This window comes from Taurulus bubalis, assembly GCF_910589615.1.
Source record: "Taurulus bubalis genome assembly, chromosome: 16".
NCBI classification, from domain to species: domain Eukaryota; kingdom Metazoa; phylum Chordata; class Actinopteri; order Perciformes; family Cottidae; genus Taurulus; species Taurulus bubalis.
Window position 1 is genome coordinate 5,569,721 of NC_136604.1, and position 144,179 is coordinate 5,713,899.

The window sequence follows — 144,179 nt, forward strand, 5'->3', positions numbered from 1 at the left end:
TACAGTTAGCCTTCCCAATGGCCGCAGCACGAATGACCAGACGGCAAGAAAGTGATAAGTTTATTGCATTCGTTTGTGCAGCCATTGTTTCCGCTGCGTCTTTTGATGGCTCCAATCAGCCCACCAGGGGCCTGAACTCTGTGACCTCTGGGGTCCAGCTTTGATCCATGGTGTTGTTGCCCGGGCTCTCTGAGGGACAGGTCAGGAATTAAGAGAGAGTTAGGCTCCTTCTACAAACAGACGGTGTCACCAGCACTTTGCCAAAGTATTTCACGGTTCGCCAGGCTTTCCCCGAAGCTCATTACCTAAAGTAAGGCGACGAGGCGAGGAAGAGGGACTGGGGGGGCGGGGTGACGCCAGCATGAGACCAAGATGGAGAATGCGGATAACGCTGCTTGTGAGGATCTACCAGCATCAGAAATGTAACATGACGAATGTCCAAATGGAGTCGTCAGGAGTCATTAAGTCTTTCAGCAGGTGTTAACAGGAATTTGCTGATTTATCGTGTCGCCAACGATAACAACACAGAGACATAATGATGCTGTCGGGTAAAAACATATTGTATCTGCAGGGATCACTGTTTTATAGACCCGCATGTATTTGGGTTTGTAATTGTTGTTATAACAGAATTATGAGGAAATATGGACAAGAATCAGATTTTTATCAACATTGTATTTTCTTGACTTGACAACCATCTCGACTTCCTTTAGTAGCTGTTGCTTTCAATCTTATTAAACAGATTTCCCCAGCAGACGTTTGCCCCGAATCTCTGTTTTTCTGAGCACTTCTCCTTCATGTTGACCTTGATAACAAATTATAGTGCCCTTCTAAGATAAGACTGGATGGGAAATTGCTGTTCAGCAGTCACAGAACAAAGATATCCAAAATCCCAAATATGCACAATTCTAAGGAATAAAGGATAAGTTCAGGATCATATGTTGATAAGTTCCATATAACTCTGTAGGCTATGCTGTCTCCTCCTGTCTCAGGTCTGCGTGCTATGCTAAGTAAGCTAATCAACCAACTGGGTGTAGCTTCATGTTTAGTGAACAGACAGTAAAAGTAGTATCAATCCTGTTTTGTTAACTCTCAGCGAGAAAGGAAATGAAAATACTTCAAATAGTACAATTTTGAAGTACTCTTTTTGAATAGCGTTTTAAAAGCTTTTTTTTTTCTAATGTCTGTTCAGTAAATCATTGGATATGTTGATTATTGCGTGTAGCATGAATGGAATGAACCTCTGTTTATTTTAAGTGTTTTCTGTAGGCGTGTTTGGATAAAGACGAGTTCTAGATAACTGCCACATCTGATACTATCTGTATCTTCTCCACTCTATCGCCCCTGTTCGACTAAAGCTGCGATTACAGTGAATACTGAGGCATTTGAGTATCTCAAGATCTGGTGGGATCTCACTCTGGTTTATCGTAAGCAATAGCGATAACATCCACACGGTGAAATGTGCTGAAAAAACAACAGGACACTGGTGTGATCTCACCACAGCCGGGGAGAAAGTAGTCCAGGCAATTAGAAAGTAAAGCATGTCAGGCGTTAAACTGTGAATTCACTCATAATTAGCCATATGTAGGTGTCACGCCATATTGAGCCACTGTAGCTGTGCTTTGAGCGCCCTTGAGTCTTTACCCCATGTCTCCACTTTGCTCTCTGTCCTTCCTGGACACGTTTTTTTCCCCATCTACTCTTCATTCATCTCTTCCTTTCAGCCTTTTGTCTCTGACTCTTGTCTTCCTCCGGCCTTTCAGGAGAGCGTGCTCGTTTCAGGTTCAGTGACCAACAAGCATTTAACACAATGGTTTGGAGTCTGAGAAATCGGACTCAACTTGGCTCCTGTGCTGAGCAACCCAGTTCTTTCCCGTTTGTAAATGAAAGAAAATAGAGACATTGTTTTCTTCACCGCATTTTAGAATGTAATTGTGGTGGCAATCCAATTATTACGGGATGGATCTGGTGTTATCCTGCTTTGTTCAAAGAGTCCAAAGCCTACAATGATTTGTTCCACCTAACAAGCATTGCATGTGCAGCTAAAGTTTATTTTCTGTGCCAGAGGGCTCCATTGTTGTCCAAAAACGCATGAATGAGCCACTGACATGTTCCTTCAATACAATGAACAATCACCAAAGCAGTTTATTTTGAGTCGGTCCCACATACACCTCCCTGCTGCTGGACATGCTCACTAACCTGCGTCTGAAAATAGTCCCCAACAAATGCTTTGAGTAAAGTTTGCCAAAAAGTGCAAAGATGTTTTAGATAATTACTTCGTTTTTATTTGTATTTATATACTTGTGAACACCATCTTTATGGTCTGTTTGACTGTAAATGGACCATAATGTACTAAATGAACATCATGCTGTATTGAAGAAGCCTTGAATCTAGAGATTGAGACATAAACTCATGTTTACAATGTTTACTGAGGGAATAAATCAAGAGAGAAGTAGATTGTATGGATTATATGAGAAAATAAACCTATTTTTGCAACCAGAGGAGTCGCCTTCTGATGGACATTAAACAGCAGCCTTTGCTTCGCTTTTCATTTAACGACTATGTATGATGTAAAAGGGCTCACTTGGTTCAGAGTCTTTCACTTCATTGTTTTGTCTTCATGGCTCACAGCTTTACTGTTTTGATTCACTCCCACGGCTCTCATCAACCTTGTTTCTATACTCAGCGTAGAAACGATATGAACATGCGCGTTAAATGCATCACGCGTGTTGCTTTCCAGAACGAGTTTTGATTTGAGGTGATGGAAAAGATGACTAGTATTCCTCTTGCAATCAGTGTCTCCGTCATAATATGTAAAGGAACATTGTCTGCTTCTTGTCTTACTTTTTAAACCCAAACCAGGGCTATAGACGCCGGTATAGACATTATAGTCAAAATACTTTTCTATACCTTTTATGCCTTCCAACCCTATTTTATCACCTTCATAAAGAAGCTTATGCACAGTGTAACCCTCGGCTATCTTCACATTTTGCAAATTCTTGTATATGTCTCTCCTGGTTGAGAGACAGCAGCCCCTCCTCCAAGAGGAAGGACAGAGGAGAGGAGGAATGATGGGTACTGATTGATGTTTGTGTTCTTCATTCTTTATAAACTTCCCCTCAGGAAAGTTGATCATTTTATTGCCATTTATATTTTAGTTTTTACAGTGACTTTGCTTTGAACATTACTGCTCTACAAGCAACATTTTGGCAATATTTATTCTAATCCAGTTCTGTATTTAAAATGAAATGTATTGTTAATATGCACACGTCTGTATTGTTTACTTACATCAAGTCATATTGTCATCGCAATATTGAACACTGTTAATACACGTGCCAGATTTTGCGCCCCATAAAAAGATGCATCGCATTGGGCCATGTTGTAACCACACCTCCAGAACCCAGTCAACCCATACAGGTGCAGTACTTATTTTATGTCTTAAGCTTGTGTTAACCACAGACTTTATGTAAGAGCCATTAACTTCAAAACGAGGTCACTGGAAGTGAAAAATTAGAACTTATTTCCCGGTTTTAGGACGCTCTATAGACCTGCCCGGTTCCAAACGACCAAATCAGCATCCAAATCTTTGATTTGTCACAAGGTTGTGTTTATTCATGGCAGTTTCCTCGGTTGGAAAAACAATTCCAGCTTTACAAGCAAGCTAATATAAACCTTTTGTAAACACAATTCCTCCCTGGGAATCAGCCACGAGGCAGACGGGTATAGACAGCTTTGGTGACATTAAGGGGCTCAAGCGCTTCCACTTAACCACCAGTCCTCCTTTGCCCCCCAAACATCAGTCGTCTTTCACTTCCCGCCTCCAAAAACAACACAAGTCACTCAGGTGAGGCGAGACGCCGGCGTGCAGCAGCAGATCTCGCAGCTGTCCCTTTTTTGAAAAGTGGCTGTTTGGATTTCAGGCGGTGAAATCGCTCCTATCTACAAAGGGACATTTAGATTTCTTTATTTTTTACTCCGTGGTCCCTAAATGCCTTGTTAAGAATAACAAACAAGCTGCCAAGATAAATCATGCCCTGTTTTTCACTCGCCATTCTAACGGCTGCCACTTCATCATGCTGCTGTCATCCTGCCAGAGCCTTTCTGGAGGCAGATAAAGGGGCAAGAGACGAAGAGGGTGTAGAAAGCAATCTGTGTGTAGTGAATAAATGCAGAAGGACAAACACACGCCCAGTTTGTGTCCTCCTGTCTGTGGCTTTTGGCAAGTGAGCACGAAAGGGAAATTTACATCGATTTGTCCGGATGTCTGCATCGCACCGGCCAGAACGTTGAGGAGATAACAGAGCAGCGGCCACGCAGCCCAACTAAAGGGCAAATACGCTGAACAAATACGACCTGTGCATTGATAAGTGTGTCACAAAGCTATTATCACTAGCGCTCACTCTGACAGACCACACAACGTTTTCCCTTTTTACAATCTCGGAAAGCCAAACAAAGACATTGAAGGGCCACTGTGTACGTATGTTCTGCGGCATTAATGACACGCACTTAAAATTAACTTCAAACATCACCACCAGTTGAAGGAAAACTGCCCAGATGGCCGACCAGTCCATCCCTGGCTACGGTCAATAGAAGGCGCATGATGATGATAATGCAGGTCTGTGATGAGGCGTGACACTTTTTGTCCCACAGACAAGTGTTTCGTTTATGTCGAGTTATTTTCGCTGTATGCGCCACCAATTGTTGTAAAAAAAAACATGGTGGATGTGAAAGTATGTCCTTTCTTGTCCACCAAAGTATTGTCCTTGACTCTGCAAGCAATCACCGCACCTCAAAAATATTCTTTCGCATGAATTTGACCACACCTTTCGACTTCTTAGTAATGCATTAGGAAGGCTGGAAACTGGTGAGCTGAGCTACAATTCAGCCTTTCATTGGTGCAAACAAAGGAAACCACCATTTAGTCTTTTGTCAGTCATTAAACACCTACTAGGTGCAACCGGTATTCATTAGTGGTCACATGCTTCAGAGGAGGGCAAAAGTTCAGATGCCTGGTTCAACGATCAGAGCCATGTTTGAGTGTATCCGTGTGAAGAGATGCTCTTCGTGTACACAGCTTAGCGTGACAACAAACTGGGTGTTAGCGATGGAGACAAGTGTGCGGTTGCTTCAATCCTAAAATTTGGATTAAGCTTTTCCATTCACGTCTCTAGTACAGCATGTGCCTGTTGTGTCGGCTCTTGTTCATATCTGATTAAAGCGTTAGGTGTGGCAAACTTAAAACACAACAGCACAATGTTGTGATCTTAATTATCTTTCTATCTCACCCACCTTGGAGAGAAAAATCTGACACTGGTAAATGTGAGAAAACTTAAAAAAACAACAACCTGCCTCTACTCTCCTTTGGTTTCTCACTCCCTCGTTGTTGGTGGTCTGGTGAGGCTGCTGATGACCTGGGCGGTCTGAAAGGTCGGGGTCAGGGGGAACCATAAAGTCTTAGGATTTATACGGCCATCCAGGATCCAAGGGGAGAAACGCAAACGTAGAGCCAGTGGATTGAAATGGGGACTGAGTCGGTCTCGCTTTGAGGAAACTGCTGAGTCACTTGTCATGAGAGCAAAGCAACACAGTTAAATGTGCAATTAGCAGACAATGTCAGTGATATGGCAGGATGGTCCTAATTAAATGCTCATTTATAACCAGCTAAACAAGTTTGGGAACATCTTTTTATAAGAAGTGTGTGAGCATTGTACTTCAATAACCTTTTATGTTGGGTTATGTCTTGTATGTTTGTTCTAAAATGCCTAAATGCTGGATCCGGTCTCGCGAGCGCCTTAGTCTATGATCCGTTACAACTTAAGTATGTCATTCATCAGCTCCTTTAAGCTGCACGGGAACAACAACAACAACAACAACAACAACAACATCGCGTGTCACCCGCTATGTGATCCGTACAGCCTGCCAGATGGATTCTGCTCATGTGCAAACTCACACTACACACCTGCCAGTAAACGCGCCTGTGCGTCCCTGGTCTTCCCTGATAATTCTCCATTGAGAGCAACACATCTGTTACAATTGGAAGGAGGAGAGCTAGTTAAGGTTTAGCTAACATGCAGAGGTTACATTGAGTTCAAGCTCTAGTAAAATCTAGTAAAAATGAGTATTAGGTCAATTATGACGTTATCGTGACGTGTTCAAACGTAATCTAGTAAAATTAAGTTTTGCCGAGAAACTTGAATAGACAGTTGTTCGAAGTTTAAGTTTTCTAAGCCATATAAAATGCATATTAGAGAGGAATAAAATGACCTGTTTAACTGTTTTTGTTTTTATCGCACTGCTATCGGAGCGGTATGCAGTATCAGCCGACATGCAAGTGCAGGTGTCTGCATCGGTATCTGGAAGGAAAGAAAGTAAGCACTCTTTGACACCGTCTCTTCGAGGTGAATATCCGTGTTGATCACCGGCTGAGCTCCAACTTATCTCTTGGTGTCACTCACCAAAGTACAGAGGCTGAAGGAGCAGTGCCAGTTGTCTGTGCGGTTATCAGTAAATAAACTCTGTCTGACACGGAGCCAACAAAAACAGTGTTCAGCCACTCACGCTTTTCCTTTCTTGTTTTTTGTCTTTCAAGCCAAGTTTTCACTCCAAATCAAATGAGCAGATTTCATTCAAGCTTCCCTGAGGATGGTCTCCTTCTCCAGCCTGTCATTTATCTTAAATTCAAATGATCCATCTTAGAATCTAGAAACTACATTACCAATGCAGTTTATGGGGCCCTGCACGAACGTAAGAAAGTATACACATCGCTGCAAACACAAACACACTTTGTAGACGATGTTGAGACAGCCCAAGGAAGAACAGCAACACAAAATACATCCTTAGAAAAATAAAGTCTTTCTCTTTGTGGAGATGAATGAGCAGCTGCACCAAAGTTGCAGTTTGACATTGGCGTAGTATTTTCCTGATTTTACAAGATGGAAAAGTAAATAGTATATTCAAACTCAACCTTTTTAAAGCGAGTATTATTTGCTGTGTACTCTAGTTTGAAATGAGGACAAAGGTTTGTATGTACTGTGGATTAGAATAATCATATTGTATTGGACTTTTTGTGACTTGGTCTTTTGACTTTTCTTATTTAGACTTTTACAACTGTATACGGAGTTAAATATTATGGAACACACTGCCCAGTGTTGACAAGCTGACAAGGGGTGAGTTTTATTTCATCCAAAAGAGCTGTGTTTTGGTACGGCGTGTGATGTCAGACGATTACTACAAAGCAGCGTGCGTTTTCAATATTTGATTTTTATTACAGCACCCAAACAAGGTTGATTCTTCTGTTTTATTCCAGACCCAAACACAAAACCTCCAGAGCGCGATAACCAGCTCTACTTTCCCTTATCCATAGTCGGTTTCATGTCACAGATATGGCGTTTGGGGTCACACCTGCTACCCATTAATATGCCATCTGTGTGTGCAGGTGGTACAGTACTAGTATATGTATGTGGCAGCTGTCAGATGCTGTCCCACCTGCAAGACATTAAGCAATTTGTATTCAACACACAGTGAGACTTGAATCCATTAGAGGTTATCTTTGTCTTTTCATCTATAACCAAGAAGCCGTTCCCAGTGGGTGGCCGCTCTGTTTATTTCTGCTGCCTGCTCAAATGGAGGCCATTCAGTGTTCCCCTGCCACTTCCTCTCCGCCCCCGAGGCCGTACCCCCGACTAGAGGGTCATCACGGCCTGAATGGCGTCCCAAATAGCCCCTCATAAAGACTTGGTGGGTGCAAGACCTCTGTGGGGATCAGGTAGGGCATCGGGGGTCCCACAGACGAGGCTCAACACGTGAAAGGTTGGCAGGAGAGGAGGGTGAGATCTGACCCTCCAACGGTCACACACGATAGGAAACGGGAGCTTAAGCCGAGCCGAATGTGACTCTGGTGATTCCCAAGCACAAATGGATCAGCACAGTGCTCAATGGGACGTCTTCAAATTGTTTGTCTTGTCGGTTAGTCTTTCAAATTTAGGATTTTTAATCGATAAATGACGATTAATCACTTTTTCTTTTCTTCCCTGCTTAAATGATCCACAAACAGTGATGTTGTGGTAAATGGAAAGGCCTCACAATCGGCAGCCTAAGAACAAGAAATAAATAAAACGTTATATATATGTTTTCAAACAGTAGGACGGTACATTTATGGCGTTGTTATGGAAATGTATTATTCTAAACGGTCAAGGAATGCCCCCAAATGAAGAAACCTTCAAATAGAATTGCTGGATCAGCAGAGTCGTAGGGATTTGAAAGACTGATGAAAGTGTGATGCTAATACTTAGACATGTTTTAAATTGAAAAATAAATAAGTTTGAAATGTATTGTAATCTTTGGTAATAAAAAGAGTTTACCTCTCTTGCGTTCCCGAAACGAGAACTTAAACTCATTGTGATCGCAATCATTTTGATACCATTTAAATCTTTCTTCACTCCAGCAGGAAACATTTTGAGGATGAAAATGCTGCTTTTCAGGTCTGGCGAACTTTCCGCTTTAGACTTAAAATGTTTAAAGTGTTTTATTGTTAACGAGCCATTTCCTGTCTCCTTCTGTTGTCCACATTTGGTCCCTCTGTAATACCTACAAAATCATGAACCTGCTGAAATAGCCTGGCTACCTGCCAACACCTCTGTGGCTCATTAACAACACATATCCAATTGTTAAATCTGTTCAGAAAGAGATGTATAGCTGTATAGTTTCTTATTTCACAGATTACGTCGCACCATGTGTTGTCCTTTGGGAGCAGTGACCTCCTGGAGTGTCCATGGTTGCCCTGCAACCTCGCTGTAACGTCAAGTCTTACAGGAATAAACAAGCGCATCTCCCAACAAGTCAAGCTGTTCCTTTTGAAAGACAAAAGATTTATGTATTATCATCCCAGTTTCAATGTTCGGCACGTTATGTAATATTCCTCTCTGATGATATTGTAAATAATTTCCTGTCGGATGCATGGGTTGAGGCGGAGGTTTACTCTGGGTTGTGATAATCTCCCGTGTTATTTGGGTTAGGGAGGCATGTGTGTTGGGTGTCAGCCGGCTCACCCGTTGTTGACGGGGTCTTGTTTTGGAACGGCTGCCTCAACACGGGGAGATAGCGCCAAAGCAGTGAGGGAGAGGGTACACACAGAGGCGGGGCCAAGCGACGCGCTCAGAGCGGCACATGGACGGCAGCGGCCCGGTTATGAAGTGATAGTCTGATGACGGGCCACGGCCAACGCACGCAGACGGTTACACAATCAAATTAGCTGGCTGCAACCGCGATGTTTACACACATTTAGGCGAGAAGAACAGCTCGGACCACTAATCCGCAGAGGGTTCAGGGTTTTCAACAACGGCACCCAATGAATACGTCTGCTCGTCCTTTTGTTTTGTCCAGTGGTTTAGCCCACATCAACAAAATACAGTTCAGTGTCGAAGCAGGAAGTACAAACAACAGGGAAGTGCATATAGATATATTGTAAAGATTATTCCAATTGTATAAATCAATAATAAGAAGTGTGTAGTGTCGAATGAAAGAATGTAATTATGTTGCGTAATGCACATTAAGCTGCAATGAAAGGAAAGCTGTTATGTCCTGTTAAATGCATCAAAGGGAAAAGTAAATGTGGGGAGATTATACAAAATTGATTTAATTATATAGTCGGGAGAGTGCAAATGCAGCTGAGAGCCAACAGCATGAGGTAGCAGTGCAATAACAGTTGTGCAAAAGATCTTTTTTTTTCAGTCCTAGTTGATTCCACAACACTTTTGGTCAAGCGTGGTTAAATATTACAGCTGTGTTTACAATGCAGCCAAACAATCTCAAAATGTTTTGATAAAGTGTCACATTCCTTCCACAATATCTAAAGCTGATCCGCTGTCAAAAGATGCCGAAATTACAGTTCTGGATCAGTAAATGAGTCATTGATCAATGGATCCAACGTGGTCTTTCCTGCAACTCCTTCAAAATAAAAGTGCAATGGCGGCCCACTGCGCTGCCAGTTAAAGCTAGTGTTCAAAGGGATAAATACAATACATGTAAATGCATTAAAAGGCCTATACGGTTGAACAAATTCCAAACATAAATATGGTTGAATTTCATTGAAATCTGAGGGATTATTGTTGCAGTTCTGAAACTTTTGATTGTGAAAATCTTGTGCAGTGGATTTCACGCTCCAGAGTTCCTCCTTTGAATGTTTTTTTTCAAAGAAGACTTAAACTGTGTTGATCTATTTCAAATACATCATATTTGTAATTAAGTTTACATAATTCTCTCCTAGATGTGAGGATTTGAAGTAGCACAAACCAGAGAATGAACTGCATTATAAAGAAGACATGGCCCATGACCTTGATCCCAGTTACCTTAAGTAAATTTCTAAACTAAATCACAGCACATACTGATGTAAATGATATCCATAGGTTGGCCAATATCCTTGAAATGTATCTCCAAGGCTGAGGGGTTAAACACTTGCATCACTGATTAACTGGGAGATTACCGCACTGTTACCGTAACCTTAATTTGGTCTGGTTATTAAAGTTATGGCTCTTTTTTTCCCTCTTTCCGTGTTGCTGTTGCACATTCCAGACATATCTTCTGCGCGACGTTTCCCAAAGCATCCGTCAGTCTACATGAGGCCCCACATGTCCCCACTCAACACTGAACACCCCACTCAGGCCGCGGGCCTCCAGTGCAGCTGCACCGTCTGCACCGGTGCTCTGACATCACGTGAGAGATTGTGGATCACAGAGAGTGGGGGCAATTACAGCAAAGACACAAATGGATAAAAAAAGGACCTATAACTAGCTGCCAACACACATTTAACTAAAAAAAACAAGTACCGTAAAAGTCGGGTTACAAGCTGCTCCTACCTCCGGTCAGTGTCCCCGCTGCTGCTGCTAGCTAGCGCTGCTGCTGCTACCGGCCGCTGCTGCTGCTACTGCCTGTGTCCCCTCTGCCCAATTCGGGTGTCGAGCCTGGTCCCGCTACATTCGGTGGTTTTCGGGGAGCTAGCAGAAGTTAGCGGGGAAGTAACGGGGCGCTCGCAGGAGCCCCAGCTGGCTACAGTGGGGAGCTAACGGGGACACTGACTGAAGGTAGTAGCGGCTCGTAACCCGTCTTTTACGGTAAGACCTACAAAATAAATCCATTATTGTAAAATCTCTCTGTGTTATTTGTATTTAAGGGGTCACAAACTAAAAAGGTTGAGAATGACTGCTGTAGGAGACTTTAGGATTGCATGATTTTGATCATTTTGAGGAACACTCTCCAAATAGGCCCAGAAATCCATCATATACAGCAAACCACGGTGGAAACTACCCAACTGAGCGTCAGCAATGGCTCTTTGCACGGACCTGTCGGCCTGCACTGCTCTGCACTTCAAAGAATTAGAATGTTTACATCCCGCGTTGCATCCATGTAGTATCAGTGCACACATGTCAACAGTCTTCTCATTCCTCGGAGCTCCCGTATTTATAGACCACATTCTTCAGCTCGTCCCGTATTGTTGTTACTCCCTTATTTCCCGCCTCGGATGGGATTAAATCTCTGAACTTTCACTGAACTACATCAATCCAATTTAACACACTATACGATACAGGTTGAAGCTGCAGCGACCAGCCGACTTGTTCTCTTAATTCTACTTCAAACACTGCAGCAAACCTGTGATGTGTAACAAAGTGACTACCTGTTGCAACACAGACTTGGAGAAACTCCAGACTCTTTCAAACAACATTAATTACAAGCAAAATATGTCAGTGTGTTACGTAATCTGATCGGCCCAGTCACTCCTTGAAAAATGATTAAATGATGATTGTTTCCATTATAACAGATTTCCATGAGGCTAAATCCAGAAAAAATGTGAAAAAAACGCTACTGTATTCATGAGGATATAAAAATATCTCCAGAGATATTAATGATATGAGTGCAGAGTGAATCATAGTGGGCAGCAGCATTATTGTTTCGGCTGTGGCTGCTTGACAATAGAGGGGAATGTAAAATTCCAGTCCTCGACATGAATTGACTTGGCGCGGCCGTACACAATGAAAGGCTGAGCTAAAGAGCACGATGATGGAGCATATAAAAAGACTTGACACAATGAGTCAAACCCAGAAGTTTATTACTTGGCAGCCGTCCTGTCAAAACAGCAACCCGGACTCTTGGTGCTGGAGTCCCAGCCTAGACTGGCTGCTGACTGCTACCTCGAGGCGCTTGATACTCGCTCAGATCGGGGTTAGGTGTGTTTGGGGTCATTGTGAGCGACGTTGGCAGTGTGAGGTTGTTGTTGAAGGAATGGTTCCAACATGTTAGGAGATCCACTTATGTCAAGGTCTGTGGGCAGAGCAGAAGTCAGGATATGTTTAGCCTAGCTTAGCATTCAGACTGGAAACAGGTGGATGTCAGCCTCACTTTGTCCAAAGCAAACAAAACAAAATCACAAAAACAAACACCCACAAGACTTCAAACAACAAATGTCCTTCCTTTCTGAAAAAAAGATGAAGAGATACCATTCTCATGACCGTTTGCTGTGTGCGGAGCTTAAGTCAGGTTGTGTTTAGCCTAGCTTAGCATTAATACACGAAGCAGGGGGAAACCGTTCGTAAAGAAAATACACAAAAAACTATAATATATAATAATAATAATAATAATATCAATGTTTTTACATTACCCACAGTGCACAGATTAAACTAGCAAATAAACAATGGGTTTGTTAGTGAGCCTTAAATGGTCTTGATATGTGTATTATTTCACTTTACAGAGCCACGCTAGCGGTTTCCCTCTGCTTCCAGTCCTTATGCTAAGCTAAGCTAATCATGTCCTGACTCCAACTCCGTACTTAAAGCAGCAGTTTGACATGCCGTCAGTTTTATCTTAAGTAAATGAAAATATGCTCAATTGGGTTGAGATCAGGTGATTGACTTGCACTGTGAAGCTCCGTCCAAGCAGTTTGGCAGCATCTGGCTGAATCTGAGCCGATCGTATAATCTATACACCTCAGAATTCATCCTGCTACATCTACGTATCAGCTGTGACATCCTCAATAAACACCAGGGACCCAGTTCCATTGGCAGCCATACAAGCCCATGCCACAGCACTGCCTCCACCATGTTAACCAGGTGATGTGGTTTGCTTTGGATCAGGAGTCGTTCCTTTCCTTCTTTTTTCTCCTCCCATCATTCTGGTGCAAGTAAACATTGGGTTCATCTTCCGGAGAACCTTGTTCCACAACTGGTCAGGCCTTTTAAGATGTTTTCTGGCAAAGTTTAATTTGGACTTCCTGTTCTTCAGTGTTCCCAGTGGTGTGTACCTTGTTGTAATCCTTCTGTATTCAGATTCAACAAACTAGACTTTAACAAAGACACGCCTCCCTCCTCCGGAGCACTCTTGACTTCAGTAGATGTTATGAAGGGGTTTTTCTTCACCAAGGAAAGAATTCTGCAATCATCCACTTTTTTTGTTGTTTTTGTTGGTGAGCTTGCCAGTACATTTCGTATTTGTTAAGAATGTCCCAAACTGTTTATTTGGCCAATCCTAATGTTTCTGCTATCGGCCTGATAGGTTTGTTAAGACTTTGCAGCACAATAATGGCCTCCTTCACTTGCATTGACACCTTTTTTTGTCCGTATGCTGAGGTCCAAGGACCAGCTACCAAATACAACTTCAACATTTTGAATCATCTCCAGACTTTTTTTTCTGCTTGACTTGTCATGACATACCGAGGGAACAGGCCACACCTGGCCATGAAACCGCTTGTGAGGCAATCGTCCAATTACTTTTGAGAAACGTGGGAGACTGTGTAAAAATGGCTGTAATTCCTAAACGGTTAATGTGACAGTTGTGTTACATCCATTGAATTAAAGCTGAAAGTCTACACTTCAACCACACATTGACTTAATTTATCCATTGGAGTCATGTAGAGAGGCAACATTAGAAATAAGTGTGGCACATTCCTAATTAGTATGGCCCTGACTATTTAAATGTAAAAATTACAACAAGCAGCGGGGGTGATTAAGCTGTAGCCAATCACCCAGCTTCATACGTAAAGTACAGGTTTTTAGCTTCTCATCTAAATCTCCACAAGAAAGGGAATATGTGTATTTCCCAACAGTGACACTTACTACTTATTACTTTACTTCGGTAATAAGATTAATATCAATAAAGAAAAGAAAAAAAGCAAGTCAAGTGCGCTTATCAAATGTATAACTATTACTTTAAAAACCAGAATGCTACTGTATTGTAAGCTGCATTAGTATCACAGTTATTACCCCAGTTGTGTAACTCAGATTCAGGTTTGATTTTAGTTTCACATGTGCTATGCTGGGTGGAACCTATTGGATCATTTAAGTTTACCATCAAGCAGAAAACCAAAGTTTTTTTCCTTCTTACCAACATGTTGGAAACCGAAGTTATTAACTTAACAGAACGCTGGCTTTGACAGTCAGGATGTGTTATGAAACGGATTGCGTGCTGATGGATAAGCTGCTTCAGATACAAATTGCTTGAATAACTCAAACATTTAACGCTGTTGTTTCAAACCCACTCGTTCTAAAGACAGAAGCATTGCTTTGATTTGTTACATGCATTAACAGATGAGCACTGAGATAATAGCCTTGATCTCTGATGAAATGTCCCTTTTTGAAGTGATTTGCACACAAAGGGAAAGGCTTCACCGCTTCATACACACCATCAGTGTCTATCAACGTTGTTGATGCATCCTTTCGAAAAGGATTTTCATCCCGCGTTGAGAGGCTGAGCAAGAAAAAAAAAAAGAGTGACAATAAGAGCTTAATCTCCTAGCAATGTAAACAAACACCCTGATAAAGGAGAGCATAACAGACAGGAACATTCTTATTCACATGTGTTACCTTGCGTGCTGCTGTAATGAAGTGTCCCCATTCCTGGTGTATTTTTACTCAGAATGTATCTTTGGAAACCCAAAGCAGATTGACATCGGGCCGTTGGCTCGGTGGAATGTTTTCTCAGATACTGTAATGTTTATTTTTTTGGTCCAATGTATCAGCACTTACTTTTGACAATTATAGTAGTGGGGAAAAATATGGGTCAAAATCATCAAGCCTATCAGTGTTACATTATCATCAGTGTGAGTACAGGCTGTGGAGCTCTGAGCTAAAAGCTGCATGATCATAATAAATAGCCATCATGTTTATGTTTGGCAGCTGTAATGTTTACCATGTTAAATACCTTAGTTTGGTGTGTTAGCATGCTAACATGTGCTTATTATCAGCACTAAATACAAAGAGCAGCTGAGGCTGATGGGGAATTTGTTGAGAAGGTAATTGTTTTTCATCTGATGATAATAGATGAAAGGTCAGGACATCAATTCATCCTGAAGGGACCAAGAATGACTGCCCCAAGTTTCACGAAAATCCATGCGTTCATTGTCGAGATATTTCCATAATATTGTCAACCTGCTGGTGGCGCTAGAGGAAAGGTCATTAGGTTACAGTGTTTGGGAACCATGAATGACTGGACCAAGTGGTGTTTGAATCTGTGAAGTAGATGATGCAATATCCTACTTAACAAGTACAAATAAAAAAAGAGGGTGCACCACGTTATTAAGATTCATCCTCTGGGGACTTTGAATATCTTTTCAATTCAATTGCGTTTATTTTGTATTGCCAAAAATCACAAATTACAAATTTGCCTCGGAGGGCTTTACAATCTGTACACACACAACATCCCCATCCCAGGACCTCACATGGGATCAGAAAAACTCCCCAAAAAACAGAAAAAAAACTTTCATAGGGAAAAAAGGGAAGAAACCTTCAGGAGCGCAACAGAGGAGGATCCCTCTCCCCGGATGGACAGAAGCAATAGATGTCATGTGTACAGAAGAGTGCTGTAGCAAATCTACTGGAAGTCCATCCGATAGCTGTCGAGGTATTTCACTCTGAGCCACACAGTGGAGCTAAAAGAGAAGTCAGCATCACCAAAATCATCTCCTGAGCACCTCAAAAGTCTGCACACAACATTTGAGGCAATCCATCTCACAGTTGTTTCAAGACCAAAATGGTGGACTGAATGACCGCCAGGGCCATCCCTCGAGAAACGCTGCTGGCAGGACTAAAAATAACTCAAACTATCACTCTTTGAAGTTAATTATGCTTTCTTAAAGCTTTTACTGAGGTTAAACTGTACTCCTGCAAAGCACACCCGCAGGCTTTTGCTCGCTGATGAACGTTCGACAGGTTGAATTACTCCATCTGGAATGCTCTAAGACTAACACCTGTTAGGCACTTCAACAAAAATGCAAATAATTACATCAAGTGCCAAATAAATGCATATTTCCCCATGCGTTTATCCTCTGTGTGCATGCAGTGTATATGGTTGTTATGTAACGTGTATACACTTGAGCGAGTTATTTTTGGACCGCAGAGTTCAAACTGTGACCTGTTCCTGAAACATAGTGTATAATTCCTCGCATTCTGAACATTCCCTCCAAAATGTGTATATGAGTAGCGGGTGACAGCCCCCAGCCTCCCCCGCCTCATTTTACACTTCAAACCACAGCAAAGTGAAATAGAGCCACATAACCGCAACATTCGTGTCTGCCAGCAAAGCATTTTTTCAATATCTCTGGGATAATTCCTGTAATGCCTTTTCAGTATTTGTGCTCCTGCAGACGGGCAGGGAGTTGCCGGGCTGGGTTGCACTGAGAGCGAGATTACAGGCAGACAGAGTGCTGAGAGATACCTGCAGATTCCCATAATCAGCTCTCTGAGAAGTGTGTCATCCCGCTCTCGCCCAGATGTGATGACAAGTCAGATTCAACCACAAAAGAGAGTCTCTCAAGTTGCCAGTCTCGACGTTCTCTTGCAAAGCTCCACACTAAAAGGGCAAGCACCCCCCTCCCCCCCTCCTCCCCAACACTCCTCAGGTAAACTCCCCTGTCAAGTTTCTTATGGAGCTCAATCTTCCAGCTGACTCCTGGGGGCCCAACATCCTGAGTTCACCTGAGCCTGCCACCTGAATTAATGCGACACTGTTTTGCAAAAGGCTTTGGTGACATGCTTTGGCACAGCGGGGCGTGTCGGTTGGATACCAGGGCGTGTGGAGGTAGAGGCGGGCGTCGATCGAACGTCAGAAGTCGAGGCCAGTCCGCCCCGCCCAGATGTTCCTCTCAGAGTTCCTATTGTTCGGCTCCCGAGCTCGAGAATTCCTGTCGAGTCGAGGAGATTCCTCGCTGCGTATGAAGTATTATGTTAGCGCTCGCACGATTCAATAGCCTAATGAGTTATGCCACAACCTTAATGTCTCACGGGATTTCCCTGCCTAGCCGCTGCATAGTTAAGAGGGTAAGTGTCATTGTGTTTGGTCTGCACGCTGTTAACCTCTCCAGTGTGCATCTACATGTGTTGAGCTTATAAAACATGCATTCTGTCATTTACACTACTCAACAGTATGTAAAATACCTCCAGTTAGCACCATTTTAATCAACTACAACATTAAAACGTTAATTTGATCGCAATATTATAATATACTGTATAATAATATAAGGACAGATTATTCTAATGAGTATTTTTACATTTGATCCTCGAACTACATGTTTGCTGAAAACACATGCGTGGGAGTATTCACTGTGACATCGCCCCCTTTTACTTCAGAATCTGAATACTTTTGGGCTCAAACATGCTGTCCATAAACCTGAGGGAGAAATATATGTAGAGAAATGATTTAATGCAACCTCTTTTAAAAAAGGAAAGCATCACTTTTGTGGATCAGTTTAAGTTATGTAACATGCTGTGGACTTCAAGCATTAATTACGCTGCTTCTTGTCAACTCGATGTCCTTTTAAAATCCCGAGAGTGCAGATTTGTGTCTGTTTGGGCCAGAGAGACCTGTACCTGCATCGTGGGATTAAATCCAGAACACACTTCTCGCGTGTCGTCTCTGTTGTCCTCACTCTGTCTCTGCAGTCCTGAGCGTCTTGCGATGAGTTTTTCAAGCAGAAAAAAAGCAGGTCTTGTCTGGAAAATATGACCTCATTGTTGTTATGATTGGACTCCGCACGCAGGAGGACACGACTGATTTCTTTCAATAAGCCCGAGGCACAGAATCCAGCACAGATTTGTTTGCTAAATGGGCTGTATAGATAAGAGTCTTCAACAATTTGCATTGGATTGTTCTCCGCTGCCAGATCGAGCTGCTCTGTGATGAGTGATGGGAGCCAGTTGATGGCGCTCCCAATGTTTGAACGGGATCCAAGAACAACTTGTATGACATTCACATTGCCAGCTGAGCGGAGAAACTACTTTAATGTCCTTTTTTTAGGAATACCAACTTCAATCGGTCCTCAAAGAGTTTAAGTGTTATTTTCTAATCTGTTCTTACTGGGTTTTTTGAGAGAAATGGCGTTGCTGTCCATTGAGGTCCATGTGTGTGGGAAAGTTCCTTTTGCATGTCTGTCTGTTGGTTGTCTTTTTAAAAACTGATTTTATTTCAAAAAGGCACTTCTCTGCAAAGTTGACATATTCACAGCACGAGCTCTTCTCCTTGACAGCAACTAAATTAGCCGGACGGGTGATTTACTGAGATGCAATGAACATTGATTTATGAGCCGAGATTAAATTAAAGATACATGTGGAAGCTCCAGAAGGTTCGGTTTAAGGTGTAAAGCAGAAGGGCCCCAAAAGGCCCCCGGAGGAGGAGGAGGAGAGGTGGTAAATCTGTTATCTGCACTAATCGACAGAGGTGAGCCGAGAGGCCGGGACAGGTAGCTAAGAACACGACGTAAGAGTGACTCAGGCTTGAATTATGCCCAGTCACTTCTCTTGAAAAGCTCAGGTTGAAGGGTGGCAGATTTCTAAATGGATTCTTAAAAGGAGGTCCTTACCAACTGTAAGGACCTCCAACTGTGCGTCCAGCCAACTGTGCTGGACGCAGGTTTAAAAAAGTAAGCTGCTGTAGAAGCCGAAGTTGCTCTGCACTCTGGTCCGGCACAGAGATGAAAGGGCCGTCGGGTTAGCGGCGTTTTACCGCTCACCGCCTCGCCGTCTTCCACGCCAACACCCTCGTCATCACATCGGAGTCTGTCTCGCTCTTCATCCATGTCCCTTTTTCTCTTTCACTTTCAGCGTTTTATTTACCAATTTAGTTTAATTTATAGAATGAATTGTTCACAGAAGATGTTGGTGCATCAGTTCTATTCCAGATTACTCTCAATCAAAGATGGTTAAACACATCTTTTTTTTTCAGGTCGGGGATCTATTTTAGCTTTAGAGATCCAATTCATTGCACATGAAACAAAAACGATGGAGTTGATCAGTTGTTTTTTTAAATAATGTTGTACAAATTTTTATTTCAGTTTGGCCAAAATTTGGCAACTTGGTGACAAAACATTTCATAGAAATGACAAAAAAAACAAACACGTGACGGACCAATATGGCCATCAAATTACAATGTGTCAAAAGAATAAATAAATAGCACACGTACATCATCGCATATCTAGTGAAAAAATAATTAAATTACGACGAATGCAGAGGAAATCTGTGATGACATCAGCATGACGACGCTCCATAGCGACCGCCGTGCAGCACGGCTACAGCGACCGGGACACGCGGGAGACGAGCTGCTGGGTGCAAGCGTACAGCGGGTGCTTTCAGTCGGTGAAGCAGGGATCCGCTCTATTACCCAGCACATCTTGTATAACGGCCTGCTTTTGCAGCTTAATAATGACATATTGAAACATAACAATGCAGGACTGCCTTCATCCGTATACGGCAGGGGTTTGTACTTTCTGTTATCTTAAATCCTTCCAGTAATGTCAAGTTTTTGAAATGCTATTTGTGTTTTTTCTTCTGAGTCCAACGGGTCTGACCGTGACCCCGACAGGAGGAACGTCCTGGTCGTCGCAGGCCGAGTCCTCTGTTCGGCTCGGCTCCCTTCGCCCGGGCTCCCCCCCCGAAGGGTCTCGGAGCCTCGTTGGTCTTGTGTCAGGAAGTGCGACCGAGTCCAGCTGTAAGAAGCTCTCTGCTTCCACGAAGGCGTCGAGGTGCGGAGGTCGTCCGTCTCGTCTTTAGGAGGCCGCGCTCTCGCCCTCCCACGCTCTCGCCCTGTGGTGCGGCCTCGCCCTCCACTTCTTGAGCAGCAGACGGGTTCTCAAGGCGGCCCGGATCGCCAGAGGCGACACCCGCTTCTTGTCGCCGTTCCTCGTCCTGTTTTAGACACAAAAACGAGAAAACAATCAGTCACACGAACCATCGATTTCCCCCGGGTCATCCCAAAATGCAAAGGCCACACGGCCGGGTCACTTTTACACCGCCGAGTGTGCCGAACACACTTTTAAAGTGGTTTCTGCAAGATTGTCGTTTATTTTCATTCTCCCCTTGTTATTAATGTGTCAGAAAGTGCAGACAAACGGCGCCGCAGAGCTGGAAAGGTTGAGTTTGCCACATGCTGCACTCGTGTCCCGTCATGTTTCCAGAGAGGAGCTCTGTGTCCCACATTGCTCTCCCTCTGAGGGGACGGAAAGTGATGCACTGAATTTACATTATTTGATCTCAGAGGTTTTATTGAAGTCATTCAGGGAATGAAGGGAATTCTTTGCTTGAGGCTTAATCTTGAAATTCCTGTTTTTAAATCTCTGCAGGCTCACCATGCAAACAAACCAAATGCACATCTATGTACCCTGAGACATAGCCTCGGTGTTGCTTGAGTTTATAATTACCATGCCCATTTATTTTTTTGTAAATACACACTTAGAGGTAGCCAGCCTCCCTCGGTCCCAGCGGGTCGTCTTACCTCTTAATAGCCCGGCCCGTGTCGGCCAGCTGGGGCTTGCACTGCGCCTGCGCACACCCGTCGCCCCCGACGGAGCGGACCCCCGCGTCCCGGGACGTCTCATACCTACGAGCGCAGAGAAAAACACACACACGGTGAGAAGCGGGATCCCGTTTCATTTGCGCGGCCCTGCGGGTTCGACACAATCGCGGAGCATTACAAAAAGAAAGACGCGGGGATTTGTCCTCGCGTGCGGTGGAAACAAACACACAGACTCGTGGAAAGTGGACTCCGTGTCAATTACCTGGGGCGCTTTTCCAGCCGGCAGAAGTTTCGGCACTTGACGTCGTTGTGTCGGAGACACTGGCAGCGAGGCTCCGTGCCGCGCGCGCTGGAGTCCGAGAGCGCGCGCCTCGTTCGGGGAGCGTTGCCCAGTCCGTACGCGACCACGCGCCTGGAATGAAGGGGGGACACAACTCCGGTTAAAAACTGTATTTATAAAAGGGAAATGTATCAAATGCTGCTCAAATAAACAAACTTTAGGCTATTTTTTATTTCAGTTAACACATTGCATCCAACTCCTCAAAATCTCTAGTTTAATATTTGCTAATTAAACTTGCATTCAATATTTCTAATAAGTACATCATTAGCTTTTGTTGTTGTTGTTGTTCCACATGAGGTGTCTAACGCTCCACTGGGACTACAGGAGAAGTGTCGGTCAGGGTGCACTTACTCGGGGGTGTTGACCCAGATGATGTCCAGGTGGCAGAAGTAGACGCACTCGTTGTCCATGAAAGTGGCGCAGGAGCAGCGTTTGGTCCGCACATGGCGCCGCAGCTGGTTGTCGGTGGAGGCGGCGGGTGTCTCTCCAGCTGGCGCAGATAGCACTGTAATTAAAGCGTCGTTATCAAAACACCGCAAACCAGCGATTAACCGAACGACATGTCAGCAGTGACTGCAGCAATATTTAGTTGTTGCTCCTCTGCAGATGCACGATTCATATTTGAAATGCAAAACAATTGAAGTAATAGCGGCATGATGTGGCTGTAAATGCATTGGAGTTAATGCACACCTTAAATAGGTACAAATTACGCAAAAGTTACCTGTGCACATGATCCAGGAGTGCATCACTGACAACGCGGAAATCACAATGTATATATCCATGACTCCAGGCTCTTCTAAAAAAAAATATATTGTTCAATAAACAGAATAATCCTCCAGAAGTGGACACCAAATAAGCATCCAGTGTCAGAGTGTTTCGGTGAGCGTCCTCAGGAGATCCACGCAGCACAGAGGCGTCAGTCTGGAGTCTCTCTGTCAGTGTGGCCCCACATGTGCAGCCCTTTGACTTTATACACGAGCTCCCACCTCACCCCCCCGCCCCCCTCCTCCTCCTCCTCTTCCTCTTCCTCCTCCTCCTCCTCGTTGCAGGGACGCGCAGTCCTGTCCTTTTGGCGTGTACCCAGATACTGATGTTTGTTAGTGGTCGGCCGCTGACAAGCCGCCGTGTAGACCAAGCTGAGGACTCCGTAGCCTTGGGTTGGTTCCGAGGAGGTGCGTTCAGGAGCCTCCGGGAGTCTGAACGCAACCTGTGCGCTCGCAGGGCTCCTGTTGCGGGAGTTGCGCTCTTCAGCCAGCAGGTGGCGGTAAAGCGGCGGAGTAACGTCCCCCGCTTTACTGAAGAGGCTGAAACGCTGCTGTGGTGTGACGTAAGATTAGTGGACATGATTGTATGCGTTTAATATAAAGCAGGAGTGTGGCAAGTATAGATATTAAGTTACTTCATTATTACTCAATCAGAAGTGCTGCAAACTACTCAAGTAACGTTTTGATTTAAAATAACGCAGGAGGACTTTGCAAGGAAGGCAAACCATATCAGAGATAAAACAAGACACAGACATTGATAACATGAGGAAAAAAAGGGCAAATTAACTGTAATAGTTACAGTATTGAATTTGTCCAGGAATACAAAGAAGAGGTAGGAAATAAAGAAAATACAATGAAAAGCTATAATAATAAAATACACTATGGAGAAATAACTAAACAAAGACATATTAGTTACATTCTATTTATTCAATTCAATTTAATATGATTTTATTTTCACAATATTTAATCTTTAACAAAGTTACCAAACACATTTAGTGGAATAAAACATGCAATATCTGCTTCTGAATTGTAGTGTAGTAGAAGTATACGAGTAGCAGAACATTGAATACTCAAGTAAAGTACAAGTTCCTCAAAACTGTACTTAAATACAGTACTTGGACAAATGTATACTTACTTATGACCAGTATGAGTTTTTTCCTTACGTGATTAAAAAAAAAGGGTCCAAAGCCGACACAAGGTGGTGTCTTCTGTTATTCTTTCCTTTATGATACCATACTACAATATGCACATTAAATATGCGCTGAAGTGGAAATAGAATAAAAGTGTACTAAAATACTACCTTGTAAATGTTCTTAATCACAACAACAAAGGTACTTCTCAGAAGATCTTTCAGCCCATCTCTAAGGCAGCGATCCTCGACTCTGTGTTCATACACCGCTGCACACAGAGGGGGATTTTCCTGTTTGAGTTTTTTTATTCCAACTCTCCAGTCTAGATAATGCAAAGTCTTCCCTTTTCAAACACTTGCTGGAGATTCAATATTTCAACAGGTAATTAAGAGGCACCAACCACTGCTCTAAATACAGATGTGTATAAAAATCCATATGTATAGTCCAGGATGAAATCCCTCTTCCTGATTGTGTTGTCTTACGTCATCCATTTTCAGTGATTACAAGGCCCTGTTTGCGCTGTACCTTGTACCACAACTACTTTTTTGTTTTATTAATTGATGAATGATTACGGACGACGGTCCCAACGTGTGTTCATCTAATGGTTTCTGTGGAAACCGAGCGGCTACTTCTTTCCCCTAAATCACACATCCAGAGACACTTTGCTGTGAGCGGTGCTGTAGAGCTGACCTTGTGTGTGCATGCTTTCAAGTGGAAAACTAATCGGTGAAGTTTGCTGACATGCTGCAGCGTTGAGGCCCCCAATGACAGTTTGGTGTTACAGATGTTCCAGGGGTCAGGCTGAAGGCGTGTGCTCGTGGCCGTAGGAGACAGAAACAACCCGTTGAATCATGGAGCTGCTGGGATGTTGTGTTACAGAGATTTCTTCTGAGTTGTGCCTTGTTTCCTCTGCAGTAGCAGACCACGGCCTCTAGAGGGCTCTGCTTGCTTTGTTATAGCTCCCCCCTGCAGGAGGAGGGGGTAAAGGATGGGATGTGCTTTACTGTAAATGGATGAGTCACCTTCTGAATGGGCTGGAACGAGGAGGACGTCTCTGTGAATGAGATGCGACGGCCAGGTTGTGTTTGCTCCGGATATTTTCTCTGTCTTGTAGGTGGGAGAGTGAAATTAATTGGAGTATTTATATCTCAAAAGCCTCAGGAGGAGACAAACTTGTGACCCCTCTCGTCGTCATAATGATACCACTCAATTAAAAGCCACTAGTTGCCAATCAAACCAGAGGATTTAATGTCAGGAAAATCTCATAAAAAGTATAGTACATTATAAAAAAATGTCTTAGTTTATTATCTATTAAAAGTCATAGTTGCTCCATTAAAAAAAAGGTATTAAACAGTCATAGTATAGTGTCGGAAAAAGTATTTAAAGTCATAGTGTATGGAAAAAGGTCATAGAATAGTGTGCCATTGATTGTAATTAAGAAGTCAGTGTAGTATGTCAAAAAAAAGAAATCAAAATGACAGAAATATTATAGTATAGTATGCCATAAAACAGTCAATGTATAGTATGCCATAAAGTTAACTCATAGTACAGTGTGTCCAAGAACAGTCACAGTATAGCATACGATAATACAAACAAAAGTCATTGTATAATATGCAATAGAAAAAGGGAGAAAACATTCATTGTTAGGCTAGACCAGTGCAGACACAAAGACGGGAGGCCGAGGGTACGTTAAAGGGGGCTTTATTTGGCGTGGGGCTGGTCATGTGACTTGTGCTGAAGGTGAAGGAGCAGAGAGGAAGGCAACCAGAGCGATGGAGCTGATGCCCGCAGACCATGAACGGTCACGACAGGCCCGGGAAACGGGCTTCAGAAAAACACGGAGGAGCAGTGGAGAGGGTGTAGACCACTGGGCTCGGACTGCTGAATCCCAACCAGGTTTTTTTTGCCAGAGAAAATCAGAAGCAGAATCAGAAACCGTTTATTTGCCAGGAATGTTTACACAAACGAGGAATTGTTCTAGGCGGATGGTGCATACATTAGACATGAGACGTCAGACGAGACAAACAACAATCAACAACAGTGCAATGAGTATTAAATTAAGTATAAGATAAAGTGCTCAGACAAACAGATGACGTTTATGTAAGTGTATGTTAAAGTGACGTGTGTTTAAGTTAAAGTGTATGTTAAGTGATATGAGTGTTTAAATATGAAGTGTGATGATGATTTCGATGATGATGATTGTAGCCCGACACATCTACACCTGACTCCAATCCTGCAATTCAACACAAAGCCTCAAGAAAGTGAGAGAAATATGGAGGCGTGGTGGAAGACGTGGTTGTGTCGTTGGTTAATATGTCATAAATGTCAATAAAAAAGTATGCTACTTTGTAAGACTACAAAGTCATGATAGAATGTTGAAAAAAAAGTCATAGGAATGTATTAGTATAGTACATTATAAGAAACGCTATAGCATATTATATAATTGAATGTATATATTTTTTAAACTCACGATACATTGAAATTATAGTATGTTAAAATAGTTTAAAAAAATAATGGCAGAAAAATGCTGTAAAGATAATAAATTATATCAGTCATATATAGTGTCGAAATAAATGTAATTTATAAAATCCTACTATAGTATATTTAAAAAAAAAAAAAAAGTCATAGTATGTCATAAGAAAAGTGTCAGCATGTTGAAAACAAGTCATTGAGTGGTGGTATAGTATGACATTCCCCATTTATGATGTCAGCATGGCCTAAATAAGTCATACAGCATGTCAAAATAAATATGATGAATAAAGTCAAAGTAAGACATGTCAGTACAGTAGTTTTTACAGTAGTTTTTTTTTTTTTCGTACAAACACCATGACCTTTAATGACATTTATATATGTTTAAAAAAATACATAGTATATAATGCCATATACATGCAATACAAAAGTGAAAGCCTACTATGTCAAAAAAAAGTCTTTAAAAAGTTGTCTAGTATGTTGAGAGAAATGCCATGAATTAAGCCATTGTGTGTTAATATAACATGTCAGAGAAAGTCACAGTATGAATGGTCACTCAGTCCGATACAATATTTAAACCTTCTGTTCTTGTAGCTCCGGTCAAATGTTATTTCTCTTCAATCTCTTGGTCATTCTTAAATGCTTCTCCAGGTTTTGAGGACGATTGGTCGCTTGGGAATACATCTCAGAACTGGTCCGTATGGCTCATGTGTGTAACCCCAAAAATAGTATAGGTATATTATCGAGCCATGTAGTTATCTATAATGTTCTTTTTTTTGTGTTGCAGGATCGGGCTTGTGTCATGAGGCACACTGTGGTTACGGGTTTTAAAGATCACCTTTTGTCACAACCACACATGCTCACGTGAAGGATTACAGACTTCCATGTTTGTTCTGCCCCCAAGAGAACTTCCGGGATTCACATATTTATATATATATACATATATTTATATATATATTTTTTTTATATATAAAAGCAACAATTAAATGCCATATTTATTCTTTTATGTGTTATGTGTCTGTTTATATACTACTAATTTGATAATGTAATATGTCAGAGGTAAGGTGTAAAATCAAAGTCATAGATACTTGTCAAAACAAATAATCACCAAAAAATTAAGATATATTTATAACATTATAAACATCATTATAAAAAACATCATACTATTAATATATTATACAAATTGTCAATATTAGTTTTTGAGCTATGGAATATACCCAGTAATATTTGTAAAATAAGAGAGCCAGGGTTCGAACCACCAATCGTCTGATTGAGAGACAGGCACACTAACCACCGAGCCAACAGTCACAATGGACTGATGTACTGACATTACTACACATATTGCCCAACTGGCCGTATTCATTCGTGGTGTTGATGAGATTCTTTGGTCCCCGAGGAGTTCCTTGTGACCAATCACAGAGCACATTAATGGTCACGTGGGCCCTGTGGCCAAACACACGTTTCATAATGCTAGCAGGCCTCTCCATATAATTTAACCAATGAGAAAATAAGCTAATAGAGAAAAATAATTATAATACATGTAGTGTATTTGTGAAGAACAATACAATTATAAAATAGCTATAACTTTTAATTATTAAAAAAAAATTATAAAAAAATTAAATTTAAACTTTGTGATTCTGTTTAGGCCAGCAGAGAAGGCTTAGCAGGCCCTACATGCATTATTATTATTTTTCCCTATTAGCCTATTTTCTCATTGCACAGCTCTTCTTCGTCTGTTCCTCAGCTTCCGGCCGCGGCGCGGCTTGCTTGGCTGGTTATGGATAGCTCTTATGCAAATAGTTTTCACCTCTGTTTCTCTATGATAGAATAGCGGGTTAAACTACATGAAGACAGCCTGCTAGCGTTCTGGAGGTGTGATTCGTCACATGGCCATTAGCATGCGCTGTGATTGGTCAGTGTGCCAGCGTGACTTCTGTCAACACAACAGAAAGCTACATTGCTGCAACAGAAGAGTTCAGGCTGAAACAAGAGAAGTTATGACATGTTTAGTGTTTTACTTGTTTTAACACTCAATGGCTGAAAGAGGAGGAGAAACGGACTTGGTGGTAGATTTACTTTATGCCTTTCTCATAGAGGGTTAGCTCGGCATGTTTGACAGTGAAGATCCTCACCGTGAAGCGCACTGATAAACTTAACAACCACGTCATTGAACTGTGTTAACAAAGAGAGGTAGGTGGACTTTATCTTTATTAAGTGAACAGCATCTGGTGAGTGAACAGTTTATCTGCTTTTTGTCTTTGTTTTTTTCACCCTGCTTGGCTCTCCGCCGGCACCCACCTTCACGGAGCTAGCTCGCAAGCTAGGCTAGCTCACGCCGTGGAGGTAGTGGGAGAGCGCTCGCTGCTACCCACCAAGCTGGGTGGCTGGGTGAGAGGACAGCAGGGAGTTTGTCTGCAGCTGCCGCTGCTCACTCATGAAGGGGATTTGGGAATATTTCACGTGAATTTTGTACCGTATGCTTCTGCAACTGCTGCTAAATTTAGAATCGAAAAAATCTACATATCAGCTCCACGGTCAAAGTTGAGGAAAAAAAAAGTAGTCAAATTTTACGGTAGTTAATAGTCTGTAAAATGTAAGCAAATTGCGCATCACAATTTATATATATATATATATATATATATATATATATTCACAGTTTTCAAATGTCTGATTATTAGTCAAACCAACACAACATATATTCTGTTCATCATCATATCCGAAGAAGAAAACCAGAAAAAAAAAAAAACATTTGAAGCTGAACCATTGACGTTTTGACATTTTTGATTAAAAACAAATTGGTAAAATGATTAATCAAATAGAAAAATATTTTTGTGGCACCCAAAATATTAAATGTGACATATGATGAATGGCAGAATAGATAATGAACACATATTTCATATACAAAACAGGATCGACCAGTCATAAAATATGTAATAATGATATGTTACCGCTGTTTAACTGACAAAATACAGTGACACAACTTTAATGTTTGTAAACAAATTTTTACTGATACAGTTAAGAATATTGATACAGCAATGTAAAGCTACCATAATGCACATACCTATGGACTTATGAATCATAATGGGCACTAGATGGATTATAATAAATAGTTGAACACAACATCTGTACACAGAAACATTGCCCAATAATCCATAGAAATGTACATATACAAGTACAACATTTATAATTCCATAAATTTAATTTACGAATGACAAATCCTCCAAAATTAAATCGATATCCTCCATTTTTATGCCTCTCTTTACTTCTATTTTTTTAAATAAACACAAGCAACTACTGAATTTAGAAGGAATTATGTACAGGTTCCTAAACAAGAAACTCCATAAAGGCACAATTGTCTATACAACATGTACAAAAAAAGAAATTGTCTGGAGCTGACAAAAATAAAAATTATTGGTCATTATTATAATTTGATGATTGCACATACAATATGAATGTCAGCATCTGTGCTTTGAGAGGAGATTTGCAATGAAACAAACCCCCTGAAAAGTGTTTTCAGTCTTACAAAGTGACAAGAATTACAAAAAGAGAACAAGAAGAGCTTTCCGCGTGGGGCGTTCAGGTGGCAATGACCAGTCTGTCTTCATCATCACTGGATACCTCGTTATAGTCATCGTTTACCCGCTGCCAGCTGGTCTCTGGCGCCGGTCTAGGAGGTGCAGGATCACCAGCTCCTTCGACCGGTGACCCCTTGGCGCCGTCGGCTCGTCTCTCGGGGGCCGGCGATCGATGCTGCCGCGGGGAGTTATCCCTTTCGTGCCTCTCAACAGTCTGCGTGAGCTCGGCTCTGCTGCCCGAGGCCGCTTCTGGACAGCTGCTGACCTTAAACGGGCCCGCCGGTGAAGCGGCCAAGCAGCTCCGTAAAGAACCAAGCCAATGTTCACTTTGGGACGGCTGAGCTCCCGGAGCTTCAGAGCTGCCCGGCCTTTCTGACAACCCAGGGAAAGGACTGAGGGCGGAGAGAGGGCTGACTGAGGGAATGATGGCGGGCAGGGAGATGTTAACTATCTGCAGACCGGGGATGTGTGTCTGGGGGCCGGTGCCGCTTTGGGAGGTGGGGTTGGCGGTTAACACCTGCAGCCCGAGGGTGGCGTTGAGGGTGAGTCCTTGCTGGGGCAGCAGCTGGGTGGACGCCAGGCTTGTGTTTGTGAGCCCCATGAGGTTTAGTGTCTCCAGACCTACTGGCTGTATTGTTTGAGCCTGCAGGCCAGTGGCCTGGCCTAAGGGGAAGCAGGGCACAACACTGCTGATTGGTTCCTGGACCACAAGTGTCTGGGTTCGCAAGCCCGCTGGATGGGGGGGAGTGTTGGGGGCTGGTAACGGGCTTGTGTTCCGGTGAATGACGCTCACTGCTGGGACGGTGAGCTGGACGGGGCCAGCCTGGATCGGTACGAAGGTGGAGTACGCTGCCAGGCCAGCGGGCACCAGCTGGATTCCCCCAATAGGGACCATGCTGTAAGAGGAGCGAGAGGGCTGCTGGGAGTGCAGGGGCAGGTGACTGAACAGGTGCGTCTGGGCCTCGGCTCCTGGTATTTGGGACAGACCCTGTGGGGGAAAGTGCATGATGCCTTGAGAAACATAAGAGGAAGTCTGAGTGCTGCGGTTCACGGGTATGCCCGATTCGCTGGCTGCCAAAGCAGGAAGTGCAGAGGAGGCGTCCTATAGAAAGAGAGAAAATTACATATTCAGTCCTATTTCTTGAGGCAAAATCACAGAACATTTAAAGAGATTAACCGTGAGCAGTCCACCAAGCCTTATCAGAATCAACAAGACTATTCAACCTTTTTTTCAAAGTAAGGGTATTGATATGAAAGGAAAGGAGGCGGGCAGGGATTGGTGGACAGACACAACAAGAATTCATGGGTCTCACCTGGCCCAGTTTGGAGCCCTTGGGACTTGGGGGCCAATCAAAGTCAGGGTAGTCGATGGACATCTGCCGGCACGGAGACACTGGGCTCATCATGTGCACCGACTCTGTGTCTGAGGTGTAGGAGTCCAACGTGGTGGCAACAGGCGGAGGAGAGCACGGGATGGGCATTGAGCCGCAGCAGGACCCAGAGATGAATATCTGCTTGCTCAGGGACACGGGGCTCATCATGGGGACCGAGTCATAGTCTGATGCGTGGCATTCGGAGGCTGGAGGCCGGGAGAGCGGTAGGGAGACTGCGCAGATTGACATCTTGGCCAGCAGAGCGCTGGGAGGGACTTCCACCTCTTTGGAAGGGATGTGCTGAGGGCTGGCGGAGACAGAAGGGTTGGTGGACAGACCGGACTCCGCCTGGCTGTCCTCCTCTTCCTCCTCGTTGTCGTCGTTGTCCTCATCGTCGGGGCCATCGGAGTCGTCCCCATCTGAATCTTGGCGGTCGGCACTGCTCACCTGACTCCGGTCTCCTGTAGATGATGGAATATGAAAGAAGTCTATTCTTAGTATTCTGCAGAACTCATGAGTCATCAGAGCTGATATGAAAATATGTGTGTTCAACCACTTTTATGAGATCTTCTATTCTCATGCAGGCTTCTTCCACACAGTGAGAGAAACCCACCGCTAAGAATACAACTCGGTGACGTTTTGTGCTGCTGCAGTGTTTCACACCCCGGACCACCACACGCCCCTGAGCTCCATCACAGGCAGAGGAGGAAAAACAAATATGCTCTTAAGAGACTGGGACCATAAAATGCTTTCAGGGAGTTTCTCTCTCTCGCTCGCTCTTTTTTTTCTCTTCTAAAATTAGACGCAGCAATTTCCTCTCTAAAAGCTGTGCATGCCGCCCACATGCGCTTTGAGTTAACAGAGGAAGGAGCTGCATTTAGAATTTCTAATTAGAACACGGCAAAGCTATTGATCGACATAGCAACAGAGCACAAGTGGGGACAATCTGTGTTTAATATCTCATGACACGAGAACTATTCCAAAAGGGTAAACCTGTGGTTTGAAACAAAAGCAAATGGGGAAAATGAGACCTGCCTGTATTAAGTCACTTTGTCACTGTAAATAAACCCTTCACAGAGAAGAGTTAATTTAGTTTAATAAGCTTTTTGATCCTTCCGTGTTTCCCTCTTGGCTAAGCCCAGTACCTGAGTCCTCTGCATCCTGATCCTCGATGAGACCCTCAGGAACCCCCATCTCCAAGCATTTCTTGCTGTGGGCCTTGGATTTCATGTGCTTGGTCAGATTCCCTGCAAGAAGAGAGGCAGCGAGGTCTTACGGGTGGGTAGAGCTCGAACAATAGCACAGAAGGAGTTTATGTAAGAGAATGCGGTCTTTGGGCAAGCTGTACGTAGAGGGTGAGTAACTGATAGAGACATTTTTAAATGAACGTGGGTTGCTCTGACAGAGTACTGTTCTGCAGTGTGGCGTGGGTAGGAAGTTCGATAAAGAATAGTGAATCATACGGTCTTGGTTTAAGAGATGGTGAAACAACATCTTACATTTGATAAAACATTTTTTTTTAAAGATGATGAATTGCAGTTCAAGGATATTAAAAATATGTCTCAAATGTGAATTGTATAGTGTATATATATATATATATATATATATATATATATATTGTAAAGTGTATGTTCTGATATGAGGTCAGTGTCCCAAAATGTTATGAGAATTTGAGGTACCATATTCATCATGGTGTAAATGTATTCAGTAATATAGAAAACCACATAAAGCGCAGTATATTAAAAGACAATGCAGTTCAATAAAAAACATTACATTTTGAGAAATCACATAGATGGTTAACATCTGGATTGTAATATGTTTAATTTGATTATTGATGTTTGAATTGATTATTGGTAAAGTCCAGACATGTCACTGCATTCAAACAAGTTCAAACTTCCTACTTAAATGCATCTCCAACTGTGTCATGTAAAGGAGCAGTGGCTTTGGATGTGTAGCTCTGAACACTGATCGGCTAATGAGCACCAACCTTTGGTCTTGAAAGAGAAGTTGCAGTGGACGCAGTGGTACGGCCGGACATCTGAGTGAGTGCGGATGTGTTTGCGTAGCATGCTCGGCTTCTTGCAGCGGATCCCACATTCCTCACAGATGTATTTACCGCGTCCACGCCCACGTACGTAAATATACTCCTCATTAGATTTGTATCTGTGGGGTTGCAACAGAACCACAAAGGACAAATAAGAGAAACGCATCAAACCAAGCTTAATAGATTTCAAATATTTATGTAATATGAATCTAATGAATGGTTCTGAATCATACCCGCCATCGAATATTTTGACCCGTCTTGGTTCTGTTTTCGATGCCACGTCCTTGTCTGACTCGTTGCTGGCCGCAGTTTCTGGTTGCACTTTACTTCTGCTTTCAACTGATATAGACTTCTGGATTATTGGCACCTGCAGAGAGAAGAGGTGACTGATGTATTTATTGATTTAATTTAAGAAGAAAAGTCAGGACCGTATGAGAAACAAAACAAAAAACAAAAATTAAAAAAAAAAAATCTAACTTTGCATCAGATCTTACCCTGGGCATGACATCTTTCAGCTTGCTCGAGTAAGACAAGATGTCCGATTTCTCGCTAGTTTTGATGGCCGAGGTGTAGTGTATTTTCTTGGAGCTCTGCTTGGAGTCAAACAGAGACATGACCACCTTGGTGGGCAACCCCAGCAGGTTTTGGTTGTTAGGGCTGACGGTCCAGACAGCATAGGCTGATGTCTTCAGGTCAGTCTGTTGAACATGAAGTGGTTTCCTCTTCATCAAAAAACACCATGTGAAAGTGGTGGCAGTCTTCAGGCTGGGGAAAGACAGGCGATGACTGTCTTTGGTGTTAACCACAGACACAGATGTGGTCAGTTTCACCTGACCACCGTGGAAGCTCGAGGGCCTAATAGGAGATTTGGCAGGAGTCCATCTCTGTTCCTCAGCTTTCTCTTGGGGCTTCAGAGTGTTATTAGCTGGCATGGAGGTGCCCTGGCTACCAGGTGTATTATTAAGGGCAGGGCCTGCCTCCTCATGAATAACAGTGCTCGTGTCTTTATTCAGCCCAGCACTGTCAGGTGACATGGGCTTAACGTCATCAGTAGCCTGTGAGTCCTTCTCTCCATCTGTTTTAACCTGCGGCAGAGGCGGGGCCTCAGTTTCAATGGGACTGTCCACTGGTTCAGTTGTGCAAACCTGCCGAACAAGTGTAAACTTCCGCTGTCTGGTAACCTCTGACATCTTAGAATTGAGATAATTGACCGATCGGCCGTCAGTGAGACAGGCCACGCCATGCTCATCCTTAGCCCGTTTCTGATGCTTTTCCATATAGATGTCCAAGCTGTTGGCAGGTGACAGCATTCGTTTACTTGAAGCAGTGGGTTCCTGCTGTGGGCATAGAGTCACTGATGACAGTTTCTGTGTGCAATGTAAAGACCCAAGAGAAGGTGCTTGTTCACCAGTGTGGTTGTGAGTGTTAACTGTTTGAGTCTTGTCCTTCTTTATCGTTGGTACAGCATGAGTGTCACTCTCTACACTGTGAGTGGATAAGAGGCTATTTTTATTGGACAGGGAGGGAGCAGAGTGCATCTGCTCATGAGTGATGAGGATCTGTGGCAATGGTATAACACCTGCTTGGGTCGGATTAAATGGGTCCCTTTGCTGTACACCTGACAAAACAACAGTCTGTGTCTTAATCTCAGAGGTATGTTGATTGGGTTGGCCCCCATATACATTTTGGAGTATGTCCGACGTGCTCAAAATTGGATTAGCAATAGGAATTGTTAAAACTGGCAAAGCTATATGCGTGCCCTGTGTGCTGGAGAATGAAAATGTTTGGCTTGCTCTTAGAGCGGGATACTGCAGTTGGTATTTGGGCACAAAACTTCTTTCTTTCTTTTCTTCAGGGTTGGCTGGTTTGTTTTGGACATTCTCTCGACAAACTAAGATCTGGCTCAGAGGCGGTTGTATCTTTTGGCATATTTGAACCCTTGATGTTTGATGCCAAGGGTGTGGAAGGCCATGGACTTGAGGCTGCTGAATTGGGCTCCCCAAATGAATGCTTTGCACCATCTGCTCATTATTTAGCAAGGGTACTTCTCCAGTGTTCAGGACAAAAGGCTGAGCCGTGTTGCGCCTATTCGCAATGTGAATCTGCTGGGATCTATTCGGAGTTAAAGAGCTAACGTTTGTAATGGGAGGTTTATCTAGAGGAATGACAGCTTTTCGGACAGGTTGCTGACTCTCGAGGCTTATCTTTAAAGACATTTGGGGAACTAATGGACCCCGCCTCCTTTCAATAAGTGGCACCTGGGAAACTTGGGGCATTTGTCCACTTTTTGGCTTGCCAGCAGGTGACACAGATCTGCTAGGGGATACGTTGCCACAGTCAAAGGACTTGCTACGGTAGTCGGATGAAATCTCCACAGATGGTTGAGTACAAGTGATCTGTTCAGATGCGGCACGCCTCATCATACCAGGCACACCAAGGGTGTTAAAGGCTATTGGCAAACCTTTAGGCTCTGGAACTTTGCTGACACACTCTCCTCTGGAAGGACTCTCTGACCTAGATGGCTCATCTCTGTCAAAAGAGGCCGAGATGCTGGAACAACGAGAAAGACTACTGTCCCTGCTGAGGCTTCGCGAGAGGCTGGACTCAAAACTTGAGTCACCTGAGGAGTGATCCATTTGAGCGAGACGAATTCTTTTCTTTTTTGGCGGAAGTTTCTCTGCTGGTACCTTGGACAAACTCTCACTTCTCCGAGGCCAGTTGAATTGATCTGCAGGCTTTTCCGATGGCTCAGTAGTCTGTGTTTCATGTTCTCTGTCGGGCTCCTCTGTGACCAGAATCTCAGGAACTTGGATGTTATTTTGACGTACCAGACGGGACTGATGGACAGGGGTAGTGTTGTCACCAACTGCTGCGACTGCGCCATCAGTGCACTGTTCCTGCCTTTGTTTCCCATAGTCAGCATTCTTGGGTTGGGACATTTTTTCATGGTAGCTGTCAGCTGAAACATTTGCTATTGCATCAGTTTTTAGTTTGTTGAGGGGATCCTTCTCCAAAATATCAACAGGAGAGGCTCTGTCAATAGATTCAGTTTCGAATGAATTGGGTCTGCTGAGAGAGTTGGTGTGCCTGATGACTGAAGTACCACTGCCTTGCCTTTGCAATTCTCCTTTAGTAGAAGTGCTGATCTGGGTCTCTCGTATTGGCGACAGTCTGGAATCCGAAGTACTTCTTGCTAAGAGCTGAATCTGAGGTAGCTTTGACTGATTGTTTTTGGGCTGTATGTCCACTATTACAGCATGCTGAGAAATATTCTGATTTGCCAAAGCTGTCGTCGGTAGCTCAAAACTAACTGAACAAGGTGGAATGGTGTCAGTAGGAGATTGATCGTCCTCATCTCCAACACTTTTCATTTTCCTTCTCTTCCTAATTGATGTCTGTTGATCAAGTATTCCCGAGCCACTACTTGATCGAGGGACTATGGGCTGCATTGTGTTCACGTGAAAAACATCTTGATCAGTTTCTTTCACCGTGATCGGCTTGTTTTTTGGACCATGCAGCTCAGAGCAATAGAATTTCTTGTGCGTTTCAAAATTTTCTAACTTTCTGTACCGATTACGACACGTTTCACACTCATACATCGTGCCTTTGTTCTGTTGAGGCTTTTTGTTTCTCTCTTGACTGTGCTCAAATGATCTGCTTCTTTGCATCAGCTCCGTGGAACTGCTTTGACCATGATAGCCCTCATCCATGGAGCGAACCGTAGGGAGGCCATGCCCCTCACTAGTGGAAAAGTCCTCCACTGCTGCTTGTCTGACTAAGGTACGAGAATGTATTGCTGGATTTGGGGTTGATGGGGCCGATGAAAATACATCATCATTGAACAAACTCATTTTGTCATCAAATGACTGACAAATTCGCAGTGGGTGGGGGAGGGGGGCAACATTAAGGGGAAGAGCAGAGTGTCCTGGTGTCGTAGGCATAGAGTTACTTCTTGTTATTGGCAAACAATCCATTGGTGGGTATTGAGACGGTACAGAGAGAAGAAATACTGGCTTTGATTTATCTGTCGGCGTAAACGGGGACTTGGGGATGTCTGAGCTGGAACTTGACCTTCTTCCTATTGGTTTAAGGTCAAATTGAAAAGAGTCTTTAAATATGTATGATTTAGGGGAGTCTATGCTGCCTCTCCTTGAGAGAGATGTCCTCCTTGGCTTTACACTGTCCAGCTGCTTGTTGTCAACTACTGCCTCATTATCAGATATCAACTTTGAAATTCGTTCTTCCAGAGAGAGCGCTTTGGCTTCTAATGGTGGACGCATCTGACCTTCTGTGGCTCGTGGCTTCTGCTCAGCTGCTACGTGCATTACTGTTGCGACCACAGGAGGGACACTGGGAAGGGTATTCTTGGCAATTTCAATCTCCACTGGTGGAGTTATCTTAACAAATGGGCTGGGTGGACTCATTGCCTGGTCAGCACTTTCAGAACGGGAGAAGTAGCCCGAATCTGTACTTCCCAAACTGCGAGGGCTTAGTAGACACTTGGCCTGCTGCTGTTGAGAGAAATCGGTTGCTTGTTGCCTCTGAAGCTGAGCATGCCCACCTAACATTGGAGACTTGCAATGCTGGTCTTCATCTTCACTCACAGTATCTAGTGAGGGATTCGTACCATCCACCTCTTTGAGAGATGACAGCACTGTGACGCTTGATCTCATATTCGCAGTCTGGAACTCTCGTTGCCGTTGTGCGGCCGCTTGCTCGGGTGCTGTACATGTAACTCTTGGGCTATCTGCTCTCAGAGGGGAGACATTAACTGGGTATACAACAACTTTTGGAAGTGCAGCTGTCCCTTTGGGCTCATGCGCCCTCTGACCTGGTGTTGGTTTAATTGACTCAAACACAGCTGAAGAGTCTGCTTCCCCGTGGCATGCTTGGGTTGTACCTACACCCTGTAAGCTATTTTCAGACAAAGCTGCCACACTGCTCTGTGACGAGTCAGGGTCCAGGTCTGCATTGCTACCATCCTCGTCACTGTCCCCACTCTCCTCGGCCTCTGAATGTGTTCCGAGGGCTTTGTCCGATTCTTGAGAGAGTGAGCCACCTCCAGATTCAGAGCGTGCAATGAGACCCAGTTTTATAGCATGAGCGTGTGATTTCTTATGCTTGTACAAGTTGCTCTTGGTTTTGAATGAGAAGCCACAAGTTACACAGGGGTATGGTCTTTCTCCTGTGTGAGACCTGATGTGTTTGAGCAGCACGCTGGGTTTTGCACACGCCCGACTGCAGTATTCACAAACGTACTTTCCAGGCTTCTTCGGCTTTTGGTCCTTGGAAGCCTGATCAACACCAAAATTCATTACAGAGGTCATCTGAACTTGGTTGTTGCAAGGTGTAACTGGGACCTGAATGGTGCTGGGAACACTTGCTGAGAGGGACTGGCATGTGTGCACAACTGGCGGTTGGCTTTGTGGCAAAGCGTTGGCGCCTGAGGGAACAGGTGCATGGGTTATAGTTGATGGTCCTGTATTAAAGCTAATGTGCAAACTGGGCTTTTCTGGCATAAAATGTGGTGTAGCAAGTGGAGAGGACTGCATGGGGATACCCTGTGTCGATGTCTGTAGTGGTGCTGCAATGCCAATAAAGTTGCCTTGCTTGTCAATATAGTATGTCTGCATATGCGAAGGTTGGTTCTGGAGACCAATATTGACAGCTGGCTTTGTCGTTAATTCACAACTTGATTGAGCATTAAGGGTGGAAGCTGGTTCTCCGATGGCTGCGACCTGCAAGGGGTTTTTCCTCTCGGCCAGTGAGCTAAAGTCTGGCTCCATGGCCTTAAGTAGAACATCAAGTGGAGCACTGCTGTGGTAAGGGTCTCCCTCAAAGCTGGGGTCTCTGCTCTTGCTGTCTTTAGACTGAGACGCTTTGATCAACGAGCCCTCCTCACCAGCAGCGGACTCAAGCGATGGCGGACGAGAAGTCGTTTCCTCCGGCTTCAGCCTTTCAGTGTTGGTGGAAGGTGACCCCTTGTGAGGGGATGTCGCAACTGGTTGAGCATATTGTGGGTCTCTTTTCCCACTGGGTGATGATGAAGGATTGGGGGAAGGGCTGTTGGAGGAGGAGCAGCATGAAGAAGGTGAAGTTTCCTTGGACACTGCTCCGTGGAGTGCTGTTTCAGATGTTTTCAACTGCAGGGGCTTCTTCACCGGCGATTTCGGAATTTTCTCCAGACGATTCTCTGCGACAACCTTTTTCCTCTTCAGGCCTTTTATGTTATCTGCATTTCTCCGACTGCTTTCAGAGATCCCTGTGGGAGAAGGAGACAGAAAAGCACAGTTGGTACAACAACACCATCTTTCTCCAAACCTTCCCCACATGAGCTGAAAAGCCCCCTCTGAGAAAATTAATTATATTTCATGTGTTAAATTGTTGAAATGAAGGACATGAAACTAATGGCAGTTAATTCAAACCTAGAGAGTGCTGATAATTCTAGCATATTATATTACATTCAGAGATCAGAATCTTTAGACTTTTAGTCATTTGGTTTAAAAATAGTACCCATTTTCAAATTAGTAAAATAGTGGAGAAGTGAGAGCCGACCAATACCCAAAGCTATGGCACTCAATTACATAACTCTTATTTAAATCAGTTATATTCAACTTTCATTCCTAATTTGCTTTAACACAGTTTAGATGATCTAAAACCTTTTTTTCTGCAAACATTATATTTCTTTCTTCGACCAAAAAGCAGTAGAAGTATTATTTAAGTTTATACACTATTTGCCTCCAACCTTTATTTAAGGATAGATAGATAGTTACTTTATTATAGGAATTCTCCTCCATATAAACTGTGCAAACTGTAGAGGTTTACACTGTGAACCTTCAGACTGAATCAAAACTAATATTTATGTTTGAATTGCTTTGTTATAGAGCCATGTAGTCATTCTGGAAACCAGCGACGAACATACAATTATAATGCAAAACAATTACATCATTGATGTTTCACATACATAACTGTAATATAAGGCAAAAGCTTGAACTCAACAGCAAATACTGAAATGTCAATTTATTAAAAGCTTTCACTGAAGCTTACTGGTACCCCTTCATTCTAATTAATAGTTTTTATTAGTAGATTCTTTCGATGAAATTGGATGGGGATATATTGTATATAATTTAGACAATTCCCCCTCACATGTCATTTGCAGTGTGAGTAATGGCACAGAGGCCCACGCTTCATTACACAAGACCTTCGATGTACGGAGGTTTGGCCGATCACAAAACGCAGGTGCTTTCAAAACGGCATTCCAATAATAAAGCAGCACTGTTTTTATAAAGGGCACACCCAAACCACGCAGTCCCATAATTTGTCGAGTGGTAATTCAGCCGTGTGTTTTTAAGGACATGTTGCGTAAGATTAGCAGTGCCCCGTCACAGTTTCCTGGCCTGTGTAGGTATTTCCCAAGATGAGGTCACAGTTCCTTTAAGGTCTCTCGTATAAGTAGATTGAGGAACGCCTTGCCTCGACATGCGTTAATCCGTTCTCCACACACACACACACGCAAACATTTTAAAAGCAGCACACAACCGATGTGACACGCTGTCGAAGCAAACCCCGTGACTTTTATTAACTTCGGAGAAACACATTTGTATCAACTGCTACTGAAAGACATGGGAAAAGGATTATGTCTTCATACCCACAACTAGGACAAGTCTGTGGAAGAGATTCCATGACTTCATCACAAGTTTTCCATCATAAAAAAAAAAAAAAGTACTTTGCAAAACAAACACCATTTGTCACTGTCTGTCTTCAGCTGTAACTTAGAAAGCGCTGTTGAGGCTTATCGTCAGATAGCAATACAATTAAACCAATCAGTTTGTTCTCATGTCGTTTTCCTCCCCTCTCTAATTATTCAATAACCGTATGAAGCTTGTGATTTTTGTATACAATAAAGACAGTGGCCGAGTGATGTACGTGTGAGAGATCTTCTGATAGCATTAAGGTCTTTTTAGAGGCGGTTGTCAAAAGGATTACCGCTCGACCGGTAGCACGGACATCAGTACCTGCTGCACCTTGAGAGGGGGATAATCTTATTTATTCTTATTTTAACTCTTCCTACTGAGCGTCTCCACCCAATCTCTGTCACAGTAGATGATTCCATCAAAGCTTGCATGTCCCGCAAATGAGCTGGGATTTTTTTTTAAATAAGGACAATGAGTGATGATGAGTTAAGCTCGGCTTAAACGGAGACCATGAAGCCGCTTCGGCTCAAACAAACTGGCTTTTCTATTGGAATGTAGTGACATACCAATCCACTTAAAAGAAGAACATGTCCCTCATGTGTTGTTGTAGTGACATTGCGGTAGTGTTCTCTTTATGCAAAGGTCACTGTATTTAAACCAATTATTAAACTAATTAAATATAAAAGAGATGATCTGTGAAGCAAAACATTTAATTGCAGTGCAATCATTGAACTTCCTGCAGTGGATTTAAACATCTAATTATGACTGTTGTAAAATATTCACTCTGGAACTGAGAAGCCAAGTAAACTTTTATATTGCAAATAGTTTTACTGAAGGACTAAAAATAAATGTGGTGGCTGCTGCAAAGATCCAGATGATTCACAGCAACTAGTGACCAACTATTTGTATTAACTCCACATAGTGTAAATATACTATTCTGGGTAAATCAATCAATAATGGAGTGTCATTAAATTACAACTAAATAAAAAAGGGAAAAAACAATACTGCAACAATAAAGACGGCAAAAAATAAATACTTTCTGCGCCACTAATAAAAGAAAACACTTTACATTCCAGAGCAGTGAATTACATTTATTTTTTAGCTTTTAGTGAAAAACCCAAAGCAGGCATTTTATTCATTTTAAACTAGCAGGCGGTAAACAGAAGAAGAAAAAAACGCCATTAAAATGACAGAAAACATTTCACCCGTTTCTTCTTCAAAACATACATAAATGTGATGATAAAAGTCTTGATTAAAAAAAAGAAAAACCCCTCTTACCCTTCTGCGAGCCCTTGGGGTCTTTGAGCTCTTTCTGGGCCTCTTCGATTTTATCTGCAAGACAAGAACAGAAAGACTTTCAGCACAAATGCTCACGGACTCTCGCTCCACGGAGAACGGCAGTGCCGAATGTAACTGATGGATACTGGGGACGCTTCCCACACGGCTGCAGCAGGACGAAGGGCTTTCAAACGAAAAACAGATATTCTTCCATAGCTGAGAGAGAGAGAGAGAGAGAGAGAGAGAGAGAGAGAGAGAGAGAGAGAGAGAGAGAGAGAGAGAGAGAGAGAGAACTATTCCATTATGGAAACTACTGTAATTATGAAGGGGGGCAAGCCCTGCGTGCACACACACACACACACACACACACACACACACACACACACACACACACACACACACACACACACACACACACACACACACACACACACACACACACAGTATGTATGACACACAGGTTCAGTTCGCTCTCATTCTCACGGAGCGAGAACTTACCCACGAGCCAATTAGCATATTTAAATACCATTGACACCCCCTCTGGGAAGCTCTCCCATACGTCACACTCATCACCCACAATGCAGCAGGTGAAGAACCTGTTTCCACACAAGCGTATGGATGTGTGGGAGGTGAACGCGGTGTTAACTTTGTGTTACTGTAATCAATATTAATTACATACGCTGGCTCCATGTGCTGTGAATGGCTTACACAGTGGAATAGAGGGGAGCGCTGCTGCAGTGTGCACGTCGTGAGTGTGCACGTCCAAGACTTGTTTATTTCTTTAAAAAATTATATATATCTATTTTTTTTTAAACAGGCCGAATTGTGACTGATACTAATACCCAAATATAAAAATAATATTTCAGTGCAAGCTCTCGTTTTAACGGTTTGTTTCTCCTCCTTATTTCATGGAGATCTGGTGCCATCAGAAGCTTTTTCTTTTTCCTTTTTGTATTTCTCCCCATTTTTCTCTCGACTTTCTGTTCTGTGAAACACATTCTGGGCCGTGCTCACCACGAGGCAGTTTTGTTTACCGTCAGCTGCTGTAATCGGTTTGTGCAGCAACGTGCGGATGTGCAGCGTGAAAATGAGTTCTGCTTTTTTTTTGGAGGTGTGTAAATGAGACCAGTGAGGATTCTGCATGTTGGTAACGAGATGGAAAAATAGCCGTAGCTTCTCTGCCTGAGACGAATCCTCGAGGACCAATGGGAACAATATGTATATATTTTCCTAGATTGCACAGATGCTAACAGAGGCTGAGGGAGGGAGGGCGTTCCTCTGTGGTTCCCAAAAATCGCAGCGAGATGCCGGGAACGCTCGGGGGAGGGGGTCTGGGGGGAGGGGAGGACACGAGCGGGCCACAGACGAGGTCAGTGGATTATGTCATCATATGTGTGTGTGTGTGTGTGTGTGTGTTACTATAGTCACGCCCGTCTCTATCTCCGTTTCTGTATCCCAGGCACACGCCACGGATTACATAATGCGTCCCCGCCCCTCCCTGTGCTGCCGTGGAGCAAAACAAAGGCACCCTGCCAGCAGAAACACAGCAACCGAGGCTCATGAGGAGAGAGAGGGCAGAGGGTGTGTGCGTCTGTCTTTGACAGAGAGGTATGTGTTTGTGTGTCTGGCTCTATTTACATATGAATGGCCATGTGAACGCCCTCCTACGAAAGGGAACCAGGCAGGTTGTGTTTTCCTGGCGTGCCGCGGAGAGGATCCCGTAGTTTCCCTCGCGGGTTGCCACAGCTCGACCTCGCAGCTTCCTCCAGCAAACGCCCGCTATTGCAAAACCAATTTTGGATAATAAATGCTTATTTTAGTGGTTAGAATATTTGGAGGTCGATTTCTGTCTTCCTTCTTTTTTTTTTCTGTGCGAGCATATGCTTCATTGTTTGCGCAGCCTGACACATATGTCTCGTATTAGACCGCATTGGCAAACCGAGACGCGAGTGATTACTGCCCAACACAAATCTTATTAGTGGTTGTGTATGGTGGGAGAACCATGCAGTGTAAGCTATTAAAGATCGGGTTGCATTTCTTACATAACAAGCCACGGAGAGGACCCCCCTCCCGCTGAGTGACACCCCGCCAAAGTGAAGCTCTGGAGCATGGAAAAGAACAGGAAACCCCCCAAATCAGTGGAAAGGGACAAGGCAGCGCCTGCCTCAAAGGATATTCCATGCACAGCTCGCAGAGTTATTAGTACAGCAGGGAATGATTACAGGGTCGTTCATGTTTCCCTTCATGATGGCCGAGGTGGTCGGGGTGCTATTCAGCCCATATGTTTCACCTGAGGTCACGGTTCCCTCCGATAATCTGTGCAATTGTTCTGCAACCGCGGGAACACAAGAGGATGATGAAAGCCAGAGCACACTGATGAAAACATGGTAACTCAGTTTGAGGCTTCCAAACACACCAAAGGACCCGCTTATTACTCAACTTTACATTGCGCAGAAAGTTCCGATCGAACCAATACATTTGGTTTCAGTGGGCTGGAAGAGAGGAAAAGCATCTGACTGTCTTCCATAATTCATTAGACGATGAGTCAATACACTTGAACATGTGGCTGTGATCTTCGGTCTTCATCTACAGCTGACACATCTTGTGGATCCATCTTTCCCTTTTCCCCATCTTCGTCTCCCCGCTGAACTCCCTCACAACTCTCCTGACGCAGCGCTGCTAGACAGCAGACTACGAACGTGGGATAAAAACCTGGAATGCAGATCGAGGTTTCGGTCTGAAAAGTGGCCGACTTGATACGCGAGGATCGGGCTGCGAGGGGCCAAAAAGCGCGAGGCTACGCCAACAAACTCGTTGCCGTCATGACAACTGCAAATCTTTAATGAAACCCCCCCCCCCTCCTCTTTTCCAGCATCTTCCAGCCCACTCCTCTTTCTGTGCTGTCGACTGGGAAATGTGATTATTTGCGCCTGGAGGGGCCATGGTGACGCCGTACAGGAATCGTGCTTCTCCATCCTCGACGCCCACCTGATGTTATTTCACAGCCCGTCAGCTGTGGCCTGGAGGTGGAGGCGGACTGGGAGGGGGGGGGGGTCGCTCAGTGGGAGGGGAAGCGCATCTCAACTCCATTAAGGCGTCTGACAGACAATTATCAGTGAAGACGTGGCCGCGGACACAAACACATGCTAATGAGCCGGAGCACCGGCTCGCCTCTAAATGGAAAATGGGCCCAATAAACCGAACTTCTGTGTGGAACTCGACCCCCGCCTGTGTGATGACCAACAGTGTTACATTACAGCAAAGTGGCAACCTCCACCCACACGGAGCAGCCGCGGCACAACTGCACCAGATCCCCCCCATCACTCCCTTCTGTCTGTTGGCCGACAAATACCCACCCCCTTCCACCCCGCCCCCCTCCATCACCGCCAGCCTGCAACACATTCGTATTTTGCTGGACAGCATTCCCTGCTGGGTCTCCACTTGCCAAATGGCGGGCATCAATGGCAGCTTTTCAGAGTCCATATGCACGGTGTTCACGTCAGCCGGACCCGTCTCCAGCTCTCCCTGTATAAAAGATATATATTTGGGGTGGCAAGTTGCATCTGTGAGGGTTTTGGTGTCATCAGTATGCGCGACGCCACACCAGTGTACCGGCAACAAGCCAGAGCCAGCGGACAAGGCGTCCACGAGCGATCACGACGCAGACGCTGCCGCATCGCTTTATCTCGCCGTATTTCATAGTTCAGGACGATATTGAAGGTCATGCGCGCGTTAAAAGGTTGAAGTCGTGCGCCCGTCGGTGTGAAGCAAACTGACGATTCGACACGACATACAGTGATAGCAGGTTCGACGTCTGGGTGCACCGCCAGCTGGATGTGGAACCGCACAGTGTGGCCAAGCAAACAAATGCAGTGTTTGGAGAGGAGGAGGAGGAGGAGGAGGAGGAGATGCCTCAGCAGGCTGAAGATGACGAGATGGGAGTCGGCAGCTGCCCCCTTCTTCCCCGTCACTGTGCAGGAGGGAGATGGAGATTATGTAACTCGAGCACCTCCACAACAGCAGACGGAGACCTGAACGTACAGCTGAGACGACGAGTCCATTAATCAGCAGCTACTTTGATATTTCATCAATTGTTTAAGAAGAAGAAAAGCAGACAGTCCTCTGCTTCTAGCCATTTTTGTAGTGAACTGAATATCTTTGTGTTTCGGACTGTTTGTTGGATACAAATGACCTTGAGGTCCCCCTTGCTCAAACTGTTTTCTGGTATTGTGTAGCACGGAAGAATAATAATACAAACAAATGTTAATTACAGCCCTCTAAACGGTCAGTTAATAACTTTAAAATCAATTATTATTATTTATTTATTTTAAATGCAATAGTTTGTACAAAACAGGAAGTATGAAGACAATTTATTTTCTAGCCCAAATTGAATTAATCCAATATTTAGTCAGATTATCCATTTACTAAAAAATGTAAGAACAGAACAGGTAGTCAGACAAAGCATTGCTGCTGGTAGAGCTGAACACTCAACATCAGATACGATCCGTCACAAACAATATCAACAGTTTTGTTGTTGATTAATGCTAAAAGTTATTTATCATCCAAACCTCTGAAACGTAAAGACTTCCTGCTGCACTTTGTCTCCTTTGTTCAGACAACACAAGCATCTGAAGATGTCACGTTGAGCTCTGGGAACTTGTGAGGGGCATTTTATAGACTATTAATTATAGTAAAGTCTTCTTCTTTATAATTACATCAGTATCACTCCCTAAAAAAAAAAAACAGGCTTCATATGACAATAACCCTATTAAACCTCCTCTGATAATGATCACATGAGCTCTGCAGAATTCCCTGTCACCTTCCAAGTGTGTTAATCTTATCTCAACCTTTTCTCATTTTACTCCCTTTCCTGCGGCCTGCGGGAGGAGACGCAGCATTTCTGCAGCCCTCAGCAGCTGACCCGTGCAATAAGCGGCCATAAGGTCACCGTCAGCATCCGACACAGGCCCGCACGGAGAGGCGGCCTCCAGGGAGACGGACCGGGTCTGAAAGCGGAGTCCAGACTGAGAGGCTCACAAGTGCTACAGGAAGGGCTCCCAGACGGTGATGCGGAGCAGAGGAATGCCCCCCACCGTCGTCCCATTACCCTGCAGTCCATCATCATCATCATCAGCTGGCTGAGAGGGGGGCGCAAAGTGACTCTCCTCCTCCTCCTCCGCCGGACATTAGCCGGACTGAGAGCCGGAGTGGCTCGCTCTGTCAAACGTGACCAACAAAAGCACGGACAGAGACGGAGAAGATGACAGACGGGAGACGGGCGTGGCAGGGAATCGAGCCGCCGAGCCGACCCAGAATGTAACGCCCCTCGTAGTGGTGCTTCCACGAGGGAACGCTCAAACAAATTCATTGTTGCACATAACGTGTGTTCACGGGATATTGTTCACGTCATGTATTCACGAGAAGAAAAAAAGACATTTCCCATAAGCCTCCTGGTTGGACACGGACGGACACACACACACACACACACACACACACACACACACACACACACACACACACACACACACACACACACACACAAGTTTTTCGGGTTTTCTTAATGTTCTAAATTGAATATCTTTGAGTTTTGGATTAAAAAAATAACCCACCACACTTGAAGACATCATCTTGGACACTTTTTGGATAAAATGTCACTAGATAATGAACAATGAAATGAAAAATGTCTTGAAGTCCCAAGAGATGTCTTTCTTTTGTCCAATCAACATTACAAAATGCTGAAACCAGCTCATGTTTTGTATATTCGTTAACAAATTTGTCCTTGGAGGAGCTTGATTTTGATGAATTATTAAGCATCAATGACGGACATTTACTCTTTTGAATCTTTAATTTCAGAGATTAATAATTTAACAAGGGATGTTTTATGAAGTCTGGGCTAATTTTTCTTTTACTTATATAGAGAGAGCAACATAACAGAACACTTTAAACTGCATTTCATTGACAGACCTTTCACAACTAAGAAAAATGAAAAACAGATATAGAAACGTGATAATGTTTCAGCGAGGTACACACAGGCGCTGCATTTGCACCAGGATTATTCTCCGGCGTACAGATGGAGAGCAACAAGGCGACAGGAAGAGGAGGGTTTGGTGTATCGGGAAAAAACGAAAACAAAGAATTCAAGCAAGTCCTGCTGTCTCTGTGGAGATCAGCTGTTGACTGCTGAGCATCAAGAGGGAGGAAGGGAAGGAAAGAGGGAGGTAAGGAGGGAGGGAGGGAGGGAAGGAGGCAGCAGTCGATCCTCCATCAACTGGTGGAAATGTTGAATGAGAATTAGCCAGGGCAGGTACGAGTTTAAAAAAAAACAACAGCAAAAAATACACCGCCTTAACTAGAGCTTCGGGTGGGCATCCTTAATAATGCATATCTATAAAAAATACAAAAAAGAAGAAATGCTGATCTCACACACACAAGATGTTCAGCTCGAAGCAGAAATGTGGATTTACTTGTTCCAGGTCCCCGTCCCGTTTTCTAAAAATAACAGAAAGGACACGTACTCATTACCTTGTAATACAAATGAAATATTGACACACACACACACACACACACACACACACACACACACACACACACACACACACACACACACACACACACACACACACACACACACACACACACACACACTCTAACTGTACTGCTGCTGCCCCCGCAGGACTCTGTAGGTGGAGGCAGCAGCAGACTGGAGGCCACTGATTATTGGTACTGCGTGGGCACCCTTGTGAAAAATTGATATAACGAGAACTCGGCTGGGTGGGTAGAAAAGTGTGTGTGTGTGTGTGTGTGGGGGGGTGAGGGGGGAAATAGTACTGCTTCCATCTTTTTCAGACCACATACACACTTAACCCCCCCCCAAAAAATGAAATCTGCCGGCACCGAAAAAGAGAAGAAAGAGGCAGACTCCAAACACCATGCAGAGGAACAGCAGCGAGGAAGACTACATAATGAGTTCCTTCCCTCGCAGTCACAAATCACGAAAGATGTGAAGCCTGTTTTATTCCGGATGTTGTAAAATGCCCAGAAGAATCTGCAACGAGCATCTTTATCAGCTGATCTCTTTAATCTTCCATCAATTAATAAATGGACCTAGAAGGGCACGGGTTCAGTCTGAAGGCTCTGATGATTATTAACAGGAAGAAAACATTTCTACATTCAATTCCTCTAATATCAGTTTCTCTTTTTTCTTCCTACAAATTACTAATTTTTGCGTTTTACCCATAATTCAAAGAAATAAAGCGAGTATCCCTTTAAGAGGAACCTTCGTATCCTCTTAGGTTAAACTTCTCATAATTGGGCAAAAAATGCATTATGCGGCTTGTTGCCCAAACGTTGGAGAAACACTGATTTATTCACCAAAATTGCCAAACACAATTCCCCAAAGTGAGGTCTTCAAAGTGTTTTTTTTGTATCTGACTAAACAGGATATTCAGTAAACTATCATATTGAACAGAGCTAAGCAGTGTTCAGGTCCTTTACTGAAGTAAACAACACTCTGTTACATGTAAAAGTTCTGCATTTTAAAGTAGAAATACATTATTACGTTATTATATATTATATTATTAGAATGCATTCATGTTTGCGCAACATTTCAGTCATTTTTAAATATGGGATAAAGGGCTGTCACCAACAAGTATCATCATTATAGATTTATCTGTCGATCGTTTCCTTGATCAATCCATAAATGTTTTGATGGTATAAAATAATGAGGAACGCCTCTAAGTTATTTAATTGACTGCGATTGAAGACGAAGGAAAGCAGTAATTTGTAACATCTGAAGAGACATCAGTTATCAGTCATCATATCATTATTAGTGGGGTGGACACAGATAGTAGAGGACAATGGTAAAGTGCTACTGTTTCAGAGGAGACGTGACAACATTGAAATTCAGCAGCGAGTCCGCCTGTACACAAACGCCCGCGTTTTTATTTCTGTCTTTCGGAAGTAAAACAAGCTGCACGTCAAACTTCATCCAGTCAGCGTCTCGACTTCCCCTCTGGGCGTCGAGGTGCTGCGACACAGAACTGACCGAGCTCAGCGACTGACGGCCAGTCTGTGGACGGGCCTCGTGGGACGCCGAGCACGTTTCATTTTCATCTCAGAGCCAACAACTCAAATGTGCACACATACACTGAGCTCTGTGCGTCAGCCGAAGAAGATGAAGAAGTTCGAGGAGGAGGAGGAGGAGGAGGAGGGGGAGGTGGGAGAGGGGGAGGAGGGCGTCACAACAATCTTCCCACCTAAAAAAGAAGAAGTCACTTCTGTGTTGTTCTTTTACTGTTACTTTTAATATACTTATTTCTGTTTTATGTTTCTTTATTGTTGTGACTTGGATACTCTATGAAACATTACTACTCCCTTTAATATTATTATTTAGAAATTAAATTGAGCTACAGCCAGCAGCAAGTTAGCTTAGCTTAGCATAAAGACTGGAAACAGGTGGAAGAAAAGCTAGCGTGACTCCATCCGAAGGTAAGAAAACACACGTGTGCAGGTGTTGTTACCTCGAGACAGCGCCAGGCTAGCTGTTTCTACCCGTTTCCAGTCTTTATGTTAAGTTAAGCTAATCGACTGCGGGCCCCAGCGTCATATTTGTGCAACTCTCTGCAATGAAGTGAATGAGTGTATTTCTCCAAATGTCAAACAACTCCCTTAAATAAAATTCACCTTAAAGAAAACTATTAATAGAATGTTCCTGAGATTTTTAATTAATTAATTGCAACGACAATGAAAATAATTGTTAGTTGCGACCTAGTTAATTAATAAACTATTTACCCTCGGGTTGACATACTTATACACGCAGAAGCTAAGCACTTAAAGGAGCAAGATCCGACACCGGGAGCATTTCAATTGCCTCTCACCGGCTCTCAACATGGTGGCGGTGAGCCGGCAGCTCCTAGCTAACGATGCTAAAAGGCGCTGACTACAGCGGAGGTGTTCACCTGAGGGGGAACCGGAGGGTGAGCGCTCTACGCTGCCGGGTTGCCAGCGCTATCGTGACTAGCCGCCCTTAGCTCGAGCTAATCGGTGGTGCGCGCTCACGTGCACTATAACATGCAGGAGGGTGACTTCATTCTCTGCTCAGGTCAACGTCACTCATTATAAATAGAGTATTAAATACAGCTCTTTAAATAAGCGTCACCAACCACAGTCTCAGAGAACGGAGAGCTTCACAGTAACAATTAACAGTTCAAAAAAAAAAATCAAACGCCATCACGAATCAAACCCAGGACTTACACGTCAGTCTGTTTTGGACAGAGCGGCCTGGCGCCCTGCAGGTCCTGTCAAATCAAAATTGAAAGCAGCGCTCTGCACCTCGGTTGAGGGAACTTGTTGGTAACCGTGGCGCCGTGGCTGAGCGACAGCCCACTGACTGCTTCCTGTCTGTGGCGTTCACTTCGTCTCACTCAGTTTGACGAGAGCGGAGGTGTTTCGCTACTTTTATTAGATGTTGAAAGAAAACCATCACAAACAAACTAAATAGTTTGCTGCACACACGTCTGACCTCACCGTGACACAGACGGCCCCTTCAGCTACTTCATAGCGGTGAATAATGCAGGACGGGTCACAACAGTCTGTAGGACTAAATATTCATTTCTTACCCTGCTGTCGTTTCACGGAACAAGCACTCAGAAGCTCCTGTTGTTCGGGAACAAAAGACAGTATGGAAGAAGAACAACAAGTGCACACAGACGCACACACACACACACACACTCACTCACTCACTCACTCCAGTGTCAACACAAGTAGTCACAAGTCTGTGTTTCCGCCCTATCAGCTGTGACTCTGCAGCGGTGCGGGGCGGTTTCCTACGAACAATGTGACGAGGAGGGGAATTCCTGTAAGGCTCAGGAAGAGGGGGGGAGGGGAGGGAAGGGGGAGGGGGGGGGGGGGGGGAGGGAGAGCCTGCCCAAACAGAGCAGGCCGGGTGACGTCACTTAAACCGGCTTTGGCACCCTTCAGGGGATCCTTCCATCTCGCGCTCCGTCCCTCTTGCCGTTGGTGTCGGAGGGGGAGGAATTCAACGTGCCCTGCCAACGGCTGGTTGCCCAACAGCTCACTCACCCAGCGTCTCTTTCATATCCTCAGCAAAGAGGTCAAATCTGAACAGTTGCATAGTTTTGTTTTGCTTTCAGTGTGTCTGTAAATACATACATACATACATACATACATACATACATACATACATGAACAAGCAAAACACATGTTTGACAGAAGGGGGACTTTTTGAGCCACGGCACATTTTCTACAATAAAAAAATCCCGCGGCACACCAACAACCAAAAAAGTTACAACATGTCACATTGTAGAATAATACAGCATATATGGTAGGTAATTATCGTGCTACATACTGGCATTGAAGAGTATTTCATTACTAGACCAGTCACTAAATTGCAGGCTCAGACGCACAACAATGGAAAAATATTTGCGGCAACTAAATAATATTTTTTTGGACCGATTAAGTGAAATAGGACATTTTCCCACGGCACACCTGACGATCTCTCACGGCACACACCCGCGGCACGGTGGTTGAAAATCACTGCTGTAGATGCATGTCGGGCCTTGAAAGCAGCAAACCACTTGTGTTCTTTAGCTCAACTGCGGAAAAACGGAGACACCCAGGAGCAATGTTGTTCTTCTTTATAACTCCAAAGAGGAGAGATAATCAAGTGTGTGGGCGGAAAAAAACAACAGTCTGGAAGTGAACGTGAAAACTTTTTAAAAGTCAACAATAGATTGTGCTCCTCGGTTGAAGCTGACCTGTACGTTTAACCTCGCTACACTGGGGGGAAAAGGGAAGCTCCCTCTGCTTTGTTTTTTGATCATCACGGGGAATTCTGAGGGTTTTACAGTTTAGCCACAAAAAGAGGTTCCGAAAGAAATGTGATGAATATTTACACAGAGCCAGGGACAGCAAACAACGTGACCAAGCAGTTTCTGCAGTGTCATCGCCGGGGCACAGATGATAAATACTTCACAGGCAAAGACTCCAGAATCAACAACGCGCTCTGTAATTACACCGACCGAAGCGACAGCATAGAGTTGGTCTTGGCGAAAAATAAGCACTGAGTCACTGAGACGGACCTCTGCTGTTCTAAAAAATGACCCGAGGAGGGATTACGGTGCGACCGCTGCCCGTGTGAGTGTTCGTGTCGCTGCGGGGAGAGGTGGAGGATGCCCCGCCTCGGCCCTGTGGGAACAATCTGAGTTAATGACAGCTGAGCCGCTGATAATGCACCGGGGCCTGAATCAAGTAATCCAGCTAGTAGCCTAATGCTCTGCCCTGTTTGCGTGCTGGGTGTCCATTGGGTTAAAGCGGTCTGGAAAAAACACATACACACACACACACACACACACAAACACACACTATCAGTCAGTCAGCTTGGAAATAGTCTTTTGTTTAAAAAAAAAAGTTCTTTCCTCACCGCATACAACCAAACGCCCACGCTGACCCCTTCAAACCAAACTGAAACCAATCCACAACCACGGTCGATGAATAACAAAGTCCAATCGCAGAGTTAGACACTATACAGAACGCTCCCATCATAACCTTCTTTTCACTTGGCTTCCTCTCAAAAAATTAACACGTAGTCGCGGTCAGAACCGCATCAGGCCGCACACAAAGGCCACATTCACACGTCCCTTTGTTCATCCGGAATGAGCAGATTTTTGGGCAAATAGACTTAAACTTGTATCAGAAGCAAAATGTCAAACAGCAGTTTGAAACCAGCGCGCTTGAGATTGTGCTTTTACTTTGAGTATTTGCATTCTATGCTACATTAAACTTCGACTCCACTACATTTAGATCGTACATAGTAAAGCAAACAGAAAGTAAATGGTTACTTTTCAAATCAAGATTTTACTGCAACAGTAAAAAACTGTTGCACATTGGAGTATCCGTATGAAGTCTAATAATATCATTCATATATATATATATATATATATATATATATATATATATATATATATATATATATATATATAAAAGAATACATCAGTCAAGGTGTATTGATACTTAAGTTTCATAAGCAGCCTACATTCTCACTGATAATACTTATTGTATTCCAGCAGGATATTGACAACAGGACTTTTACTTTTTTATTTTTTAATATAGGTATTAGTACTTTTACCTAAGTAAAGGATATGAATAGTTGCTCCACAGCTGCTAAAATTCCCGAGGTGCCTGAACACGACCACTTTTCATCAGAGACACATTTATAGCTCACAGGCATCGATGCAACCGTGAGTCCAATCAGGGGAATCTCACACATATCTGGCCAATAAGTTTCATCGGGTTGACAGATGTTGCTCTCCAATCTCTGAATCTAATCACAGCGCCATCCTCGCCACGGGAGGAGAAACTATTGCAGCTGCCAAGCCTTCTAGGAAAAGAGACAACTCTTAATCAGATCTGGAGCTTATGAGGCTGAGGCAGCGGGTGGAACAAAAGGCAGTGGGCCCGTACAAGAAATAAGGATCTAAACGCTGTGGAGGTCATTGATCATGTTACAAAACAGCAGCGGTATCCTGCTCAGGATCAGCTTCTGGAGCTGGGCTGCCTCTCACCTACCCTCTTCTTCCTCCTTTCTGCCAAACAGCCCTCAGCCTCCCCATCCGCTGCCTCCCACTGCTCACTCCTGAGGGGAGGAGCTGAGATGGTAATGAAGGCTGTTGTGATGCAAGTCTCTGTGAAGTGTTGTTCGTGGAAACATGTGAAACACGTTGCCAGCATGGAATTTCATTATGATTCAATTCAAACCAGTGTCCTTTTTTGGCTTGTCTTGATTGTGAAATAAAGACTTCAGCTGTACCCGGTTTAGAGAAGCAGCTACTAGATAATCGATTATTCATTGTACAGTGTGGTGCATTGTGGTTCTACTATACAGTGTTGTCACAGTGTGTTGTCACATATTGGTTCTGCCATACAGTGTTGTTACAGTGTGTTTCTACCATGAAGAGCATTGTTACAATGCGTTTCTCCCATACAGTGTGTTGTTACAATGTGTTTTTCTGCTGCAGTGTGTTGTTAAAGTTTGTTTCTGCCGTACAGTGTTGTTACAGTGTGGTTCTGCCATACAGTGTTGTTACAGTGTGTGTTCTACCATGAAGAGCATTGTTACAATGTGTTTCTTACATACAGTGTGTTGTTACAGTGTGCTGTTACAGTGTGTTGTTACAGTGTGTTGCTACAGTGTGCTGCTACAGTGTGTTGCTACAGTGTGTTGTTACAGTGTGCTGCTACAGTGTGCTGTTACAGTGTGTTGCTACAGTGTGTTGCTACAGTGTGCTGCTACAGTGTGCTGCTACAGTGTGCTGTTACAGTGTGTTGCTACAGTGTGTTGCTACAGTGTGTTGCTACAGTGTGTTGTTACAGTGTGTTGTTACAGTGTGTTGTTACAGTGTGTTGTTACAGTGTGCTGCTACAGTGTGTTGTTACAGTGTGTTGTTACAGTGTGTTGCTACAGTGTGTTGCTACAGTGTGCTGCTACAGTGTGTTGCTACAGTGTGTTGCTACAGTGTGTTGCTACAGTGTGCTGCTACAGTGTGTTGCTACAGTGTGCTGCTACAGTGTGCTGCTACAGTGTGCTGCTACAGTGTGTTGTTACAGTGTGTTGCTACAGTGTGTTGCTACAGTGTGCTGCTACAGTGTGCACTTGGCTTGTCTGTAGAGACTGGTGGCCGGCTCTGCAGACTCCCACAGTGCTCCTGGAGCTGCTCTGAGGCTCTCTGTGGTTTCTCTCTCTGTGGATGCCGCCACACAACCATCTGCTTTTATAGCTCATTTAGCACATACACGCTCTCGTATATGCATGACTGGCACTGCATGTAAACACAGAGGGACATGTTTCAACAGTGGCCATACCAGACAGCCTTGTGTATGTTAACCAGTGAAGCGTTAAGAGTCAGACATTAACAGGTCAACCTGTGTAAAAACAACCAACATATAAAAAATGTAAAGAAGCCCATCACTTAGCAATATTGCTCTTCACAGAAACCATCCTGGATGACTCCATGGTGGTGAGCGTGGTCCAAAAAAAGTACTGTTGACGGTTATCATCTTACAGTTACTGTCGTCCATGTACATATTAGGGGTGCAACTAACAATTATTTATTTTCATTATATCATGTAATCAATGAATAGTTTGGTCAATAGAATGTCAGTGAAAAAACGCCTTGCAGAATTTCTTAAATCTCAAATTGATGTCTCCGGTTAACTTGCTTTGTCCAAGCTCCAGCCAAAACCCCCAGAATCCATTGATTCACGACCACATTTCAATCGACTGTCTGCCGAACCTCCAACAAACATTCTGGTATTACACAAAACGTAAAAGCAGCGTTTGACCTTTAATATGGTTCTGGTGGATACTGCCACAGAGTCTTCCTCTGTCATGTTATTGTTGTCACCCACCTCCACGCCATTCACTGCTGTTACTCTGTGCTTTCCTCTGCCATCATCAGTAGGCAGGCGGCAACGTTACATAACCACACCGAGCTCGAGAGACATGGTGTTCCCTCACTGTCTTTTTATGTTCCTCCTCCTCCTCCTCTTCCTCTAAATCCCCAATTCCCCACCTTGTCTTCCCGTTCTCCTCCCTCCATTCTGCCTCTTCCCGTCATCCTCAACCTCATCCCCCAATTTCAGATGCTCTCCCTCTCTCGTCTCTTTCCTGCCTCGACCGCCGCCCACACTCCCTCTCCTCCGATTCGATCACACCAGAGTTTAAAAACAGAACCAGGACGAGGAAACCAACAACATGTCTGTGTCTTCTAAAACCAAACTGCTCTACTCACAAGTTCACATCCAAAATATCGATGGCTGTTCTCATTGGAGCTGCAACTAACGTCATTTTCACTATTGATTAATCATTCCAAAAAAAACGCACATCACGACTTCCTCGAGCCCAAGATGACCGTGTGTTGTTTGACCGACAGTCCAAAACTTAAGATTTTTAGTTCATTATAATGAAAGAGAAGCTGAGGAGTCTCACATTTAAAGAGCCATGTTGACAAAATTATTAATCAATTATTACAAAAGAAGTGTAAAAGTTGCAGCTCTACTCACAACTTTGTTTTTCTACCAAGACAATAATCACGTTTCCAAAATGATTTCCAGAAAATCTACAAAAACTAAATGAAAATGTATGCCCATTTCCATTTACGACCACTAGTTTATGTCAATATTGGGAGACGGTTCATCACAAAAAAACAGCTGGTGCCCTTAAACTGTCAGAGAAGTAGACGAGAATGCAGATAGAATTAATAGATGATTGGACATTTGGCTTTTGCTTTGTTTGTAAATTGAGAAACATTGCGGTCTCCTTGTTGCTCCACGTAGAGCTGATGGTTTTGTTCTCATCCCTGGATGCTCCATGTCGGTCAAAATGCCTGTTCCCATTTCACTTTTGTTTTTAATGATATCAACTCTTCACCTCAGCTGAGCGTAAAAACTTTACTCTTTACATTTCTTCATATTTACTTTTTTATTCTTAACAAATTGCTTCTAAAGTTGTTGTTTGTATAAATGCAAGTGACACCCACTAAGGAATCCTGCACCACTGGAGGCTTAACGGAGGGGAGGACGTTTCCGGGAGAGCTAACGAGATGACGCATGTAAAAAAAAAAAAGAGCGTAATGTAATTACGGTGGAACTTAACAGGAAAGCAAATTAACAAAAAGGATGTTTGCAAACGAATAGTCCGGTCAGGAGGAGGTCACGTAGCGGCCCTGACCCCAGCGGGCTCCTCCTCCAGAATAGACGCATCTATTCTTACACCAGGGGCCAACGTGAGTCTGATGACCTCATGTGTTGGAGAACAAGTCAGAAGTGTCTCAGTTCAGCTCTGCTCTGTCTCCGGGCCGAGCGTGTTGCGTAACACCGGCAGCTCATCCACGGGCTAATCCTGTGACGTCACACGTCTCAGAGGAGATGTAAATAAGAAAGGCGCCGGACGGGCAGCGGGAAATGTTTTTGGGGGCTTGTGTGGGATGCAGTAATCATATTTAAACTAAAAACCAAAAACAACAACAACTTATGCTCTTTGTGGCTTTCCGATTACTTCCCAGTTTGAATTCTAACTGTAAAATAAGAACAGCTGATTCAATTTGATAAGGCTTTGAAGCAGGAATGACAAACATTTCATGGTTCCAGCTTCTCAAGTGTGAGGATCTTTTTCGTCTTCTGCTTTTTGCTCATCTTACATTCTGGTAAACTGAATAAATAAACATATATTTTAAATATTGTCTTGTACAAGCAAACTGGATATTTTTTGGGACTGTTGTTGGACACCTTAAGGCTTAAACTGTAGGAGATTGATGGTTTTAGACTATATTCTGACTTTTGTGCATTGATACAGTAGCTAGTTTCACCCCCCAACCCCTCCCTCCACACACACACACACACACACCTCATAACAACAAACACTACAAACAGCGAGGCAGGAAGGGGAACACAAGCAGAAAGAAATGAGAAGTGAAACGATGCAATGACACGGTAGAGAACGAGAGAACAGGAGGAGGAAGAGAGATAATGTCGTCCAAAAGGCAGCAGAGCAAGCAGCCTGCGTCCCGCATACCTGTTAGGAGGACCGGAGAAAGTCGACACTTTCTCAGAGAGAGGAGCCGCCGCCGCCGGCTGCTGCTGCTGGTTTCCCTCCCGGAGTCACTTGTGCTTTACGGGGGAGGAAGAGGAGGAGGAGGAAGGGGGACACCTGACATTCCAGACCCAGACAGACGCACTAACAGTCAGGCACTTCCCCAACTAATACCCGCTGGCATTCCTCTGCCTCTCGCGTCTCCTTAGAAGGGAGAAAAAGAAAAAGACAACTGAAACTCCCCAGCGAGCGGAGAGCCGAGCGTCTGTCCTCCGTCCTCTCAGCTGTGTCGCTGCGCTTTCACTTCTCACTCCTGTGTTTCCTTCACTGTCAGCAACCACGCTTCTTCTTCCTCCTCCTCCTCCTCCTCCTCCTGCCTTTGTGTTCCTTCTTCACCCCCCTTCCTCTCCTCTCCTCTCTTCCTCCTCCTTTTTTTTTCCAACAGAAAAAAATCCCTTCTCTTAAATCAGGGAAAGCCCTCCCTGCCGAGCAGCAGTGTTCCCTCTCCTGGAAAAAAAGAAAGAAAACAAAGCGGGATGGAGGATCTAAAAACAGAACTAATTCCTCCGTAACTCACACACATCAGATTAGCGGCTATAAACCTACTTGTGGCGCACAGCCTCCCACGGCCCGCTAGGCTATAAATACTCCTCTATCCGAATCTGTGCATTGATCCATAGGGGGTGGGGGGGAGAAGGTGGATGCTAGCCATGATGATGATGATGAGTAATCTTTGACTCATGATTAATCTACAGATTGTTTTTTATGAATCAGTTCATTTTAAAATCAGTTTATACAAAATAAATTGTCTGACCAACAGCCCCAAAACACCAAAATGTGTCATGAGACGAAAAAAAGAAGCTGCCTCAGAAATGAAATATTGAATGAGATTTACGCTCGAAAAAAAAAGAAAAAGAATGCATCACTTATTAAACTGACAGAAAATGTGTGTCATTACACACTGAGTCACCTTTGATCAATATAAGGCCTTAAACGATTACAGGGGAAAGTTTGAGAAACGCGCACGCTCGCTTTCTTCCCGACACCGACACAGAGGCGAGAAAAGACTCCATCCAAAACGGCTAATTAGCATTTGGTGTGCGTTTTCTGTTTGCGTATGAATATAAACAGACACATCTGCTCATTTGTGAGGTTTGCGAACGCTGGTAGAAGAGCGTCTTTGTGACAGAGCCAGGCTAGCAACTGTTTCCCGCCTTCATGCTAAGCTAAGCTAACCACCTCCTTTTGAGGTCTGATCAAATTTTGGAGTTAGCCTGACACTAATCCTTTTTTCTTTTGGTTACCCTAACCCTATTTTTCTTATAGGTTACCCTGACTCTAACCCTTTTTTTCTTTGGGTAACCCTAAAGTGGAACGAGTCGTTGATGAGCATTATCAAAGTCGCCATTGATCCCTGTTCATATCAGCGCTGCAGGTGAGGATGCATGTTTTCTTCATCGCTCACTCAACTAAACGAAGCTGATAACAACACACACACACACACACACACCATCAGACAAAACAACTGCACACACCCCATCAGACAGAAAAACAATACACACACACACACACAGACACACACCGCTGAGACTCACAGTTAGTCATGGCATGCACATGATACACATTTTAAAAATGAAATCACAGCTCTAAACAATGGATTTCATTTTACAAGGCACACCTGAGCCAGAGACTGAGTCACACATTTACGCCCTGCAGGTTCTCACACACACACACTCACGCACACACACGGCGGCAGCAGCTTCCTTATTATTTATTTTGATAAAAATGTGTGTTTTGGGGTAGCCGCCAGCTTTGCTTAGCGCTTCAACTGAAATCAACCAGAAATGCTAGGTCTAAAAATATCACCGGAGGATTTTTTTTTTTTTTTTTAAACTCGCTCTCCTCTATGTTTCGAGGAGGAGAGACGCGGCTCAGAATCCCCCAGAGTCTCACCCGCCCGTGAGGCATCGTGGAGCAGAACCCCCCCCCCCCAACATCTCTTCCCATGGCAACAGCGGCTAAAGGGAGAGATGGCCCGTGTTACGCAAGAGGATGAAGCACCCCTTCCTCCTCCTCCTCCTCCTCTTCCTCCTCTCCCCACATATTTTACAGCGTCCCTATTAACCCTCTTTACGTTTGCCCCTATATCGCTCTCTAACCCTGACATCATTCCTCCCCTCTCTTTCACGCTCCTTTTCACACCCTCAACTCTGGCGCTCTGCCATCTTCCTCGACCCTTTTCATTTTCCCCTTTTCCCCCCGTCTCCTCCAGTCTTCTTCCGAGGCGTTTATCTTTGACCGAGGCTGCAGAAACACTACGTAGCCGCTGCAGCCGAGTGGCAAAAAAAAGTTTTTCCAAAAGCTATTTCTACATTTAAACTGGTCCGTCTGACGCAGGCTTGATGTGACCCCGTGATCCCGTGACCCTGAGGGGAGCGGCGCTTCCCATTGTAGAGCCACCGTCCCCTTTGCAGAGTTTTCGCCAAGTTTAAGACCATTAAGATCTATATAACGGCACGTAGAGTGAGGTGCAATATACTTAGTAACTCGAGAAGTGACACCAACGCAATTTCATCAATGCAAACATGTTGCCTCCGAAGCAAATTTGCCGGGGCGGACTGTGAAAGGTATCGCGAAGACGCATTGGTTCAGGGATGTCGGGGGCAACGGCTCATCACGCCTGACCGCCAACTTGTCTCTCCGCTCCTGCAGCGCGCCGAGAGGTGACGGCCGGCAACCTCCTGACCCCGCTCTAAATACAAGTGTGCGTACGTCTTTAAAACATTGACCCGACCTCGCCGACCTCTCCTCCTCCCTGATGACACACACCCTTTTTCGGAGGGCTTTCAATCTTTCACCATCGACCTGTCGGAGTCCACGGGCAACCAAGGACACCCCCCACCCCCCCCCTCCTCCTCCGCATACCTCGCTGAGTCGATACCTTACTAAAAACAACACACAGATGAAACAAACACGTTTACAGCCAATGGCGAGCAGCGAGGCAACAAAACAAAGAGTTTATGAATGAATGGGTTTTCGCGATTTGAGGCGGGGCCCCCTGTAGGCCCCTACAGGGGGAAGTTGTTTGCTCACACGCTACGGGTCTGCTGATTCCTGTAAAACCGCCCACTTAGTGGACATTTACCTGAATGTAATGCAAGTCTCTTATTCTCTGACCTGATAGGAGATTTGTTCAAGTCATTTATCAAGAGACGTTAGCTGGCTCCAGCTTCTCAGATGTGAAGATTTGTGCCTTTTCTGTAAATTGATTACTTATTTAAATGTGTGGATCGATTACGGACCACGAGTCACAACATGGTTAGCTTAGCTTAGCATAAAAGCTAGAGGCAAGGTGACTTCTTTAAGTACAAGCCGACAAGATGTTTTTACAAACTATTGTCATCTGTCGCTGCGCGCCACAAAAGGCTGGCTGCAAGTTTCTCAATTATCATTTCAAAGCGCTTGTTTTGCCGCTAAAGGCACAGCTCTCCTTTCAAGTTTCCTCCCCGAGCTTCTCCACGGATCACTGAGTGTTTAAGACGAGAGGAGGACAAAAAGAAGGCAACACTCAAAAGAAGCAGCGAGGCTTCTTGCTGTGTGGAGATTTGTTTTTAAGAAAGCAGGCCGACCCGTCGCATCAGTTTTGTCGGCTACAAGCGAAGCAACAGTTTCTGATAGTTGGCCTCCCCCTCCTCCCTGTGCACGTGACCCCCACACAGCTATGCTGATTGGCCGCTGCGAGAGACGACGAGTGTCACTGTCGATAAACGCAGCCCACGGCCTGACCTTAAGGAAGCCGCGCAGCCGACCTCTGCCCTCCTGCCCTGCACATCTGGTGGGCCCAGCGGCAGCGGACTCTCCTGAAGGCTGACTCGACTTAAATCCACCGTAATGCGTGTAATCAGTGAAGAAAATACACGCCCCATGATGCCGTGAGCAGAATTAAGACGCTGACACTGAATTAATTATGAGCGGTTGTGTCGCTGCGGCAAAAGCGGCTTCATTGGCACGAGGGGAAATGGGAGTCAGCAGCTCTCCTGGGGACGGCCTTATGAATCAATGCATGATCTGAGCGCCGCCCCAGACTGGACGCTGACTTGGTGGGGGGAGAAAAAGAAAAAAAGGGTGAGGACAAGGAGAGAGAGGGGCATTCACAGAGGAGCTTTTGAACCAGAGAGGAATGTCTGAGTGTACCTTCAGGGCTCGTCACTCTGAGGACGCGAGAAGGGAAACACCACATCTGACGTGACGTCGGCACATTTCCACCATTTTCTCCCTCTAACCTCACTGCCCAGCTCTCTGCCAGACACTCGGGTTGAGCTGTCAAACCTTCTGTGAGCTGGCTTTCTGCCATTCAGACATACATTCAGGAAACACTTTGTTGAGGTGGAAAAGTTGGTGACACGCGCAACGGAAACAAACCTAGCGAATCCATCGAGGCGCGCACATGAAGCACTTAAACATCCACTAAAGAGAACTAGAATGTGACGCCTATAGATATTCGTGATGAAACTGATAACATAATGAGTTCTTGCGATACGGGTTTCGTTGAGGCCACAGTGACCTTTGACCACCAAAACCTAAATCAGGTTGTTTGTGCCGATGCTTTTAAGAAATTCCCTTCAGGCGCTCACAGGTCGCCACCGACAGAAATAATTGGCAGCTGATGAAAACATCCAATTTGTAGAGTGAAGAGGAGACTGCAACCTTCCTCAAATGAATACATAAAATACACGTTTTATTCCAATTTGTTTGCATTCGTTTGACTGGAACTTTCTTTTAATGCCGTCTTCCAGACGTTTTCTCTGCGCTCCAAATCTGATACATTTCGTCATTTATTCAGTGAGCGACTTCGTAAACCACATGCACTGAAATCTATCAGCTCCCATAGATACATTTGGGTTTCGGACATTTTGTAAGAAGTCACATTTGATAGAAACATAGTTCATAAACAAAATAAAACGCTCGTACAATCAGGCTCTTGACGCAATAAATGACAGGACATTCGTTCATAATTATTAATCAGCTTATTAAGAGCTCTGCTAGACGGAGGAGTGCTGGTCTGATTATGTGGTTGAACGAGTGATTTTGATGAAACAATTATCAATAGTTGCCACGTGTTTTTCTAATGGATTGATCCACTAATCATTTCAGCTGGAGGGGAAAACTTGTCTCTGCAAGTACAGCAGGTACACTTTCTGTTCCTTTGGGTACGACGTCACTCTCAGAATAATCCCAAACTTTCCATGCTCTCAACTATTCACTGTGCATTTACATCTGCTCGCCTTCTTTCTTTTTAACCAGTCTCCCTGAGCTCCCCTCAGAATGCTCCTCTGCCCTCCTCCGTCTTGTCCCCCCCTGCACATTCGTGGGAGGTTCCAGTAGGACACAAGGAACAGCACCTGCAGACTCATGCTGCTCTGTTTCCCTGGCAACCCCTACATCGGGCTTTGCGTGTGCAAACCATTAAGCAATGCCAGCTCTACACACGCACACACACACGGAAAAGCGCCCCCACACAACAAACCTTTTAAGGGTTTCCGGCGTACAGACGTTCCCTTCTTTTTTTTGTAATTTTTTCCCAAAGCTTTTTCTACATTTGTGTATGTGCTTTTTTTTTTTTAACTCCTGCAGCTTAACTAGCATCACTCCCCCCCCCCCACAATCCTAAAAAAGAAAAAGAACAGCCCCTCCTGGGTGTCAGCAGCCCCTCGTCCTCACACACACAAAGGCAGGTTGTGTCGGGGCACTTCTCCGCAGATGTCATCGCTGCGTATAGGAGCTCTCCGCCTCCATCTGTGTGTCGTGAGCACATCTCGGAAATAATGTGACATCCAGCCTCGCCAGCGGCGGGAGAATTTCTTCCACTATTCTGGGTCCCTGCGCTGACGTGAGCAGAGGCAGATCCTGCCGGCCCCCACCCGGTTGGATTTTTTCCCTTAACTCGTCATTCCCACTCAGACGCTTACGCCTCTCCGAGTTGCCAACATCAATACTGCTCAACAAAGTTTCCAGGAAGTGGCTCCACAGGGGAGGGTGGTGGTGGGGGGGTGGGACCACAAACGCTCACCTGTGGAGGGGAGAAAGGTACCAACAAGTAGGGGGAAGGTCAACCATTCGTTAGCTCCAATTTAACTCGGCTTCTCTGAGCCCTTCACTTGTGCTTCGCTTTGAAAAGTTTAAGCCCAATAATTTGATTTATTGGGCAGCAGTGAACAGTCAGGTCATCTGTCTTCAGGGGGTCGTACGTAAATGGCGTTAGTAAAGTGGGTGACGACCGACACACACACACACACACACACACACACACACACACACACACACACACACACACACACACACACACACACACACACACACACACACACACACACACACACACACACACACACACACACACCTGGAGCAGCTGTGGGCGTCTGAGCAGCGGCAGGTAAACAGGCCTTGGCAGGCTGTTAATGAATGATGCCTCGATCCTCCGTAGAGCATTTTGTGTCGCATGGAAGTGCATCTCTGCCTCCAGAGAGAGACGCTCGCGGCACAAGATGAGAAGGTGACTTAACGAATGGAGAGAGACACACACACACACACACACACACACACACACAAGCAGGCAGGTGGTGCTGGCCGTGGTATTAGTCACCAGCGTCTGATAGACCAGGCAGAGTTTGACAGACATTCATACCGAGAGTCTGCACACAGCGAGTGGTTTTCAGTGAGGTGGGAGGAAGAAACGCCAAAGTGGGAGGGAATTCAAATCATGTCGTTGTTTCAAGTGAGAGTAAACTGAAGCTCTTTATGGTCTGTGAAAGTATGAGAAAATATTTGTTTTTTTTCGTCCGACCGACAGTTCAAACTCAAAAGGATGGATCGAGAAAATAAAACGGGCAGAACATACATGACAGGGAAACGCGTTGCAGGTCGGAGGTCGGGGTCACGGCGCAGGAGCCGGCGTGTGAAAAGATACGAGTGAAATGGCTCCAAAGGAATTGGCATATACACATTTTTTATATATTTATAGAGATCGTTACAGACACATTAGGATTAACCGGATGACCTTTTGCGGTGCAGTAATTAATAAACGGGCCCCATTAGGATGAACAGATTCTTCGTATTCTGCCTTCGGTTCAACACTTTGAAAGAGACACAGAGAAGTTGCCATGGGAGACAAATGTCAGCTCACAACAGAGGGGAACAAAGAAGATAGAAGAGCTCTGAGTGAATGAAAGAGAAAGACACGTGTGAACACTCAAAGATTTTTCATTGAAATAAACATCTGTTATCACTGTCTGTTGTTGGAGCAGGTAACACAATGGTGACCGAGCCTATGACCCACTGACACAAGTATTAGTGGCATGTTTGCAGTGTTATGAGCCGGGTGTTTGTGGTGTCATTCCCGGAAAAAAAAAAACAATGTCGTAAAGTTTTCTCCATTGAATACACACACACACAACAATGGAAGTAGGCACATTCCTGGGTAAGGAAGCAACTAACGACTATTTTCTGTTAACAAAGAGTGCTGATTATTATTATCATCAACTAATCAATTTAATTGACTCGTCTACAAAACACAATGAAAACGGCACCAGAAGGAAGCGGAGAAGAAGTATACAAGTATAGAAAAGTAAGAAATACTATTAAAAGTGAAAACTCATGCATTGAAAATCCAACTGAAACAAAAGTAATCAAAGTACCAAAATACAAAGTACTTTAGAAAGTTTCTGATTAATTGTAACGAATGTTCCATTGATTGATCAAGGTGCATCGTCTCGTCGGCTAATTAAACGATTAAATAATTTCAATGAAATAAAAATAAATTGTAATATATTTTCCCGTTTCAAAGCGAGCGGCGCATTGCAAACGTTTGACCGTCGGTCAGCCGTCTGAACATCCTCACAAATTAGCCAACCCACAAATCGGTTTCCTCTAAACCAGATGTGACCAGGTGTTGGGGAGGTTCCTCGCTTGGCCGCCGCGGTGAACTTGTTAACCTGAGGGTGCGGATTCGTCACGAGGGTTCACATGACAAATCGCCCAAGGTAATAAAAAACACACCGCCACCTGTGAGATACGCCTCACAATTAAGAGTTCATGCAAAAAAAAAAAAGGAGAAAAGGTGCACAAGCTCCTGAAAAATCACTTTTCCCATCCTCAAGACCTTATTTTGCAGAATGTCTTTGAAAGCAGCAAACACAGGGGGAAAGGATTAAAGTATATTATTGTATTCCTCACTCAATAAGAAGGAATAGACATTATCCCACATTGCAGGACTGGCAACGTGAACCATTTCTTTCACCATATTCAATTTCATTCGCTCAGAAATAAGAACATAAATATGCCTCCCTCCCCGTCCCCAGCGCTGCCTCCCTGTCAGAGTGGAAGCCTCTCCGTTGGTTAGCACTAACTCAAACAGACATCCCTGAACTAGTTTCGGCCCGTTTGTTGTAGTTACTGTTGCTAAAACCCGAGTTTATTCCTGCCTCTGGGAGAGAAGTTCCCTTTGTGTGCGGCTGTAATTTGAAGGGACCGTACGGAAACACTGGTTTGGCTGCCTGTGCATGACACAACACGTAAAAATCTGTTTGCCGGAGCCAACACGTTAACTCTTTCTCTGCACCTCTGAGGCATTTACTTAAGACAAATGCTTTTATTATTTTGTATTAATATAAACCAGCGGGACTCCTCAACTTATGGCCCCGGTGCTGGGTCGCCCGCCTACAACTTTATTATTCGCAAAGAAAAGAGATGGAATTTTTTTATGAAAATAAGGTGCCAACGTGCCTAAAAGAATCAAAATAAACTCTAGCTTGTTTATATTTTTAGAAGAGTGCCAGGGGAGACACCAGCTGAGCCACCGAATGCCCTCAAAACCTAGAAATGATTGACTGGCCTCCTGTGAGTCTGTAAAAGTGGCCCCTGTGCTGTGCAGGGCGAAGCGAGTTGAGTATCCCTGATCTAAACGGCACAGTGGAGAGGATCGAGACACCTTTGGACACATTTGTATAAACCGTCTAAGTTGCAGGGCTCCATGGCAGCGGTTGACTGACATTTCAGGGCCGGTGTTGCTCGGAGACGCTGATCCTTCCAAGCTAGGTTAGCTAGCTAGCTAGCTAGAAAGTCGTGGAAAACATAAGTAGCAAGACCTCAGTGCAGAAATACTCTGTTACAAGTCTAAAATGTTACTTGACGGAGCTCTGTGGGACATTCAGAGCAGCAGACACACCGATGTGCGATGGAAAGAGACAGTGGAGTAATGCTACGTATCAAACAATGCTACGTATCAAACAACTGCTTGTGCGATAGCGTACGGACAAAAGTTACTCCTCGTTTTTTGTGCGTTTTCCTACCAAAGTCCAGCAAGTTATTTAGTTTTCAGCAACAAAAGTACTTTGCCACAGGTTCAGGGAAACAACATTTTTTTACTTTTAATAACATAAGCGATGGCATGAACCCGAGCGCGGTAGTTGCGCAACAAATAAGCTAACGTTGACTTCTCGTTTAACGTCGGGGAAAAGAACGACTGATAGAACGTTTCAACATTTTATGTTTCTCTGTAACAAAGACAATGTAATAGTCCAAACATAAACTTTAGTGTCTCCAGACATTTTTTTATTAAACTTACATGTTTAATAAAATGCACGTTTTTTTTTACATTGACAGATCGATGAAAATGTGCCAATTTATTAGAAAGAACAGATTTTGGATCGGGCTCACATGTTTTCAGTGTGGTATGCAAGAGAGCCTGACTGTAGGATTACAAGGGATTGGGAAGGAACTTCATAGCAGGTCCAAGACAAAGCACAAGGCCCGTGGGGGGTGAGGGGGGCAAAGAGCCGACAGAAGAAACCTCTCTGACCTTCATTTTAGAGACACTTTGAGGGTTAAAACGAAGCTCAAAGCGAGGGCCAGACGAGCCGGGCTCAGTGTGGCTTTAAAAGCAAACAAACAACTCCGTGTCCGGCGGCAGGCCGTCCTCGGGTTATCGGTTAACCCCCGATTAGTACAGTTCATTCTGACCCTGGATGTTTAACCAGCAACGAGGTCCGAGGCCCAGTCGATCATTAACAGGAAACGGTCCTCACTTTGCTGTAAATTACCGAGGCGGTGAGGGGAAAAAAAAAACATGGAAATCCGTCTCCGTCCTGTCGAAGTGTGGCTGGCGAAGGCCATTGTGCGCCTGCTTAAAGCACAATAAAACTAAACATTAATCAGCCACCAGAGTTGACGCTATAAAACGTGCAAACTTTATTTCTGTGCATAAACATCCTCATCAGTTCAGTAAAGGATGGCGGGGGGGGGGGGACTCCATCTCAGTCTCCCTGCATCGGCTTTATGGGTGTAAACATTTTCCAACTTGTTAAATGTAGCCCCACACACACACACACACACACACACACACACACACACACACACACACACACACACACACACACACACACACACACAACTGCCGTTGTTCACCATTTATCACGCAGCATGTTCTCAATAAAGACCTGTTGGGCTCCTGTGCGAGGAGCCTTTTTTTTATATAAGACAGGAGGAATGTAGAGTCAGTTCTATAAACACTGGTGTTGCTAACAAGTCTGGGCATTTTCAGGGGCACGCTGAAAATCCAACACCACGTACCGTCTGGGTGAAGACACCGGGAAAGTACTCCAACAAGTAACAGCTAAATGTTTTACTATTATAGACACACACACACACATATACATATACATATACATATACACATACATACATATATATATATATATATATATATATATATATGTATACATATACACATGTATATATGTATGTGTATATATATATATATATATATATATATATATATATATATATATATATATATATATATATATATATATATATATATATATATATATATATATATACACACACACACACATACATACACACATACATACACACATATATATATATATATATATATATATATATATATATATATATATATATATATATATATATATATATATATATATATATATATAAGGTGTTTCTGGATCAACACTCCTGCTGCTTTAATGTGTATGTTGCCTTTTAACTCCTTTATATCCTGTTGGTTAGTTTAATCTACAGAAGTGCATCATATTCTATAAAATAATATTGTATGTGAAAACCAGGAGGGGGGGAAAAAACAGCCCATGTTCCAGCGGATCTAAGAGGCTTTTATTTTTCTTAAATAGTTTATTTAGCTGAAGAAGTTTTTCCCAACACAAAGAAACACTTCCTCCTTCAGTTTATCACAAACATTCAACATCAACACATCTGGAGACACGTAGCTTTCACCGGACTGGAAGGGGAATAAAAATCATCTGAAAAGAAACTAAATATGTCAGACAACAAATGTAGAGGAGTAAAAAGTACAATATTTTATATAATTCATTCATAATTTACCTCCGAGATGGAAAAATGGAAATACTCAAGTAAAGTACAAGTACCTCAAATATGTACTTAAGTGCAGCACTTAATGTTAAGATATGAGTTACTTTCCATCAGTGGAAGACACTAACAGCAGGAGAGAGAGAGAGAGAGAGAGAGAGAGAGAGAGAGAGAGAGAGGGAGAGAGAGAGACTACACTGAAAGTGTCCCCACAGAGAGTGAAAGCAGGAGAAAAGGAAACAAACCGCACTCATTTCAAAAGCGGTGGGTTTTAACTTCAGAGTCACATTTTTCCGTTGCGACCGACTAACCAACCAGGCCACGCATCCTACGGCGCGCTGCACAACCGTGACTGCATGCAGATACGAAGCCCTCGGGAAGTGGGCCTACAGGTGTAATCATTTCACGTCTTTAGCAAATCTCTTCACCATGTCTGCTTTGCCCAAAAAAGTATCAAAAAGCAGGAGAAAAAAAATGTCTGGCTCCATGAAATGTGTTGTATCTGTGCATGAAAAATGACTTGAACAATTGTGAAGTAATTAAGTAACAGATAGTAGAATAAATACATGCTCGCTAAGAAAACACGGAAAATCTGTTCGGAGGAACTGTTTCGTCTGAATAAACTCACTTTCTTTATGTCGGTTTTACACATTCCACATTAAGTAACCCTAACATCTCATTACTTCACAGTTTGCCTGGGAGCAGTGAGCATTGTGTGTCTTCCTGCTGCCGTCCACACAGAGAGAGTCTGTCTGAGGGGGAAACCACCGCTGTGTGTCCCTGCTTGGAGACCAGCTGTGTGACAAAAGTAAACAAAGACTCGGAGGAGGGGGGCAGGAGTCCCTAACTTCCTGCATTGCTGCACAAACTGCGTCATTGGTGTCCCGACACGCAAACACCGGGACAGGGTTAGAAAGCGGAGACAGTGTGTGCTGCGAAAATGTTAACATAACATGTAAAAGATAAAGATTTAAGTCCTGTTTTGTTTGGGAGGTGTTCCTGAGACGGTGTCCTTGACCTTTGACCTCCAATATTCTAATCAGGTCTCCTTCTGAGAACGTACGCACGTTTGTGCCAAAATGTGAAGAAATTCCCTCCAGGCCGAGATATCGAGCTGACGAGAACGAGTAAATGGAGGCTGCCGCTTTTGTTTCTCTGTTTACAGTGAGCTGGTTTATTATGTTTCACATCACAGAAATACATCCAGAAAGTAGCCCTGAAGACTCAGCATTCCTTCCTCTCTAGTCGTATTGATCCGGTCATGTTTCCGTCATTTCACCCGTTTAGGCACACAGGAAGTATTCCTTATTAGGGCGAGTGATAAAGCGATTTCAAAATTAAAAGCTGAATAAAATGAGTTGTTTGTTATACTTATACGATGAACCTGCCTTCAAATTAACAAAAAAGAAAAATTGTAAAATATGATTTAGCCACGAAAAGAAGAAAAAAAAAAGAGCTCACTATGAAATTGGTGTGGAGGTGTTTTAAATATATTGTTTCCTTTCACCGCTAACCTGACTTGAAATATAACTTAGAACATCTAATAACATGTGTATTGCGAATTGATTAAGCACCAATCGATACAATCTTCTTAAAGTTAGAGTTTACTGCAAGGCTGCCGTATTGGACAGTATTAGGTTGCAACTCCTGACGAGAGGATTTACTTTTTGCATTAAATAAAGTTCACACCGACTTTTTGTGGGGGAAATGCTGCTTTAAAATATGTTATATAGTACAAGAATTGCATTGGAAGTCATATCAAATATCCACTCAAAAGTGAAGGCAATATCTTATCACGCAAAGTTTTGTCCGCCTAAGCGTGCTCGTACTCGTACCGCCTTAAATTCACCTGATAGATGTCAGCGAGAGCAGCCGGGTCGGGACGGTGTCAATAAAACAACTCGTTCTTTGTGTGTGTGTGTGTGTGTGTGTGTGTGTGTGTGTGTGTGTGTGTGTGTCCCGACAGAACGAAGTGTGTCAAGTTGGGTTTCAGGCGGAAAATGTTAATGTGGTTTCTTCTATACCAGCGTCAGACCGCTGCCAAGCCTCTGAGGCAGAAAAGACCCGAGAAGAGCCGAGGCTTCCCGTCAGCCAGCCAGCACTGACTGGGAATACTGAGGTTAAAAAGCACGTTTGCGTCGGTGTCGAGATTAATTGCTCCTATAAAGCCAATAATATACAACGTTAAAGTCTCATTTGGCTTAGAGTGCAGAGGCTTTTTGTTTTTCCTTTTCAAAAGCTATCCTCAGGCATTGGAGCTTCATTGGCCTATGTGATGGCTTCAGGGCAGAGTGACGAGAGTTCCCAGGAAAAGACGTTCTCCACAGCAGAGTTCAAGCATGTGATGGCATGCCATGCAATTATCGTTTCCTGTCTGATGAAGGGAAAGCCTTGAGAGCGGGCCGGGGACGAGAGGCATCAACTGGGTTAATAGGGAAAAACAAGAAGCCAAACACATATCTCAGCGCTTAATCAGATGATGAGGAAGTGGACTGGGTACTCCCAACATGTCGAGTCATTTCACCAGAACTGGAGACGACAAGCTGCCTCTGAGTCACGGTGCTGTATTTACATGAGGAGACTGCTTCTACTGCCTTTACCAACATTAAAATATGCTAAACAATGTATGGTCTTAAATTATAGAGATCCTAAAAAGACAACAGGGAGAGATACACTAGCATTTTTAAATCACGATAAAAAGGCAGGGGGGAGGCCGCAAAGAGAGACAAAATGATCACAAAGAGACACTAAATGATCACAAAGAGACACTAAATGATCACAAGATGGTTACAAAGAGACGGAACAAGATGCTAAATGACTACAAAGAGACACAACATGACCACAAAGTGACAAAAACAACATAAAGAGACGCAAAATGGCTCCAAAGAGACCCAGCACAAATAAAAAGAGACTCAAAACGACCACAAAGAGGCACAACACAATCACAAAGAGATGTACAACGACTACAAAGAGACACAAAACCAGCACGATCAATAAAACAACCGCAAAAGAGACAACACATCCGCAAAGACAAACAAATTAGCAACTCAAATCGAGAAACACAAAGAGACACGAAACAACTACAAACACACTTAAAAACGACTGCAAAGAGACACACCACAAAAACAAAAAGACACAACACAACCACAGAGAAAAGTAAAATAACAACAAAGAGACACGAAACAAGCACGATAAAAAACTAACCATAAAGAGACAGATAGTGAACGACAGAGTTGATTTGTGTGTCTCTGTGTCTGCGGGTCTTTAACCTAAAGGAGGAGTGGGAGGGGCTTCTACATGTCTCAGTCCAGGGGCCTGTTGGCTCATCATCTGTCCATAATTGTTCATTTATTTGGCACGCACCTGTTACACTGAATAAACACTGCAACTCCCAATAATGTACAGAGTATTATTGCCGAGAACCAGGGTTGTAGATTTCAGTCTCAACACACCTGAACTCATTTTACAAATGCACCCATCTTCTTCTCAAAAATCCGCCCCCATTATTTTAGGATCTTCAACTCCAATCCCATTACTGTCGATTACAGTCTTTTCACGTCCACATCTTTTAGCCTCAAGTACAAAAATCCCAAAACACTGCAGCAGCTGCAGCTCCATTGTCTGCACCGCGAGAAAGAAAAGAAAAAAAGAAAGAAAGAAGAAGAGGGAACAGTCACCAATAAAAATAGAGTCATGTTTCTATCGTCCTCTGTCGGGCGATGTAATGTACTGTTCTAAAACTCAATTATTGATGTTGTTTGGCCAGCGACAATAAAAGCACAGGAAGTGTTTGCGCGATGGATAAACAGAGGGACTCTGGCTCGCCGCTCACAGACGTGAGGAAATCTGTCTCGTGGATCTGCTGCTCGGGGAATGGCAGTGATGCACGCTTTCACACCCAGCGTGTAACGCTGCACGCTCGTGGATCTGTGAACTGCAAACGTCTGTCGACGTGTAAATCTGTCAATTCTCAACATAACACAAAATCCCTCAAGCCAGTTGGTGTTCTGAGCTCGCGTGGGGAGACGCTGTGGCTTCACGATGCCGGCCCTGATAGCTTAACATGTACTTTTACTGCATTGTGTTAGAGTCCAGCAGCTTATTTCCAAGTCTGTTCTGCTGCACGCCGATCTGTCTCGTCTCAAACTGTCTATTTTTATAAAAAGAGGGATCTGATGGTATTCTATTAAAAAAAAAACACAAAGCCACCTGTGCCATATTAAAAGACCCACGCCCATGCAACACTCTTACTTTGCTATGAATGACAATTTGTGCAGAATTGGATTTTTCAAACAAAAAACATTACATCGTCTCCTTCTCCCGCATTAAAAAAAAAAAGAAAAAACATGATCTATAAAAATGCACATTTAACTGCTGGAAACAGGATGTCTTCCGGTTTCACTGACAAATGTTTGACTATTGAGTCACGATCGGCTTCCAAACCAGTAGTGAGTGCTTCCTCTCGTACAGAAACACGCCTCCATGTTAAACCCAGATTTACGTTTCAGGGAGTTTGCGGCCTTCTGGTGTCGAACTGAACAGTGAAGGTCAAACATCCAGGAGAAGTGACATCAGAGATCGCACGTGTTCTCCACCAAGTTTTCAACTTTTAATCAGAGATTAAACCATTTTCCCTCACTTGATTGAAACACAAAAAGCAGCCGATTTGGGAGCAAATGGTCCAATCAGGCTAGAAGAAAAGGAGCAACTTCTGTGGACTGGCAACGCAATAAGAAGGTACGGGTTTCAGAACATTTTGATACATTTAGTAGCGTAATATTATGCTTTGTGACACTGAATCTATTCTCAAAAACAACGTGTTGATTTTTACTTTAAAAAATTGAAATGCAAAGATGTGTGGCAGACAGTGGTTCGTTTTTTTTTATAAATGGTAAATGGACTGTACTTGTATCGCACTTTTCTAGTCTTCCGACTACTCAAAGCGCTTTCACACTGCATGATTCATCATTCACGCATTCATCGACTCATTCACACTGATGGGCGGGGCTGCCGTGCCAGGTGCCACCTGTCCATCAGGACTAGAACATTCATACACAGAAACAGCCTCAGGAGCATTATTTTGGTTAAGTGTCTTGTCCAAGGACACACCGACATGAACTAACGGAGCCGGGGATCGAACGGCCGATCCTCTGATTGAAGGACGGCCCTACTGAGCCACACCCGCCCAATAAAAACTGAACGCAAGATAGCAGTGTTGTAACCTCACCGACAGCCATTCGATGTAATGGTGATGAATGGAAATAGTAAATGGACTTTGCATTTAAATATCGCCTTTCAAGTCTTCTGACCACTCAAAGGGCTTCAACCCATTCTTAATAATGGCCAGCAGGGGGCGTCTCCTCTAGTTGCAAAAATAAGTCAGATTGTATTGAAGTCTATGAGAAAATGACTACTTCTCTTTTGATGTATTCCCTCAGTATTCCCTCAGTGAGTGTATGGTCTCAATCTCTAGTTTCAGGTCTTCATTTAGTAAATGGTGGTCCATTTAGATAGACCATAAAGCAAGGCTTGGCTACCTTGTGATTGACAGGTAGCTACCACAGGGTAACCCTCTCACATTGGGTTTTCAGTTCATGAAAGTTACTTTCAGCATTTTTGGATATCTTAATCAGCGTTCAGTTGTTCTTGGCTGTCGTGTCACTTCTCGTTGCAAAAAGTCAAGATGACAAAGCTGAAAACAAAATGCAGAACTTGAGGCCTTAAAACACGTCACAACCAACGGGTGATGTCACGGTGACCAGGTCCACTTCTTATGTACAGTCTATGGGTTCAGCATCTCGCCCAAGGACACTTCCACATGCGGACTGGAGGAGCGGAGAATCGGCCCACCGATCTTCTGACAGTATCACAACAACATCGTGACACACTGAATCGTTACCACTGAATGATGACAATTGTATCGCCAGGTTTTTTCCAATAACGAGCCCCAGTAGAAGGTCCGATCTACAGCGAGGCCTCGTAACATGTAGGCATAAAGAACTCCCATCTCAAAGAGCAAGCAACCGGTTTACTGCGAAGAAAGCCGAAGGTCACATGATTAGCTCGGTCCTGTGAGAAGCATGCATCGGCAAAACAGAAAACCAGCCCTGTTTATAAGATAATCTATTGGTCTAAAACATTAAACAAATCACCAAATGCAGAGATGCATTACGGCACAGCAACATGAGGTGTGATTCAAAGACAAGCAGACAAAATACAAACGGGCAGGTCCGAGCGTCACCATACCAATATTTTGTCATATTCTCCATGAATGAATCCTGCGTCAATATGTGGCATCATTTAAAAACAATATCACCCACCGCTGCGACAGAGACAGCATGCGCCTGCTCTCACGGAAAAGTCTCCACACAGTCGCACTGTTCCAAGACAAACAGCTCAGTCCAACAACATGGAATGACCTCATTACTTTGTGGCCTGAAGAAGCCGTTCCTTCTCTCGGCCTCCAAAAGAAAACCCCAACAAGTCCCGCCAGCCGACAGGAAACGCAGAAGGCCGCAGCGTGAACTCACCTTTTAAGTTTTTCGGGTTGTGCTGTTTGGTGCGCGGCATCTTTCCGCCCTCAGTTCACAGGTTGCATCTTGGGGAAATTGGCGGACGTTGGACCTCGTGAAGGGTCGACTCCTGAGCCGCAGGGTTCATCTACAGAAAACACACACACATGTATATGTTGAGTCAGAATGAGCCAGCCATGAACTCCCACAGATCAATAAGGCTAGCAGCGCCGGTCTCCCCCTTGCTCTCGCTCGCCAGCAGCCAGGGAGTCCGGGACGGAGTCGCTGATTGAGTTTATTCCTCAAACAGGTGCCACAAAGCGAGGCTGGGCTTTTCATTTCCCGCCTCTGCTCTTCGAGCTGCTGTGCAATAATAGTGTGCAGTGCGGCTCGGGCTACTGTCTGTGGGAGGAGGTGTGAATCTCCCCCCCAAAATATCAATATAACCTCTGCAGCAGCTGCTATCTGCCACTCTGATCTCCAACAAAAAGGCAGAGGATCGGCCGCTGTGTACGACTGATTTGACGGTGCAGGGGTGCCCGCTCTTTGCGTTGGACGAGTGATGCAAACAATGGGGTCCCGTGTGTGTGTGCCCGAGAGAGAGAGAGAGAGAGAGAGAGAGAGAGAGAGAGAGAGAGAGAGAGAGAGAGACCTCCCTGGGGAAGTTGGATCACTGCGGAGAGGCAGAACGTCTAAAAGACTGAACCCACCTGTCAGGAGGAGGGGGGGGCGTTTCCAATCGGATGCCCTTTTGCACAAAAATTATAAATCAGAAGATGAATGTAAGTTTCATGCAAATTCTGAATGGCACAGAGAAAAGGAGAGGAGGGTGGGAGGCGTTGAAGTTAAATGTTACCTACATTTCAAAACCCCCCACAGAGCTACAACCACGCAGAAGCGCCGCTCACCTCTGCATAGACAGACAACCACAACATCATGAATAAACATCTGATGGATCCATTTCTTTCTCTTTTTTTAAGCTTTCTTCCCCCGTGCATCACCTCCTTGTGCCAGGAGCGATGCACTTTGCAAAGATCTTCAGGAATCAGTCTTTGTCCCCCCCACCATGATGATTACATAACATTACTACAACCGGATGATGATTTTTTTCTTTTTTTTCTTAGCTCCATACAGTTGTACATGTGACGCTATGGCAATGACATCACCTCACGGCGGATTTCGGTGTATAGAGCCCCGCGCGCGCGCGTGTGCATGAGTGCGTGCGTGTTGGTGTGTGCGTGTACGTGTGCACGGCGGCTGCAGCAGGTCGCAACGAAAAAACACATCCAGGTCGGGGTGTTGGAGTCACACGATTAGGAAACGCGCGTCTCACCTGTGATGCGCAATTCAGTTTCGGTTCAGGGATCGACGGCGCAGATGATGAGGCGGAGGAGAGAAGAGGAAGAGAGAGAAAGAGAGAGAGAGAGAGAGAGAGAGGTGCACATTTTTGTTTCCTCTGGCGCGTCTGTCAGTCGGTCTGCCCGCGCGTCTGTGTGTGCGCGCGCGTGCGAGTGTGCGCACCGATATTTGAGGAAACACCCTGATACTGAAGCGAGGATAGAAGAAAAAAAATGCAGAAAACACACACACACACACACACACACACACACACACACACACGCACGCGCACACACACACACACATACACACACAGACACATACCGGTGACTCACGGCTGTAACGCTATGTCCTAACACGGGCAGACTGTAATGCACTTGCAGGTGACTAATGATGATTTCCGCTCACACCTGAGGATACAGCAGCGGCATATTATGTAAAAGCAAAAATAAGAAGCGGGGCAACGAACGCACGGTCACACGCATTGTCTTATGAGTGTGTGATATAATCAATAAGATTCAATGGGAATGGAGAGTGATGCTGCACAGATTGTTGTTGCTGCAGCTGCAAACGGGAGATGAGCGGCCGCTTCATCGTGACAACAAACAGGAGGAGAGGAATAGAATATGGATGTATTCGCCTGCAATGAAGTCAGCAAAAAGCGATGCGTGGGAATAGCGTATTTTGCGCCTGTTGCAACACGTGAACGCCCTGTGCGCGAGGGAGGAGCCAGGGAAAACCCCTCACTGGCTCTGCGAACGGGACACTTCCACCGTGTCCAACAAATCACCCGCCGCGGCCGGAACACCTTTTCCTGCCGCCACACATGCACATTATTTTAAATCAGCAGCAGTTGGCGATGACAGTGACCACGCGAACACACACACATGGGGACGGAGATAGCTTGTGGCTTACCTACGGTGCAAAAAAACTAAAAACAAATTGAGCAACAAAGAGCGCCGCGTAGAGAAGCAGGGGAGCGCAGGTTGCCTCCTCGGGAGCACGGCTTGCTGCAGAAGTCCAAAACAACACTGCGCCAAAAAAAAAAAGAATAAAGGGAAGAAATAAACCAGCGCCGGCGTCCTACGTAAACAAAGTACACTTCACAGACGCGTGGAAGTTCGCAGCAGGCGCAAACCGGACGAGACTCACAGCGGACACCGATAAAAGCATGTCCGACTTCTCTCCGGCTGCAGCTACCGACAGCGACCTATATCACGTTGACAGAAGCCCCGCCACCGGGCAGCGGCTCGCGGCTCCAGAAACACAGAGGAGGAAAACAAATCAAGCGCACTCAAAGTGGATTTATTAATACTCACAGGTGCAGGGTTGTAACACACCTTTTAGTGTAAGGAGGTGGGGGTGTGGGGGGGGGGTACAGCTCTGTGTTTTCTCCCTTCACCTTCTCTCTCACTTTCTATTGCAGGAAACAGACAGGCCCACTGACGTCAACGGGGGTCCCGTCTCCGCCTCCCAGCCACGGGGGTGTCCTCTCCGGGCAGTGGGGGGCTCCCGACGGCCGGCGCGCCGCCCGCAAGGCCGATGACACCGAAGCCAAAATTTCACCCGCGTGTTATTTATTTTGTTCTGCTCTCGTTCAGGCTGCACCTCCTCCTTGCCTCGCGGTAGGGACTCGTGTCTCGTCGCTGCTAGAGGAGCCGCGCGTCGTGTCGTTTGTCGCAACGCCCCCTGGCGGACCCCCACAGACTCGCTCTTCTGCACATACTTTAGGACTGACGGTTTTCCCGGAGGTTCCTTGTTGTCAGGTCACGTTGTGCCCCTCCGCCACTACCGACCGGGCTTTCCCATGCACTAACCCGCAGCAGGCTCACAACAGTGGGTCTTTTTATGTTTTTATTTTGTTTGCACCAGAACCGGTGCCCGTGGGGATAAATAAGAAGGAACACGGGTGAACTCTGTGTCCTCCTTTGGTGCTAAACAACCACTCAAACCACTGCTTTTCATGTCCTTGACTTGTTCATTTCACCAGCTTGGCTTTATTTGCAATAAGGGTGATTTAAAAAAAAAAGTAGACTCGGGTGGATTTGATTTTCCCAGGTAGGCTCACAATCCAGTCCCTTTTATGGATTTCCATGAGTTAAATTCTAATAAGGTCTGCTACCCAGTATAATTAAATATACCACTATAATTAAAACCATGGGAGTTTTTTTGGAAAGTGCATTAAAAATATGTAAATATGGCTAATTATATTGTTTTTATCGTGACCAGAAACAAATAGAAATGCTATGAATTTCGAACCTTTGAGAGACGTTCGGTTACATCAGAGCTTTTAAGGATGCTCCTGACAGACACATCTGTATCAGTGAATTGTGCCCGATTCGTCTCATTGTTGCCTGTTTCCAAGTCTGCTACACTAATACCAGCTGGTTTGCTACTATCAAGCCACCTAGAGCTAAAGCCAATCAGAACCCTTTATTTCCAACTTAATTTACATAAGAGATTACCCTCCATGGTACCTTTTGTGAAGTCTGACAATCACTGAAATGACCTTGAGCCCATTATATATGTCTATTGTCTTCATATCTACCCCTGTTGAACAAGCTAGCAAAATTAATCTCCTTAAGAAAAGTGTGCTAGCTAATGTTACCTTGCAGGTAAGCTAACAATGACCTAAGCTAGCTAGCTAGCTAGTGTTAGTAGCACACATAGAAATTGGACGCTCTGTGAACAGCTTGCAAACTTAACTACTTATGTGTCGAGTTTGACTGTTTGATATGTGAAACAAAACTTGTTTTTCAGCCCGTCCCTGAAGAGGCTAGGAGGCTAAAGGAGCGAGCTATATCCAAAGCAGATTCTTTGTTTTTATAAACAAAATATTACAAGTTTGCGGTTAACAAATGCATGTTAACATTAGCTTAAAATGAAATGAATGACTTTCACTACTTTACCTTTCTTGACAGTTCTCAAATGTAATGTTTCCCAATCATGCTAACGCTGACATGAGTAGTGTCTTTGTAGCACACGCCAACATTTGTGTACTTTGATACGACCTTCACAAAATGAGCACGTCTCTCCGTCTAGCTCTCTTTGAGTAGGCTCCACATACAGAGTCGAATGACCTTTGTGAAGTCACACTCACTGTTACACTTGTGTTTCCCCCCACGTCAACTCATACTTTCCACAGCAGCTTTATTTCAGCGCGCCTGTTTGGGCCGTTGGCTCGAAGCTAGCGAAGAGCTGCAGCTTTGAACCTCCTGCCCATTTTCACCTTTGCTTCCAACAAACATGGGACAACGCCGTGAAACAAGGCCGCCCCACAATGCAACATGTTTTCACAACCCACAGGTCAAAGAAAAGTGTTTGAAAACACCTAAAATGAGTTGATAACAATCTCACATTTGATCATATTACATTTTCTTGACATCTTCGCTTCAGCAGAGGAAAGCAGTTGCCTGGGTGATCGGGTGCGTCTGGCACCAAGAGGACACCGTGCTGCTATTTTTACCCTCTTGTCTGTCGTCCTCTAATCACCGTGAGCGTGAGTTGGTCCAACAACGATGATGCGTCACCGAGACGATGAAAGGTCACGCTATTTTTTGCACACACAGTCAGAAAATAGCTCTCAAATAAATGCGTTTATAAATGAGTTGAAAGTTTTCACGCAAATAAATTGTGTTGGCGGATCAACAACAACACGTGGATGAGAAAGCGACGCGGTTTAATGAGCACACGCACACTCGGCAGGCTCTTTTAATTAAAAACCGGCTCATTTGTATCGATTTGCATGCTTTTGGTGTGAGATGAGACGACCCAGATTACTGAACCCGCAGTTTTTTAAAGTTTCAAATTTTTCATACCAAGCTGCAGTTGCTACAAAAGCTGTCTCTGAGAGACACAACTTTGCTGCAGTGAGGCAGATCTACCCATTAATAAGTGATTGTGTGACATCCGCCCACCTCCATATCACAGGCTTCCTGCAGACTTCCTGCTTTATGACTCACCTGTTTCAACTGCAACAACTTAAAATGGCACATTTGAATAATGGAACTTTCTTTCTTTTCTTTTTTTTGCAAGTATAGGAAGGAGGTGTTGTCTTTTCACAGCCAGCGAACTGAACATTGGTTCAGCCTTGCTGTCCAGTTATGGATTTTAAAAAAATAGCTGATTTTGTGCATGTAAAAATTTTTTTTTTCTTTCCATTTACAACAAAGCTTTTTGGCAATTAAAATGATCTGAAATGGCAACAGAGGCTTCTGTGTTTTAATTTAAATTTGTTTCTGAGAATGACACATTGCTCTGTGCATACACTGCTGTCTGTACGCCCACATCAAAATGTAGATGTTTTTGTTTTTTTTCAGCGCAGGATGAAAAAGGCAAGGAGGGGGAGGCAGTGTGTGTGATGTGAAAACCTTTTTACATAACCGCATTTTTCCTGAGAAGATAACTTGTTTGTTTTGACCTAATGCAATGCAGAGAGTAAAAACAACTGCTTGCTAATTGAGCCCTCAGCTGCCACTCTGTTCGCCAAAGTCAATGCGAGCAGCGATCAGATCCGAGTTCCTTCGTGGTTGCAGCTGGACTGGATCCATTTATGTCTTTAGGGTTCTGCAGAAATGTGGCTTTGCTCTGGAAGTGTTTGTAGATTTATTGAAATGAAGTCTGGAGGGGAGGGAGAGGGGCTGCTCTTCTCTCCGAATATCTGGCTTTCCATTCCTGCATGGCACATTTAGCAGTTTACAATAATAATTGTGGCAGGTAACACTTAAACTTGTAGGTTTTTTCCCCTAATGACCATCAGGGGGCGACTACTTGTATCGTTGTTGTTTTAGCTCCACCAACTTTTCTCACTTCTAGTAAAAACCCAGATGGCAACGGCCAGAAGCCGAAATGGCGAATTCAACGGTGGCTATACGATGACTTCTTATTTACTGTGCTCTTTTTTTCTCCACAGTTTATTGTTACTACTGTTCCGTCTACTCTGTACACAACTGGCAACTGTTGCTCTTTCTGCGGTTTCTTTCTTTATTTGTCTTTATCTAAATCAAAATAATTACCGATAACAGAAGACAGAAAATAATGGTATTTCCTGCGTTGCACTGCGTCACCATAGCCTCATCATCATCATCATCATCATCATCATCATCATCGTGCATGTTGTGTTCTGCCGTCTGTTTGTTGGTTTCCCCCCGTGCCGTCCAGAAGGTGTTGCGTCTGCCCGATTCCCTTTTGAATGCAGCGTTGGACTTTTGTCAGTGCAGCAATATAATCACAGCCGTATTAAAGAAGGGGACTTCCTCAACTGCCCCAAAGCACTGTTAGTGTACGGCAGCCGGGGCTATTAATATCCTGGAGTGGTTACAGAAAATAAGCACAGCTGCCCGGCTGAACATGTCTTCCCCGAACAATAGCCTCTTATGTGAAGGGCTAAGGCACTGCTGGTTGTGTCCTTATGCAACTGATATTCAAGGGGGGGGGGGGGGGGGGTCTTCTTGTGCTGTTTTTTTCTTCCTATCTTTGTTTCCCTTCGCATCAAAAATAGATATTTATTGAACGCGACCTTGTAAAGAAAGACAGTATTCACAAGGGAGTGCCTGAGTGTCCTATTTCTCCTGGCGCACAGTGAGGCATTTTGGATAAAGATTGATGTTGCTGAAGTATTTATAGGGCGGCATCCTATCATCCTACTTTTCTTTTTTTTATTCTTTTCTCTGTACACTTCCTATTGCTGCAGATTTACAAGGAACTGGATACAAACACCCTGTATAAACACGCACAATGGCTTTGACACCCAAGCTGTCCCGCGGAGATAAGCTCTACCTTTTACAGACACACACACACACACACACACACACACACCAGACAGCCTTCCCTTTTAACACAGAATGCAGAAGCAGAGCACAATCAGACGCTCACCTCCCTAACAAAACCAATATTTCAGGATTTTCCATTCAGAGGTACCACGCATGGTCGTGAAAGGTAAATTATGTGGCTATAATGTCCACTGCTCTCGGTGTGAATTGTTTCATTGAAGGGCGTTATTTGGGGCGGCTGTAGCTCAGGGGGATGAGTGGTCGTCCCGCAACCACAAGGTAGCCGGCTCGATCCCCAGTCCCCCCATAGCTCACATGCCGAAGCGTCCCTGAGCAAGACACCCAACCCTCGGGCGCCCCACAGGGCCGCCCCCCACCCCTCACCCAGGGATGGGCCAAATGCAGAGAAGAATTTCCCGAAGGGGATTAATAAAGGATACTTTCTTCTTCTATTAATCATCATCGATGCAACGATGGGCTTTATTAAAGAGAAAGCATTAGTTTGGGCAAAATGTCTGTTTCTGTGCATCCTCCACGGCACCGACACAAGACATTGCTGGGTGTTTTGTTTACACCGCACCATATGATGTTACATAACGGAGGCTGTTGCCGTGGCAACGCCGAGACTCCACCCCGCACCCAGACACCCGTAGACACTCACACGTGTAAACACACACACACACACACACACACTCAGGCAACAGGACATTCTGCGACTGCGTGACTCGACTGAATCTTATTTCCTAAGAGATGATTTACAGTCACCGGGGGGGTCTCCGCTATGACGATCCACCCCGGTGTCGTTCCATAAACAAATTAACCACATTTGATTGCTCCCACTCAAACAATCCCGTTATTTATGTGTCAAAGCGCATGCAGGCTCTCGCCCGGGTTTGAACGTATAGCACAATGTGTGCGCTTGTCAGCGGCTGAATGGCAACAGTGTGAGTCGGTTTTCATTACTCTGTGTGAGCAATCAGCTCCACTAGTTGAATCCAAGGTCAGGGAGGCACTCCTGCCTCCCTGAGCCGCACAATAACAACCCCAGGCATCCCCGTGCAAGAGCTGTCTCTTTGTGTTGAAGGGTACGCCGCTGAGTACTCTCTCAGCTCTTGACGTCGTCTCGGAGCTCCATTCACTCGCCATCTGACAGTCCACTGAACCGGCCTCCTGGTGCAGGGGCAGAAATAGGATCTGGGCCGCCACTGCCGCGGGAAAACAAAATGCAGATCTGCCATCAAACGGATCAATTAAAAGCCTTTTTTTTGTTTTCCCGCTGGACAGTTCTTTCACCTGTCACCAGTTCCAAAAGAAAGCAGTCCAAAAGTATGAAGGTGACAACTGCAATGCTTCTTTACATATTTCATATGAAGGCGTGCCACTAAAAGGATTAGTGTAGCTTACAGAAAGTACACTCCTAGAGTGGGAGGAATCCAAAACTGTTACTGGTCTTGCCGCTTTGGTTCAGACAGCAATTTCTCATCATCGACTTGATGGTTTGCCATGAAGGTTTGTAGAGACATTCATGGTTTCCAGAGGAAACCCCCCGACTTTTCATCAAGCGCCACCAGTGAGCAGAACCTTTCACATATTCAGTTAAATTCCTCAACATCTGCTGAATGGACTGCCAGAAAGTTTTGTGAAGACATTCCTGGTTTCCAGAGGATGATCCCTACTGACTTTAATGATCCCCTGAAGTTCTCCTCTACCGCCACCGCGAGGTTGACATTTTAGGTTTTAACAAAAACTATTGGATGCATTGCCATGAAATTTGGTTCAGACACTCACGTCCCCTTCAGGATGAACTGCAACCACTTTGGTAATCCCTTAACTTTGTATTTAGCGCCACCATCAGGGAACGTTTCTTGTTATCCAACGCTATGATCAAATACCGCAAAACGAATGGCATTCAGCCTCAGTTGCAGCTTTTGTTCGGTGGGAATCAGTGTCGCAAAAATTGCCATCTTACTTTTCTGATCAGCAAGGTTCAGCAAATTAAATCAGGTGTGGAAAAGGTATGCAAGTATAATCTGTTCTCACAGTTCCAGGGAGAGCATTTTTACATGCGTATAAAAAAAAGAGAAACCATGAACTCTCTAGGTATTGCAGACGTCTTCCGGCACGTTGGCATCGTCTGCAGCCGGGCTCAGATCCAGAGATGCTTATCAATACAAATATAAGAAGAAGCAGTGTGTGTGTGTGTGTGTGTGTGTGTGTGTGTGTGTTGGCCCTTCAAGGGAGAACATTTGACAGTATTCCCATGTCATCCATCATAGCTGCGCAGTGAATGCATGATGGCGAGTCAGCTGACTTTGTTTCACCTCTAGGCAAATGCAGCGCGAGATTATACAAACAGTGAACACTTGTGTGAGACTTTGAAGAGGGGAGAGGCTGACATTTAGACCTATTTCATCTGGAGATTTGGTTTGTGTAAATCTTCTTGGTTAAAGCCGGAATCCACTGGAGCTAAAGCCACTTTTAAGGCCCGACTTTGAGCATCGTACCGAATGTGGATTGGATGTTTAATCAGTGGAGCAGAAGTGGAACATTTGCTACGCCCGACACTAATCACTGCCGAGAAAATCACTTTGCTCGATGCCAGCTTTTAAACGCAGCACTTCTTCTCGGAAAAGAAAGTATGGCTGAGGTAAACACCGTTTCTGCTCTCAATGGCCTGCGAAATGAGCCCTTAGGAAAAAATGTGTTCCCATCCCCAGTTCCCAAGTGACACACTTATTGTCCAGAGGGGAAAAGTTATTTAAGCCACTAAAGCACATCCAACACTCTTGCCCTGCGTTGACTCACTGCCACAGACTCGGGTTCCAGTGATTTTTTACTACAGTCCAGCTGAGTTTCCATTCAGCTGCAGACACAGAACCTGCAGACCGGCGCACGACACCGAGGATGCGGGGTCAGCGAGGCCAGGCTGAAAAACCCTGGATCCTGAAGGAGGGGAGTGGGAGTGGGAGTTTTTTTGTGGGGGGGAGAAGCCTGGTGTAGTGTCAATATTTCCAGTGACGTTACCACGGGAGGGAAAAATCCCTGCTGTTGGGAAGGCCGGGCTGCACTAATATGGGAAAATGCTTTGAGTGTCTGCTTATATGACAGTAAGTGCGGTATTATGAGAGGAGCAATTCAATAATACCATTCCAGGGTGGAGTAGGAAAGAAATGTTGGAGCTGTTTGAGCGGTTGAAAGCACCTGGACAGGGAAGTTTTAGGATACTTTGGTGTGTAAAGTCCTGTTAACTACTAGTTTCAAGCTCGTGATTTACTAAATCAGGTTGCAACTCAACTTTATTTGCAAATTTGGGCAGTAGTGTTCCAGGCAGAACAGCAGAGACCACCATGCACACACACACACACACACACACACACACACACACACACACACACACACACACACACACACACACACCCCTGCTGCACTCCACTGTATCTTTACAGTAAATATGCTCTAAATGTTGAGTAGAGAACCTATAATGCCCAATCTGACTTGTTATCTTTAGTTTTTACTGTGTTTAGGCACAATAATAAGATATGACTCGAGAAAAATAGAAAAATAAAACATATACTTGTAAAAAGGAGGATGCATGTCTTAGTTGCGAGTCATACATTGCTTTGAAGATGAGCTGGAGTAACACTCATTTGTGTAAGACTAATCCGTGAGCTCACTATTTCATCAAAAAAAGATTGTAATTACTTCTGGGAATAGCGAAGTGAAAGAGGCTTTTTTTTTTTTAAACTGGCACTTGTCCCACTTCTTTTTTTAACAATATGAGAAACTTTATATCTCGGATGTGACACAGCACCCATCAAGTTGTCAAGACCTATCAATGTTAGTGTGTATGCATCTTAATTCACTCATTATGTAAGATGTTTTTGACACATGGTCTATCCTTTTAAATTAGAAATATTCATGGTCTGTTTCCACTTGTTTGCACTGGAAATGCCTGGAAAACATTTGCGGGAAGAAGACGGGGGGGAACAAAAGAGAAAAAAACAGAGGGGAAAGAATCATGTCAGCCGTATTGTTTCTACTTTTAGATGCTTCACTGAAAAAAAAAAGAGGGCAGGAAACAAAGAAACACACGGGGGTTTGCTTGGGAATAAATGCTGCATTAGCCTGAAGAAGGGGAGGAGGATCCCCTGGTACTTCATACATCGGCTGATTTATGAGTTACACGCAGCACTTAATAACCCTCTGCTGGCCCCGTGGGCCCCGTGGAACGCCAAAAGTAGTCCCTCGCCTGAGGCAGAGAGCAAAGAGAGCCGGAGGTTAGTGTTGGGGGCGGGACCTCCAACGTCAGATATCAATCTAGGAATTGTTCTCTGAGTGCTGCGAGGTAAACGTTTCACGCTCGACTTGGAGAGCCTGACACCTTGTGAGTGACGCTCATCAAACTCAGCGATGAACGCTCAAGGGTTTTGTGTCATATTCTACCTGTCAGCAGCTGTAACCCCGTCATTACAGATGCTTTTCCCCATGCATTGTATTGTACCATGCATATATTTTTACATTACATATTTCTAGTTTCTAAATGTCCAGCTTCCTTGCAGGAGAGAGGGAAGTTACTCCTTAAAGAAGATGATTCAGCTTCATCTGTGAGTGAAACCATGACGGGAGTCGTCACAGAGTGGGACGGCGTAGAGGCCCGGATTGGAACGGGCCCTAATAATTCTGGTTTACTTCCTTAGTTTTTAGGTTTTGGAAGGAGGTCAGTCCTATTGGTTACGATTACCATCGTCATCACCCCCTGAATGGTAAACCGCCTATGGCTGAGATCTGTGAAAATACTGCGACATTGATTAAACAAACATCTGCAGTCAGAAGATCTGAGAGGTTGTAAATCTAAACCGTTCGATTTGGAGGTCAAATTCAAAGTGAACGCACTCAGACGGTGATTGAGTCAAGTACTCTGTAGGTACAGCAGTGTATTGTTTACCCTTTATGTTACTTTCCAGAGAGGTCTGGCTAAACTGCGGGGTTGGTTTACAACAACTTATCTCTTAAAAAGGGATCCGTTCCACATTTCTGGGGGTCGTGCTCATTCCTTTTGTTGACCATCATGTGGGGATGACTGGACGAGAGCAAACAAGCATGTATTCATGAAATGTCAGACGGACACATTCTGAAACTTCAAATGATTTAAGTGCCGGGATTACAAGTCCTATATTTGTCTTGTTTATTTTTAGCTTGTTCTTTTGCTCCAATTGACTGGTTAAACTGGTTTGTTTCGCTTAACTGACTGTCATCTGACATTAACAGGAGGAAATGGAAGTATCTTTATTACTTGTTGTTGACATATAAAATACAGCGATTCCCCAGAGAGACACCAGTGTGTGAAAGTAGGTTACTTCTTACGTACTAGTACTGTCAAGGTCACGCGGAATACTCCAAATACTTTCTTTCATGCCGTGGCTATGAAACTAGATAAGCTAATTGGAACAAAAGTGGATCGTATTTGATCTCAATTGGGAAGACTCAAAAACATCCGTCACATCTGATCCCTGTGGACTGAAGACATGGGAATATCAGGGTTTAAGTGTTTTAGCTGTAATCAAAATCCAATGCAGGCTTCCCCCAGAGCGGCAGTTCAGTTTCTCTCTGATAGACAGTTAAAAAAAAACTCTTGTTATTGGAAAATGTGAATTGTTTTCGGATGATGAAGCATTCATACTGTGTCGTGTACATGGTAAAGCATGAGGGCTGTGACTGTAGTGGACAATCATGAATCATACAGTTGTTACTGTGTGTGTGTGTGTGTGTGTGTGTGTGTGTGTGTGTGTGTGTGTGTGTGTGTGTGTGTGTGTTTTTAGCTCTCTTACGCCTCCTGTGGACAAAACAAGAAACACATTGCAGTCTGCACTTTCTACACAGATTAGAACATTCGACCCCCAACACTTTTGTTGTAATACTTATAAAGAGATGATTTCCAGTCTCTTATGATAAAAAGAAAACAGACTTCTTTACAAATACTAAAATAGAATAAATTGTTCATTTTTTATGGTGGCCGGTTTGTAGCACGCACAACACAAACAGTTTTCACTTCATTCTAAGTGTGTATGTAAAGTACATTTGCAAGTACTGTAACATGTAACCTTAAATTCTAAATTTGTGTTTCACTTGAGTGTTTTAATTCCCTGCTACTTCATACTTTCACTCTATATTTCTGAGGTAATTATTGTACTCTACACTAGACATTGTTATTTACTAAACTAGGCCATCTGATAGTTAGAAAAACTAGTCAAATTCAGCTATTTGGTGCTTGAAATGTTAGGCTACCTTTTTGTCAACTGTGGACCCTTGGTCTGACATAGAAGTAAATTAACACTGCAATCGCCTTGATTGTTATACTAAAAATGGGTCAAATGTGCGTGCAGGCTGTGGTTCAGCCTCGTCCTCGCAGCTCCACCTGCTCAGCACCTGACGGCAGAGAGGAACAGTTTGAGACGAGCTCTGTGGACGACGCGGAGCATCGAGCAGCTAAAGAGACAAATGTTGTTGGTGGAGACCAAAAACGGAGCTAAAACAGAGCGAATGTTGTGCATGCGTTCGACAGGTGGACCCAAACTCCTCATGAATGATACGGTTATCCGTGTCTGCTGGGTGTTTAATGAAGCTACTTTAGAAGGTACCAAAACATGAATTCAAATGAAAATAGACTGTGGAGTGTTTGAAGTGAAGTAACACCGTCCTGAGATTTCTCAGCGTCTCCACTTCTGCTCCACCGCGGTGACAATCTGATCTTTGCCTCCACTTCCTGTCGTATTTGATGAGTGCTCTGCGCCGCAGCCTCCGGGCCGCCTGTCAGCTCACGCTCACCACAGCGACCGACCGGTCTCAAACACTCGAGTCCAATTCTCAGGTCTGTCTACGCAGGGTGGAGCATCATAATCAAACCCAAACAACAGCGGCGATGTGTTCGGGGGGGGGGGGGGGGGGGGGGCTCGGGTTTAAGAGCTACTCCTCAGTTGAGTCCCACACCGATGAATTATACATGCCTCGTATCACACCTCCCACGCTCCGGCTTATGTAACGTCAGCCACGCGTGGAGAAGCGTACGCGTATGCGTGTGTCTATGTGGATGTATTTATATCCAGACTGGGATTGAGGGAACGGTGACTCATTCTCCTTGCTCTTTATTTTTACCCCACAATCTGCCCACCCACCCATCGCCTATTTCTAAGAAGAAGAAGAAAAGAAAGAGTATTAGTTTAGACGTTTCCCGACCGCACGATGTTGTTGTGATATCACCGTGTCCTCTTCGCTCCAAAGCGAAGGCAGTTTTGCCTCCAAGAGCGATGTTGAAAATCAATATTTATAAAAGGTCAATCAGCCTCCTGTAAGGAAACAGGGTTGCAGGGTGAAATAGTAAGAGCAAAAGGAAAAGGGGGATTTTCCAGGAGGTTCTTCTACAATCGTTGCTCCTCTCCAGAAATATCAAGGTATTGATAAGCAATATTGAAATTGCACAATACTGACAATATTGCTTTAGGAATAATATCAATATATGAAATATCGAATCCTAGAAAAATCAAAGGAGAGAGTTATAAATATAAGTGGCTATAATGTAATATTTGACAATATGGGCATGCAGAGATCAATAAATCCAATTAATCAACTGTTAGTATTTGCTCAAACTGCGCTGAATTTCTTCCATAAAAATATTCAAAATACGGTTTAATTGATTAAATTATGCAATAAATACATGAAATGCATCTACGTCCATCGTGATGACATGCTTAGTGAACCCTCGTGTCTTTAAAGCTCACAGAGAAACAGAACGTTGAACATTTAGGACAACTGGTTCCCCCAGAGCAGCCACCAAAGGGACCTTGCAGAGAGATTGTTCCGTCAAAGCCACAAGAAGTGTTCCCTCACTGAATGCTGGGGAGAATTACAACAAACAAACATAATTAGTTTCCTTTAAATGAACTGTGGACTTGTGTGTAATGCGCTGTAGAGGTCTTGACGTTGCAAAGCGAAGGAAAGTAATGGAGGGTGGGGAAAGAGAGACAATGGAAAGAGAGACAATGGAGGAGCCACGTGGGCCGGCTCTCAGAGCCCAAAGGAGATCCGGTGAGTTTATTCAGCCGACGAGCCTCCAGGGTCAACCAACGACCAGCCTCCAAAAGAGTGGGCCGTCCGTAATGACACCACCAGATTTGGTTTAATTTTTTCATTCTTTTTGAGAAGGTTTTCACCAGGCCCACCTATTCAAAAAGGGGTACTCAAGATATTTAAACTCAAACTTGAATAAAGTCGATTGTAAGACACGGATCAAAAAAACCTAACTAAAATGAGTTTCACATCTATATAGCATTTCCCACTGGCCTCTGATGAGGAGTAAACATCTTGGAGGTGTACAATTGGTGGTTTACTTTTGATTGAGTCCCAAAAAAAAAAAAAATATTGCTGTAAAACGTGTAAATATCTGTGAGGATACTCAGAAATCTAATTTGTTCAATGAAAACCAATGAAGCGTTAGCTCCCTCACATCTTAGATTGAGTCATATTCTTTTATCTGTGATTGAACTAGTGTATAACTGGAAATAAAGAGCTCCTCTTCACTGAACACAAACACACAGGGAAGTAAACATCCCAACGCTTCCTCTGAACTGATCATATGTGGTCAGTGGCGGCTGGTGTATTGTTTTTTGGGTAATCAATTTCAGCAAACATCCAAGTATGATTCAATGCAAAAAAAAAGGTATCACGCATTACTTTGCAGTTAAATATTTTACATTTATTCCAACACTTTGACATACTAAGGATCTTATTAATATAATTCAGTATATATATATCATGTTGCATACAGATAAGTAGTCCTGCACTTGACTGATGATTTCAAATGTATTGATAAATTCCCAAAACCAACGTAAGAGCTGTGTACAAAGGCACAAAAACGATAATTACGTTAGCTTACTCCTTGTTTGCGTTAACAGCACACACACACACACACACGCACACACACACACACACACACACACACACACACACACACACACACACACACACACACACACACACACACACACACACTGCTTCTTCTTATATTTGTATTGATAAGCATCTCTGGATCCGAGCCCGGCTGCAGGCTTTGGGGACCGTTTACGATGCCAACGTGCCGGAAGACGTCTGCAATACCTAGAGAGTTCATGGTTTCCCTTTTTTTCTCACATCGTTTGGTATGTTAAGAGACTGCAGTCAGCACAAATAAGGCGTTATGTTTTGTTACATAATGCTACACCCGCCCGAAACTCCCACCCGGAGCTCGGCAACCTGCTGGCTCGGTTCACACCTGCCGGCGCATCACTGTCACATTCCTGCTCAGTACCGCTGCGCTAATCAGCGTTTACCTCCAGAACCAACTCCGGTGGAAAGGTCAGCTTCCCAGCCGGCGGACTGAGAGCAATGGCCTCCCCATCGCTGAGGAAAAGTCACAGGATGGAGGACGAAGCCCAGATCAGCGGCGACATCTCAGCGGTGGCTTGTTTACCGCCACCCGTGTGCTCGCTCCATCAGAAGGTCGCGGCCCGGGCCCGGCAGGAAGGCTGAGGTCCGGGCAGGCAGGTCTGGAGGGGGCCTGATAGGCATCCACCATTGTCCCCCTCCCTCTTGAACAATGCCATCCGCCCTGTCTGTGGCATTTTACTCGTCAGCCATGTCACACAAAGGCAGGGCCAAAAGGTGCCAGGGCCAAAAGGGTGGCACGCAGTGAATTGGCCACAGTGACAGTTGACTTGTCAGTGTCAAGGAGGTTTTCCTGAGTGGGCCTCACAGGCCTCAAAGAGACGTAAGACAACCACAAAACGACCATAGAGAGATGCAAAGGATACGGAAAAATAAGTTTCACTGTACATGATGTACCTGTAGCCAGGGAGGAAAATTCAACATGACAGCAACTGCTTCTCCCAACAGCTGGGAGTGGGTGTTGGTTGGATTTTTACATCCTCTGTGTGCGTAATTAGGATTAACCAAACATCTGTGAATAATTCTGCACGATAATCTCGAGAAAAAAATGAAAAAACATCAGTCACATGTACATCATTGTTTAATTAACAGGGTGGTTGAATGTTAGGGCAATCACCTGGCACATGCTAGCTCTGGGTTTGAAACTGGGATGACACAAACTGAGTGTGAACTACTCATCATCATTCAGTTCAGTGCCTGGAGTTTGCACTAATCCAATCACCGTGTTAGACATAGTATGTCTAGCACATTTTTTATTTTGTAATGTGTAACAAAAAAATGTCATACTGACGAAACGGTCATTTACAGTTTATATTCTCTTTTTTCATAACATACATTTTTGTTGTACTAATGAGAAGCACCAAATGAAACCGACCACAACCAACAGAATCAACTAAACTAATCCAAGCACCGCGTTAGACCTAAAAAAAAACATACATTATGTCTAACACGTGTTTTTTTTAATGTATTACTTCTTTTTTTTTCTCCCTTTCTTTCAAATTCGATATCCGGTTGCTCAGTTGAGGAACACAAACGTCATAATGTGACTAAACGGTCATTTATTTTGAGATACAGTTGATATTACAATTCACTAGTTCAAGAATGAAGTTGATCAATAAAGTTGAACAATCCTTTATAAATTCCCAATTTGTCTCAATAATAGTCATAACAATTGCATCAAGTTGCAATTTTGAGATAAAGTTGAAAAAAATGTGTGAGACATAAATTATGTCTTACACATTACATTTTGTATTTACCACAAAGAGATGGTACACAACCACATAGAGACAAAGTAATAATAATAATAATACTTTCATTTTACATAGCGCTTTTCTAAATACTGAGACACTTAAAGTGACCATATATTATATAGTCTTGCCTGTTTGTTGGAAGGGCCTTGAGCACGTCTGTCCAGGGGCCCATACTGTCTGTGGCTGTCGACTATTTGGAGTTAAAAATAGCAGCTATTGATTTGTTATGTGGCATTTTAACCGTTTATGATGTGCATTTTATTATTGCCAAGAAGAAGAGTCTCCCCCCCACAGACACACACACTACCCTCATCCAGAACTTTCCCAACCCGCCCATGTTATATAACTGTTCTGGTATGACGTCACGCTCGACGAAAGCGTCCTGAAGAGCAGGGACACAACAAACGTCTTTTACGGTGGCCATCCATTATTGATGGAGATGAAGCTTGTTTATAGCACAACTCGTTTGGATCAAGAAAGCAGCAGACGCTCCTGCAGCTCCAGACCGAGCACGTTGCATAACAGAGCGGATGGATGAGGAAACCCTTCGGTCTTGCGTCTGAAAAGCATCCGTGATGCTAGACGTGTTCCGTCTTATCATCACAATGTTAAAAAAGAAAAGAAAACGTGTCATCCTCAAACAGACGCAGTCACATCTGATCATGGTGGAGATTGTTATCGCGGCGTCAGAATCGCTTTTGTCCATCTGGAAAAGAAAGAGAGACAAAATCCTGTCAGAAGTGAAGAAAGAGGAGGGGAGCACTCTGGAGGACGTCTGCATGCAGGAACGTGCTCGCCTCAAGGATTTAGACTAGAGGGACCAGGGTTGCTGGTTCAAATCCCAGCAAAAAAAAAACGCCACAAGTTTACTTTTTTTAAACTTCACATCCTGTTTATCCTGGATCATAATGTTAAATCCGGCAGAGCTATATATATCTATATATACATATAGATATAGATATAGATATATATATTGGCCTGTTGTTTGGTGTCTCTGTGCATCGATTTTGGTGGCAATTGAGTTTCCCCCTCGGGGATTAACACAAGTTTTTTCTGATCTAATCTAAACAAGAGTGTGATGGACTGTACCGGTCCAGGGAGACCCGGCCTCTCTGAGCTGTGATGGACTCCGGACCCCGTGTGCGTGATAAGAGGGTACATCTGTTGATAGTGGATGTATGAGTATAACTACCTGTCAGTCAACGGTAACATCTACTTTACATTGATGCTGTGCGGGGACTGCGGCGTCCTGCATTCAGTAAAAGTACCAAAGTATAAGAATCAACACATACTTCAAGTAGCGAAATGAAAAGTACTCATTTTGTAGACTAGCACATTTCAGATGATGTAATAATGATATAATTGGATTATAATTATTGTCGCATTAATATGGAAAGCATCACTTATGTTGCAGCCGGTAAAAGTGGAGCTTATTTTAATTAGGCTACTTTATTTATCAGTATGTTTTGTATTAATGATTATAAATCTTTTTTTAAAGGCGATGCAACTACAGCCGTAGAATAATAGAATAGAGTTTAAAAAAAAGTACAACATTTCCCTCAGAAATGTAGGAGAAGCACAAAGTCAAATATAGAATACTGGAGTCAAGTGCAAATACCTCAACATAGTTCTTAAGTATTGCACTCAAGGACATTTATTTTTCTGGATATAATAATAATAAAATAAAACCAGTACGCCTCCTGCAGACCACTCTCACTCTTTATCTTTCCAGTCATTCCTCCAGTTGGTGCCGCAGCTCTGAGAGACGCCTCAGAGTCCACCCGGGGGTGAACATCTGGCTAATGCCTCCATTTAGGGGGGTGGGGTATCATCACTTCTTGGGTCATACGTTGACCGGCTAACATGAGTGGACCTGCTGGGAGGATGAATCACCACGAGGGGCCGTACCTCAGTGGGATCTCAGTGGGATCCCAGTGGCTGATGTCCCGACGTCCCAGCATCCTCAGCGTTAGCCGTGCGATGCTGCCCTCTGGTGGCTCTCGTGGAGAACAACACTCGATGCTGCAGCTTTGGCGGGACGCAGCTGCCAGAGTTCATCTGTCGTCATAGAAAGATGATGTACGGCAACATCTGTGATCCTACAGTTCTTATTCTGCCTCCAAAATGGGATTTGATCTTCAGCAGGTGTGGTGAAGAAGATGTAATGAAGAAGATGCAATAATGGGCCAGATGTTAGTGGGAGAACTTTGAAACAATGAAGTCATGCATACATAATTGCTATCAACCCCTTTTGCCCTTTCAATAGAAGTACGCAAGTTATTATTTTTTGTTTTAGTGTAGCTCTCTTTGCAAAAAAAGATAATATCATAAACTATATATAGAAGGTTGCATACTTGTTTTTAATAGTGAAACCTTATTTCATTCCAGTTATGAACTAACAAAATTGTACTTCTTTTTATTGTTTGTCATTTATTGCCAACTCTTGGGTTCGGGTTTGAATGTTTAACATTTGCAAATATGCAGCACTAAACCAAAAGTACAGCTGAGGCTGATGGGAAGGCAGTAACTTTGAAAGTATTTGGACATTAAGTTACGTATTGTATAGGTTGAAGCGGATGGTGACACTAGTTTGTGGATCACCAAAGTTATGGGATACATCTTCTGGGGAATCTGGGAATGTAAAAAAAAAAAAAGGTTCTGCCCTCATTTTTCAAAGTTTAGGATTGTCCTGGTTTCTGGCTCATTCCTCCCGGTCCTTCCTGTCTGGTGCCGGAGAATCAAGGGGCGTCTGCTGATGTTTGTCCCACTGTCCCTGGCACGCGACCACTGTTGTACCAGACAATAGTCCCTCGTCAGAAAGTAATCATCAACGAAGGAGGATCCCAGCAGGGGATCCCTCATTGTTCTTACCGGGGAGTGCAACAATGGAGGCATAGAAAGCAACTACCCCCCCCCCCCCCCCCCCATATCATCATCATCCTCATCATTTGATATCCGAGAACAAAACCCGCCCCAGAGACAAGAGGAGGAGATTTCCCAAATAAGTTGGATTCCTTCTGATCACATTTCTTGTATTCGGATATCAGTTCCTCTAAGATTGCTTTGTCTCTGAAACCTGATGATGAAAAACAGGCCCGGGTGGGTGTGCGCTCACACCGTTGGGTTCACGACCCTTGTGCACTGGCCACCGTGCACAAGGGTCGTGAACCGTATGTTGATCCAAATCATTCTAAATTGACAGGCCGAGTCAGTAAAACCAATAAAAACCAAAACTGGTACAGTTCAATATGGACAGTCTCATGTCCTCCATTGTAAGATAGGACTGGGACACTTTTTGTTTTACAGGTATGCATTTCCATCTTCTAAGACTGTCATCTTCTTAAATTGCATTTCAACTGTTTTTTGACCACTTACACTTAAAGAGAGATTACATTGATTGCTTTCTTTTCAAACAGACATTTCAACTCCGTTCAATGCTCACACTGAGACACTTCAAGTCCTTTCAGGTCTCTGAGCAACAACATCAACAAACACATTTCTTCAGCTCCTCAAATTCCACAAAGTTTCACTGTTCGTGCACGGTTTACTTTAGATTCCCTGATACTTTGACATCAACTGCTTACCATGTACACACTTTACCCACAGCCCTTCCAGAGGGAGGGGAGAGGGGCCTGGGTTCGATACCCGATCCCGGGAGTTTACACGTTCTCTCCGGGTTCTCCAGCTTCCTCCCACAGTCCAAAGACATGCCGTTTAGGGTTAATTGGAGGCTCTAAATATCCTGTAGGTGTGAACATTAATGTCAGCTAATCGGCTCCAGCGCCCCCTGCTGTTTGGATGATGGAATGGAACACTTAAACTGCTATGACGAGTACAAGATGGATCTTTTACTCTTCAATTCAGCTGCTTTCACAAGGATCAACTTAAATGACAACTAAAAATTAAATTAAATTAAATTAAAATTATTAAATTCAACTAATACTCACTTACTTTATCTTTGGACCGCTGTAATTTCTTTTAACAGTTCCATTTTACCTGCCATAATGATAATTTACATCTTCAACCGTTGAAGTGTTCTGGCCATTACAAATTACTTTTTAAATTTAGAACCTTGAATCTGAAAACCTTCACCCTCATATGAATCCATCAAAGGAATCATTATCAGGCCAAAAACTATGAACGGTCATCAGATCTAAATCTGGAGCGACTGAAAAACATGTTTGGCATTCTTTGGAAGCGTGCACAGGGCCCAGCCTTGCGTTGTGTTGACACTGCAGAAGAATATGTTCCACCTTTAGGACATTACAGGAGACGGAGGAAACCCAGACAGCGATCGCAGCTTCATCCAGGCGGCGGGCGCCGTTTGTTGTCTGTGCTCTTATGAACTGTGCATTATGAGCAACTGGAGGCAAGCGAGCACAAAGGAGGGTCAATAATGTGAAGTGATATGCCGGCTCAAAAGACTTGGCTCGGGTCCAGCCATTGTTGAAAGGTGCTTTTTTAAAATTTTATTTAAAGCGAGCATGCAATCCCCTGGTCTGCAGTCACGCTCAACTCCTTTGAGTATTTCCTGTGGAGGAATCAATAAGACAATAGCAGCGGGCAAGTCAGCGGTCTGCATGAAGGGTGGCGGCAGCTCAGAGAAGTCAAGGGGCTCGTCACTGGATGATTGAAGGCTTGCATATGCAAAACTATAAACAATATCATTTCCAGAACACCAAGGAAGCTTTTCCAGAAGTGTGAAATATTACTGAGATTTAGACTTCTCTTTGACCCTGAGAATCCAGCATCAAAGACCACCTTTATGACATTTATTATGATACGATTAATTTGCAGTAATTTAGACACTTTCAGTAACTAACTGCATTGTTGTACTACGTACGATCAACGTAAGTAGTACACAAATGGCGGCAGGAGAAAGATCCCAAACGCAGATCTTCCCGACAGAGTCCATGGCTCCAGGCCCCAGATGGCTGGAAAGCAAGGCTGCAGTCGAATAGTCCTTTTTGGTCCAGAACCTTCCTAACTGAGTGAAATGACCCGGAAGTATAAGTGACCGCTATTATAAGTGGTGGTCGAATTCTCTAAACGCAAAGGAAAGGAGCTTCCGTGCTTCCTAACTTAGCTCCTTTAGCATAGGAACCACTGAACCTGCATTTACGAAAGGAAAGGAGATAATGGCGACCCACAATTCCTTGCGGTGGCAACAATTAAAGTGACCTATCGAGAACAAACGATCATGACCGACAAACGCAGATCATGTAAATAATCATTAGCATTATTTGGAAATACTTTCAATAATCTGTTAAACCAGCTGGCAAACTTCATAGTTCATACGTTACATTGCTGAAAACTGCTGTAAAGTGATCAAACTGCTGTAAAGTGATCAAACTACTGTAAAGTGATCAAACTGCTGTAAAGTGATCAAACTACTGTAAAGTGATCAAACTGCTGTAAAGTGATCAAACTGCTGTAAAGTGATCAAACTGCTGTAAAGTGATCAAACTGCTGTAAAGTGATCAAACTACTGTAAAGTGATCAAACTGCTGTAAAGTGATCAAACTACTGTAAAGTGATCAAACTACTGTAAAGTGATCAAACTGCTGTAAAGTGATCAAACTGCTGTAAAGTGATCAAACTGCTGTAAAGTGATCAAACTGCTGTATTGTATATTCTCTCTCTGGTGTTGAACTGCAGCTTCAGTCATTCTTTTATTTGACTTCAGTTACAGAAACTTTAATGAAAGAGTTAAACTGGACGAGCTCTTCAGTCTGAGTCATGTTTCTGATTATCATCTTTTGAATCAACTATTTTGTCACATTACAATAAAATACATCAAGTCAACACGAGTTTAGTGGTGTTTCCTTAACTGTTGTCTGCATATTCTTATGATCAGATTATAATCTGCATATAAACCGCAACAACATGAAGGGATATGACACACATATATGACACACATTGTTAGTGTGATAACGTATTTAATTCAGCATACTATACTGAACAGAGACAGTTTAGTAGCTTTGTACTCTCTGTGAAAAATACCTTGTTCCACTTTCATATTCCTTCTTTCATTTCTATTCCAACCTCGTTAATGAAGTAATACTATGAACCGGGTTGTTTGAATCGTCTGCATGACGCAACACTGTAAGAAGACGGACGAAGTATTTAAGATGCGCTTTATTGTAGTCAGAACATTGTAGTTGCACCGCTGCAGACCGACGTCACTAACATGCGCCTGCCGGCGCGTCATAACTACGTTGTTAGTGAAAGTGGAATCATATTTGCTAAACTCCGCGGTTGTCTTTTCCTAACTCCTCATGAATTCTCCTTCCCATCTTTCCTTGACCCCGTGGCGTTTTCCACAGAGGTCGAGGAAAAGTGGTTAGGGTTAGACGTTAGGAGGTCATTTTTTGACTATTTGACTGCAGCCCAAGGCTCGATGCAACTTTGACAATGTTACCAAAAAAGTGTTTGGTTTTTCGGCCTACTGCAGGGCTGATGCGGTAAAGTGGAAACAGGTGAGCAGGTGATTGAGAGAGTCAGGTGACTGGGACAGGGAGGGCATCTGGTGGATGGATGGAGAATGGCAATGCAGAGGGCTGGAGTTATTATATTATGGAAGTAGGTGTGCACATTTTTCTATTTCACTAAGTTAAAGATGAATTATTGTAATATTAGATTTATTCAGTGGCGGGCCGTGCATTTCCTACCTAGGCCTGCTGTCTGCTATTGCATACATAAACACGCGCATGACGGGATGTTGTTCGGCGCCCTGACGGCCTGCTACTGTATTTATTATAAATCAAACACTGTTAACTTTATCTTTGTAAGCGTGGTTTTTGGTGTAACATATTGGTTTACAACAGTCAGATAGGCCGAACCAATACAAACATTAGAAAGAGCAACAACCACTCTTTACTAAAAGTAACTTGAACTAATATTCAAGTCAAACCATGTCAATGACCTTTGCTATAACTAACTGGTTCCAAATAAATTTGACATAGATCATTTAATAAGAGCGAATCAGACCAAAACTTAGTTAGCATCGTGGGCTATTTTTGTAATATGCCCAAGAATCTATGCGCTGGTAAACTAGCTCTTTCTACTAGCAACATTACAAACACCAATTACTTATAATTTTATAAGTTTGCTAGTTTGCTAGCCGGCTGATTGCCTTATAAGTAGATCCCTGTGCAGTCAGCAAAAATAGTTAATCCAGGGGTTACATTTGTCAAATTTGGAAAGCTTTAGGAGGCTTGTGCTACTTGTGTTTCTTGTATCACTACAAGAGGCTGTAAATACCAGTGGCGGGCCCTCTGGGCCTGCTAAACCTTCTCTGCTGAACAGAATCATGGGGGTGCGCCGCGCTACGATCAGCTGTTAACCCACGGCCTGCCACCAGTAAATACAAAGTTAGCATGCCCTGTAATTGTAATTTTATTTTTTGGGAAATTGAGGACTATACTGCACAGCTACATGATACGTTGCAGTGACTCATAAATATAATAATATAATAAAATAACAAAGAAACACGGCAATAACAACCCAAGAGCTTTGTCCTTTCAAATCCACAAGCATGCTGATTAAATTCCATCACAGCTATTCATAGCCCTCCCTCAGTCCTCTCAGCATTATAAACATATCACATTAGACACCTGGCTCTGCTGGGGTTTGTGTTTGTTAGCCTTGGGAAAAAAAGCCGGCGGTCAAAGTCTATCAAGCCAGGGGAGGAAAGGACATCACACGGGTGGAAAAGCCACAAAATGTCAAATCAGATAAGAGACATTTGTCTCGGTCTGAATTGTGTTTTGCTCAGTCATGGAGTCTTGGGTAAAAAAAACTGTTTTCGGAGAGGCCTGCCCGACCATCACGTACTGGAAGCTTTTTGGGGGAAGGGATTATACCACCGATTGAAAACAGCCAATTTCATCTACGACGAAGCCCAACTTTGGCTTTGGCAGCGGTTCCTGCATGAGTGCACGTAAGTGAACTGCGTGGCCCTCCGCTGTGCCAGGAGGGGCCGGCGATCTGCGTCCGGCCCTCGGTGCCACCGGACGACAAGCCACGAGCGGAGACGACGCTCCCGACCCCCGCGGGACAATGGGAACAGGGACGCAGCGATGAATAACGCCTTTCACAAACTGGGCTATGTCTGGCTGCATTTGGATGCATGCCGGATTAAATCGCTTGCAAGAACAATGACAAATGGGCTCTTTCTGAGACAATTACTTGTGTTGAAAAGTCAAACTCTTGAACTTCTCTGTTTAATGTTCTTTGCACTTAATAAGCAAACCTGTCAGAGCATGTTGACTGTAATTTATAAAGATGAACAGTGTCAGAGTTTATGGTAATCACAGGCCATGATCAGCTTGAAGAGCAGACAAAGGACTCCTGAATCCACACAGGTCAACTTTAAATGAATCAGCTCTTAACATGTCGGAGCCGATGGAGGTCGCCGTCTAGATGGATTCATCGAGCCTTTGGATAAAGAACCTGATTCACTCCGCTGAATGTGGAGTACGATGTCAAACTTTGGCCTGGGCTTTTGACGGGAGAGCATATTATGTCAGCTAATGAAGTATTTCCACATACTTTTACGCCTCTAATTCATGATTGGAAATAGGAGGGTAAAAAAAATATACAAATAAAAACCTAACAGGAGAAACATAAGAGTGACTGCGCTGATGCAGATATGTGGAGGCAGAGAAGAACGGACACCCCTGAGCGGTTAATACTGCAAAATGGTTTTTAATCCAACTGACCATTGAGTATGTACAGGAGGAACAATTTGTACATAAATAGGCAATAGTTATAAATATCAGCAGTTTGGCTGGTACAAAAATGTAGAAAAAAAAGAACACATTGTACATTATCTACAAGTGCCACTTTTTTTTTGTACAACATTGTCTCTTGTTGGATTGTCCACAGAGTCCCATTCACACACTGCACTGCACATGCGGGTACACAGTAAGTGTTCGAGAGGGGACGGGACGGGGGCAGTTGGCATTTGCACGACAGTAGACTGAGGAGGGGGCAGCTGTAGTTAGAAGCCCACGACAGACGGGATTATTGAGCAATGGCATTCAAAACAAAAAGTCTAGATGGGGATTAGTAGTTGGTGGGTGTCTCCTCCGATATTGCAGTCTCACAGCCACTTAGGACGGCGGCTGAATCGAAGAACTTGTGGCGGGGAAAAAACCCACAGTATTCGTCGTCATCGAGAGCGATCACATCACCGAAATCTACCACCCAGTGGTTTATTCGTCCACGTCAGCCGCTGGGCCACACTCCTCAGGATGGGCACTCATCCAACAACTTCAGTCCAGTTCTCTTGCAGTTTCATTGGCAGACAAAACAAAAAAACACAAACAAAAAAAAATGACAAATTTATGTAAGACGTTGCTCAGTGAGCTGCTCCTCCGAACGCGGCGTCCTCTCACCCCCATTTAAAAGGAAATATATTATGTTCACACAACAAATACACAGCGACGACAGCGCGCACACACACACACACACACACACACACACACACACACACACGAAGACTTTGGCGCCGTGACAGCAGGTCGTCAGCAGCAACTCACATTTGGTCCCTGAAATTGAGCTAAAACATTAAAAAAGGGAGTGTGAACGATGTGCAGAATGTTCAGTGGATTAAAAAGTTGAAGGGCAGGGGTGTGTGTTTCAGATGACTTTTCCTCACACTTTCATTTTGGTGGGGGGGATTTAGGATACAGGACATATCAAAACACGTTCATCCTTTTCAAAAATCCACAAACGCCTCTCACTTCATTTCTGTGCAATATCGCCCTCTCGTGTGCTGAGCCGGTACTGACGGTGAGCTGCGCCCAATACATGACTCACATGAACATTATTACCTGTGGAATAAACACACAGCGCTCAACGACACAAACGCCTTTTTTCTCTTCTTGCCAAATTCATGTCAACTTTGCAAGTCCAGCCGACGTGCAGACGCTTCTGAAAGTGAATGAAATTAATAAAACCCGTGGCTGTGACATCGATGACACGGAGATGATAAAAAAAGCTAGAACGTGAGCGGTGCTTTGGCATCGCAGCCCGACTCCTCTCACCTTGCTGCACACGAGGGGAAACTGTTTGGGAGTTTTGGGAGGAACATTCAACTTAAATAAAAGCCAGTGCATCTTTCTGTCTTTCTTTCTTAACCACTTTGAGCACATTCTTTTTCTTGTGTCTATGAACTGGTTTTCTGTGTGCATCACTGGATTGAGTCACACCGGGAGCGGTGTCAGCGCACGCTGTGCTAAAAACAAGGCATAATTCATTTCAGTGCAATATGCAAAGTCAAACTTAAGGAACATGGGTTAATAATAAACAACGCAGAGAAAAGAGGAAGCCATCGAATAAAATGGCCACCTTGAGCAGCAGAATCCGTCCGACCTTCACGGGGAGGGATGGCTCTTCATAATGTCCAACGTTATCGGCTCCAGACGCAGAACAGTTCGTCTGAAAACGGGACTCTCGATCAGCAACCCTCCCCCTTCTCATCTTTCTTAAAACCTGAATAAGAGGAAGCTGAGCTTGAATCCTGAATGAAACCTGCTCACTGCAAACACTTCTGAGGGCTCGTCCAGGCCGACTCTGTCTGCTTTAAAGGAACATTTCATCGCTTATTCTGGTTCTCGCTGAGAGCCAGAAGAGACTGGGGGTGGGGCCTTAAAGCAGAGAGGTCGGTCCGCCTCTCAATCATGTCCAGCTGAAAAAAATATATAAAAATGAAGCTGGACGCAGCAGCCAGTTAGCTTAGCTTAGCACACAGACTTGAAACAAGCGGCCTGGGTCTGCCTACCAGGAAATGTTGGGCGTTAAATCAGTCGGTGCCAAATGCTGGTACCTGAGAGCGCAATCTGAGAGAGAGTGTGAGCAGCTATGTGCTCAACTATCCTTTGAGAAGTTTGGACTAAAAACGCACAGCTGATTTACAGGGGGTGGTGTGGCGGACTATTTCTTGGCTTGGAACAGCTGCGTGGGAAGATTTCCGTTGCCATTGGAGAGAGCCAGGCTAGCTGTTTCCCTCTGTTTCCGGTCCCTATGCTAAACTAAGCTAACTCTCTAGCTTCATGTTTGCCGTACAGAACATATGAATCTAACTCTCAGCCAGAAAGCGAGCAAGGCTATTTCACCGATGTGTCGAAATAGTCCTTTAACTCCAATCTGGTTTTCTCGTTGGCACACAGGTAGACACGAAGAGCCGGTGCTGGTTTTCTTCCTCTCCTCCACGTCTACTGGTTTCCCACCACATTAGGGGTAGGGCGTCTCAAACATTTACAAAGTGTTAAACTGAAAGCTGCGTCTCGGATGTCGCAGTTTTACTTTTTTTTTTTAAATAAAAAACCTTTCAGGAGAAGGAATGAACGTCGTAAAAACCTCGAGATGAGGCTGAAAAATGACGTTCTTCGCTGGTGATCAAGCGTCGGGTTGTCCCTCCCTGATCACCACTCATTGCTCCACTTTTGTTCGAAGGAGATCGCCAGATCATCGTTACAGGTCGCCACTGTTTTGTTTTTTTCTTTTTAAAAAGAGGTGTGTGTGCCCCCGTCCCCCCCAACCCAAAGGTGAGTGTCCAAGAGTCAGTGGCCATAAAAAGGCATCTGGATGTCCCAGAGAAGGCTGTTGGCACGAAGAAGTGATGCAACTCTGGAAACACCTGAAAAAAAAAACCCATGGCTTTCAAGTCCAGGAGAAGGAAAAAGGTCCAGAGCATTTCCTGCCTCCTCTTCCGTCAGCGAACCACCGGTTAAAAAGTCTCTTGATTGGCCTTGATTTGGCTCGCTCTCGCTCTGGCCGCAGCCTCTGAGCCTCAGCGTCTGTGCCGCAGCTCGTCCAGGAGGTGGTTTCCCGCCTCACAGAGTGGCGAGGACGCGCGAGAAGGATATGATGACGGAGAGGGAGGTCTGGCCCACGCCCAACACCAGGGCCTCCAGCGGCGCCATGTCCTTCCCCGCCACGCGGTACACCCCCGCCACCGCCGCGCCTGAGGGAGGAAAAGAAGCACATGGTCGGAAGCAAACAGGTCGCTGTCGCCACTGCAGGTTGTCCAACGGGGACAAACACATCTGCCCTCGTCGAGGAGATGAACCTCTGATTGCCAGGACCGAAACAGAGTTTCGTTCCAAAACTAAACAAAGCTGGGAGATAATGTTGAATTTAAAGGCCTCGCAATCCGCTTAATACTGTGAGCAATGGGGCCGAACACAAACACACAGTTTGGGTTATTTCTGTCAGTGTTGTCTGGGCTCTTTTTTCTTCTTCCTGAACTAGTGGCCTCGTTGGGAAAAGGTGATGTCACATATTGCTATCTACCTGTCAGGATTTAGGAATATTTAACGCAAACCTTGTCCAAAAGTCTTATTCTTTGTCTTTATTTCATCAATGACTTCCAAATAAATGTAAGATTTCTTTGTATTTATACATTAAATTCACTCTCTTTTCTCCTCCAGTGAAGTGTTAAGTATTTAGAATGAACTCTGACATATTCACACATTTATCCAATTATATGCAACTAGCTAAAAAACATCATCAGCATGACTTCAGGGGCGTTTAATGTAGCTTGAATAGAGAAGGACCGGTTGTAATGTAGTTGGTCTCATCTCATCAACACAACAGAGCTAACGAAGATAATAAAATACATTTAAAGCCTCGACCGTTCGATTGCCGCAAAATTGTGTCACAACTCAGTGGAATCTAAACACAGACATGACATGACACTGCGTAACCTTTCCTGTCCGTCATGCTCGGCTCCGCCCCGCTTTGACGGCGTTCACATGGAGACTGAGGGGTGTGTGCTCACCGTCAGCAGTCTGCTCTCCCTGATTGCTACACGTTAATAATACAAGCGCCCTTCTATTTTTGGGTGTGGGGGGCATCTTGCATCTGTGACGGAGAGAGTGATTCATTCAGCTGTGCTCAGATAGGTTCGGGTCTACTTTCACACTCTGTGATCACACTACAGTGAGTGAAAGGTAATAAAAGACGAGGCTGAAGTAACATCTGGGTCATCTGCTGACAGACAGGCACCGTGGAGCGTGTTCAGATAAACAAATACAAACAAAAAGGGGAGCAGAAAGCAGGCAGCCAGAGGATGCGGGGCAAAAAACTATATTATTAAATTTATTTATCTGTTATTTAAGTTTCGTGCCAATCTATATTATACTTTTGGGACTTTCATTGGTAGAGAAACATATTCTTATTATTTTCTTTGAAGCTACTCGTTTATGAGGCCACATATGCTGCAATAATCTTGGATTTTGATTATTATAATGTTATAACACTATTGTGTTAGCAACCAAACTCTGGCATAAAGCGTCCGATCATCATTTGTTTACTTATTCTTTTTACACACACATTTTAGACAAGTTATTTTTATCATTTAACTTTGACTTCTTTTGTGAAATGCTCAGTCAATACAGCACACACGCACTTTTGCTTCACTGAACTACATTTACCATCAACACTGATCGAACGGCAACGTAAAAGAGATGGGGGGTGGGGGGGCATATTTAGGGAAGAGCGGCCCAATTCGTTGCAGCAGAAGCACGAATATTCTGACTCATACCCTTAGTTTGGTTCGAGGGCCAATTACGGCTGAATCGTACAATTCCCACGATGCATTTCGATGTCATCTTGTTGTCAGACTTTCACACTGAGTGGTGCTCGCTGTGACCAGCAAAGTGAAAAGCTGGAGTGCCCCTTCAAGGCCCTTGTCATTTCAGTTTATATCACGATTGAGTGATGCATTAAGTATTAACAGGATTTCATGACATTTCTGCAAACTCATCCGCTGGAGGCGGGTCTGGTTTGCCCAATTTGTAATTCAGCCATTGCAGGTGTCATGGCGGCACTAGCTTCAAAACATTTACCAGCCCTTAAATTATCACCACATTATCTAAAGCGAAGTATTGAAGCAACGAGGTGTTTGCTACATTGAGAAAAGAGGAAGGGAAACAAGAAACCAGGGGCCCGATATTTCCCCGTCACCTCCCGTGTGCGTCCAGGCTGACCGGACACTGAACACCGATGAGATCACGAAAAAAAGAAGAAGAAAAAAAGACTTTGGTAGCACTTTATAATAAGTACACACTATTTAGCATTAGTAAAGCATGAATAAACACTGAATTCATCTTTATAAAGCATTATTCCCACATGAACACTCATGATCTTATTAATCATCTATAAGTCCTTAATACTTCATTTACAAATGGGGAATCCATCATTTATAAAGTATGAAAACCCAAGCTTATTAATCAAGAATGAAACATTTATAACTGTGTTTATGAATTGCATACTAATGAGTTACACATTAGTGTTCATGTTGGAACAATGCTTTAAAAATGATGAATATCCGTGTTTATTCATGCTTTACTAATGCTAAATAGTGTTCACTTATTATAAAGTGATACCAAGACTTTAAAAAAGTGTGTGGAATTAAACTGCACTTACTGGTGATGACGCTTCCGGAGACGGAGGCCAGGAAACCCGCGCTGAGCAGCACCACGGTGATGAGGCGGCCCCTCTTGTGGCGCTGCAGCATGACCAACATGAGCAGCCCCACCGCCCCGTGGAGGAAGAGCGAGGAGAAGAGACACCACAGGAACACCCAGTACCACATCTCTAAACGGGGACACAACACATCAGGTACATGTGAAACAGACTAAACTCTTTTCACACAATGCTGAAATGATTCGTCAGACAACAGTGGTGGAATGCCACTGAGTTCATGACTCGTCTACTATACTTAAAAGGCGAAATTCAGAGCGTCTCTATTGCTTCCACACGGCTCTCAACATGGCGACGGCTGAGCCGGCAGCTCTCAGTTAGCGATGCTAACAGCGCTATGAGAAACAATAAACGGCAAAGGTGCCGACATTACTCCACTCCACTCTTATCTTTACATAGCAAGTAGTTGTTTAATGCTCTATAGAAATGCTCTCAATGTAGAATAGATAACCTTTAAGTACGATGTTGAAGTTTTATGCTACTTTGTAATCTTCCTACAATAGATTTGAAAGTATATTTTAACTCCTCCAGCTGTAAAGATCAGTCAATGAATCGATCAAAAGAATAGCAACTATTTTGATAATTGCTTAATTGTTGAAGTCCCTTTTTTTAAATGCAAAAATGCCAAACATTTGCAGATGGAAGGGAGCGTCTAATGAAAGATGATGAGCATTTGTTTTACGGGAAATGTAGGTTCTCGCTCTTGCAGAGCTCGGCCCACACTAGGGACTGGCAGTCAGGATATCTTGACCACTCTTCATCTAATCTGTCTCTCACGAGTCCCTCAACTTCAGACGATAAGTGCAGTGCTGCATGACTGCGCTGCTCCTTTAAGTAAAGATGGTGTGAAAATGAGTGATCCCTGCAGATTTCCATTACAGTGAAGAATGGGATACACATATTCCTCCCTGGATGAGGAAAGATACAAAATAAATGTCATTGTCATGCTAATTCAGAGATGTAATCGCTCAGAAAGAATCCTGCAACATGGACCACATGAGATTCCCTGAAGTTTTTTTTTTTTTCAGATTCACACATAACAGGGCGTGTTGCAGCTAGAGATCAGGACGCACGGATGCTGGTGGAGCTGCACAAGCCTGTGAGGGAGGATTTCAATCTGCAGCCGCCACAATCACAGGAGGCGGCCAACCTTGGTGATGGACCAGAGGTCGCGATGCATAACACCAGCTGCGAGCGAGCTGCTCTGCGTTTATCAGTAAATCCGCTCAGAAACAACAGCTTGTATAGTTGCGTTTCGTCAACTGCAGCTGAGCAACATTTACAAAACTAACAGATGCCGAATTTGTTCAACGTGATCATGTGATTATGGGATCATGCACCAAACACGAGCGCTATCAACAGATTTCATGAGAAAAGGTCGCATCTTCACCGGCGAGGGGCCTCGCTTTGAACCCCTGGCAAGATTATTCTAGAATAAAAGCGGTGTGGGACTAGAGGACGAAGAAGGACCAGAGAGCCTTTTTAGTTTGGATGATGGGTGACATCAACAGGAAAACGGGACATTGGTAAACATCTGATTCTATTACTTCAGTATTTCTCCAGCCCAGAGGGGAGCTTCAGCACATCCATCTAACCGAGTTGCTTCACGGTCGAGCGAGCGCCTACATCTACATATTGATCTGGCAACCGGCTACTCGAGCTGGACGGAGGGAGAGAGAGAGAGAAAAAGAGAGAAAGAGAGAGAGAGAGAGAGAGAGAGAGAGACGGCACGGTGACACAACGACTCTTTGTCCCACGCTGCTGCATCGCTGCCGTCTCTCTCCGTAACCATCGGCATCCAGCGAGCAAGAGGGGAGGATGGGGAGGACGCAGGGATGCGAGGAGTCAGAGTGATGGATTCAAGTTAATTATGCGTCCGCCGCTCCTGCGTCCAACCGGAACCCGAAATCAAGCAATTCAACTGATTTAAAAAGGAGCTGTACATTAGTTTGCTTTACAAATATGAAACAGCGAAGAACCCGGAGGCGTCCCACCCTGCTCCGTCTCCTGGTCCAGTCCCGGCTGCACAGGCCGGGGCATCTGTCGGCCCACTTAAGCCTGAAGGGATTAACACAAGGCTCAGCACAGGGGCACGTGGGGGGGCCACGTCATGTCCCGAGACCAACACCACTGGCACCACTGGCACCGACTTAAGTACACAATTTGGATGCCCATGCACTTTCATGCTTCTCTGCTTCATTTCGAATGCAAATTGGACATTTAGGGGTACTTTTTAAATGAAGTTTTCACATCAAAACAAACATGAGAAGCTCGTGCATTGTCAAACATTGAAGCAACCCCCCCCCCCCCCCCATAAGCAAAAACATCATCACATTTCAGATGTATATGAGTTGTTAGCAGTTCCCTTGATGAGAGATTCCCTCTCTAAACTTCTCAGATGGTTTCGTTTATATAACTGAGGCCCGAAGAGGACAGGTAAATATTCTCAAACAGAATTTGTTTTTATTGTCTTTCTTCCCCAATAATCATCTCACCGGCCCTCAGATTTAGCCAGTGGCTCTTTGGACTGGACCTCGTCTCTTATAGGTTGGAGGTCACTGGACAAGACTGAGCCCTGTTACTTTCATTCTTTAGGTACATTTAGCTGATAAGACTTTTACACTTCCACCACTGAATGCAGGACTCCTCGTTGTAAAGAAGTACTACGACATTACGGTACTGTTCCATGTAATGTGGCGAACTCCGTGAAGGGGCCCGCCTCCTTTATGTAGATACGAAGGGAACATCCTAAACTAAGGAACAACACAAGAGTCCTTAGCTTCAGACAAAACACCGTGGTGAATACTATTCCCTTCCTGTAATGCTACACACTGGCCCTTTAAATAAGGGATCTGAACGTATGGTGGATCACTGCTGGGCTCTGACACTGACACCCGCTGAGGACCAAATGTCAGTACAAATCTGTCTTGGACAAACCAGTAGCATTCACCTACCATATTGGCTGCTACCCTTAAAAGCAGCATTGTAAACGACTTGGTTAAAGGGATGTCTGTGGCATCACTAATGAATCCCATGCTTGACGTAATGTGATCAAGAACCAAATTAACAACGAGAAAGAGAAGGAGAGGGAGAGGGAGAAAGAAATGTTTCGGTGAAAATACACGCCTCGTTATGTACTACGGCTGACAGAAACCACTCTTGGCAGGTCATTTTTTAGTTCACACTTTAACCTTTATCCAGCCACACACACACACACACACACACACACACACACACACACACACACACACACACACACACACACACACACACACACACAACAAGACCAAAGTCAAAGTGACAGGACTGCAGGAGCTGTGCAGCGGTGTTGAGTTCCACCAGGAGGAAGGACGGGTGATGGATCTGTCCCGGTGGGGCGCGACAGAGACAGGTGGGACGTGATGAGGCGGGACGTGATGAAGAGGGGTTTTAACCGTCTTCACCTCTTCGTCCTGAGCCTTTTATTAATGTTTATTTAGCCATATCCATTACGGTGTTTTGTTTGTTTAACTTTTTTTAATATCTTCTCTGTACTTTTTTTTGTTGCTGAATTTTATTTTATTTTTCCCTACGAAAAGCCCTTGCTTTGTGCTAATAAATTATAAATAAGGTGTATTAGTATTATCATCATCATCATCATCATAACTACAAACTATTCTGAATGATAAACCAAATGTATTTACGTGACATGGCATTGAGAATCTCGTGCAGTCCTTAACTGTACTCTCATCTCACAACAAGCTGTGAACTCGGTTTGCCTCAATGAAAAGAAAACTTATTTTTCTTGGGATTTACAGTAATATTTGTATTAAAGGAAGTTTCAATAATTGACCTGCACTGTGTCAGAGAGGAGGTAAACACCGTCAGCCATTGTTTTTGCTGCTGACTGCCAGCCGGGGTCATGTTGAGAGCCAGGGATAGGCCGTGAATTTAGCTATTTAGCACCTTCAAGGCCCGGAAACATGAAACCAAAACTCGGCACATGCAGATCGAGTAATCATAATACCAACTCTTTAAAAATGAGGTACAGATAAGTCTTGTTTCTCCACAGAATACTGCAGATCGTGACCCAAACTAAGTTCCTTTTTTGGTTTGCAGAAGTGAAACTGCAGCCAGCACACGAATCATGAACAGGAAATTCATTTGTTTAAGCGTCTCCCCCCTGGGGCCCGTAAAGACAGGGGCCAAGGGGTTGGCGTTTATCAAAAGTTAAAATAAATTGAGTGGCAATTTTCCTGGAACCCTGCTCACTAAAGTCCGGGCTCCTGGCGGCCTCTTTTCTGCAAAAAACTTCTACATGGGCCTCGCAGCTTCCGGCTGAGTCAACATCAACTACCTTATTTTTTCTGTCTTTTTATTCTCTCTCTCTCTCTCTCTCTCTCTTCGTTTGATGCGTTTCTCAACACAGGATGTCAGCTGTGTTTTGTAAGCCGGGACTGTGCCAACTCGGCTGTGACCGCGTGCTCGCCTCTCATGATATATCTTCATGAAATTGTGTGTGTGTGTGTGTGTGTGTGTGTGTGTGTGTGTGTGTGTGTGTGTGTGTGTGCCCTGTTGGTCCGCCGTACATGGTCCCTTTTACACCCATGCATGCATTGAGCAGGAAGAAAACACTAATGTTGTTCTTGCCACAGGAAGTTCGGCCCGCCTGCAGAGGAAGAGATACAATGCCCACACACCTCTTTTCCTGCTTGTTCCATACTTTTGTTATTATTATTATTATTATTATTATTATTATTTCATGTGGACTGTATTTTGACCCCTAGATCGTCTCCTTTGAGGCTCCTCAAAAAGAAAAAGGTGTGCATCATCACCTTTTCTTGAGGTACAGGAACACTATAGGTCAATCATGTCCTTATGAAATTAAAGCATAGGTAAGAGGAAATCAGTTTGCAGGCTTTTTTTTCATTATTTGGCAAGCGTGGAGAAAGCACCCGGTATCGACCCCTTCAGCTCCCCTTCAGCAACATTCGCAGGTTATTAATATCCATGCGTGAAGGCGTCGGCCCGGCCGTTCAAGAGCACGTCGGGAAAGGAGTGGGCTTTGAACTCGACCTCATGTTCATGGAGTCTGGACCATCCCAGGACCCAGACAGACTAACCCGATGGAGCTGAGGACGCTGCCTCTAATTGCCCCTTGATTACTGGACCGCAAGACAAAGGGCGGAGGAGGAGGAAGAGGAGGAGGAGGAGGAAGAGGAGGAGGAGGTGGGCGACACTTAATTTACTACACAGTCGGGGGTGCGCAGTCAAGCAGCAGGGAGATTAATTAGCCGCATATTGTGATTACTGTCGTAACATCCACTGACTCCGCACGCATGGAAAGAGGAGTGGCATCTTTTATTTTATTTCATGGTGGCACTCCCGCCTACCTTCACGGGAACCGCTCTCCCCTTTCTCCCCACTGAAAACACCCCATATGTACATGTATTCGCCTTTTTAAAAAAAGGCACGCGCAATAATATAGTGCACTACACTACGCAACTGCACGCGGTGGTCGCGAAGACTTTGTGCTCGAGGACAGCGGGACACATGAAAGCAGGAGAATAACGGCGCCTCTCGTTCCGCATACCTGTGAAGTGCTGCAGCGTCGTGCCTTGCACCCAAAGGCTCAGCACCTGCTGCACCGACAGATTGACAGAATAATCCCTGTTCGCTGTCATGTTTCTGCCGCCGCCCGGGTTCGCCCCCCTCTTTATCGAATAGCTGTACTTGGCTTCAGACGCAGGCATGGAGGAGACCGGGGTGGCATGCGGGCTGTGAGGCGGCTCCCCCCGGCGCGGCTCGCCTCTACCGGTGCCTCTGCTTCGGCTTGACGTCCGTCTCCGCCTCGGGAAGGGAAGGGCCGCTGGCTGGTCGGTTCATCCTCGGTGGTGTCGGTGTCGGCTGCGCGGAGGCCATGACGGGGATGGCAGCGGGAGCGCAGACAGGCGGACGGACGCGCGGTCGGCTCGTCCTACATCGGCTTGCCCGGCCACATAACCCTTAAAGGGCCAGGCGCCTCTTCGCGGAGGGAGGGCTGCCGCGCACGGTGACGCGTCTCCGGCTTGCTGACGTCGACCCGTGAACGGGGAACAAAAGAGGGGACGGAGAAATGTTACGTAGCGACGTCACCTCATAAAGCCTACATTATCATTATATACTCTGTATATATATATTTATATATATCCTAACGTGATTTGTTGTTGAACAAAAAGTTCTCCATCAAATGACGTGGAGCTACCGGGGCGTTGCCCAGCACCACGGAGAGATGCAGGAGCTCTCCGTGGTGCTGATTGGCTCACCCCCAAAACGCCTGATAAAATAATAAAAAACATGATAGGATGGAAGAGAGCGAGGCACACATGAATGGTGATGCTTAGTGGAAGGTTTTGGATTAAAAAAAAACGTTTAAAATGTTTAAATTGTATGTAAGTATGATAAGCCTACATGTTGGAATAAACCCAGATATTTTAAGATAAGATAACAGAAGATAAGATAAGATAATCCTTTATTAGTCCCGCAGTGAGGAAATTGCAGGATTACAGTAGCAAGAGACACATAGTAAAATAAAGTAAAACAATTAGTGTAAATAAACAGTAAAACAGTAATAAAAGCAGGAAAGAAAGGTGGACTACAGTAGATCTCGCAGAGTGCATACCTCAAGATCACAGTGAGAACTGAATTGCCCCGTCAGCCCTATTAAGACAGAATTTGTGACCAGATGAAAGCTATATATAAATAGCGTGAAGCTTTACACTTGTCCGACATCTCTTTCTCACACAGGGCTGAGCGTCAGGAAAAAGCAAATGAAAAGTTGGCTGTGGGAAGGCAGTGAGGGAGCCTGGGTGTTATGTGGACACTGAATGTTCTGGAACACATATTTCTCTGAGGAGTGCAGTATATTAGGAAGTGTCCCAGTTCAGAGGTATGAGGGCGAGGAAACGTCTGACATTTGACACCTTGACGTCTTAAATGCAAAGGTTTGTTGAGTGGGATTTAATGGAGTGGAGCTCATGCACCCTCACATCTCGTTTTAAGTTCAGCTATTGAGGCAATTACATGTTTAGTAGTGCAGTGCATCAGTAAGCTGCAAAAAAAAGATCGTTTAAAGGAAGATACTAGGCAGTGTTTTCTCCTTAATCCCAAATTGTACTTTTCTTTTTGTAAAGGCCTATATATCAGGGGTTTATTTGCAAAAACAACAACAACAAAACAACAGTTGGCTTGATGGTTAACTGTGATGTAATGTGTGTGGGATTTGATGTAAGTGGGCTAAAACACACCAAACCCACTGGTATGATGCATTTTCAAACAATCCTGTGTAAATGCTTGCACCACTGTGAGAAAACTTAAACAATGAGCAACGGTGTTTGGTTGTTTCACCTGTATGTGTGCAGGTTAATTCACACGGGGATCAAAACCACCAGAAAGAGTTGCTGCATGCTGTTGAAATACTTTCCCATCTTTTACCCCTGAAACATTCTGTTTTAGCACACGCTTTTTCCCCAATATCCTCCTGCATCACTCTCTGCCCCGAGGGCTTGAAAGAGACTGAGTACAGGCTCAGGAAAAAGTTTGTGCGAGACGTTAAAGGAATAAATAAAAAACTTTTCTCTTTAAACTTAAAAGCATCGAGACGAGTTGTGTCGCTGTCAAGCATCTCTCCTCGTGGTCATCAGCAAAGCCTGCTGCAGTCCTTATTGTTACTAAGACTCACCAGCAGGTATTCAACAAGCAGCCGAAGCATCGCACAGCACAAAGAAGCAATGGAGTATGGAGCTTAATACTTTAATTCCTGCGTTGTATTTTTAAGTTCTGGTGTGGATTTACGGGCACTGTTCCCTCGCAACAAGAGGTAAAAAAAGATGTGCCACCTCACTCTGTGGTTCACTAAGGCAGACAAGACGGTGACGAGTCACTGAAGCCAAATGTTTGGTTTGCAAAGTAAATATCAACCTTTGTTTCCCGTCAAAGCTCAAACCTTTCAAACAGAATCAACCACCAACGCACACACTGCTGACCACCGGGAAGCTCTTTGAAAAGCTTTTCTTTTCACATGAGTCCACACTTGGGAGTTGAGACCTTTTTGTTTGATCTTGACGAGCTGACGTCAAATTATCATCTGAAAAACATTCATCAAGTCTTAAAAAATGTCCTGAGTCACGATACCAATCAGCTGGTTGTGTAAGCGTTTGTGAGGAAAAACATACATTTAAAAAGAAATGTTCAAAGTGTAAGTGTGAACAGGATTTAAACAATCCTGGCATTTTAGAGTAAATATATGTCACATGCCTGTCTTCATCAACAGAATAAACGTCCTCATTGGAGGTGATCTTATGACCGTTATGAAGTATGAACAACTATTAATTGACAGAGTTTCAAAGAAAAAATTCTTGACCTCAAGGTTGCTTGTTTTTAGGGCTTTCACTCATCTCATAAGATCTTCATCAGCATATGGAAAATATGAGTTGAATTGCAAAGTTATAAATTGGTTGTTTATTTTATAATACAATCAAGTTCTATTTTAAAGTTAGTGAGTTTTGCTTTCATGCAAACAGTTATATACAAAACCTGTAAGCTCGTACACATGGATAGGTTTTTGTTTTGTTTCCTGATAAAGTGCTAATTGTGACCCGGACTAAACCAACAGGAAGTTGATCTGCATCAGAGACAGAAACTTAACCCCTGCAGTCTTTCTGACCTATATTCATTTTGCATTTCCGCCAAAGGGGCTAAAATAAAATTCCCGGATGGGAAGTTGTGATGTGAAGGGTCGGCGGGGTGAAATGGACCTTGTTGAGGGGGGCGGAGCTACGTGGGTGGAGATAAAGGAGCGGACACATCAATGGTCGTGGCAGCGGGATGAAAGAGCCCTTTGACTCCCCCACAGTTTCACCGCATCTTTGCATTGATCTCAACTGCGTCTGAGAACAATAGATGCATTCACTTTAAGTTTACTATCAGCTATTACACAAATACAAGCTGGGAAAGATCTTTTTTTCTCCCTCATCCCCAAGAGAATCCATCTTTTGAGGGGATTTTCAGTTATGTTTCAAGTTATTAACATATCAAATACATTCTGTGTTGCGTGTAGATTTAATGACTGGATGCTCAAATTAAGAGAAGTAGGTCAAAACATACGTAATGATCCTCGCTGATTAGAGAGTCATGTAAAATGCTTTGAATTATAATCCCAATTGGAAAACTGCTCGCTTTGATGGATTAGACGATTCCTCCACTTGGCCAGTAGGTGGATTCCTTCTCCCATTTTTCCAACGTCTCGTTGCCTGTAGTTTTCCATAACAGTGCCGGCCTTTCTTCTCCAAAAAAAAACATGCTTAGATGCCGACAAAAGGAAGAAAGAAGTAAGGTCAGAAGGTGATTAGAGTGACAATGTATGATTTATTTCACCTTGGCTTGATGAAAAATGTTGGTATTTGACTCCTGAGTCACTGCCACGGTCGTTATCTCCATGTGTCACCAAGCAAAGGCTCCACCACATCTGTCACCGCATATTTCAGCTGTCAGGTCCCGCTTTTGAAAGTCTGCAAATCCCCCTTTCCCATGATGGGGCCTTGACAAATGTTTTTGTCTCGAATGGGGATTTTTCATTTTGGGAGGAGGGGTGGGGGGTGAGGCAATACGAGACGTCACTGTATCCAGATCCATGCCGGCATTGTGTTCGCCCACAGAGTCGGCCTGAGGTTCTGTACGGACCTGCAGCGTTTTGGGCCCATTATCTGAAGCTTTTTTTTAAATCTTGCGTATACATTGAGTCTTTTGTGCTCATTGTTGCCTCGTTGAAACTGGATCTGCAAGGTGATATATCTATTCATCTGCGGGTGCTGTGGTCTCCCTCCCATTCAGTCTCTCGCCAGTCTTTTTTTTTGTATTGGTCTCTGCTGTGGTCTCCCTCCTCCGTCCCCAGGCAGATGGCCTTGACTCAGGTGAGTCACCAGCAGAGCCCCCCTCATCTGGCTATCGTCCCTGTCACAGTGAGGACATTAACTGGAACCAAGCGGCTGTGTGATGACTCAAGGTGCTGCTGCCTTAATGTTACACAAAGACACGCAGTCTCCTTCCAGCACAGTCTTCTGTTTTTCCCATTCATAGAAATACATGAAAGGAAATCTCTCGAGGGGCAATTTGAGGGCAAGCAAGTTTGCCAACACACAAAAAAAAACGCACAAGCAATCCGTCCACAGGGATGAAAAGAATCTAAAAACACAAGAAAAACAATGGTAAGAAAAAGATGGAAAAACACAATGGTGAATCCCTAAGTCAACAACTGCCAAGTGCAAAAGCAGATTGAAATAACAAGATTGATGTAATCGTTCCTCCTACAAAGACAAACTTTGAAAAAAATGTTAACCTATCCTTTAAAGGGGAACACCACCTATATTAAGAATTCCAATGTTTTGTCCGGGATTTAATCAATATCTTTGTCACATGAGCTGCTCTCTCTCGCAGCTAGAAACCAGAGTCTCTCTTTTGGGATTTGGGAGGGAGTTGTTAATGTTCCCTCATATTTTTAGACTGTCTTAGATCATCGGAATAACATGCATGCATTTGGTATGTGGGCATAGTTCACCTTTAAAGATGTTTGGTGAGAAATTAGGATTTCTTTTGCCTCCACATGACTCTCAACATGGAGAAGGCTGAGCCGGCGGCTTGCAGCTAACAGTGCAGATGAGCCGCATAAGAGCAGTGCAGAGCTAACCAGCAGGCACACTCACGTGCACTGACATGCACGGCCAGCTACGTCAACAAAGCCCAGAGAAGCTAAGATAACAACACTCACAGAGAAGGAGTGACTTCATCCTCTGCTCAGGTAGACGTTACTGAACTATTCCTAACATTGCTAATAGTTGTTTACTGCAATATTGACACGATATCCAGGGTAAAACTTAGCACCTTTAAGGGGATAATTTTAGAGCAGAGGTTCACAATTCCTAGAGTTGCCCGCCATTATTTATAATAGATGTAAATCTGCAAATTCATGTAAAAGTCATCCTCATCTCATTTAGTTTAAGTAAACAGTAGAGGCGCTGCTGAGCCTTTTTTCACAATAATATCTGTAATTTCACTAAATCTAAAAATCCATCATCAAACACATGATTTCAACACATTGATTTCAACACATTAATTATAAAACACAGTTGGAATAATGTTTCAGTGTTTTAGGGGACATTATGGATTCTTTATTTTTCTCTTGCATTATGGGGCCATTTAATGGATTTTACTGACTGAACAGAGACATAACGAAACTGGCACTAACAGTGCCACCTGTGACAACAGCTCAAGAACAACACTTAAACTATATTGTCTGGTGCAGTGGTACACAAGTCAAACAGAGTTCACGAGGGGCCGGCGCTCCGATTCCCTTTTGTAGTGAGAACAAGGAGTTCCCGGAGTTATTGTGGCTCACCTTTGATGCCTCACTGGAGGCAGGTGTTCACGATCGCAGTTCAAACAGCGACTGTGTTTGAAGTGGCACGAGTTCTATCGAGGGAGCGAATGGCGGTTTGATCTCTCTTTTGGCTGCACCTGAGAGACCCGGCGCTTGACCACAACTAACGCTACACCTGCATCGCACAAAATCTACCCCTGGGATGTCTTGATCTTTTCTCATCCATCTTCATCGTGCAAGGAACATCTCCCAAGCTCTTGCACATGTCAGTGCTGCTTTTGGCACTCATTTCTTCAAGAACAAAATAGCCAGATATTCAGATATTTTAGTTTTCAGCTCCTTTTGTGTGCTGGGAAATGACAACACAAGGCGCAAATGATTAACAGCCATGTATTGGAAATTCATTCGCAGCGGGTAGTACAACTCTGGGTTTAAGTGATTATAGGGCTCTGGTCTCTTTGAAGGGGTTACATCAAAACAAGTGTTGAGTGACCACCGTCGTTCGAGTGTGGCAAACCCGGAGCGAGATCCATATTGCTTCAGGCGATGTAATTCCGATGAAAAACAAGCTGCCATGAAAAGTTCAGCCACGGATCAAGACCGGAGCAGCTTGGATGAGTCACGGCGGAGAGGACGAGCCGCGGCATGTCGCTGCACGTTGGCAGAGTCGGTCTTTCAGTGAGAGAAACTTCTCCTCGGGGCACGGATTTTCTGTTTCGGTCAATGTCAAAAAAGGGGAGTTAATCCTTACTGGAGCAGTGCAATTTACTTGTCTTCATTAATAACTTTTCAACTTTGATGGGTTCCTTTTTTTTTTATTGCAGAGGAGCAATAATACCACATTGTGGTGGCAAAGAGAGGACAAGTGTTTGAGCTGTAAGTTAAGACAGCTGACAAAAAACTTTGAAGGAGGCCAACAACTTTTAACATTTACAATTAGATAACTAGTATGCGTTCATTTAAATTGCACAATCACAAAACAAGACAAATAGTCTACAAACATGCTAGCTGCTCTGTGAGGCTGCATGAGGCTACAGCTTTGAACTCAATGCTAACACTATCATGCTAGCAATAACAATGCTGACACATGCTGATATTTAGCAGATAGAATAGTTGCTATGTTCATCATCTTAGGTTTAGCATATTTGCATGTTGTTATTAACTAAATATAGTTAATGCCATTTATTTTGCATATATTTGGTTATAAACCATAATGTTAACTTGTCATCACTCACCTATTCATACACTGATGGGAGGGGCTACCAAGCTACCTGCCCATCAGGACTATCTAACATTCATTCCCATTCGCACACCGCAGGAACAGTCTGCATGGGCAAATCAGGTTTTAGTGTCTTGCCCAAGGACACATCGACATGGACTAGCGGAGTCGGGGTTGGAGGACAACTCTGCTCTACCACTAACAGACAGTCGCCCCAGGAAACCAAAGACAGCGGGTATCTTCGTCTTGAGGCCGTTCTTGTCTGTACAAAATTCTTATAGCGATCCATCCAATAGATGTTGAAATATTCCGGTCTTGACCAAAGTCGTGGACGGGCCGAAGAACCGAACATTTTAAATACAATGGCAAATTTGTAAAGTGTAGTCGTAAATTCCTCGATGCATGTGAAATGTATATATTATATATGTATCATGTATATCGTTTTTAAAAACAGTAATACGACAAAGGCAGCAAAGTCTGCCGTATAAACTGCAGTGTATTCATACAAGGAAGCAGCCAAAGTCTGAAACTTCACTTATTCTTAACTCTTAACGCTCCCCGAGAGGCCTATATCCATCCCGGGGTCTGGAGGAGGTGAGGGATGTATGCCAGCAGTATGTGGGTGATGCAGACAAGCTTAACACCAAACTTTCCAGTAGCATGAATGTTCCCGGCGTGTTTTGAGTCAGTCAGGCAGCCAAAAAACCATCCGGTCCCAACAGGCCTATCAGCGTCTGGGATCTGGCCTTGCAGATCCCTCTGTAGGCGTGGAGGGAACTCAATGACCCATACAACTGATAGATGGTACTGGTAGATTACCCCCAGGGCACTGGGCCGTTGCTCCCCAGTCCAGATAAGCTATGAAATACCACGGACTGTCAATGCTCAGCGAGCATCAGGCATTTATGGTTTCTGCTGATTAGACGTCTACGGTTTGTGACGAAAAGCTCTCGAGCTACTGGCAAAGACCTCCACCGAGATAAGAGCCCTCGTGTTTTTGCTGTTGGAGTCTAGGAGAGAAGAAGCGATTTAGACGACAAATACCTCAGCAGCATCCGTATCATCGGCTAAGAATGTGTCCGAATCTTATCTACTGGATAAACTCAGTGGATACTGTACAAAAGGTACTTAGAGGTGCTTTATCACAAACACAAGCTCCTGTCTAGACTACTACTTTTTATTAATTTACAAACTTTCAGTGTCTTAACTAGGACTACTCCAGGGTTTCTGCCTTGCAGAGGTTCTGGACATGAATGAATGAACCTTCAACATGAAGCCTTTTAAAATATATTCGTAAGATTTTGCCTTCATATTTTTTTGTTGGATCAAGATTTACTAATAGAGAGTAAAATCAAGATATTTTTAAATTCTACTTTAAGTACTTTAAAAAAGCCTGAAAGCACCCCGTAAAACCTACGTTTATCTTGCTTATATGACACTCGTCTCTGTCTCAGAGATGCCATCTTCACTGATAAGAGCTCTATCCTCACAGAGAGAGAGGGAGAGAGAGAGAGAAACAAAAAACTCCACCACATACCTTCCTGTCTAACTTTTACAACAAGAGGAAGAGTGTTTCTCTCTCAGAGTGACTGCGTATAATACTGTGGGTTTGTAGCGTATCCAGTGAGGAGTAGTTTAATGTATGACTCCATGCAAATATTTATACTTAGCTGCCTTGAATGAGTCATCCTTAAAGCCGGCAGTGGCAAGACTAAACACAATTTATTATTCGTTATTCCTCAGAGCTGTGATGTCACTGGCTGAGGTTGGATCCCCATGAACTATTTGTGTGTCACTATTCCCATAATCTGCTCCAGTCATTCCCAAAACTCACATACTATCATCAGAAACCTTACCTGAACACTTCTTCTGATCAACCACAAGTCGCCTGTCAAACATTAAAAGAAACAAGGTTTTTAAGCTAACGTGAGTAGCTTTGTTTTGCTCTTTACTCCAGCCAATGTACCTAAAATGGAGTTACGTAACACGCCAGTTATTCCTCACCCTCATATCCTTTTCTCCTGTCCAAGTAAAGGATACGGTTGGAAAATATATATGTATATTTATATATATATATATATATATATATATATATATATATATATATATATATATATATATATTAAAGTATAAATATAAGCTCTGTGTTGCCTGCAATGCACAATCAATGCTGTCATTGAGGAACACGCTAGCTTTATCTTCAGGCTGTGTCTGAAATCCTATTTATTATGTAGTCCACTATATAGTAAGTTTGCAATTATAGTGTGAATTACTGTAGCCTATACGGTGAACTCAAAGTATCCCACAATGCATCTGGAAAAATGCTGTACAACCCATCTGGTTCTGCCGAATGAAGGCCAATGTGGAAGTGTCTTAAAACATGACAAAAAATGACTCTACTTCTCTCTTGGTTTATTCCCTCAGTAAACATTGTAAACATGAGTTTATGTCTCAATCTCTAGTTTCAAGTCTTCTTCAATACAGCATGATGTTCATTTAGTAAATGATGTTCCTTTTAAAGTCAAATAAACCATAAATCAGGGTATGCTTTACCCAGGTGTGCTCACACAGATCATTGAAGTAGGCGTAAAGATAAACTAAACCTATTCCACAGAAACAGACAAGTTCATACATTCAGAGTCATATCGAAACACAGATGTGCTGTGAAATATTCCTCTGAATTATTTAAGAACTACTGATCAGTGTTTTTGTCTCATGCCTGGCCAGTTTATTCAAAAGGGAGGGTCTCATTCCAGGTGAGACGAGGATTTGCTCAAGCACGAAAGAGGAAAGCACTGCTATTAATTATTAAAGTCGATTATTCAAGATCGGCACAAGCGAGCAACACAGTGTGGTTTATTTTCGTAGATAAAAACATTTAAAAAGATCAGATTAAAGAATAAAGAAGAATTCATTGCTGTCTTTTATCTGAAAATCACATGAAAGAATAAGTTATAAAACTAACACAAAAGTCTCATTCATCCTGGAGTTTGAGATGAATATATAAACCACTATTTTGTTCCTTCTTTCTGGCAGCGAGGTTGTTATGTTTGTTGTTTCTGAGTAAGGTGTCAACTTCTGAGATCAAATTACACCGTAACCTGGATTTTATGAGTCTTGAGTGCACATTTAGAGATAATAAAACTCTGAAACCGCACTACAGTGAAGTCCTTTGTTGCTGAAAAACTCCCATTCACCAGTGTGTTCAAGCCCTCAGAGGCATGTGCTAACTGGACAAACACCCCCACCGCGGTCGCCTCCGCGTAACGCTGCTACACAAGCGTGTGTTGCATAACGCAGCTCGCCACAGAGTTGCCCAATACCTGCTCAAACAGCCAGGGACATTTTTCATACATTTAGCGCTTTTTGCATTGATCGCCGCTGGTTAAACATTGTTCTTCTTTGGGGCTTCGTGCTCAGGGAGCTGACGTCATGGAGTGCAGAGCGGTAATTACAGAGCACCACCAATAACACTTGCTGACATGGATACGCTGCAAACAGTAAACACTGCTCCCCTCGAATGCATCTCTTCTGTTTCTTTCTTCAACATTCAAAATGAACTATTATTATCAAATGTCAGGTCCGATCAAGATAATGTCATATAAACTGTTTCCGTGTTTCACTGGTGAAAGAAAACCAGTAGTTACCAGGAAAAAAAAGGTTATTTTTAGCTGTAATGACATCCATGTGCTATGAATAGCAGTCTGACTATTTCATAACACGCGGAAAGTAATAAACAGTTGCAGAGTGTTGAGAGAGTCACAGAGATATGTGTCAGTTTCCTGAGCTACAACATGGCTTCGGTATTTTTTCAAATCCAAACATCTGGATTTGGTTTCGTTGGCCTGACACCATTCATGACCACATTTTAGACTCATTATCTGCTTTTTATATCTAAAAGGCCTCTATCTAAATTCCTATGCTGCCGTTTTGGCCAGGTCTCCCTTTGGAAGCTTTCAAATCACGACATTCACCCGCTTCAGTCGTGGTTAAACGAAGAAAGAGTGGTCAGATACGTGGGACGTCTCCAAAATCCTATTTTTAGACGATACAAGGATGAACTGCTCTTTCTTGCCTGAGGCAGATGATCCGATTTAATCTAGTGTTTACAACAACATTTGCTATCTGCCTCCCTGAGCCGGGTCACGGTTAAACACACGTTCGCTGTCAGTCAAAATGACTTCCCACGGAGGAAAAGGGATCTTGGTCAAGTCGTGTTTTCTCGTTTGTGTTGTTGTTGTCACGTTCCCTTCAAATATTGAACAACGGTTCGACGACAGATAGCCCCTTTGTCGCTGTGCCCTTTATTCGTATGCACGTGGCGGCCATTGCTGCGTCTTGGCCGAGCAGCTTGATGGGTCACAGTTCAGCGGTGGAGCTTGAAATGAGGAGGAAAGGGGAGGCCCGCTTCATCCTCCATCTGCATTACCTCTGTCTCTAGCGGTTGTACTCTCACTTTACGGACCCTCTGCGTCCTTCATCAGCAAAGAGCCCAAAAAAGCCCCGGCAGAGACCTCTGACTCGAGGCCATGATGGGATCACGCACAAAGGGACAAGGCACACACAGCTTTTACAGTCTCCCTCACTATTAGAAAACCCACAGGCTTTTTTTATTTATCGGGTTTGGATAGGAGGCGGCATACCGGGGCCTAAAACAGGGGTTGGAAAATAGCTTGTGCAAGACATGTGCGAGACAAGAAAAAATAATTCCTCGGCATTAAAACGTCCTGCTTCACCATCTGATACGTGAAGCAGAGTTGCCCCTAGAATGTAGAGTATTTTCTTGATCTGGGCTGAGCTAAAGGGGAAAGTATGCAGGCCCTGATGGAAGAGCTGCTGTGGACACCAGTCGAGTGAAGACTCCAGTGAGCTTGCCCTCATGTGTGCTTGTCTTCTTGTTTAGTCCATGGGGGGGAACCATCAAGTCCACTTGCTTTGTTTCCGGTTCACAACCTCCAATCCTTCTTCTACTTTGTTCCAACTTCTGACTGAACTAGACTCCAGCTGAGTTTATACAAACCAGTTGATGGAAGCAACCTCTCCCGCCAATGTCTTACAAACTGGCATTCTCTTTACTGACCAGCAGGGGGCGACTCCTCTGGTTGCTAAAATAAGTCAGATTGAATAGACGTCTATGAGAACATTACTCTACTTCTCTCTTGATTTATTACCTGAGTAAACATTGTAAACATGAGTTTATGGTCTTAATTATGGCCCTTTTAGAGTAAAATGGACCATAAAGCGGGGTTTGCTTTAGGGCAGGCTGACTGTGATTGACAGGTCGCTGCCGATAAACGGCGTCTCAATGTCACTTCTTCACATTCCAAATATATAATATAATAACATAATTAATAAATATATATATTTAAATAATAACTTCTGTTCATTGGTTGCAAATAAAACAACATGGCGACGGCCATAATCCAAGATGGATGGTGACGGCGAAATTGCCGAACTCGAAGCTTAAACGTGGCAGTCGAAAAACCAATGAGCGACTTCACGATGACTTCGTCCACTTCTTAGACACTGTCGATGATGGAAACACACATTTCTGCATTTCTTCCCTATTGAAAAAGTTCACTTAAAATTTTCCTTGAAAAATGCCCAGAGGCTTTGAACCGTGGGTTTTTCACCCGGCAACAGCGACATGTTTAACACAGCACCAGTACAGTAACTATGTACCCAGATGCCCATAATAACAGGGCTCCCATCATAAATCGCCCGCTCTCCCTTCCATTCGGAGAGGGATCCACCCCCTGTGGCTCTCCAGCCTGGCAGCCCATCCTAACTCCACGACACTCCTGAACCCCAAACCGCAGAGCTTTCACCAGTGAGGCCCCATGGAAAAATTAAACTGGACACTGCAAGGAAGCCCAGCTTTGTGGTCCTGGCAGGGGAATATGATTGGATAAACACACAGCGAGGCCTCAAACCGGCCTCAGCCAGGGCCTGGTGGGGATGTGACGAGAGGCAGGCAGTGAGGTTTTTATTCAGCAGTGTGTGTGTGTGTGTGTGTGTGTGTGTGTGTGTGTGTGTGTGTGTGTGTGTGTGTGTTGGATCTGCAGGGCACATACTGTTCCTGGAAGCATCCGTGGGTCTTCAAAGCCCAGAGTTTGATGGAAGATGGAAAAGGATGTTTATTATCTGCGCAGGCTGCAGTGACATCCTCCTGTCACTGTTTATTAAAAACAGGCCTAATTATCCGGCCCAGTCCGCCTGCTCTAGCTATTTCGGTCTGTGGCGAGCAGGTGACTTGTGTTACGGCAAACTGGGTCATGTGTTCGTACGTCATCCGCCCTCTAACCCGACTTTGCCCCCGCTTGTTTTTCAATTAAAGGCCAATCATTGCTGCGTAAGTTCCTGTTTTAATCTGTAACCTGACATCATCCACGCGCTGCACTACGGTGCCTGTGTGTGTGTGTATGTGTGTGTGTGTGTGTGTGTGTGTGTGTGTGTGTGTGTGTGTGACAGCTCAGTGCATTGAAAAACAAGCCACTAGAGGTATTGACGTGCACTACCGGACGTGGATCTGCTTTGGAGCGGATCACTACATTTATTATTTAATTAAGTTATCTTTTTAAATAGTTATATCATGGGAATATTCACTCAGTTCTCAGTTTATTAGGTACACCTAATGTAGTCGATTAACAGCATGAAGATGTGATATTCAGTTTGTGTGGAAACAAGGTGTTGATTTACAGTAAATACAACGGTTGTCTGTTTGTATCAGTTGAGGTATAATTCATTAATTAATTAATAATGAGAGGTGTAATTTCTGTAAACTGATTCATAAAGACATGTACAGTTGCATCGATCGCTGGTCACCATCTTCATGAGAAGGTTTTTCTCTTTCCATTTTGGCCATTGGCTCTGGCGTCTTCATCCAACTTAAATCTTTGGATATTAGGTTGTTTTTCTTTTCATTTAACATTCTAGATCTCTTTGGTCCTTTTGCTTCTCATTTTGCATCACTTTGTGCCTTTGTGTGTCTTTATAGTCATTTTGCATTTCTTTGCAGTTGCTTTGTGTTTCTTTGCAGTGGTTTTGTGTCGCTTCATGGTCATTGTGTCTCCCTTTATAGTCTTTTATGTCTATTTGTTGTAATTTGGTGTCTCTTTGTAGTCATTTTACATTTCTTTAAAGTCTTTTTGTGTCTCTTTGTAGTCGTTTTGCGTCTATATGTAGTAATTTCATAAAAGTTGAACTCGATGGATTCATTTCAGTTCGGCTGCATGTCAATTCACTGATCGCTTCCATTTAAAGTAATTTATTTAAATGTGGTATTTAAATGCTGGTGTGAGCCGGCAATAAAGACTGAAAGTAGCTCAAATCAGTGAAAGTCGCTGAGAGCTTCTGAAAGGTTTTAATGTTGAAGCTTTGTAAGTATGTACCATGAAAGCAGGTGTACTACCTGCTGAAGGGTGAATACAATTATTTATGCCGATACCCACCATTAAATATGATTATAATGTATGCAACAGTAATAACTATTATGGAGGCAGAATTCTTTAACTTAAAGTTTTGCATTAGACCTTATCACACCAAGCGGATATATGTTCATTATATATCATTTTGACAAATTCACTGGAGAACAGAAACTGTGCATTTACTTTATTATTTACCTTATTTGTGTAAACATGCCACACATCAGAGCACGTACATATACAATATATATATATATATATATACATACACATAAATATATACTGTATATGTATGTATACACATATATACATATATTTAGATTGGAACTCTTCCTTTGTCTCCATCCGCCGTAGTAAAATAAACTCAGTCTCCCAAATGATCTGCAGTGAAGAACGTTTCCGCTATCTGCTCCTCATCAGGGTTTTTTCCCTTCTTCTCTCGCTCTGATGAATTCATTTGCATGTTATTATCCTGCCGTCTTCCATGAGAGGGAATTGAATTTTAAATGCCAGTCGTAGAAATAATTACCACTCGGCTGCACTGCGACAATCCAGCTCAGTTTGCATCGCTAATGGCATCATCCAGACGAAACGGGAGGGAGAATTTATTTTGTGTTTATCGACACATTCTCCATGTTTCTTCCATTTGTTTGTTTTTTATGCCATTTTTATGCTTGTCTCTGAGATGGATTGTTTACCCGCGGAGGAAAGCGCATTAGCTCGTCGTTATCCTGCCTTTGTCAAAGTAAACCTCGTGAGTGTCTCCTGACAGATTGGTGTGAGAGTTACCGTTTCCTCCAGACTGAATGCCGTTTGGCCAAGCAGAGGCTGGAATCACCAATAAATCAAAAATACATATGGAGGCTCATGGTGGAGTCATTTTAGTGATTTAAAGTTTGAAAACAGCAGAAGACATGAGGTCGTTTGCTGTTTTAAAGATGCTGTTGTCGAGGCAAGGGTGTGATTTTGACCGTGCGTGTCCATTATAAGATCACATGATTACAGCGACAACAAACTGCTTCCGCTGATGAAAAGCTCTGAGAAAGAAAGGCTCGTAAATGTTGTGATTATTTTCACCAAAGGGATGATTATGTCACTTTGAGAAAACAGTATTTAAGATCAGCAATTGAGGTCACTTGACTATTTTGGATTTAAGGTACCAGGACAAGTAAGAAAAGATCTTTTACACATTGACAGGAGTTATATTTAAGGATAACTCCACCCAAATCAAAAAACTATAGTTAAGAATGACTATAACAAAAACAATAGTAAATCGTTCCGCACGATATTTATTCAAGTTCTGCACTAAAGTCAAATTTTGAGGTACTTTAATTGAGTAGTATCCACGTTATGCTACTTTATAACTTTATACCTCTACTCCACTACATTTCAGAGTAAAATATTGTACCTTTTACTTTAGCTGCTTTGCAGATTCACCAATATGAAATAGCTATAACTTTGTGATTCTGTTTAAGCCAGCAGAGAAGGCTTAGCAGGCCCTCACGGCCCGCCACTGTTTAAATGGCTTTCTGGACTTTTATCTATCTGCAATCAAATCATTTACATTTTTAAAAGAGTAACACTTCGATACTTGTTTTGTTTTTAATGTTGCACTAAATGTACAGCTTTGAACAAAAGTAGTTTTACACAGACTATAATCATCTGTGGGATAATGTAGTTATGGCGCTGACTAAAGAGAGAAAGAACCTCATGACTTAGTTACATCCGTGGACGCTCGTCACAGACGTCTGCGTCTCAAACCACTAATAGAGCCGACATGTGTGCCGGTGTTTGTGACAGAGATGAGCCTCCGTCCGTGTTTAGACAGGCTTGTCAGGGAGTCCAGCCGTAATGCTGATGGCTGTTTTTTTTGCTTTTTCAGGTGGAGCCACAGACAGCCGCTGAGGTCAGACAGAGACGACGGCCTCTTGCTCCCACCGCTGCTTCCTGTCCCGCCTCCGCTGTCCCAGTTTGTGCTTAACATTATCACTACATCTTCTTGCACTCAGCATTTAGTCGCAAGTCGGCCACCTGTCAGATTGCAATGTTAACCGGGATGTTTTTAAATGACATTTCACAAAGATAACACTATATATATATAGATATAATAAAACGTTATATCAGTAAAGTTAGCCTGAATTACCAAATAACTCCAGCTAGGTTAGGCTAATTGGTTAGCTCCTTCTCATTAGAAGCTGTGTGTCAAGTCCAGACATAGAGCCTCAAATCACAAAATGAATGCTACTTACTATGAAACACAAATTATCCAAATCTACCTTTAAAAAGCATCAGACAATTTTGTTTGGGCGTTATGTTTCAGCTTGTGAAGGCTCCATTTTGTAGAGCTGAAATGATTTGTCAATTATTAGATTAATTGATTTAAGTATTGTGAAAAAACGATCTTCAAAGTCATTTGGTTTAAGCTAAAAGCCCCAAATTAATTACGTATAGCTTCAGTTTTTATTCCCAATGTGAAAGTTTGTTGCTTTTCTCAGTCCCTTATAATTATGAACTAATTATCTTTTGGGTTTACAATACAAAACAAAAAATGTTAAGACTGTCTGTGACACAATTAATTGGGGTGGTGTTGAGGTGGTGGCATATTAGTCAATAATGAATGTACTCGTTACTTGCAGTCGTACACAGTTGATTGCTTTTGTTTGGACGGCACTATAGAGGTTTTTCTTCACCAACAATGTACACATTACTCCAGTCTGTCCTAGCTAGAGCATGTATTTGTGTAAGGTTGTCATGGTTCAACCCAATTTAGCAAATTGGAAACTAGCCAGAGGCCAATGAGCAAGGAATTACTTTTACACATAAACGTAGGAATGGAAATGGGAATAGCTGATGCAACTCGGTCCTGGTGTGTTGGTTCGTGACAGTATTTCACATTTATTCAGTTGGATGGACGACAACAAAGAAAAAAAGCCTCTGAATAATAATGTTTCATCTCCTGACCGTCCAACGCTTGGTATATTTCCACCAGTTACCCGACAGGCCTCGCTGCTGTTCCCATGCACTTCCCGCTCCGTGTTGAATCCCCGATGACTCAAGCCTAGACTCAGTAAATCTCCCCGTGACGCTTTGGCTCGCCTCTTGTCCGATGATGAACTGCACACGTGTGATGTCTCCTGGAGTAAGTGGCAGTCTGTGAGCGCTGAACCGAAGGCCGCGTGATGAGGTCACGCTCGTCTGCACAGCTATTGTTGGAAAGGAACCGTAGAACCATCAGAGAGCTGCGCCTGCAGCGCCCTGATGAGCTGAAACTTGTGCTGCAATCATACTCCATATTGCTGCACTATGACTGTCATTAACAGCAACAATGGACAAAAGAAGAGTTGTCGCAGCGGTATAATCAAGGCTGTTGAACTTGTTATTACAGATTAAGTGTGTTGAGGTTGACGTCTGGCTCGGTGCACGCTTTCAAATCCAGTTTGTGTTTTAATATGTGGAGAATACACTGGTTTTGTTAACGTTTGTCACATCAGTTTACATTTTAAAAAGGGGATTTAAGAGATGTTGTTTTTGTAAATTGCTTCACAGCTGCAGCGATCCCACTCACGCTTTTGGCCTTGGCTCCAACACAGGAGGATTACATCGTCTCTTTGCTTCTTTGGCCTCTCGTGATCATTTTGCTTCTCTCTGTAGTTGTTTTGTGTCTCATTGTAATCACTGTGCGCCCCTTTGTAGTCGCCATGTGTCCCTTAGTTGTTGTTTTGTGTCTGTTTGTAACCAATTGATGGCACTTTGTGGTCCTTTTGTTTCTCATGATCACTCTGCATCTCTGTGTGGTTGTGTGTCTCTTTAAAGTCACTTTGTGTCTCTTTGTGGTCGTTTTTTCGTCCCTTTGAGGTTGTTTTGCATCTCTTTGTGGTCATTTTGTGTCTCTTTGTGGTCCTTCTGCATCTTCTTGTAGTCGTTTTGCATTTGTGGTTGTTTGACGTCTCTTTGTGGTCATTTTGCGTGTTTTTTGGAGCAGCTTTGTGTCTCGGGATCACGTTTAGTTTTGCTGTGGCACAGGAAGATGTCATGCTTATGGTTCATTCAACCTACACATTTAGTTTTTTTCCAAACATCTATCAATGAACGTAAAAGGGAAGATAATCTGAGAATTATAGACCATCTCTATATCTCCCACTGTCACTGATGGTTTACATATTAAATCAACAAGATATAACATGTTGATTAGTGAGCTTCAGGCTACATCCACACTTGTACGTTTTTGTTTCAAAACAGAGGACATAACCCCAGAGTTTTCAAACTTATCGTCCTCTGGAGCATTTCCAAACTCCTCCGTTTTCCATGTACTAAAACTCCAGCGTAGTTTGACTGAACGTCCAAGAGTTTTGCTCTTTTTCGTGTAAACGTGGCAAAAAATATGTGTTTTCAAATGGAAAAGAAGTAGTGTGGACATGGTTTTAGAGTTGCGGGCATGGATTCTTCAGTTTTTATGCTAAGCTAGGCTAATTGCCTCATGGCTCATCTAGCTCTGTGAGAGAAAGCAAATATTATTCGTCTAATTTCTGAAGTGGTTATCCCTTGTTGATTGTTGGCAACTTCAGAAATTGGACTTGAAACCAACAAATCCTGTGAAATGGCACAAATCAGCCATGTTGCAATGTTTTAGGCGGGGGATATATTTGCTTCTACTGGGATACTGGCGGCATAATATTTGCTTCCGACCTGTTAGCATGCTGACAAAGTATAAAGCGAAAGAGCAGCTAGAGCACTCATAAAGCGTTCTATCAATTCTTCTCTCTCTTCTCTTGCTACCGTGGCCTCACCTTGCTGAACTTCTCAGTGTGACGCATGAAAAGCAAAGATTTGAACCTCATTTGGGTGAGAAAGCTGGAAAAACAAAAACCTCACGAGTAAACAAACTTTGTACTCCATTCATCATCAACACGACTGCGCTACATTTCACATGTGAGTGACGTCGGGGCAAAGGGTTACTGGTCTAGGATCGAGCTTTCAGTCCGCTGCATGTTCACAAGTATCGACTGAACTCTCCTGAGGCACAGAAAGAACAAATGTGCTTTTTTTTTTTTTTTACCTTCTTTTAAACAGGAGACGTTCCCTCAAGAAAACCCTGGCTGTCAGCTCAGCGTCCCTCAGCAGCTCTGAGAACACGTTGTGCTGTCAGTCTGTCTGCGGACGAACCTCCTGGGATCGACCGGAAGACGAGATGAGTGTGAGATACGTGATGAGTGCAAAGGTCACAGGTCAGGGGGGGAAGCAGGGGGGGGGGGGATGCAGGGTACGGGCATTTAAACTTAAACTATGTACCCGCGCTGCAAACCCGCAGACGCCACAGAATGAGGTCAAGCTGTTTTAGTTATGGGCAATAAAGTCAGAGGTGCTGAATGAGAATCCATCATTTTTGTTTCTCCTGACCATGGACGATCAGGCCCCTGAGCAAAAACACATGTCCCACATATAGCAGCAAGACGGAAGGATGCACAAAACAACGAGACGAGGTTGTAGTTTTGCATCTCTTTGTGGTTGTGTTGCATCTTTGTGGCCATTTGGCATCTTTTTCTATCAATTCTGTCCTCATTTTTGTCTGTTTGTGGTCATTTGCTGTCACTTTGTAGTAATGTTTCATCTTCCTGTGGTCTCTTTGTGTGTCTTTATAGTTGTTCTGCATCTCTTTGAGGTTGTTTTGCATGTCTTTGTCCTCATTTAGTTTTTTTTTGTAGTTTCTTTGATATCATTTTCCATCTTTCTATGGTCTTTTTGTGTCTCTTTGTGGACATTTTTTCATCTTTCAGTGGTCTTTTTGTGTCTCTTTGTGGACAATTTTGTCATCTTTCAGTGTCTCTTTGGGGCAGTTTTGTGTCTTTATGTGGTCAATTGCCTTTTGTTGTCATCTTGCATCTCTTTCAGCAACATATTGCAGGTGAAGCCCAGGTGGCCCCCTGACCACTTGGTCCCCTGGGACTGTGCCCAGTAGTCCCGATCATGATACTTAACGGCTTAAACGCTGACTTTGCGTCATCAATGACGGGCTATTCAGCTCAAGGATCTCTTTTTCTCTCGTTCGGCCACGTGAGTTAACATCTCAATGAGCGATACGGTGACATATGTCCTGCTCATTCATTGCGTCCCCTCCACTGTCCCAAAGGACTCCCTTTAACAAGGTAGGGGAATACCTGATCTCTCTTGTGCTTTAAGTGGTTTACTCTCCGGTTACTCTCTCCGTTGGGGGTGAGGCTCTTTCCCACAGTACGTTCTGTCCTCCATGAAACGTTGGAAACCGGACACTCCTTTCTCCTCGATCCAGGCCGAAGAGATCGGAGCACGCAGGGAGATCATCTTTCAGCTCCCACGTCTGACTCTGGGTTTACCGTGAGAGGGCAACGCCAGGTTCAGGCTTGTCAGCTCTCTTCTCTAGCTCAGGTAGTTTAATCCTCGACCTTTGCTGAACCGTCTTCATGTTGCACAGCTCACTTTTTGACAGCGTGAGGCGTAATCCTGATCATTAAAGCAGAGATCCAACAGAAAAGTGCAGTGAAGATGTATTCAACCCCATAATATCAAATATCAAAAAGACTGAAGTGACTTCAGCCTTTTTTGCTCTTTGTATCTCCAGTAAAACTAGATCACATCTGATAGTATAAATATAAATATACTAAAGATTGTCAATAGAGTAGGGCGATGAAAGAATCTTGAAAATGTTCACGAGAAAATCCTCCATGATGAAGATGATTTCAGAATTGGATTAATTCAGTTTAACAAACAATTTGAGACAATTTCACAACAATTTATTTATTTCATCCCCAAGTTGGATGCTTTGGCCGGCGTGTGTCTCTTGTGCACATGCTCTCCCCAAAGAGAAGCTTCCATGAGTGAGATAGTCCACATAGTGAGGTACTGAACACATGTAATCATCCCCCAATGAACCGACTCATTCTGATACTAAATAATGAAATATCCTAAACCATAATTAACCTTTTGGTTTCTTGAGGGTTCTGTTTGAAGGACTGCTGAAGAACTTTAAATTGAGCATTATTAATATTATTCAGAAATATATATCATGACAATGATCAAATTCAAATCATATGACATTTCTTTTTAATTTTTAACGGTCAAAACATATTTGCTACTTTGGAGGTTTTTGGGAAATTCTAACTCAAGTTTAGTCTTTATAGAGTTGAAATGGTCATACATTAGGAAAGTTTTGGTAAATGAAATAAAACATCAACAATATACTTTTCCTGGAAATAACATGTTTTATTTAAAAATATATGAATTAAAAAACAAAATGAAATAAAAAATAAAAAAATCTATCAACTGTATCTCAGTCTTTCTTAGCATCTGTTAGTTGACCCTGTTGTCAGTTTAATAAAAGTTTTTTTTCAATTTTGTTTGTCAAAAACTAAACTATATATGTATATAATGTATAGATATATTGAGTGTGTGCCAAAACGGCAACACATGCATTATATGAGCTATGAGCAGTAAAGTTGTCCTATTGTTCTTTTCATGAAGTCATTTCTTTACAGTTGAAACGTCAAGAACTAGTGACACTTAGTGAGCGTTAACGTGCACCACAATCAAGCTTCAAACGTGTCGATATCTTGCAATCTATAATTCACAATCATCAAACAAGATAGTTTTTTACACTTTGAGACCACCACAGAAAAAACAGTCAAAATTGATGGATTTCTGGTTGACACACAGCTGGTCTTCAGCTCAGCTCAGTCCGTCACGGTTCAACAGGTGTTTTTACCATCAGACATCGCAGTCTCAACACCAACACTCTGCTGCGTTTCACCCACTCTAAAAACTCGGCTTCAGCCTCCGCCTGTGTGTGTTATTGTCAGAGCGTCTCTGAGCTTTGTTTACGTAGTCCGGCCCGCCGCATGACCTTTAGTGGCTGTTAGTGGATCACTGCCGGCGCTCTGCACTGCGTCCATACTGCCGATAACGCCGTCCATTATTATCTTGTGGGCATAAGATAACAAATATGGTGCTAATATCAAGTAGAATGTCAAATGCAGGACTTTTACTTGTACACTTGTATTTTTCCACTGTGGCATTGGTACCTTGACTAAAGTAAAGCAACTGAGTACTTAACTGCTGCACGGATGACATTACTCTTGTGCTAAGAAGACTCATAAACCTGCATCCAGTGATCTAGCGCCATGTAAACCAAACTTCACTTTGTTTATCTGCCTTTTAATAGTGACTAAAGACTAGAATGCCTTGGCAAGGTTGAAGTTAATTCATAAAACAATAAGACATTTCAACCAAACTAACTATGTCTATATCTATTTAGATGCTTTTGTTTGTTAGAACTCATTCGAACTGTGCTGCAAATAATGCAACCAACCTTTTTATTTCCCACTACATCATTGCTGACATTGCATTTAATGGGTTTACAACATCCGCCCTGCTATTTTTTCAGACCTAACGCCCCTCTGGCATCGCACCAAAGGTCTGGTTCTTGAAATAAAGAAGGAATCTTCTGCTTCAGCACAATGGGGATGTTTTATTTTCCGGTGGAGATGCATACGCACAGCGTGTGTGGGTTCTGTGCATGTGTGTGTGTGTGTGTGTGTGTGTGTGCGTGTGTGCTCATGCATACATTCACAGGTGAACGTATGCACACACACCAGAAGACAGACCAGAAACAAGACGCTGTTAAGGGAAGTGGCTTTCTGGAAGTGAATATTTAACACCAGCATGCAACTCTGTGAGTTCTGTATCAGATCAGAGAGTGTGTTTCAGAGAAGGGTTGAATAGACGCTGTCTTTGTTGTGTTGTTGAGCAATTGAAAATAAGCGTTCGTTCAGTAAGTTTTCATCTAAATCTTAAAAATCCAATTCACAAACTTAGAGGCTCAAATTACCCGTCGAGGCTCTGCAGCAATATTCCATCCCACTCCTATAAAAACAATGATACCGCACACTCCCACCACCAGGCACAAAGCCATGCCATGGGTTGCTATTGTACCTCAGACGCTACAAACTAGATTCCAGCATGAACCCATTCTGGACGAACATAAGGATTCTTGGTTTCCCTCTTTAAGTGCGTCTCGTTCCCGCTGTTGGGGGCTGCTGGGAGGGCAGAACAGTACATGGGAAACAAGCTTGTTAATTCAACCTACAGCAGGATTTCTATGGGCTTCTCTCATACAGACAAAAGGAGGCGAAAACTAAAAACAACTGTCTTTTCTTTGGCTTTGTTGTGCAGTAAAACCGACCAGTCAATGAAGCGCATTCCTCACAGTGTGACATGCTAAAGCTCAGACGATAGAGAGGAAACTATACGGTGTCCTTTGGTTCATGTTGGTAATCTTAAAATACGCAATATAATTTGTTCACTGAAGCCATCAGTGAAAGAGCTTGTTGGGTCATTGCTGTATTTTTTAAATCTAAAACCCCAAACAGAGCAATAGTTAGCCGCAAACGTGAGCATGTCCGGCTAACTTGCTCGCAACCGACAGAATTAATCGAGCGTCACCTGTGAGGCCAAGGAGAACTTCAACTGGAGTAGTTTGTTGGGTTGCAGGTTACATTGGGAAGCCCCCTTTTCAAGACTAGCAAATCCACTGTGGGGTATCTCCCTGTCTTGGAAGCTAACAGGCTAACATTAGCAGCTCTGCTAACGTTCGGCAAACAGATAGCACTGGTTTCCTTTCAAAGGTATCCCAATTGTTGAAAGAATATTGAGATAATTGAAACAAGGAAATGCGAATGAGCGCTTGTTTCAGAGTTTAGGAGTTCGTCCATCGAGATAGCATGTGACTTGAGCGCCATGACGTTTCAGAATGAGTGGGTGCAACAAGATGACGTAATTAAAAAGGGAGCCAGTCAAACCTCGAACGATAAAAAACAATGTAGAAAACTGTATTTGAATTTGACATTTGAGGTATTAATGTGAGGAAGGCAACGTCAAATCTGCGTGGAGCGTTTTAATCAGACGCTTTTTTGGGGCTCTTCAGCCGAGCAGAAGCTGCAGTGGACGTTGACTTCCTATGTTAGTGCAATTAACTTGCTGGCTATAGTTGATCCAAGTGTTGCAACAATTGAAAATTGATGATTGTTGGCTGAAAGCTGATAAATTTTATACATTTAAAAAACATGTTGACAATAATTTAGACGAAATGGGATTTCAGTTGAAGTGTTAATGAAAAGGAGTGTCTGTTTTTGCTCCTCTACTCCCAACTGATTTATTTGTGACATCAAGAGTTGACTCCAGATCTAAAAGGCCAAGGTCAGCTGATGGTCTGGATAAGGAATCCAAGTCCAAGACAGAAACAATCTGGCTGGTTAGTTTACACTGAAACAAGCTTTGGGATGTTTCCTAAATAACATGCACATGTTGGCGGAAGGAGACTAGCAGTAGCTCTTCTGGACACGTGTAACTTTGAAATAGGGCATAACGGACAGGGGACTTAACGTTATAATCCAGAAAACAGGGACAGATTTATTGGATAAGAATTGTTTTGGTCAATCTCAAAATCAGCTCATTGCGTCCGGAAGATGCGGCATAAAGCCGTCACCCCTTCGGCCGGTTTGTTGACAGTGAAAACGTGTTTGTTGAGCTCAGTTGTTCCCCCGGGTGCTCTTCATGTTGTCTGGGATAAAGACTGAGCACCAGGAAAGCCGAGCCAGTGACCTCAGCCACCGGCCTGAGGCTGGAGGGATTTCCCAGTGTGTAAACAATGGTGTGATCCCTTTGAGTTCTCACATACACACATATATTATGTCTACGGGCCACGTGTCCAAGCAGAACGGATGAACGAGAAGGAATCCATCTCCAGGTATTTTCAGCCATATCTTCCCAATAATTCCGGTTTGTTTATATTTAGGCTTTCCATAAGATCCAGGATCACCACTGGAAAGCCTTTTGAAGCTTTCCAGCCTTTTTACTCTTTCCAGTGGTGGTGATATTAAAACCCACTAGAGAGATTAAGTGATTTGCAGAAAAAATAACTTGGTAACAATTTGCTTCTTTTCTCTGTTTTATATTATAGCAAACAAAAACCAGGACCATAAAGCTGAAGCATAAGAAGGCTACAGTATATGTATTTACTGAGTGCTGGGATAAATAGTGAATGGGTATGTATTAGGCTACTTTGAATAAATTAAGTGGGTGGTTGTGTAGAGTTTATGCATTTAAAATGCACACATTTAAATGTACTGAACAGTTTAGACAGATATATATATTCAGCAAGGACAGTTTGGATGATTTTACATATTTCCTACAGTCAACAAAAGCCATTAAAACAATAGTTCAATTGACAGACAATAAATTGCCAAATATTTTGTTTTTTTATTCTAGTCTCGAAATCACAATGATTTTCTGCTTAAAAAGCAGGGATAGTTTGGGGTTTTGGACAGTTGGTCAGACAAGATGTGTCATTTGAAGACATAAGATGGGGCTCTGGGTAGTTATGATGGGTATTTTTTCACAACTGTTTGATATTCTATAAACCAGATTATCAGCAGATCAGTTCATATTGAAAATAATAGTTGCAGACATTCAGTTATTTTTGATAAAAAACAATTTCATCCCCGTCATTTGTGTTTTTTTCCCCCTTTGTTGTCTCGTTTCTTTGTGGCCGAGTTGCATTGTCTCTGTTTGCTGTCAATCAACTGCTGCCTGCACAAAGAAACTGCCAAAATGTGTGGTACAAAATTTGGGTGTCTTTGTTTTGCTGGAACAAGAAGTTAATTTCAAGCTCGGTCTGACACAACAACAACATCAACAACAAAAAAACAGATAAGAAATATGTTAATATAAGAAAAGGCCTTTTTACATGCTGCAACAGATTGGGGAGACTCTAAACTAAACGCAGACAGAAGTAAACAGTCGATAAGCGAAGAGCAAGCCTTGGAAACGTGATGCTGAGACAGCTCAGTAAAACAAAGCTGCATCTGTTCCTCTGCAGAGGCGGATGTGAGAGCGGCAGGGGAGCAGGTATGAATCCCCGCAGGCCTCCGCGCTCTCGCTCTGCCCCTCCTGTTAAACCTCTGACCGATATTTCATTGATTTCTGTGACAAGGTAGAGAACGGGTTTCAAAGGCCTCTCATCCTCAGAGCCCCAGCCTAAATGTAGCAGCGGTGGAAAAGGCTCGAGGTTGTCGTGCCGGTGGGACTCTGCGGTCTGGCTGCGCTTTGCCGTCTGGTGAGGAAGCAGCTGCCATGACCCACTTCTCTGCTCCACGTGAAGCCCTTCTCCGGATCTGATATCTTCTGTGCTTCATCTTTATGAGCTCTTGCAGTTTGGACCTCGGCTGAAAGGGTCTGCACATAAAGGGCAGTTGAATCTGATCGATTTCCTGTTAACACACAGCTGGAAAACAACAAAGAACATTCACTTAAATACTGTATGTTAGTACAATTCTGAGGTACTACTGCGCTTACCTTTATTTGACAGCTTTGGTTACTTTACAGATTCAGATTACTAATACAAAACATAAAGGTGACATATCATGCAAAAAAAATGTAGGTTCATACTTCGTATTTTGGGTTTCTTCTTTCCATGCTTTATGTTTCAAACATTATTTTCCTCATTCTGTCCATCTGAATGAACCTGTATTCACCCTCTGGCCTGTTTTTGCGCCTGTCTCTTTAAGTGACTGAGGTGAAGACATGTTTTCTGATTTCGGCAGCCCACAAACCACTGACTGGGTTGTCTTACTTCACAGTTTGTGGTCGGCACCCTAGATACCCAGATCTATCTAAGCCTTCTCTGCTGGCCTAAACAGAATCACAAAGGTATAGCTATTTTATGAATTAATTGTTTTTCACAAATACTCTACATGTATTATAATAATTTTGCGAACAGCATCCCGTCATGCACATATTTATGTATACGATATCAGACAGCAGGCCTAGGTACAAAATGCACGGCCTGCCACTGCATCCTATGTATATGAGAATAAAAAAGGATATCTGGCACGTTTAATTAAAGGTTAGTCTCAAAAGCCTTCGAATAAATAAACTAAAAAAACAAACAAATAAAGCAAGAATGCATTCAGTAAGTTGAAAAGTTCAATGCATCCTACTTGGCTTAAAAGCAATAACAAAACTAAAACATATTTTCTTCGTCATAATAAGGTGAAACACACACACACACACACACACACACACACACACACACACACACACACACACACACACACACACACACCTGTGATAATAAAATTGAGCTCCTGGTGCAGTCTGATTACATCATTTAGCGAAAATCCTCGTAAAAAAGCCCCAAAAATGTTTCCTAAGGCTCCAGTGAACCTCAGTGAATTCCTGCCTTCTTGAGACGGCACGAAGTAGACACGCAACCAGTCATGAGGCATTTGAAACCAATCACAGACAAACACCCAAGGGCGAGAGATTGCGTTTAAACTGACATTGGCGACAACGACAACAGCCGTGGTGTTCTGGTGTTTTTCATGAGAGCCAGAAAACGTCCACCTCGTCAGCCTAAACGTCCGCCCGATTGCAAACCAGTGTCAAAGACCTCGACGCCGTGCTGCTGCGAGACGTCTTTATTTGTATATTTCAGCAAACGGCACTTTGTGTTTCTTGCATATGTCCCCCCTGCAGAATGTCTTCGATATCCAGTCAAACGTTCAGCAATTCCCGTGGAGCAGGGTAATAAAAGGGCTCAAGTTGCCCCTGTGTTCATTCACCAGAGACGTGGTACGGTAAGCAAACAAGGAGAGTGAAAGGCTTACCCTGTTGTTTGGAGTCAACTACATCCTGTACAGTATAATCCCTGAACGCAGGTCTTTTGTTGGGTAGGGCTGAGCTGAGTGCAGGGCGTGGCGGTATTACTGTACCGCACCGAGGAGGAGCTGTCAGGGTGAAACACACTCACACAACCACCGAGAGAAAGAGGAGACGGGAGCAGAGGGAGGCTGATGTGAGCCGGTCTGAAAACACAACATAAAGGCTTGCTTGTTTCGTCCTGAAAACACCACATGGCATTGTAGCTCAGACACAATAAAGAAAAAAGGCCTGCGGTCGACGAGCTTAAATCGTATTCTTAGCTCTCTACAAAATCAGGTCGTTTCATAATGGGAATGTTGTATCCCAAATGACAGAGGAATCCAGCCTCTGCGCGACAGTGATTTACCGTTAACGGACCCGGGGCGAAGGACGGCAGTGACAAGCGAGAGAGCGGCTCACCGGACGGGCCGCTATAACAGGACGTGGTCACGCGTCCAGTGGCAGGATTGCATCATGTGAGAATAGGAAATTCTGCTGAGGAACTGTCCATTGTTCCAAAGGGCCAAAACAAACAGAACATGGGCCGGTCCGCCGGTGGGTCCGAATGGCGGCGACACCATGGCTTCACGAGACGGACGTAGAGAGGTTCCTTGTGACAGAGACACTTGTCAGTCAACGACAACGCTACTTACCTTTTGCAATGTAAACAAATATGCGTGGATATGAGCTTGAAACCATTAGAGCGTTTTTTTGAGACCGGTGTCCAAAAATGTCGTGGGTTTTTTTTAAGTTAGGTTTTAAAGTTGTTTTTTTTAAAGTTGTTTTTTTCACGCGTGTGACAGGTTTTCCTGTTAAGTTGCTTTAGTGCGTATTTTACGCCAAACACCCTTGAGGTTTTTCCTAAACAAAGTGTTTTTGTTGCCTAAACCTTACAGCGTCACCGTGTTGTTGCCTGAACATGAGCAACATGAGTTTCACTGCAAAGGAGTGGTGTGAAACGAGCCCAAAAATGCGCGATAATGACACATCGAAAAGTTGGAAATGTCAGGCTATCTGTACGCTTTCCAAGGAGATCGGGTTGATTCATGTGAGAACAATGGATGGATTTCAGTCAAACTAATTATAGCAAATGGTTACACAGTTGGATCGGAGGGAAAGGCTCTGCTGTTTCAACGAATGGGATCGAATCTGATTGGACGTTACAAATCAGCTGGAGGCCAGAAGGCTGAAGAATGAGCCGGTGATTGTGAGGCATGAATGAAGCAGCAATCAGCTTACGTCTGAAAGAGTACAGAAGAACTGCAAATCATCATGTATGATAAAAAAAACATGAGGCTGACAAGATGAAGAAAGCTAATTTGACCTATTAAATTATTTTACAGGCTATTTTGTAAAAAAATGACCCTTTAAACCAGTGATTCTCAACTAGTGGGTTTTTAACCTGTTTTAGGCCAGAAAAAAAAAGAAATATATCCATTTAAAAATATTTTTTTTAAATTTGTTTTCTTCATCCTGTGGTTTTATTTTGAAGGGACTTTTTTATGCAGCGCAGTGTCGTTTTTTGCTGGCTCTGGTTTCAACTTGTTTTGCACTTGTGCCTCCATGTTTTCAGCAGCAAACCATCCTGATATGGGGAGACTCTGGGTTTTTAGGATACTTAAATTAAACAGCCTACTGAATATAACATTCACAACTGATGGCGCTGCCTGCATGACAGAAAAAAACTCGGGGGTCGTGAGGAGAATTGAGTGATGCTTAATTTTCTCTAAAGCACAATGTTTTTCAGTATTAACTGATGAGGTAATCACAAGAAAAGTTAATGTTGTATATATGAATCCTTTTGAACTGCACTTTTTGTTTAATTTATTTTGAATTTGTGGTAAAGCTGCTCCTCCAGACAGTGACTTGTTCCATAGTAAAGTGTTGGTCATAGATTCAGTGAGTGAGCATTCTCAGTTAAAGTTAGGTCATTTGAGTCTTTTAAACTACTTCTTAGTTGTTGGACTTTTTGGTTTGTGCATGAAAGCTGTTGACTCTGTTTAAAAATGGCTGAAGATCCTGAATTGTTATGTATGTTGTAATACCTCATTATTGATGCATTTTTTTGTTTTCAATTAAAATGCAGCTCATTGAGTGTAAAAGAGAATAGTTCCCTATAGCATCACCACCAGC

General features: G+C 43.7%; 3 protein-coding genes across 3 annotated transcripts; all 3 read right to left on the reverse strand.

Annotated features, from left to right (window-relative positions):
- Positions 1-19,282: 19,282 nt before the first annotated feature.
- edn1 (endothelin 1) lies at positions 19,283-22,000 on the reverse strand. The gene is made up of 5 exons (XM_079232126.1): positions 21,822-22,000; positions 21,452-21,605; positions 21,023-21,172; positions 20,740-20,844; positions 19,283-20,153 (listed from the first exon to the last, which is right to left on the reverse strand). Exons 1-5 carry the CDS (start codon positions 21,880-21,882, stop codon positions 20,015-20,017), a joined length of 609 nt encoding a protein of 202 aa, XP_079088252.1. The 5' UTR covers positions 21,883-22,000; the 3' UTR covers positions 19,283-20,014.
- Positions 22,001-28,450: 6,450 nt separating this feature from the next.
- hivep1 (HIVEP zinc finger 1) lies at positions 28,451-76,009 on the reverse strand (the record flags this gene model as incomplete). Its single annotated transcript, XM_079232179.1, has 8 exons — positions 28,451-30,140; positions 30,352-30,872; positions 31,557-31,658; positions 32,399-32,574; positions 32,689-32,822; positions 32,950-38,717; positions 41,428-41,481; positions 75,970-76,009. 8 exons carry the CDS (start codon positions 76,007-76,009, stop codon positions 29,040-29,042), a joined length of 7,896 nt encoding a protein of 2,631 aa, XP_079088305.1. The 3' UTR covers positions 28,451-29,039.
- Positions 76,010-105,630: 29,621 nt separating this feature from the next.
- Positions 105,631-114,015, reverse strand: tmem170b (transmembrane protein 170B; the record flags this gene model as incomplete). The annotated part of the gene is made up of 3 exons (XM_079232496.1): positions 105,631-105,761; positions 108,227-108,397; positions 113,856-114,015. 3 exons carry the CDS (start codon positions 114,013-114,015, stop codon positions 105,631-105,633), a joined length of 462 nt encoding a protein of 153 aa, XP_079088622.1.
- Between the last annotated feature and the right edge of the window lie 30,164 nt (positions 114,016-144,179).

Excerpts from the sequence above, each read along its gene's own strand:
- edn1 (XM_079232126.1), bottom strand. The coding sequence starts at position 21,882 with ATGGATATATACATTGTGATTTCCGCGTTGTCAGTGATGCACTCCTGG. Across the intron at positions 20,845-21,022 it reads CGGCTGGAAAAGCGCCCCAG|GTATGAGACGTCCCGGGACG; the intron begins GTAATTGACACG and ends CTGCGCTCGTAG. Across the intron at positions 20,154-20,739 it reads ACGGGCCGGGCTATTAAGAG|GACGAGGAACGGCGACAAGA; the intron begins GTAAGACGACCC and ends TGTCTAAAACAG.